Raw genomic sequence first — 121896 nt, 5'->3', positions numbered from 1 at the left:
CAGCCTGCACTGCCTTTACAGGGATGGTATACAGGTTATTTAGATGACATATGAGAAACATTTTCCAATACTGAATGTGTTATAAATGCATCATTTGTGAGAAAAGCTGTATGCTAAACAAATGACTGACGGCATGGTTCAGACACATGGGATGGAGACAAAAGTTTATAAAGTTGGGTAATAACTTTATTAGAACCAGGGCTCACCCCCCCCCCCTCCGGGAGAACTCACAGGAGCTCAGTTCCGGCACCTCTCAGGTGGGCGACATTGCCATTCTAAGAACGAGGGAGGTGTCCTGGCACCTGTTTTTCTAGGAAAAATAGCACCGTCCGTTAATACTATATGTGGCGATCATCCCTGTTCTCTAGAGCAAGTGCAAGATGTACTATATGTCAGGTGCGTGTGGGAAAGGTGAAAGAAGAAAGGCGTGCAGGTGACCTGCAAGCCTGGCCTCCTGCTCGTTAGGCGCAGCGGCAGCGCGCGGGAATCCGCCTGGCTCCCTCAGCCGCCACTAGAGGGTCCCGGAGGATAAACCTGGCCGAGGAGAAGCTTGGGCTGCCGCTCCGCAGGTTGCTCGAGGGGAGGCCGACTCAAGCGCCGCCTCTCCCCGACTCGTCTTTGTGCCGCCGCCGCCGCCCGACCCCTCCAGCCTGGCCCCGGAGGAGCGCCGAAACCTTCCGAGGGGGCTTCCCTGAGACAGGAATCACGCCACCCCCATAGCAGCTGCAGCCCCCGCGAGGCATCGGCCTCCCACCCCTCTCGCCCCCTTCCCTCTCCCCACCCACACAAAGAGCTTCTTCGCTGCGCCTGAGCGGTGAGCGCCGGGGCTGCCCTTCGACGACAAGCAGCCATTGCAAAATAATAAAGGTTTATTATTATTATTATTATTTATTTAAAAAGGAGGAAGCGGAAATAGCTGGTAGGAGCGGCTGCCGCCGGGTGTTTTTTGAGGGGGTCTGTTTCCCCTTTGGCTCCTCGAAGGGCAGAGAGGCAATTGCTTTTAGCAATGCCGAAAGCAGTAGGTCTCTTCCTCGGGACCGGAACCCCATTGAATCCAGGAGGCACGGTTTCCCGCTGCCTTTTTAACACGGCTGTGACTTATTATTTCCCACGTGAAAACGCAGTAACCCTCTCTCCCCTTTTCTCTTTTTAAATCGTTGCGTGCATTCTTCCTCTGTATGTTGGAGAGGACAGTTTAGCATTGCAGCCCTCCTATTTAGCTGATGGGGGAAGGGGGAAAACTCCTCTCTCTCTCTCTCTCTCTCTCTCTCTCTCTCTCTCTCAAGCCGCCGCTTTGTTTGGAGATTCATTCCCACCACTTCTCCACGAGCGTGTTCCAACCCAGCCCCTTTTCGATCTTCCCACCCACCGATTTCCTAGAGAAAACCCTCGGGCGAAAGTTGCGCTAGTTCTGGGAGACTTTCTTAACTTATCTCCCGGCTTTTAAAAAGAGAGGAAAAGAAATCATTTGACCACAAGCCACCGCAGCGACTACTATTTGGGCTGGAATATTTTACAACACACCCCACAAGCGTGAGCCTCCTCCTCCTCCTCCCTCCCGGCTTGGCTCTGCCCAGCTGCACCCGGCTGAATTGAGCAAGCCTGTTTGCAGCCGCGCCGTTTCCCTGCGCGCTTTCCCCGCCTCCCCTTTGCCCGGGCTCCTCTTCGACCCAACGGGATCCGGAGGGAAGCGGAGGAGGAGCCAAGGCTGTGCAAAGGGGTTTTGCAACTCCCTCCCCTCACCATATGGGAGCGGGTTGGAAACTGTTGTTAGGTATGTGGTTCCTAGGTCAGCGGCACGCTGGATCCAGCTAGGAGGAAGGAGCTGGGGGGCAGTTTCGGGCGACCATGGAGAACGTGGAGTTCCGAGGCGGCCAGGAAAGGTTCCCGGACAAAGATCCGAGGCTGAACCCCGCGTTTTTGGACACCCAAGGGCACCCTCACCAGCCTCTGCTGCTGATAGGGGAGCAGAGGGGAGGCGACGCGTACAAGCTGGTGGAAGTGCAACTGAGCGGCGGGGCTCCCTGGGGATTCACGTTGAAAGGAGGAAGAGAACATGGAGAGCCTCTGATCATCACCAAGGTAAGGTTACACGCGCGTGTATTTCTCTGCGTAGGTGATCCGAGGGTTGCCACAGTGCGATGGGGTGGGTGGGTGAGGGGATTCCCAACCTCTTTTGTTTATGTCAGGATGTGGCCGGTTGACTATTGTAATCCTACCGATTTCCAGAGTTTTCTGTCCCCTGGCCGAGCAGTTTGCTTGCACATGCAAATGGTGTTTTTCTTTTCTTTTCTGGAAGCACTTTTTACTAAGTGGCCGCTTCGATTCACCTCAGCAGAGGACTCTTGCGATGTTGTTGGCAGCGGCTGAATTCTTCTTTACTTTGGTTTTAGTGACATTGGAGTGCGTACTCCAGCCGCCACTCATTGAGGGTTGCTTTCAAATATGCTTGAAAATGCCCGGTTGGCTTTGTTCTCTTGGCTGTAATTGCCATAATGTGGTTTTACCGTTTGTTCTTGGTCACATTTTCAGTTTAGCATACTCACTGGTAGTCCCATTGATTTCATGGTAAATTCAATTATGGATGGAAGCTTCAGGCAGCAATCCTAGGAACACTTTCCTTAGAGTAAACCCTACTAAACACAGTGGGGCTTACCTCTGAGTAAGTTTGCATATAGGCTTGTACTGTAGAGTTCACACACAACCCCCCCCTTTTTAATCCAGAATAGCATTCCAGGTTAATTAATGTGTCATCACACAATCACCAAATCAGAATTCATAGTATACTCAGCCATTGCACTAACTGGAGAAAAGTACACTTCTTGTTATGAGTACAACAAGATGATTCAAGGACAGTAAGTGATCTTATTTGCCTATTTTAATTTCCTGAATGGTCACACAATACTGCTCAATTAAGAATGGCTAGTTGTTCCTCATAGAAGTGGTACAGTTTCCTCCTTTTTCTCCTCATAGAACTGCATGTCTCTTCACTGTCATTTCTCCTGTGCTGAATGAACAGCATTTAACTACATATTGAATTGCTCTAAACTGCCCAGGTCAAGATAATTTCTTAACTTTCCAGTTGTTGTGGCTTATTCCCTAATGGCCTAGAGGTGGAGGGAGAGCTATCAAAGCTTTTTTTGCAGCTCTTTCTTGCTTATGTCATTGTTGCAACTGAATACTGGATTAGATTATTTAGCTGTGTTTGGTCAGAAAAATCCTCCTCCATTTCCCAAAAGCCATTCACAAGGCCATATGTGATAACAGGACAGACCCACTTGCATGTTACCTGCGCAGCTGAAAAGCAAACATCAGACTTTCTTAGGCAGATTATTTCACTTTATTTTTCCTCTCCCCTAGGCCTTTCAGAAGGGCATGTGTCTTTCAGTATTGCCACTCAGTGATAAAACATGTGTTGTTCAAATGCTCATGGTTTTCAGTTGTTTGCCAAACTTTTATCCAAACTCAAGCCCCTGATCTGCTCTGTGTAGAATTAGTTTTGTTTCTGGATCAGTGTACTTTCTTATCATTTAAAAAACAACAATTGGCTGCCCATCATATTTCTTAAGACCTTGAGAACCAAGGGGAGCTGCTTGCTGCTGGATAATGTTTTATGCATTCACTGGTGGAAGCTGGAATACGAAAACAGTTCCTCGGACGTAGAAAGCTAGCATGCCAGGGGGAAAGCTAGGCTAAATCCCTTTTTCCTGGCATCCATGTCCAGCTCAGAGATATTTGTTAGTGGTGATATATGAAGAAACTTTCAGTTATGTGAGCCTCTAACTTCACTGAAGGAGTACAGGTTTATGTCTTGTGACGCAATCTAATCTCCATGGCCACTGTCCCATAAAATCCATGTGGCTCTCATTTACCTACCTATGCCAGTGTCTGATAATCTGATTATAGGTGGCTGAATACAGACAATACAAGAAATTACCAAAGTGTGCATTTAATATCCTGCAAAGTGTTGAGAACATTTGCACCACACCTTTGCTTTTCCAGAATCTTGATTAGGTGTGGAAATGTGATAAAAAATTATTCTCATCCCTTGGCAAGATTGGTTTACCAAGCATACATAGACAATCACTTGCCATTTGGGAAATGGCTGCCTTTTGTTCACTTTGTGGCCTGATCACTGTAAGGACCAGCTGAGAAGAACACTGCTCCCTGCCTTCAACACTCGAAAATAGTCTAGGGACCCCTAGATTGTATTAGGGACAGGGGAACCAAAATCCAGGTGTTGTGAGATGCTTGTATTTTCGTTCTCCGAGGCTTTCGCTACTGCTGTTATTCATACAACAGCAATATGTCTGTATTGGATAGAAGTAACTAAATGCTTTAGGGGATTAAAAATAGCCAAGGGTTTTAGAGTTTATTGAAAAGTTTGAAATTGACATATTGTTAAGTTTTAGGCAAGGAAGAAAGCAGAAACTTGAGGCTTGGAATATAATTAATAGATGTCTTCAGCATTGGGATAACGCATTGGAAGGACTTTTTAAGAGATGAGTGATTTTGTCATTGTTATTTATATTGATGATGAAGATGAAGTAATAGAGCTAAAACTTGTAGTTTAATCAAGAAATTAAAATAGTGTTTAGTATCTGTTGTTGTTCATCTATGTACTGAGAATCTTACTATTGTACGGTTAGAGATGCTCAGATTTTATTAAATGCCTGTGGGGCCCAGGAGAACATTGCTTGTTCTCCTAAGAATATAGAATTGGAGCCAACTAAGTTACCTGCACTTCCTGTTGTTTTGAATGGAGACTTAATCATGCCAAACTGTTCAGTTGAATCAAAGTGTAATCTAGGCTGAAAATCTGCACCCAGTTACCTGTAAGCCTCACTGAGGATTTTGCACACACTCAATTCCCAATTTTTCTATCCTAAGTACAGGCTTACGGTGGTCAGCATGTGTAATGCTGTGTGTTTGAAGGCAGCTCTTTATCATTTTAAAAGTCCATGCAACTACCTCAGCAAAATTACCCCTCACCTGCAGCAGCAATGGTTTTCAAAGATTCACTTGCACAATAATTTCTTGGACCATCAGGATCTAATGGTCAAAGTAGACAGGGGTGGACTGTTTTGAAATATTGATAAAGCATGTAACCTGTTGTATAGTGCAGGGAAAGGAGGTTTTTGAGCTTACAGCATGGATGCCACAATCCTGATTCTACCCCTCCACTCCAGATATTTATTGTAAGATGCCTGCTAGACCTGGCAAATCCCCCCCCCCCAGTCTTCCATACATCAGAAAGCTAACGGGTACTTGCCAGACCATTTTGAGGTACTTAAACACATTCACTTACAAATTTATGTACATTGTGTGTTCCCTGAGAGTATATAAATGTTGTCCAATTTTTGGTGGCCCCATTTTGCTTCCAAACTGATAGGCAGGTTTGCTATGAGAGGGAGTGGTGATAAGGTGGAGAGAGGCGTAAGGTTTGTTTGCCTTCTGTACTTAATTACACCACACACTTTTATGAACTTTTGCTTAGCGCATAAGAAGATAGCAAAGGACAAGATGTTAACAATCTACGAGAAGCTTGAAATGCTAAAAACATCCAACAAGCCCATCTGCAGCTATTTTAAATATAAGATGGAATAAAACCATGTGTTTGGGCACTGAAATGCTGGGTGCATAAAATGTTACAGTGGTTTGTTGGAAGGTCAGGCCAAATTCACATTGTTAAACCAAATAATAATAGGGTAGTACAGCCCATAACTGAGTGACTTGGCTGGTTCATTTCTAATGTTTATGTAGACATCAAAGACCTTTTCAAACACCCTGTTTTCGAGTGCAAAAGATTGACACCTGTTAAGTATTTGCTGTATGCAATCAGCACATCACTTGAGTTTGCACTTCTGGCACCGGCATAGCACATTTTCAAAGCACCGAGTATGCTATATTTTGTTATTGAGGATGATAATATTTTCTTGTCAGATATTGTGCATACTACTATCGCGACTGCAGTGTAGAATGTGATTGTCAAGTGTACCGCATACCTTTAATAATAATAAAAAACCTCACTAATAGTATCTGAAGAAGTGTGCATGCACACAAAAGCTCATACCAAGAACAAACTTAGTTGGTCTCTAAAGTGCTACTGGAAGGATTTTTTTTTTCACTAATGTAAGCTCTAAGATGGGAAAATTCAGTTCAAAAGGGCTGTTGTATTAGAATCATAGAATTGTAGGGTTGGAAGGGACTGCAAGGGTCTTCTTGTCTAACCACCTGCAATGCAGGAATCTTTTGTCCAATGTGGGGCTTGAATTCATGACCCATGATATTAAGAGTCCCATGCTCTACCGACAGAGCTATCCAGTTTCAGTGGCTATAAAGCAGGGATGGGGAACCTGGGACCATGTAGGTTAGACATCTCCAAACTAAGGCCCGCAGGCCGGATGCGGCCCCCGCTGACACCAGACGCTGACGTCCACTCTTACCGGCGTGGCGCAGCGCAGCTGCCCATCTCCGGGTCGGCGCGGCACCGGAAATAGCTTGTGCGCATGCGCAAGCATCATTTCCGTTGCACTTTCGGGTCTGTGGAGGCCCGTGTGCACGTGCACAAGCTATTTCTGGTGCCGCACCGACCCGGAAGTGCACCAGAAAAAGCGAGTGGGTGCGCGCTCCCCTGCCCTCTTGCCCACCGCACGATCAGTGCAGGAGGAACCAGCCAAGGGCCGGGTAAGTTTGGGGACCCCTGATCTAGGTGTTGTTTAACTACAGTTCCCATCATCCCTGACAGTTGACCATGTTGGCTAGGGCTGATGAGCATTGGAATCCAGCACTATCTGGAGAGTCACAGTTTCTGCATCCCTGGTATAAAGCAAAAGTATTAGTTCAATTCCTGATTTTGCAACTGCATTATACTGTACTGCCTTTCAAAAAAAAAAAAAAGCATTCATAGTCCCAAAGTCTGTAAGTCCATCCCTTCTGTCCTTATTTATTTATAACAATTTATATACCACTTACTTTGTACCTGCCCTCACATTTGTCTGTGATTCTCTTTGCCCTTCTCCTCAGTGCCTTGCTGGGAATGAGAGGGAAGATGAAAGAATAACTGAGAGGAAAGGGCGCTTTCTCTTTCTCACCACACTACCCCCACCCCCACTTTTCCTCTCACTTCTTGGTTGGCAAGTAGTATGCTTGTTTGTGCTCTCCAGGGGGCCAGAGCTAGCCCAGTACCAGTTGGTTGACAGCTCCTAGTTAAGGTAATAATTTAGCTTTGTCATTCCTCCAAAAAAGCCTGACTCAGGAAACAGAAGCAAGCCATTTAATTTCTTTGAATGCTGAAGCATGCTTATGTGCTATATTTTACTTGGTCAGTGAACTTTCCCCCCTTTCATTCTGCAAACACGGTGCTCAGAATTTATAAGTACTACAAGGGCAAGCTTCTTAAAAACATAGAATTCTCACTGATATACAAACTTATTTTTCCAAACGGGCAGCAGATGAGTCTAAACATTTGTTCAAAGATGCCCCAGCAACAAGTCTTTCTGTGAACTGTGCCAGCTCTTGTGACTTCAGTGGGTATGGCACTTAAAAAACAAAGCAAAACTAAGCCTCATAGCCAAGTGCAATGATATGGGGGGGGGGGGCTAGCAGCTGAAGAGGGAAGGGATAAACCTCTCCTCCCTGTGTAATAAGACTTTGGTCAGAATCCAGGCTCAGCACAGCTGTAATTTACAAAAAACAAAACAAAAACAAATGCAGGTGTGTAGTTTGAGCCTTTGACATCTAAAGTTGGCTTAAAAGGAGACTGGTGAAATTCATGGAGGATAAGTCTGTCAGTGGCTTAATGCCTATATGTTACTTCAGGGATTGGGCTCAATACCAGTCGCAGACGGGTATTTGTGCCCTGCTTGTTGGCTTCTTAGAAGCACCTAGTTTGCTGCTGTGAGAAACAGGATGCTGTATTCGATAGACTTTAAGTCTTATCCGGTTGGGCAATTCTTACGTTGGCAGATCTCAACGGAACTATCGTTACCTTACATTGTTTTCTTGTTTCTTTCCCTTTTCCTTCAGGGCCCTGTATATTGGATTTCATACATCTAGTAAATACCATATATAGAGTTTAAAGGATTTTGGTTGTTCACAGCAGTATGGATTTGCTTGATAAAAATATATATATATACTGGGTGTGCAGACAATGATGGCGCTAGAACTGGTTTTATTACATGCACTCAAAGTTATCTCTTGGAAGACTCTTTGTTCAAGCAACTCTTCTGCACTTGACCAGTACAAAAAAGTGACACAGATAGCCTGTTGCTGGCTACAAGATACAGTTGACAGCCAACAGTTCCTGGCAGCCATCCCATTCTGTCTGCATTTGCTCATCTCCATTTTAGCCAAAGCCATGATGGTGGCAATATTGCTACTCTGAGCATGAGCCAACTCTGACATTTGTCACAGGACAGGAGGACTGCCTAAGACCTTGGCAAGGAAGCAGCAAGGATGGCATCAGCTGTTAAGGAGACATTTTTACGTAGCTGGTCTTTGAAGTGCCCCACACCCATTTAGTCAGAATTGCTGACTAATGCTCAAAAAATGTCTCCTTGAATTGTGGAAGGAGTTGACTATTGTCCTTTCTGAGGTCTGAGGTCTAATTGGTTCCTGTAGATCAGAGCATTGAAATGAAATAGTGTTACCTTTTGTTCTTTTTTCACTTCCAGGTGTAAAGGGTGCTTATCCACAGTATTCCAAAAATCTCTTTCCCGAAGGCAAACTATTCTTGTCTACTCTGGCAGTTTTAATCTATGTCTGAGATTAAAAGGGAAACCTGACTGAGATTGTAGTGCACCTGAATGTTCATGTTCTTTAGCAATATGTTATAACTCTTACACTTTTCTGATGGTTTACAGAAGGTCAATATTTAATTAGCAGAAGCTGTTCATTGGTGAAGTTCAAATGCTGATATATTAATGGGTGATCAATTAAAGAAAAAGGAGGGTGAAAAACACCCTGTTATTTGAGATTTTGCTTTAACTTTTCCAGAAAAGACCCATTCCAGTTTTTCACTAAAAATGACAGCAAACCTAATTGTAATAATTCACTTGCTCAGTAGCTCCTGAGTGGAGTTCAGGCCAGCTGACCAGCTAACTACATGTAAACATGTTGAAATTGCAGGTAAGATTAACTTGATCAAGATAAGCATCCTGATAACGTAATGCAAGACATTCACGGTACATATTTGGAGCATTCTGATGTATTCCTGTGCAGGTTCTCTTCCGCAGAACCCCATTGTGAAACTGCCTGCAGCAGTAAATTGCAGATGAGTCATGTTGAGTGAGTCTGGCAAATACTTGGGTGGGGAACTTCTAAGTGAAACTTGATTTCATTGCAGAAAGTGGGTTTGCTTATTCAGTTAGGGGATCCCTTGTGAACCAGTTCATATGTAGATGCTGTAATATACTTGTTGTGGCGATGAAAGATGTAATGCTTTTGTCTTCCTGGCACAATCTAAAACAGTGATATATTTTGATATTCCCAAGCCAGGGGTCAGCAACCTTTTTCAGCCGTGGGCCAGTTCACCGTCCCACAGACCATGTGGTGGGCCAGACTATTTTTTTGGGGGGGGGGGGGGGTTGAAAGAATTCCTATGCCCCACAAATAACCCAGAGATGCATTTTAAATAAAAGGACATATTCTACTCATGTAAAAACACGCTGATTCCTGGACTGTCCGTGGCCGGATTTAGAAGGCTGTTGGGCCGGATCCGGCCCCCGGGCCTTAAGTTGTCTACCCCTGTCCTAGGCACTGGTCTTGGGTTTCTAGAAACTTGGACACTTGGGCAACTGGGTATTTTCTAAGTCTGCTCATAGGTCACGATTTTTGACATTGCTCTCAAAAGACCCAAATCTGGTGGTAGTTGATGCAGGGCAGGCACTATCCCTGGGTTCCTTAATAACATGTACAATGGTCTGTCACAAACCTTTGGGATATAATGGGCTAGCCCAGTGTTTCCCAGGGTCTTCACCTGTTTTTGGACTACAATTCCAACCACCCCTTACCACAGGTCTTGCTAGCTATGGGTGATAGGAGTTGTAGCCCAAAAACAGCTGGATACCCAAGTTTGGGAAACCCTGGGCTAGACCACTGCTGCAAATCATGAACTGTGGGGATGTATGATGTCCATCAGGGGTCTCCGAAGTGACCAGCTACAACTCTTCCCACACTCTGCATCAATGATTCAAAGTTTAGGGCTAAGAAACATGCCCTGCTTGGTGGAAAGGGCTAAGTCACTGCTGACAGTGACTGTATGACATACTTTTTCAGCTGTGTCATGCTGTATGCCATAGTTTTTCACATTTAGTATTCTAATGGGGAGAATGGATTCATAAGGACTTGATATTTATGGGCATCGCCACCAAGAAAATTGCTGGGTGGAAAATTGGCCCTTACAGCCCATTATAATTTTACAACTATGAGCTAGAGATTTCAGACTCGTATTGGGAATATTTCCATAATGTAACATCACCTTTCTTTCAAACAGACAGTTGTGAGATGTAGAAGTTTAGTGTTAAAAAAAACCCAAAAAACTGGGCTTGCATATGATTAGCCTGAAGGAAGCAGCACTGTATGAGCATAGGCTACAGGACATTGGATAAATAAACAGCTTTTCCCACTGTTGTAGGGATTATTCATTACTGTACTGTTAATGGAAACTCAGGTGCAGAAGTGTGTGATATTATCTCCATGGGGATCGCCTTCCATGAATACTAATGTGTTGTGTCTGTGTGTAAGCCGGGCGTAAGCAACCTTTTTTCTCCCATAGTTTTCTGGACCAGAAAACAGGACCAGAGACAAAAGTGTCTTGGTTTAGCTAATCTGGAATTAAAACTACCCTTCAGTTTTCACCATGGCTACTTCCATAAAGCCATAAAGCCAGGAAAAAGGTGGTGGGGTTTTAAAAATATATATATCAATTTTATTACATTAAATACTGCCCCTTCCAGTTGTTCATACAAAGAGGAGGAAATAAGGAGGGAAGAAACTCTGATTGGATGGAAGAATGAGGCAGTTTCAGGAGGTCCATGGGGCTGTGTAAAATGAGGTTAGGGGCTACAGGGAGCTCACCTGTGGGGTCAGCACATTTCAAGTAAAAGCAGTTAATGCAAGCAATGCTCTGTGCACACTTCGAGTCTTCTAGGTGGAACCTCTTTGCTAAGCAAAGACACTTGAATATTCAGCTTTGTGCTAGAACCCAATGTTTCTGTTGCTTTAAAGTCTCAAATATAGAAACAGTAATGTGTCTCTTGCGGCACAAAGCAAAAGCTTTTCCAGTAGTTAGTACAGTATACATTTGTTTCTTATTTGCATAACTGCTTTGATCTGTTTTTATCTGCAGTGAGCTTGTTGCACAAAAGTTGATATGGTCCAGGGGTGTGTGTGTTTGGAATATTTTTCTGCCCTTTCTCCTTTTGCATAATAATTCAAGGTATGTGTGAGTATTGTCCAGGTTACAACCTGGAAGCCCTATCTGCACTGAAGCACACAGCAGGTGTCTTGTAACATTAGGCTGATGAAAATGCAAATATACCAGGCAGGCAAAGTTTAACACTACACTCTGTAGTTCTTTGTATTGTGCTAATAGACTGGTGGCGGCTAGGGAATAAATCTTGTTAGAATTTGCTGGTGTTTATTGTATCAAATTTCTATCCTGTCCTTCCTCCCAAATTATAAGGGCGGCATAGCATTTGCCAACATCATGAACCTTACTTCCAAGGTAAAGGCGTCTTCCTCCTTAGTGTACTGTATAAGTGTGTCCTGGCTGACATATAATTTCATAATTGTTGTGTGTGTAATGTCCAGACATTACCAAAGAGATGTTCTGTTGTTTTGGGGTGGGGTTGAAAAATATTTGTCACTCTCAAAAAGTACTACCTCTTGATATATAATCCCCAGTTACTATCGTCTTCCTTCACCCCAGCAGATGCGCATAAAAGGTTACTTGGTCTGACTTACAATTTTTTTAAAATAATAATGCTACAGCGCTTGAAGCACCTTCATGCATGGAAATGGGTTATGATCCAATGCTATTCATACAAAGGCTATTCTCAATAGGAATTATAATACCTAGCTACTTTAAATGAATCTCCAGGGCCTGGTGAGCTCACCCAAGGGTACTAAAGGAGCTTGCAGATGTAATCTCAGAGCCTCTGTCTATAATCTTTTGAGAATTCTTGGAGAACAGGTAAGGTCCCTGCAGACTGGAGGTGGGCAAATGTTGTCCTCATCTTCAAAAAAGGGAAAAAAACACCCAGGTAACTAGTGACCAGTGAGCTTGACAGTGATATCAGGGGAAAAGGTCCTAGAACAGATGATTAAATAGTTAGTTGGTCTGTAAGCACTAAGAAAAGGATGCTGCGATTACTATGACCCAGTAGCCTATGTGTTTCTCAGGAACAAGTAATGGCGGACAAATCCCATTTCTTTTTAAAGAGGTACAAGCTTGGTTCAGAACTCTTAACTGAATTATGAGCCCCTGAAAAGAGTTGATGTATTGCAGTAATATGTGTATGTGTTTTGAAATTAATCTAAATGTGAAATACGTATTAAGTTATTGTGTTACATAAATGGACGGTCATGACATTTGTCCTTATTCTCCAAGGAATAAGTGATACTGCTTTCAAGATCATTGTCCTTAATTTAAATTATGGTGATAAAAGACCACTGTTGGGTAATTTCCCTAGTAGAGTTCAAATTCTAAACACAGTATCTAGAGGTTTGGCAGCCCCATAATAGTGTGGATGAGGCAAAATAGATAACAGCAAGATCGGGTCTGTTCCTGAATAATTCATTTCTGAGTGAAGAAAGAGAAAATCTGAGAGGCAAACCAAGAGGTTTAGAACTAGGCAGATAAGTTCAGTAGGTAAATAGGAAGCAAGTGTTTCAACACAGACCCTTGAGAAGCAGGGCAGGTATTTGTAAATTGGGCAGGACATATCAGGAGATACTGCAGTTAAGCTGTTTTATGAAATTAATCCCCTCAGAAGCCTACCATGTTGGCAGCTTTCATTAGCTTCTACAAATTATATACACACACACACACTACACACACATACATACATACATACATACACACGCATACATACAAAGACACAATCACATACACATATTTATATATATTTGTTGGCTTTGAAAAAATAATTAGATGTATCTATATATATAAATGCAAGTGTCTCTGCGTCCAGTCCGTGTGTCTCTGGGTTTGCGCAACTGAGCATGTGCCCCAGGGACACTGGGATTGGATGGAGAGAGATCGGGTCACGAGCAGCGTCGGCAGTTTAAGCGGGGCGGTTGAATCGGAACGTTGGGGCTGCAGAGGACGAGGGGAGGCTGAAGAGGGAGGCCACGCTGCTGCTGTCGCCACTGAAAGCCGAGCCTCGAAGGCTAGCGGCCCAGGAACAGCACAGAGCAGCCCGTCCGTGGAGCACCGACGTGGAAGAGCAGGAGACGCCACTGCCACGCTCCTGGAGCCTGAAGTACAACTTCATTTACTTTAGCCTCTCACAGAACAACTCACTACAAAGGTGAGAGGAATGTTAGGAGGCCGAGGCCGAGGCCGCCGCAATCCCCAGCCCCCCCCCCCCCCCCCCCGCCTCCGAAAGGCAGGCTGAAAAGCCTGGGGGGAAAAGCTGAAAAGCTGGGGCCAGTGGGGGGAGCGGCCTTCTGTTGCTAGGGCCGCGGAGTTGGTTAGCAACGGCGAGGAGAGGCTGCAGGGCGCGCGCCCAGTCGTTAGGCAGCCCGGGTTTTTTTATAAAAAAAATAAAAACAAACGGAGCAACAAAACGCTGTCTTGGGGGGGGGGGTGGCAGAGGACACGCTCACCACTCCGAGCTGCTTCCCTCACGGGCCTCCTTGGCCAATAGCCGAGCGAGTATGGAACTCAGCCTCGGCAGCAATCCACAGCACTCCCCTCTTTCTCTTCGTCTAACAGGCAGACTGCTAAAACTCTTAAGGAAGCAGCATAGAGACAGCAGCCTCTTTCCCTTCTTCCTACCCTGAAAAGCCTGAAGAAAAAAAACTGAAAAGCCAGGGCCGGTGGAGAGAGCGGCCTTCTGTTGCTAGGGCCGCGGAGTTTGTTAGCAACGGAGAGGAGAGGCTGCAGGGCGCGCGCCCAGTCGTTAGGCAGCCCGAGTTTTTTTTAAAAAAATAAAAACAAATGGAACAAAAAAAACGCTGTCTTGGGGGGGGGTGGCAGAGGACACGCTCACCACTCCGAGCTGCTTCCCTCTCCTTGGCCAATCGCCGAGCGAGTATGGAACTCAGCCTCGGCAGCAATCCACAGCCCCCTCCCCTCTTTCTCTTCCTCTAAAAGGCAGACTGCTAAAACTCTTAAGGAAGCAGCATAGAGACAGCAGCCTCTTTCCATTCTCCCCACCCTGAAAAGCCTGGGGGGAAAAAACTGGCGCAAGGGGTTGTGGGGGCTGTAGTTCTCGAACTGAAAGGCATATGCACTCAAAGGTGGTTGGGTGGGTCGCTGCGCCCTCAAGGGAGGCATATTGCTCAGCTGGTAATTAAATACAAAATTTCATAGCGCTGCAGTCTGCTCCTATGCAGGCTTCCCAAAATCCCATGTATGCTTACCTGCAGTTAAGTCCCATTGTTTACTCCTGAGTAAGCATGCATGTTTACCACATATGTTCTAGCGCCCATTATTTTAATGGGCTTAAACCACTAGTCCACTATAAAGGGCCTGCTATGGCTTCTGTCTAGAGAGAGAGAGAGAGCGTGCACACCATATTTTTATTTCCCACTTAGGAAGTGTGGTGTTGGCAGGCCCTTGCAGAGCCAGGCAGAGGCCTGGGCCAGGTAGATCATGTGCCCCCCCCTTTTTTTTACTTTGGGGATCTCCGAAGTCTTATAAATATGTTAAGTACATAAATAATTTTCACAAAAGTTATGCTGACAAATAATTTTATTTCAAGGCTTGAACCGTATCTGCATATAAAGACAAAATGGAAAATATACAGTAGATATACAATAGTGCTTTTAAAAAATACATAGGGAAAAGGATTATTTAAGTATTTACATTTAAATAATGGTGAGCGATTGTGAATATGCTGACCGAGGCCCCCTTTGGAATCGGAGGCATGGGCCAAGTGGCCCATATGACCCCCCGCCCCCGTTTGGGCCTGGGTGTTGGAAAACAAGGCCTTGCTTATTCCAAAGCAGACTTGGACCCAGGGCCAAATGAAAGAGGACTGTTTTCCAAAGCACCAAATTGGGGTCTGAACCAAGTCTTGTGATCAGTGCGCATCCCTAGTGTGCATTCCCAAGGCCAGCTCCTGCATTGTTTTCTGTGCCAGCCCTTGAAGCCAAAGTGGCCTAAGGGTTAGTAGTGGAGAAAGTTGCCTGAGAGGCTCTTAAATTTTCTTCTTTGGAGACTTTCAAGAACAGGTCGAACATGCTCTGCCAACAAGGATATCTAGTCTCATTATATGAAGTCATATTTAGAGAACATGAATCATGACTCATATCAGGGCCTGATCCTTAAATCTTTATCCAGTCTGTGATGTGGTGGTTGTGTTGTGGAATTGTGTTGTAAGACATAAATAATATGTTGAGGAAAATATTATCTGAATGGGAGATTAAAGCAATTAAATGGTTTATTCAGATATCGCTGCTTGTTTTTATTTTCTGTTTCTCTTGCCCGCTCCCGTGTTACATAAGCTATGGGTTCATTGGGATTATATCTTCCACAGTTTGATGGCTTTGTTAGTATAATCACTATTAAGAGTTTTTAATTAACGTTCGTGGTGGTGAGAGGAGGTTTCTAAATTGTTTCACATTTAAGTATGGTCATTTTTAGTCTGTGGTGGTTTTATTTAATTATATTTAATTCTCATTTTTTCCCCTATTCTGGGTTATAAATGGCCTTGAGGCCATGTGTTATTAGTCAACATGTAAAGTAGTAAATAATAATAATAATAATTGTAGATTCTTCCAGATTCAGAGGACACTCTCATTGTTATAATATTTTAAACCAACAAGTGCTTTTGTGTGCCCTATCTTGTCTTCTTTATGATAATTTGTCCATCCTGTCTAACATTTTATGAGACATAAAATCCACACGTGACATTTTCGGCTTAGAACCCTGGAAAACCATGACAGTAAAAATACTACACTATATCAAATTTATCTCAGGGCAGTGTCCAAGAATACATTTAAAATTATTTCAAGTAGATGAAACAATAAATAAAGCATTCTTAAAGCATAGGGCAACTGATTCCCTTATTGTCCCAGGCAAATCACAGATACTTCAGAATATAGTGAGTTCTTATCTTGACACCAGTATTAAGCTAAGGTTGGCCTTAGATCGACCTCAACAGGGAGGAGGTTTTCTCCACAGTTGGGGCACCACTTTGGAAAATGCCCTCTTAGAAAAGACGAATAGCATCTCCACAAAAGAGGGAAATGATTTGTATCAAATGTGAATCAAAAGTTCAAATGTGCTATAATTCATAGCTATGGATGCAAATTTAGAAACCACAACTATAATTTAATTAAAAATGCAAGGAAAAAATCCTGCCATAATAGACAAAACCTGTTTACCTATGTAGTCCGCTGTCCAGGTGCTGTCAGTTGGGCATCTTTAAGGCCCCTGCTGTCTCCTCTTTTTCTTTAAACTGGATTTGGGCCAGAATCATGGTTCTTCAAACAGAGGACTGTTTTCTGTAACGCATAACACATGGATACCCTGCTTGCAGATATCAACTTCCAGCTAAATGTAGAAAACTTTCCTAAAACTGTACCTCCAAGCCCTTTCACATATTCATAATTAGCATGATACAGGAATCTTCTCTGGGCAGAGCCTGCAGTAGTAACAAATATTTAGGACATGAACTGTTCTGTACCATGCAGTTGTAGGAGAAAACTACACCTGGAAGATGGAAGGATGATCTCATTTATTCTTAAGGATAATAAATTACATGATGCTTCCTGCTCAGTTTTCAAGAACTTGACATACTTTTGAGGCAACTGATGAAAGCACAGGTACCAATTTGCTGAGAAGGCAGCAAGCCCAAGCAGAATGGTGCTCTTTCCTGTTAGATCTACGACTATGGTCTGCATTCTGAGCATGTGTGAATAAATGGGCTGTTCCACCTCTCCAAAACCAGACAGCCTTTACTCCAAAATTCCAAACAAAATGATGTGTTGGTGTCTTCCGATAAATTCCGATAAAGACGCAATTTATAAATAGCTAAAAGGAGTGGATATAATTAGCGAACACTCCTGTCACATCAAAACCCGAAACTCTTTATTTCCTGTGTTGCTTAATCTGCACTTTGGGTGGGGTGCAAATAGGTGTGCGCGCTTCAGTTCCTCAAACATGCTGAGTTATTAAAAGGATCATCTATAAAAATAAAACTGGCAGAGCTTGTCAAGGAAAAAAAATCTGTGACTATCTTGTAGTTCTGTGTATGGGCTTGTTGGCAGATAGACCTATATGATAGGTTGACTGAGAAATTCAGATTAGTAGGCTTCTCTTGTTTTGGAGTATTTCGGTGGTGCAGCATGCAGAAGGTCCCAAGTTCAAGCCCTGATATCTCGACATACGACAGGGAATGTCCCCTTGTCTTAAACCCCTGAGAGCTAGTGCTGTGTTGGCAGAACTAGATGGACCAAAGCAAATGCACATGTTCTCGTACACTGTCCTCCACTCACAGCAAACATGCTTTTTTTCTATTTGGTGCAAGCTCTACAAAGTTGGGAGGTTCTTACTTTTTACCTTGGACAGAGAGGGGGGCCTGGAAGGCACTTCTCAGAACGAAAATGTTTTGTTACAGCCTTGGTAGCTTATGTAGAATCTTTGACACCCAATATCTTAATCACAGTCCACAATTACAACTTTATATATTGAGACGAAAGGTAGTTTCTCTCAGTGGATTTTATAGCTTAGTTCCACATAGGCCTGGTTTTCACAAATGGCAGTTGTAGTTGTATTCTGCTGTGTCTTTGCACTATATTGTAAGTTAGCTTCCCACCGCTTTATTGAGCAATTAAAACCTCTTCCCACAGGCATTAGGCACTATTACACATGCTCAGCCATCCTGATAAAGTGGCAACTATTATTTATTTATTTTTAAGATAAGGGGAGAGGCTCTTACTATGAAATACCAGCGTGATGTCATGCGTTAACCTTCAGACAGACATGTTGCAAACATCTGAAACTTGGCAGATTCTTTCCGCTGTCTTAGGCTGCAGTCTTACACACTGAACTCAGTGTGGCGTAATCCAAAGTAGATATGTTTAGTATCATACTTTTAAAATCCCTGCCTTTGCTGTATGTTTATGGAAGTAAACGTGTTAGTTGCTTTACTTTGCTTAACTAAACAACCATGGAACCAAACGAAAACAGGCCCACATAGATACGTTAAAACTGGTGGCAGGAGCAGAGAATACATTAAAAACATCCCACTCACAAGTTCATTTATAAATGTAAGATCTTAATATTTTGCACCAGTACAGTCCCAGTGACAAAGTGTACTATTTTTAGCCCTGCCACAACTTACTTATTATTATATTTATATCCTGCCTTTCCTGTAAGGGTCACAATTTCAAGTACATGGTTCCCCCCTCCTCATTTTGTCCTCTCAACAACCCTTTGAAGAGACAGTGCTGCCCAAGGTCAGCAAATGAGCTTCCTGGCTGAATGGGCATTTGAAGCCTGGGTTCCCAAGTCCTACTCTAACCATTATACAACACTGCCTCTCTCTCTATTACTAGATACTTGGCAAAGCTTGTGGTGGCCACTCACACCTGCAATTTATGGCCCTTGTCTCTTCATGATCCAAAGTCAAAACACTTGGCTTCAGTACATAATGGTGGAGGCAACAGAGTTCCCCAAACATTAACTATACTATCAAGTTTGGGTTTCTTGTTTTTTAACAAACACGAAAATTGCTTTAAAAGGGCAGGCCAGTCTGGATCCTATCCAAGGTAAACTTAATTAATCTAAAGAACCAAGGAAATAGTTCTGTGATTCCCGAGGTCTTTCAGATTTTGTTTTTTCCTCATCTCCAATTCTTTTCAGTAAACTGCTTTTGAAGTCAAGGAAGATTTCAAAAAAGAAGATATAGTAGTGAACAAGCTAATCAAAGAAAGAAAAAAGTTCTAAACATTCCATTCCCTACATGCTAGCCATTACTAAATCTGGTTATTACTGTTCTTATGAATATCTGCCTATATTTGTAAAAAAACCAGCAAGTTAAAATTCTTTCACGCAGAATGTCGGTTGGAACAAAAAGGTCTTACATTGCTCCTGAAACAAACTTGGGGCATTGATCACTTCAAGTGGGGGCTATTAGTAATGAATAGAACAGCCAAAGTGAGTCTCTTAACAGCAGCAATAATAATAAATAATCCAGCCACAGAAGAAGGAAGTTTGACACTTTTAGCATTTAAAAAAAAAGAAAATAGTAGAAAACCATCATGGTAAGCAAACTATGCCATGATAATATTTCCGGCTAGAAGAGATGTGATCCCATTCTGGTTACTCAGGGATATTTCAAACGAGGCAGAAATCCAGACCTTCACATAATATCATTGCACATGTGTGTAAAACAGAACTACTCGGATAGCAATTAAATACACCTGTGCTGGATTATATACATGGAAATTACACAATATGTTCTATACTGATATTTGAAACAGTTATCTTTTGTTCTTGTTTAATGGCTTATTGGAATTGTTTCATACTCTCTTTGCTTTATGAAAATCTAACCTCATACATCTATTTTTAAATTCTGAAGAAAACCTTTGGAATTCATTTTAGATTTTGGGAGTTTTTTTTAAAAAATGTTCTTTTTCTAAAAAGTTGTTGTCCTATCTTTTTAGAACTCAGAGAAGACTTGAGCCAAGGACCCTTCATAAACTGAACCGCATATCTGCATTTTTAAAACTTCTTTTTAAATCTGAGAATCCCAAATGTCTCGAGTACTTATTTGCACAGTTGAGTTTTCTACAGCTATATCTGCTTTTAGATCATCGGACAAACATGAAAGTCTGTGTGGTTTCTTTATTGCATGCACTGCCCTTTGAAACTGATAAAGTCTTAAAATGGAAGCTTCTTCATCTGAAGGCGGAGATGGAATTATTATCTGTAAGTTAATGTAGACCTTAAAATAATTTTGGGTGTGCCAGGTAGATAAGCTGAAAGGTTTAACCTCAGTCTAGAGCAGGGGTCAGCAAACTTTTTCAGCCATGGGCCGGTCCACTGTCCTTCAGACCTTGTGGGGGGCCGGACTATATTTTGAAGGGGAAAAAATGAACAAATTCCTATGCCCCACAAATAACCCAGAGATGCATTTTAAATAAAAGCACACATTCTACTCATGTAAAAACACACTGATTCCCAGACCATTCGTGGGCCAGATTGAGAAGGCGATTGGGCTGCATCCGGCCCCCGGGCCTTAGTTTGGGGACCCCTGGTCTAGAGTCCTTCCTCAGATGACATGAAGCACCTAAACAAGGTAGCAAAAAATTAAAATGGATTTTCGTTGCCTTCCAAGATTACGTATTTCCTCAGCTTTTTATTATGAAGGAAAAGCCATGATGAGGAAGAAGTATACCAGTACACAAAAAAATTAAGAGCGGAATAGATAAGTAGAATATAATTGTACACACTGAACAGATATGTATAAACTCTCTGTGGCAGTCATAACACAAATGACATCAGGTTTGATAGGAATGTCGATCCACTAAATGCGTAAGTACCATAATTTACAGCTTACAGCTTGTTCTTACAGATGAGGTGGTGAGCCTGGGCTGTATCACTTCATACTCCAGATCGGGCAAATTACATAGCTGTATAGTTCTTACTAAAACAAAACAAAACCCCATGCATTTAGAAAACTGGCTCAGCCTTTACCCCAACATGCTAGCTTTTTATGTGTAAAGATGCTTTTTCATGCAGATTGTTCTGCCATGTGAGCCCCATACCTTCATTTTGCCAGGAAGAAGCCATTATACTGTATGTGGCAGCCCCTAAGTTGTGGAATTCCCTCCCCGCTATCTAACAGCAGTTAACACACCATGCTTGTGGTTGTTCCGTAGAGAAGTTTTCTTTCGTTGTGTGTTTTATTTTCACTGCAAAGCAGTTTACATATCACTGTAGCTAAGCAGTAGGAATTTTCCTTGGTCTGTGTATTGTAAATATATGAGATGATGTCAACATCTTAAAAAGTTGCAACAAAACACACAGTAGATTTCTTCCATTATGTTGTGGATAATGTGGAAGAGCACCACTTTCTCTGTGCGCCAGGGGCTTGCTTGCATCAAATTTAGTAGTTCATTAATGTTAATAACAGTCAAAGCATTATTGTGTCCATTAATGTATTTGACTAATAAAATATATTTGTAATTGTAATGATTTCTTCCTTGGCATCACGCTTGTTTGACACCTGGTAGAGGTGTAAAGACTTGGTAAAAACATTTTGAGGTCCGACTGGGAAAAATGGTAAACTTAGGAGAGTTGGATAGCATGGAAGACGTCATATGTAAGGGTTCAACAAACCAGGAAATCTTCTGGTAAGCTTGAATATTGTTTTCTGGAGATTAGACATACATGTGTATATGTATATGATTTGTATATATCTGCATTTTTTTTTTTTTGCTAGGATGGAGTGAGATATAAACTTTACCAAATAAATAAGGATGAATAAGTATGCCTATCTCTTGCTTTGTAGGATAAGACCAAATCCTTCCCTCAGCAGAATACTTGAATATAATTCAGTATCCAGATTTATTGCCGCTACTTAAATTACCGGTATATAAAATTATGTAGGAGATACAGCTATATACAATATAAACTAGGCATAATTGCTGGATATAGCTCACCAACACAGGAAAAGCCACCCTGCTATCATATATGGTGGCTTCGAAAAACAATTAGTTCCTAAACCCTTGATGGGGCAATTTTTCAGGAAGCGTGTGGAGTGAGGGGGCAGATGAAGATAAGGGTTCCTTTACACAGGAATCCCTGCTGTTCCACAAGAGATCTGTTTGCAAACTCAACACAACAACCCACAAAGGAGTTGTTGTTTTTAACCACAAACATTACAGTGGACCTGCATGGCAACATTTGTGAGGTAAACAATCATTATTCTAGACGGTATTAAGTATAGCAATGTAGTATTTGACGTACCGGTCTTGAATTATTTGGATCTATATTAAAGCCACACATTAAATAATGCATTATTTAAAAGGTAATTTTAGCTTCTCCACACCTTTCCCACCCTGCCCCCCACACTTTGGACAGCTTGCAGTAATAGAATTAAGCATTGCATAAATCTTTATTAGTGGAGATGGCAGACAATGAGCGATCAGCCAGGGCACTTCCACACTAGCTGTTAATAATGTTGAAAAGTTACATGACAGAAAATTGGGGGGGGGGTTGTACCTTTACCTTTTTTACCTGCTGCAGTATAGAAAGTTACGTTGTGGGAGAACAATGTGTGCAGTGTTTAAAACTCTAGTCTAGAAGCACCTCAGTAACAGAGGATAGTTTCATTTTAATTTATTTTTTGGTGATTATATCCTAGGCTGTGGGTTCCCAAACTGTGCCCAATGAAGTCCACCAGTGGCCCATTTAACCTCATTCATGTGGTCTATGGAATCGCCATTGAAGATGGGAAACTGCTCACCCATTGCATTAAATATTCCTATTTGTTTTTAATTGCGTTTTTAATGCTTCTTTCCCACGCCTCTCTTAGATATTGTATTTTTTTGTATTACAATTTGAATTCCATGGAAGCCCAAATTGTAGCATAATAAAAATACAATACAAAGGAAATAAAAGAAGCAATAAAAGATTCAGTTGAGAATCGTACAGCGTCTAGCAGTACATTTAGCTCAGCAGGTGTAGCTCAGTCAGTAAAGCATGAGGTTCTTAATCTCAGGGTCGTGGTTTAAAAACCCCATGTTTGGCAAAAGACTCCTGCATTGCAGCGGGTTGGACTAGATGACCCCTTGGTGTACCTTCCAACTCTACAGTTCTGTGGCTTTAGTTGCTAAAACAGGCGGGGGGGGGGATCATGAAGTAGTACACCAAGATAACCAAGCAATGGTCAAGTGGGCAAAAAGTTTGGGAATCACTGTAACAAGTTTTTTTTTAATGAACTGCAGTTTTGAACTGCAGTTGTGCTTCTAAGATATATGGAAAAGGGAAACATTTTAAATTAGAGTCCATAGCAATAATGCATGTAGGTTCTTCATTGATTATCCAGTAGAACTAACTACTCAATATATGTGAGGGAAGAATTTATTAAGAAGCCAAGTTCTGAGGCTCAAGGATGTTTTTTCACAGAGAGGAAAAAAATAATTGTCACAAACTGCCTTTTCCACCTTCACCTTCTAAAATCTGTTTGCATTCTTTTGATATTTGGAGTTGGGTTTGAAGATTGACCAGTACTGGCAATGATGCGCATATATATATTTTCCTGATCACCTCCATAAGAGACAGATACTATAAAAAGAACATTTTCTGTGAATTTGAATTACTAATGCTCTGAGAGCACGGAAGAGGAATGCAAACTGGCCCTGTTGCCATGGCGGTGTTACGGGGGAAGAGTTTGTCTTTTCTCCTGGCTATTCTGTGGCACGTGTGCTGTTTTTAATACTGCAGCTCTCGGTCGTGATTGGACAGTATCCTTTCCACCCCACCCCCATTCATGCACCAGAGCAGCAGAAGGTCAAGAATCCAGTTGTTAAAGGAAACTGTTTTGTTTTGCAGGACTGCATTAAGATTAATGGAGCTTAAGGTAACCGGGGTAATGTTGCTGAGGTTGTTAAATGTACATGTGTGTGTGTGTGCGTGCTGTACACCTTACAGCAAGTGAACTCTGTTTTTAGGCACAGAAATCTACTGTTAATGTATATATGTATAATGTATATACATATACATAAATGTATATTATGTATATTATGATGTATAATGTATAAACACACCAAACGATGGTTACAAAAGATGCCAGTCCCCATGCAAATCCTACACTCGTACAGCGCAAAAGGAGAACCTAAATAAAGTTTAGAATCGTGTTTTGTAAAACATTAAAAACTCAATTATGATTGTCGTTTGCTCTTATGATTGAGAGCTTTTTTTTGGTGGCGGGGGGGGGGAAGGTTTGTTCTAGAGTTTGTACGAAAGCACAGAAGCTGGCAACTAACACGATGTAATTGAAAGCACTGGGCTTAATGCTAGACAGTTCAGAATGTAATGGGGGAGAAATGTTCTCAGCTTGGACACAGAAAAGAAGACAATATATAAAGCCAAAACATTTTCTTAACTGCCCAGACGATGACTACCCAGATGATTCTGCCTTTGATATGTGAGTTACATGTTTTAGAAACTCAGTAAATCTGGTTGGTATATAAATGTTGCTCCCTGCACTGAGTTGCGTGATAGATGGGCTTCTGCTGCATTTTTTCCTCAAATGGTTATAGCTCCACCAAGCCATGGAACACTTTGGCCCATGCTCAACCATGTTGAACAATGGATTTTATGTCATGCTGTATTCAGAGTACTGAGTATAGTTCCATGTTTTCACAATTTAGAGTCCTGCTGACAGTTCTGCCTGCATTTTAGCGTGACATAATCTTGTTGCAGGTTGTAGATAGGACTAACAGGCTATGATCTTGTTGGCTTCAATTTTCCTAACACTCACCCCCAGAGCTCAAGTGTTTTTGAGGGCGGGGGTGGAAAGGTGGCTCATTAAAAGCTTGTAACACTTGTCTGCCTCCCACACATATACTACTACCCAATGCTATACAAGCACTCATGAGTTTCCATTTTTTATTCTGAAATTTTCTGCTGTGGCCTACCCCAGCCCTCTTCACTATTTTTGTTTCATATGAACCAGCCTGGAAAAGGTCCTACAAAGGCTGCTGGCTGCTTTGTACCTTCTTGATCTGTCCCAATAAAGATATTGTGTCCCATCAATGTGTTGATTTTTAAAAATTATTCTACAGAGCAATGTGGCTGGAAACGTCTTATAAATAGATCAATTCACTTTAAAGCTTTATTTTTCTGGTTTATTTAATTTGCAAAATAATGGAGGTTTTTCCCCTGAATCCATTTCTTATACAAGTTCATCTTTGATAGACAAAATACCTGTAGGTAGTTGATTTAACTGTTCTTGGTGTGTGTGTGTGTGTGTGTGTGTGTGTGTAAGAGAGGGAGAGAAGTAGCACTTAATCGCATAGGCTTTTAAATGGGCAGTGTTCTGTTCACCTTTTTTGGAAGATACTGTTGCAAGAAGCCAATATTTTGTTCTTGTTTTCAAGCCGTTTTCTCTTTACTCTACACGTTTGGACAAACTTGAACAGTGAGTGACAGACGTCGATCATGGAGATCACATCTGCACAGAGTCTATGTGTAGCAAAAATGTAACATATAAGCAGAAACCACATGGTTTCTAAGCCTAAATTTCATTTTTTAAAACATCATGTTTTAAGCTTTCACCTTTCACACATAGGTGTGGAAAGCATGGAGACAGAACAGCCTTGTCTGCAAATACGGTCACTCACAACACAGAGCCTTATGCGTTTTTCCAAACCAGCCAACTGTCCATTGGTATTTGTTTTCAAAACCATAGAACCTCTGTTGTTTAGAAAAATCACTTGGTTTAGGCTTTTAAAAGCTGGATGGAAGCCACTCCTGGCAATGATACTGAGATAATTTAACAAACTGTAAATAAATTACTCTTGTTTGTTTAGAAAGATTTGGTCTTTCTCATTCCAGAGTAAAAAAAAGAAAGAAAGAAAAATGGACTCTCCTCAAACAAGGTATATTTTCAGCATTTGGTTTCTTCTCCCACAATGTGGGATGAATTCTGTCTTTGTGCCCTGTCTTAAGGAAGCTGCTATTTCCCCCTCTACAAAAGACAATGATAGACAATGTGGTGGTGGTGGGAGCAGCAAAGGGGTTTGGAGGCAAAGACCAACATTCAAGGTCCCCATTTCCTCCCTCCCCTGAAGCTATGGCTACTGCTCCAAAGTTAAATCAGACCTTTGAGTTCATACAGGAATGTTCGCCTTGCATTCCACACGCTGAGCCATTTTTATCGTGGGGGCTCAGGAATGTGTTTCCTTTGACTTTTTTAGTGTCTTGGTGGTGGGAAAGGGGGTATAATTCTGGGTTTTTTGTAAGCAACAGTGCCAGGAATTGTTGCATGATCTTGAAACAGAACATCTTGTGACACTGTTCAGTCTATCAGGCAAGCATCCTCTGCCATATGGCTTTGTTTAATTAAAATGTACATAGCTGCTGCTGCTGCTGTTGTTGTTGTTTCTGTTTGTTTTAGTAATGTAGCTTGAAGTTTCATTGTCTTGTCAAAAAGTAGTCTTCCATTATTGGCTTCCTCGATCTTTATGTGACCTATTAATTCAAGAAGTAGTTACCTAACAAGCATCTTGTGGAAAGAAATGTTCAATTCAAGCTTATTTAGATTACCAGAAAGAATGACAAGGAATGCTTTTTTTGTTGTGTTGGACAATCTATCTCCAGCTCTCCTGGGAGGGATTTAAGTTCAGGATGACTTGTGTATGTATCTCTTTGTAACAAGAATGTTTCTCAAACTTTTAAAATGTGGCAGTAGTGAGGAGGCTTAAATTTACTCTTATTTTAAAACCCTGCCCCTCAAACCAGCAGGTAAATTTGTGGAGAGTCTTGTGTGCAGTGACATGCATCTTTCCAGAGAGACATTAAAGATTTATTTTATGAGCCATGTTATACCCTTCCACTTTCCTACCTGGTAACAGGATCCACCTGGCTGCAATACATGGAAGAATAAAGCTCAGTAGTAAAAGAGCATTTCCTAAGCACAATCATCAATATGTCCAGTTAAAGCAGGCCTTGGGACCTCTCTCTGCTGCAAATCAGAGCTGGCTGCGTTGAGGTAGTGGGTGTCTGCACTGACTGAATTAAGGTAGCACCACATATTTATATAAAACTTACTTACTAGCACATTATGGGATTTTGCGACATTACCTTTCCTCCCGTCTCTAGCTATAAAAGTTACAGTGTTTATGCAGTGCTTGTATTGGTAAATTTGGAAAATAAATAAATAAACGTTAGTTTAATTTAACACTTTGATATTGTTACTGTCTGTTTGCTTGTGGGCCAACAAGAAGCTGTGTGAACTGATAAGGGCCTGATGCTGTTTGCTCAACAAATCAAGTCATTTCTATCCTGCTTCTCTTTCACACATTATATACACCAGGAGATTCAGCATTGTCACCAAGTGTGCATTGAAGAGTATGGCCAATTCCAACTCTTCAAAAACATGTGTATCATATAGGTGTGCTCATATAACGCCTGTTTGTTGCATTCACAATTTTAAACTGTGTTCAGCCAACCAGTATTGTGGTAGGAAGAATTCCTTCTGTCCAGCTAGATGATGTAATCGGGAAGGGACAGCTTTGTGTTTTGTTGTACTAAGGCATGAGAACAAGTTAGACCTGTTTCAGCTTTCTTAGTACTACTAATATAATGTGGGAAGAGGTCCTTAGGATAGTAGGTAAATAAATACTTCTAGAAATAAATAAATAAATGTATAGGTCATACTACGTTTCCTATGATCTTCTAGCCAGGCTTTTGGTGCCACTAAGTCTACTTCAGAAGGTATGTACAGATGGATAGCAGTAAAACTTAACACATTACCTTCTGTTGTGCATAAATTTCTGGTTTAAATATAGCTATCCCTTAAATAAAAAAGGATAGGCATTCTCATTTGGGAGAAGCTCATGGCCAGGAGGAATATGAACTTGGTTGCACACCGAACAATAATTTGCCTTCCTACCACATACACACCTAATGCATAAACCATCAGCAACTTGAAAATTCATCTGCAGGACCCACTAGCTTATAATTTACTACTTAAGAATCACTAGTGTCTCAGGAGTATGAGACACAGGACTGAAAAGATGGACTTCATGGGAAATCATTTCAAACATCATAAACGCCCTTTTTCTCAATGGTATTGCAGCACTACAGATCCTTCAATTGGGGTTGCGTGATGACGGACTTACATTTTTATGTACATAGGAAGACAAGATTCCTAAGCGAAGCGGATGGTGGTGTGATGATCAGAATGGACAGTGTTTGCTTTGTTGTGATCGATATTTCAGTACTACCTGCTGCTATACTTCAGAAGTTATTCAAAATGCTAGTGGGCCTTATTGGTTTATAGGAGAATCCCCACTTATGCTGAGGTTCCATTTCTGGCTGCTGTGCACGTTAGCAGGATGCATGGAAGTACATTCTTGTCTGTTCTTCCCTGCACCATTCTGCCCCCTTTCAGAGCTGAAAATGGAGCACCTGTCAACAGTCACACACATGCTTTGCTTACAAAGGCATAAAGGTAAAGGGACCCCTGACCATTAGGTCCAGTCGCAAACGACTGTGGGGTTGCGGCACTCATCTCACTTTATTGGCCGAGGGAGCCAGCGTACAGCTTCCGGGTCATGTGGTCAGCATGACTAAGCCGCTTCTGGCAAACCAGAGCAGCGCATGGAAACACCATTTACCTTCCCGGCAGAGCATTATCTACTTGCACTTTGACGTGCTTTCGAGCAGGAGCTGAGCAACGGGAGCTCACCCTGTCGTGGAGATTTGAACTGCCGACCTTCTGATCGGCAAGCCCTAGGCTCTGTGGTTTAGACCACAGCACCACCCGCTGTACTGCTGTGCATGTTTACATAGGACGTTAAGTATGGCTTCCTTCTGTTACATGATTGCAAAGTCTACATTTGGAATCTTCCACATTCATAACCATCACATGCCCTTCGGTTTCAAATAGGCAACCGGTACTTGAGTACACATTACTTCTCCGATGCACCAATGTGTAGCTAACTTCAGACTAAACCGAATAGGTTTTGAACTTTGAAACACTGTTATGACCAAAGAGATTCTACTGTAGCCATATTCCAGCATTTTGCAAAACTAGAGGACAGAACTGTGTATGATGTTCAGTCGTTCAGTCGTGTCCGACTCTTCGTGACCCCATGGACCAGAGCACGCCAGGCACACCTATCCTTCACTGCCTCTCGCAGTTTGGCCAAACTCATGTTAGTAGCTTCAAGAACACGGTCCAACCATCTCATCCTCTGTCGTCCCCTTCTCCTTGTGCCCTCCATCTTTCCCAACATCAGGGTCTTTTCTAGGGAGTCTTCTCTTCTCATGAGGTGTCCAAGAGAAGACTCCCTAGAAAAGGCATGGTTACCTATTATTCTTCATTTGCAGTACTTTATTTGCAGTTGGTCCTGGGATAGGAGATATTCACCGAATTCTAGTGCTATTATTTATTTGGATAGTTGTGAGGGATGATACACTCTTGGTTTTCACAGAACTGCTTTCAAAGTTAGGAAAAGAGGCTCACTTTGCTAATTGATTCACATAAGTGGCTGATTCCTTGAAATGAACAATGGTGCTAAGCAAATAAATTTGCTACTTAGAATTTAGCTTGAACATTGTCTCAGACGTGCATTTCTGATAAATGTTCTATCCAGGAGAGAAATCTGAGAATATTGGCAACAGTGCATGTTTTTCAAAGTGGGAAGGACATCCCTAAGGTACAGATGCAGCTGGCTTGAGAAAAAAGGAAAAGAACCAGAGGAAGTTGGTTGCGCCTTTTAAAATGGATGTTGATGTTTCAGCAGATACATTCCTGTTTCATGCAGTACTTTGGGTACAGCATGGTTTTGAGTGGGAAGAAGCATAATTCTAAGAGAGAGAGAGAGAGAAGGAAATTATTTAGTATCTACTCAGAGTAAATAAGAGTCCTAGTAAATGTGAAGATAATAGCCCTTGCCCACTGTTGTTTCCCAGTTACTAGTGTTTAGGGGCATACTTGTGAGTAGCATATCATTTGTGAATTTGTCTGATTTCCATTTAAAGCCCTCTAGGTTGGTATTGTCGCCACCTCTTGTTGCAGTGTGTTCCATAGTTGAAGCATGTGCTTCCTTTTGTCTGTCTGGCCTCTCACACAATTAAGCATCATTGGATGACCCTGGGTTCTTCGATTATGAGAGAAGGAGAAACGCTGCCCACACCTTGTAGAAACTTTTGTCCTGTCCCGTCTTGCCATTTTGGGGTAAGCTAAAAAGCAAACCTTCCCTCATAGAGGAATTGCACCCTCACCTTTTTGATTGCACTTCCCCGAGCATTTTCCAGCTCTGTGGCATTCTTTCTTTTGTAAATGTCTTTCATCTGTTGTTTCATTATACAAAACGGGCAACAGCAGAAAACAACATCCCATCTTAAATTAAGACGCGAGACTCTGCTGGAGTTAATTGCAAAGTTTAACTTTACTGCTTTGTGTTTGTGTGCATACACACATATACGCATGGAGGAATGTGTTCTGAAGGTAGGTGACTGTGACTTTGCCTTCCCTAACTCCTTTAGTCAGTCCGTAATATCTGTAATCTAATTCTCTGCAGTCCTTTGGTGCTTTTGATCTGAAACGAAGGCCATGAATTATGTTTAAAATACCCCTCATGGAGCATGAAATCCAGTAACTTATTGCTCAGGGTTGGCATGTGTTCAAATAACTCTGCTTGGGGCCAGTAATACACAATAACCTTGAGTTTAAGGTGAACTCCAAAATAAATTACGGCATAGCCAGTCAAGGAAATAAAAAACAGTCCCCCATTTCTCCACAACCTAGCATATTTTGTAACTATAAACACCTGTAAAATGCTTATGTCTTTTTCAGAGATCTGTAAAATACCCCCATTTTGTGACCTGTGTGTGTTTAAAGCATAGCTTGAAAATAGTAGGTTTTGTTGTTTTCTTTAAATAGTCTCCCTGGTTTGTGTTTGGCACTGAAGGCTGTGGGAGGCAAGACTCATGACAGTTCAGGCAGATTTCATCCAGGCTGCTTTTTGCATTCTGCATGTTTATCATGGTAGGTTCATTTTTAGATGAGTTTTAATAACGCACCTTTTATGTGCCTCTGTGAGAAGTTGACCTTTTAGTGTGGCAGCACCTATGCATCAGGCAGGAACCCTCTGTGTATAGATGCCTGTAACCTTGCTTACAGGGTTGTTGTGAAGCTAAAAATCTCTGTTAGCTCCTTAGAGCAAAGCTTTCCAAACTGTATGTCACGACACGTTATTGTCTTGGCTGCAGTGTGTAGGTGTGTCACGTGAACTCTCCCCACACTCCTCCCAGAGCTGGAAAGGTGTTAGTGTAACCTCCAGTTTGCTAGTAAAACTGAATTTCTGTGTCGCAAAATGATGCATGTCTAAAAAGTTTGTTACCAACACGAAAAGTTTGGAAAGCTCTGCCTTAGAGGAATAAAGGGTTTAAAATAACGTGTGGATAGGTCTTTATCTTCTTTTTAAGGCATGATAGAAACGCAGAGTCATATTCTTTAGTCATTTTCTGAGCCAGTGACTTAGTTGGATGCCACCCTACATTTCCGTTGCAGCTTTAGTATCTGAAGAAGTGTGCATGCACACAAAAGCTCATACCAAGAACAAACTTAGTTGGTCTCTAAGGTGCTACTGGAAGGATTTTTTTTTAATTTTTTATTTTGTTTTGACTATGGCAGACCAGCACGGCTACCTACCTGTATTTGCAGCTTTTGGTTAGAATGGCTTTTAGAAAGCACTAAAGTGCATTGTGTATGGTACCTTGGCCTGGTTTGCACAACACAGTAAGCCGAACAATGGCTTATGAGGACCATGCAAATGTGTGGGCTCACAGAGAAGCGCTTGCAGCCACTTTGGTCCTCTCTGGTGAGCTAAGTCAGGGTTTGGCTTAACATGCAACCCAAACTCAGGGCTCAAGGTCAAGCTTAGTCCTCACTAACCACAAGCTGTAGCCCAAAACAAGCCTTGAGTCCTGCTTTGAATAACACAATAAGCCCAACTTTGGTTAGGCCAGTGTGGAGCTAGGGCAAAAAATCCTGTCCAGAACCCTGCATGTTTATGTGGCCACAGTAAGCCATAGTTTGGTTTACCGTGTCGTGTGCACCAGGCCAACTTTTGCAAACTTGAGTTCAGCCATTTGTTAACCAACGTTGCTAAACAGAACAAGAAAACTTAATGGGACTGACAGTCCGCATCACAGTTTGAGATCCCACCAATGTAATAATGATTGTTAGGGACTTTCCCAGTTTTACTCCTCTGTCTTGCTAGTCCAGACTTTACTCAGCCACCTTCAATTGAGCTGTTGTTCTATGTGAAAGGTCATGTCTGTCGAGTGAGCTAGTTTAATGTGGCCGCTCCTAGATTCTGACAAGTTGTTTTCATAAGGAGATGCCTTAAGTGTAATTAACATTCAGCTGTTCTTAATGAAAAAATCTACTCTCATTTTTATTTTTTGAGAAAATTGCTTGCTTTCAAGCCAATGCAGAAGAATGACTGCTTTAGGCATATATATATATAGAGAGAGAGAGAGAGAGAGAGTATATTTATATATTTATTCCTAGTGGTATACCCCACTGAAGCAAATGGAACTTACTTCTGAGTAGTCTACATAAAACTGCACTGTTAGTGCATTTAACACTGTGTTTTTTAAAGTGGTCTGTGCCAAACCAAATATTTGCATTACATTAGCCTTTGGGATAAAATCCTCCACTGTAGCACTTTTGTGTTAGCTTGTTAGTCCCTTTCTTTTGTAGAAATCTGAGTAATAATATTTTCCTGCTCCAAGCACTTCTTTAGATTAATGCGATGCATATTTCCCTTCCATGTTTAGACTACTACAGGAATAATGTTCTAAAGTATCACCAAACAGACAAGGTTCGTATTTGTAAAGCACGTAAACTGTTTATGTGTTGGCTGCTAGGGCTTTTCCTACGAGCATTGCAAGTTGTACTGCATTTGGTGAGGAAAAAAAATCCTTCAAAACTCAATGCTTCATCTGCCATATAGATAGAAAAAAGATCCCTGTATATGTGCAGAGCTCTGTGCCAGTGGATGCTGTGGGAAAAACAGCCTTCATAACATAAAGCTTACAGAAACAGAAGGCTGGTCTTTAACATACGAACATCCAGTTTAAACAAAACCACAAACCATGGTTTGCTATTAAAGGTTCTGTATATGTAGGGACACGGGTGGCGCTGTGGGTTAAACCACAGACTCTAGGGCTTGCTGATCAGAAGGTTGGCAGTTTGAATCCCCGCGACAGGGTGAGATCCCGTTGCTCGGTCCCAGCTCCTGCCCACCTAGCAGTTCGAAAGCATGTCAAAGTGCAAGTAGATAAATAGGTACCATTCCGGCGGGAAGGTAAACGGCGTTTCCGTACACTGCTCTGGTTTGCCATAAGGGACTTAGTCATGCTGGCCACATGACCTGGAAGCTGTATGCCGGCTCCCTTGGCCAGTAACACGAGATGAGTGCCGCAACCCCAGAGTCAGACATGACTGGACCTAATGGTCAGGGGTCCCTTTACCTTTACCTTTTATAACCCTATGCAGGCCTTGGGCTTGTATGTTCCCCCTAACCCATCTCCTCTTTATGAATGAGAGAAGCACACCAAAAGTTTCCTATTTTGCTTTTGAACCAACCACAGTTTCCCATTGTTCACGGACCTGTGGCTTGCTCTAAATGTGCATATTTAATAAATCTGTATATCAAATTGTGGGTGAGAGGTCCGGAAGGTGGCAACACAAGAACAGGCCTTTTCTGCAGCGGCTCCCTGCGTGTGGAATGCCCTCCCTAAGGAAGTTCTGATGGCGCTTTCATTATACACCTTTGGGGACCAGGCAAAAGCACTCCTCTTCAACCAGGCCTTTGGCTGATAGACAGCCAATACCCTTTAAAAATGTGTTGTGGAAGTGGGGATTATTGGGTTCTCTTTGCTTTTGTTTTTATTATGTATTCTCTGTTTTTTCTATTATGATTTTTTGTTGTGAACCGCCTTGAGATCTACGGATATAGGGCGGTATACAAATTTAATAAGCAAACAAACAAACAAACAAATAATGCTCCCATTACAAAAGGAAGCTTTTTCTGTTGTCAGTAATAAGCGTTTTAACAGGTACACCCAGGGAGTCCCATTCACAGCATGTTAAATGCACGTAGTCCAGTGTTCATCCACATCAACTTTCTGAATATAATATAGTGTCAGGTATGAAAAGTTACTTTGTCAATGAAATATGTTGCATAGCCAGAACTGGAGAGCCAAGGGCCCATCCATATTTGAAATATACTAGCAGAAGCACATTCTTTTTAGGAAACGGGATTATGTCATATTTGAAAGTCTGTGTGCATATTTTTAACTGAACATGCTGATGAAATGTTAGTTTTTCCAGCAAACATGGTGGAGTGGTTGTCTTCTGTTCTTCCAAGTGAAGATGCCTTGGGTTGGTTAGATCACCCAGTGCCTTATAAATTTGCAAGGAAACCAAATCAATATGCTCTTAACCTTGTATATAATTGAGGAGCTTCATCCATTAGTTTCTAATCTAGTTAATTGTCCTGAAGAAGAATAAGAAAGTGTCCTGTTTCTGGATGGAGTAGAATAAAGGGCTTCAGTGTAACACTACACCACTATAGAAGATTCATGTTACCAATTAATAACTCAGCAATAGAAAGAAGCTTTGGCTTCTTTCATAGAAACAGGTGCAACTGAATGTCTGGGTCATATGTTTCTGAGAAATTGCTCTCTAATGTCTGTTCCCCCAGATGAGTTTTTAAATCTGAAATTTTGTTTACAACCATGTTTATATTTAAAGGTACCTTTCTTCCCCCAGGGCTATTCAGCATCCTTTCCTCCTGCAAATACTTTATTATACCTTTAGTTCATGCTTTGCATGATATCAAAAGGGCTGTGCATGAAGAACTCCTGTTCACCCTTTCAAAAGTAGTCCTCTGCATTGCCAAGAAACAAACTTAAGAGAATGGTTGCCTGTTCTTGAAATAAAACATCAGCAGCACTGTATATGTTCAGTTGGCCAATATCAGTTCATCTATGTAAATTCTAAGAGTGTTCAGTTCGTTCTACTGTATTGCTGTAGCAACTATAACAATAAATGGAGCTGCTACATACAAAATTCTGCAACCTTTTTCTTTGGGTAGAGGTCAAGTGTTGGGCAGCCACTGTTTGCTTGTGGTTGTACGTACACACATACAACAAATGAGTAGGGATGAAATGGTTTCTCCCTTTGGAAACAAACAAACAAACAATGCAGGAATGTGCTGTTGTCCCTTACGGGGATCGAACCTGCAACCTTGGCATTACCAACACCATGCTCTTAACAGTTAAAGCAGGGGCAAGCAACCTAAGGCCCGGGGGCCGGATGCGGCCCAATCCGGCCCATGGACTGTCCGAGAACCAGTGTGTTTTTCCATGAGTAGAATGTGTGCTTTTATTTAAAATGCATCTCTGGGTTATTTGTGGGGCATAGGAATTCGTTCAATTCCCCCCCCCAAAAAAAATACAGTCCGACCCACCACAAGGTCTGAGGGATGGTGGACCGGCCCATGGCTGAAAAAGGTTGCTCACCCCTAGGTTAAAGTCTAACCAACTGAGCTATTCATACTGCATTGAAACTTGTTTTTAGCTGCTTTTATGGCATGTGTATCATTTTTGAGATGAATGTAAAAAGTTATTCATAAATTATAATAATCTGAAATGTCTAAAAGTCAGTGTCGGGAGGCGTGGTAGAGTCTCTAGAATGTTTTCATACTACGAACAACATATTATGACTTAGGGCGTGAATTGCAAACAGCTGCTTCTGTCTGCCAGACAAGCTCCAGCAAGCCCCAAGCACTGTGAAACACCGTGTAGTGCAAAGAGCTGTCACTGCTCACTGGAACAGAAGCGGAGAGCTACAGCTCTTAAAATGTGAGGAATTGTGACTTCCCCCATCAGTTAAGGATTGTGGCTTGACCTGGGGCCTCTGCAGGCAGTGTGGAACTGGGCAGAGAAATTCTGGTTTGTGGCCCTGGCTTCTCATTAAAAAAATGAATGGGACACTACTGAGGTGGGGGTTTTTTGGGGGGGGGTTAATTTACACATGCACACACACCATTTACTTTCAGCACTTTAAAAGAAAGGTCAGCTGAACATTTGTCAAAAATGACCACCATGGGTACAATCCAAAGGTTTTTCTTTTTCTGAGAAAAGGCCAGGCACCTTTTTGAATCCGACGTCTTAAGTCCTATAACATGTGAAAAATTCAGAAGCAAACTTACTAATATAAGGTTTTCAATTCAGCATTTAAATCCTTTGTGAGAAGGGGCAAATATTTGATCAAGCATGCTTTCCATGTACCTTTATATGAAAAGTTGTAATCGTTTCGCAGTGTCAGTTGCAGGTTAACTTTCTGAAACGTAGTGAGTAGCTTAAAAGAAAAAGATGGTTAGCCATCATATATTTCTTGTTTCATATCTGAAGTTCAGGAATAAATGACTAAGCATTGCATAGTCCTGAAATCTTGATGCCTGAAAGGTCTGTGCAGTTTCATATAGCCTCCGGTACCAATTCGTACTCTGCCGCTAATTAAAACAGCATTATTTCCCTAACGTTTGATCCCTGAAGCGCATGCCATTCTTACACTTAACCTTTTATTTTAGAATGTGAAAAAGTAAAAACATCTTTTCTCTGCAAAAAAGCCCTTACCCTTCTCAGTAGTGGCGCCCGCCCTGTGGAACACCCTCCCAACAGATGTCAAGGAAATAAACAACTATCTGACTTTTAGAAGACATCTGAAGGCAGCCCTGTTTAGGGAAGTTTTTAATGTTTGATGTTTGATTGTATTTTTAATATTTTGTTGGAAGCTGCCCAGAGTGACTGGGGAAACCCAGCCAGATGGGCGGGGTATTTATTTATTTATTTATTTATTTATTTAGCTTTTTCTCTGTTTTGAGTCTGCCTCCCGGTAGCATGGGGTGGTTTTGTTCTTGATTCATGCAAAGATACAACAGGCAGCCTTCTCTTATGGTATGACGCTTTGGTCTCTCGGAGCCCAATTAATTATTTAACTTTAATTTTATTTCTCATTACACATAGTGTGGGAATACAGAACCGAAGGATTAATATTTGATCATAGCTTGATAATGTAGTGAAAGGATTCTGTCTTCCTGGATAAGCCTAGATTACAGAGGCAACAGGTTTTATCTACCTTAAAAACCTTGCCTTGAATTATTCACACTGTTCACTCTTTGTTAGAGGTGTTCCCGTAACAAATGTTACAGGCGGGTTGCTCCAAGTGATCCTAAGCAGATTATGTAAAATAAAAACAAAACAAAACAAAATTATTCTTGAAGACCACCTGCCCCCCTCCCTTTTTATCTACTGCTGCATTTATTTCTTTTAAAAATTGTCTGCTTTTCATCCGAAGAAGGCTGCTCATGGCAAAGCAGCAAAATTTTTTTTAAAAAAGATCCCTGCAGTTGCCTCTATCAGATGTGAAAAAAGGTAGTGATTTCATGGCAATTATATTTTCCAAGTGTTGTAGATGCAGCAGTATGCACTATTTGTGGTGGCTTGATGAGGCAGGGGGGATGAGGTAGGAAGTAGGAGTATAGCTCTTCCAGACAGTGTCTAATAAGAAAATAGTCTTTAAATCCCGTTAAAAACTGGTCGGGGAGTCATTACAAAGTATTAGCACCTCCCTAATCCTTTCAAGTGAAATGATATACTTCCTTGCGTAATGTACAAAATACCGATCCACTGCCATCTCCTATTCACTGCAATGCAAGAGGCCACCATTCTTTGTCTCTCTCTCTTTAACTTGAATTTTTGTAAACTACTGTGAAATCATTTAAGAAAACTCATCATATAAAGGCTCCAAGTAAATACATGAATAGCTTGTTGTTTGTCTGTAGTGGTTCCATATGTCATGGCCCGGGACTACAATCCCTCTCGCCCTTCGATGGAAAGTTCTGAAGACTCCTGGGATGAAGAAGGTGGCGTTTCTGAATCCCCATCTAAGGCAGACAGAAAAATGACTGCCCCACTGAAGATTTTCATGTAGGAGCCCAAGGCCCCCATCCCTTTCTTGTAAGGAGATAACTCTGCCATCATCTGAAGACTCTTTAAATCCTTGCCAGGACCACCTGCAGCCCAGGAGGACCCTCCACCATTGCACCACATGCAGTGGCTGCAGAAGGCCTCCTATCTCTGCAGAAATTAGCACAGACCACATGGGCCAGACTTCACACACACATCTCCACCTTCAGAGTTTAACACTGTTAGTTTACTCCAGACAAATGCTGGAGGAAACTAATTTTCCTGCTTTCAGTGAGTCTGGCGCAGTCTTGAATACAGTACACCCCACATGATCTGTAATTGGTTCTGAACATTTGCTGCCTCACCTGCACCTTGTCCCACCTGGCCGAAACACTCCTGCTGGCTTCAGCTTGGAAGGAAGAGAATGTAAATTTTTGCAATGTTTTTGCTCCATGCTTCCTAAACTTAAGTGACCCTTGACCATGCTTATGTGGCAATCTTCCATCTCTTTTCTTCAGATCTACTTAGGTCCTGCTTCAAAGAATTAACTGAGTGCTTCCAGATTTCTTCCTGCCCCCCCCTCTCTCTCTTTCTTTCTTTCTTTCTTTCTTTCTTATATTCCCGCTTCCTTCTTTTATTCTCTTTGAATGTTTCAGTACCTCCTATACCACACAGAGCAAGCCTCCAGAGTTTTAGTCTCAAAAATTTCATGACTAACATGAAATGTCAATGACTTGTCCTTGAGCAAGTCCTTGCCAAATTCACTCATCCGTAGTAAATCAGAAGTGTTTGGTTCATTGATTCTTTGGCGGTCATCATCCAAATTGGGATATTTGTTATCCCTACTCTTTTCATCCCCCCCCCCCAGTTATACCACACTAATTTCAATAGAACTTACTTTGAAGAAAGTGAATCAAGGGTTTTTGGTAGTAACATCTTTTACATTTACTAATTGTTCATTTTTTTCATTCATTCTTCCCTCAAGATGGTGCTTTGATTGTGAGGAAATCGCATTTTCTGAGTACTCACAAAATATTATTTGGACCCATTTCAATCTGGCTTTTGATTCTATTTTAGTACTGAGTGAGCTCTGGTTAGTGACCTATCTTGAGAGAGGAACAGGAGACATGTGACAACCCTGTTGATCTGAGGAGGCTTTGGTGCCATCAGCCATGGTAACCTCCTGGAGCAGGTTGAGAGTTATAGGCACCACGATGTGGTGTTTTCAGTCAAACCTGCAGGGCTATTATTAGATATCAGCATTGGGGGACTCCTCCCTGGTTCCATGAGAGTTGTGCTGTGGATTTATGCAGATTTTATTCTGTCCGCTATGTTGTTTAGCATCTATATGAAGCTGCTGTGAGCAGTCATCAGGATTTGAGGTTTTGTGCCACCATCATGGGGATGGCATTCATCTATACCAGTTATGGCCAAACTTGGCCCTCCAGCTGTTTTGGGACTACAATTCCCATCATCCCTGACCACTGGTCCTGTTAGCTAGGGATGATGGGAGTTGTAGTCCCAAAACAGCTGGAGGGCCAAGTTTGGCCATAACTGATCTATACCAGGGGTCAGCAAACTTACCACACCTCAGGCCAGTGTCTTCAGCACCGATCGCGCGTAGGGAGGGGGAGCACGTGCCCATACGCGTGTGCACACACTATTTCTGGCGCAGCCTCCTCTGACCCGAATGTGCACCAGAAATAATGCTTGCGCATGTGCACAAGCTATTTCCGGTGCTCCTCCGACCTAGAAGTGGGCAGCCGCACCGGTAAGAGCAGGCGGCAGCAGCGGGCAGCAGGGGTCGCCGCGAGCCAGATAAATGAGTCCCTCGGGCTGTATCCAGCCCGCGGGCCTTAGTTTGGAGACCTCTGATCTATACCATCTGAACTAGATGAAACTGTGATTGTTCTTGAGCCTGGAAGTGGTAATGGGGTCAGATGAGGGCTAGTAAAATGATGCTGAATCATGGCTAGACAGAGACACAATCACTCACCCCTTGAAAGACCAGGTTTGTAGCCGGGGGGGGGGATAGTACTCCTGCATCTGGCATTGTCATTTGAGCCCTTGGTGGTGTCAGGTGCAAGGGGTTCCTATTTCCAGGCTGTAGCTGATTGAGAGTGACAGCCGTTCCTGTACTGAGATAGCCTTGCCATCATACTACATGCTCTAGCAAACTTCACACCTGGATTAGTGTAATGTGTTCTTTATGGGGCCACCCTTGAAGATGGTCCAGAAACTTCAGGTAGCACATAAGGCAGCTGCTAGAATCCTGATAGCAACATCTTTATGGAGTCATGTCTTCCACATGACAGGTTGCCTATGTGTTACTTGGTCCAATATAAGGTGTTAGTTAGTATTGACATATTTTGTAAACCGCTTTGAGGGTTTGTTTGTTTTTGCAATCAAGAGGTGCACAGATTTTATGAAATCAATAATAATAAATAAAGAAATATGGGCTTGAGACCAAGTATATAATGAAGCTCCTTTCCCCATATCAGCCAACCCAGGCCTTGAGATTGGAATGGAAGGAAGGCCCTTTTCATTATACTGCCAGTGGGGATCGCTTGCTGTGCAGTGACACAGGATAGCCTTTCTTTGTAGTTTCCCCCCAACTATATACAGTAATAGAATTTGCTCACCAGGAGGTGTGGGTGGCCACAGCAGACTTGGACTTCTGATGCCAGGTTAAGACACAACTGTTTCTGTCCAGACCTTCAACAGAATTTAATCAGATTGTCCATGGCAGGGGTCAGCAAACTTTTTCAGCAGGGGGCTGGTCCAGTGGTCCACTGTCCCTCAGACCTTGTGGGGGGCCGGACTATATTTTGAAGAAGAAAAAAGAATGAATTCCTATGCCCCACAAATAACCCAGAGATGCATTTTAAATAAAAGGGCACATTCTACTCATCTGAAAACACGCTGATTCCCGGCCCATCCGCAGGCCGGATATAGAAGGCGATTGGGCCGGATCCGGCCCCTGGGCCTTAGTTTGCCTACCCATGGTTTGGGAGCTTTTATGAATGGCTGCTACATTATTGCTCTACTGCAGGGGTCAGCAAACTTTTTCAGCAGGGGCCCAGTCCACTGTCCCTCAGACCTTGTGGGGGGCTGGACTATATTTTGAAAAATAATAATAATGAACGAATTCCTATTCCTCACAAATAACCCAGAGATGCATTTTAAATAAAAGCACACATTCTACTGATGTAAAAACATGCTGATTCCCAGAACATCCGCGAGCCGGATTTAGAAGGCGTTTGGGCCGCATCCGGCCCCCGGGCCTTAGTTTGCCTACCCATGTTCTACTGTTTGTGAGGGGTTTTAGATATGTTGATTGGTTTGTGTTTAAAATTTTAACTGTCTTTTGTTGATAGTTTGTTTAATGTTTGTAAACTCCCCTGGGATTTATGTTGATGAAGGGCAGTTTTATAATTGTATAAATATGGTGTACCTTGTAGAAATGTGATACCTTCCCCAGACATTAACACTTACTGCTATTGCTGTTGTGGTTTCTGTGTGGAAATGTGGTTGCACAAGCCTTCGAGGCACTTAAAAGAGCCTGTAACGCATAACAAAAAGTGGCATGGCCAGTACCAATTGGGATTAAGTTCCTGCCAAGAAGTATTGCGCATTTGATGAAGTCCGGTGATGTATGCTACAGTGCTTCAGTTAATTGGGAGGTTGCTGCAACATGTTGGGTGTTGAAGTTACACAACAGAAAATATTTCTATAAACCCTTCATTTCTATACAGTCGAATATACAATTCCTCCTTTTGTTTCTCTAATCCCTTTACTGTATCTTGCTGCATTAAGTATGAGCCTGTTGTGGTTCATTGTTGTTGTTGTTGTTGTTTGTGGCACTGCAGTGGTCCTTTCTGAACCTATAGAATGCGGAGACCTCAATGGGTTACCAAGGGCCAGTCAGTCACTCTCAGTAATTTACCTTACACAGGATTGATGGGAGGTTTAAAGTGTGTGCGGTGCCCTTTGTGCTTTCTTGATGTCCGAAAGGGAGGGATAAAAATGTAATAATAATATTACATACACTAAATGAAAACCAAATGAAGCAGAACCTTTACATCCCTCCAGTGTAGATGCCGAGATGTTGCAGTGCAGTAAACAATACAGCTTGGTCATTGGTTTTGTTTTATTGTAGATAATCCAGCTTTGTTGGTGAGGAAGGTCAGTCACTGAGATCGGAGGGCCCTGTAGCTTCTCACATAGAAGACTAGCAATCCTTCCTTTATCATATTGCTCCGTTCCTTTTTTTCTTTTTCTTCAAGTGACCATAGAAATACACCTAAGCTAAGCAAACCAAAATCCTTTCACCTATTTGCAATGCATTTTTCAAAATCACTGGTATGTGTCAGAATATTTATCGTTTACTGTAAGGGAAATGGTTTTCCTGAAGTAGATCGGAAGGAACACAAATCTCTGGGTGAAACGCTGTGGATAAAATGCATGCTTGAACACACCACAGATGTTAACCACAATAATAAACCATTTTTGCCCCACTTTCTTCCAGATTTAGAGGCTGGGAGAAAGAGATGGGAACTAAATTAAATATGAGCTTTATAAATGGTTTTCAGAAGGTACGGGTTTTCTCAACCTGGGTGGCAAACTTGATATTTAAACAAATATTTTCATGTTTGTTGGAAGGGTGGTTCATGAGCATTCTTACAACATGGGAGTGTCAGAAAAATGAGACAGTTCAGATTCACAAGAGGCAGGCATGACTTCTCAAAAGGGGTGACTTTTAAATAGGGTTCAGTCAAGTTGTAAGCTGTGTTCAGAAAATCTCTTAGAGTAAAGGTCGCAAAGGGTAATACTCCAGATGTGGAAATGCAGCTTTTAAAGTAACTTCATGTGTATTCAGTTTGTTTTCCAACCTGGGGCTGCAGTAGCCTGATTCAGATATGAAGCATAATTCATGAAATAAACTAACGACTAACAAATGAAAAGGATTGTACCCTTGATATTACAGCATTCTAAGAAAAGGCAATGGTTAATATTACTTTTGATCAGTATAAGTACGTCATGGAAATTTGGAAGTTACATTTCAGAACTGGAGCCTCTTCATAACTTTTCCTTGCTACTTTTCCTTGCCTTACAACCACAAAGTTTGATACATATTCCCTCAAATGTTTTAAAGTTTTGATGTTAGATTCTGAAATTCTGTTGGTTTTGGTTTTAACAGGGGAAGTCAGTTTTTATCAAAATCATAAATTGTGTTAGTATCTAGTAAGTTGCAATAGAGAGGATGGCAAGACTCCTCAAGTGCAAAACCACACGCCCAGGAATGCTGTAGTCAGGGCCTCAGGTGGTGGAATCCTGCGGGGGCAGGCACTCGTGCCACTACCAGGGTTGCATCGTGGCAGTGGCTTCTTCTATCAAGATTTTGCAGGAAGAAGCCATTCATTGCTGCGCAATTCCTGGTTAAGTGAGGCTTCTGGGCAGTGTTAGAAACTCAGATCAATAAGCTAGGTGCCAAATGGCTCATTAAACCAGGGTTACAGTTGCCAAAACGGAATGCCTAGTTGCCATTTTTGTGCCAGACCACTCAAAAACCATATTTTTCAATATGTACAACTTTTTGATTCCTGAAATTAATTCTGAGTGTGCAGATAAAATATAATGGAATTCTATGGGATGTGTTGCTAGTGTGTGAAAACAGTCAACAAGGTCCAAGGATCCCAAGGCATGCCACCTCCAGATGGTGGGGATGTCAGGTGCCAGCCTGGGCATCTTCACTTGGGCACAAAATGCGCCTAGCACCTGGCGAATTTCAAACGCTGCTTCTGGGGGAAGGGGGCAGCGTGGATTTGTACCTTCCCATTTTGCCTCAGGCAGTGAACAGACTCGGCCACGCCTGGCTGTAATGTTCTACCTTCTTTTTTTAAAAGAACTCTGTTCTCAAGGTTGTTTTGTAATGGATTAATTAGAAACTTTGAGGAATTGTTGAATTATATAGTGATATATGTAAAACAGAAAAAATTGGAAATATGCGCGCGCACACACACACACACACACACACACACTACACCTGTATATCTGAGTTGTAGCTCCAGAACCATATGTGATCCTCACATACTCAGCTGTGATTCCTGGAATATTAGTAGTTAATAAGAAGAGAATTGAAATATTAAATTCTTCGTTGACCTTGGGCGATAGAAATGTTGTTCTTCCAACTGGCCATTAAGACCCTGACCTCTTTAGTCTTATTTGCATGCTGTGTGTAAATAGAGTGAATGTTGTTTATGTGGCATGTCAGCTTGTTGCTCAAAGTGGGGGGGGGGAGCCAAACTTTGCGCAGGCTATGCCTTGGATTTATTTGGGAAAAGGAGATAAGGATCTCAATGGAATTTTAAGAGTAGGGGACAAGGAGACATACTAGTTATGTCTGAAAAAAATTAGTTTTCTCTTAACAGAAAAGCTAAATTCATAGGCAGACAGGTAAGTCAACATTGTGGAAAAATAAAAATAAGATTATTACCATTCATGCTAGTAGTACCATCATCATGAGAAGGGCAGCCATCATGATGGAACCCTGGACTGCCTTGGGATGAAGGGTGGGGAATTAATTAATTTCCTGTATTTAATTTTTTTCTGAATTGACCAGTAATATGTAAATCCTCTTCAATAGAAGCAAGATTTCAAAATGACAAGGCTGCCCTAATTCCACATAGTGCCATTTGGTTTAAGTAGTGCATTAAATGTAAGTTAAACATGCATTAAAGGGAAGTAAGCCATATCCATGCAGGCAACACCTAAGCACACAATTCCAGATTCTAACAACCTTTCTTTCTTTTTTAACATGAAAAACAAAAGTTCAAGCCAGATGTCCCTAATCTATTTTTGGCTGGTGGGAGATTTTTTTTTTTAAAAAAAAATTTCATGAGGTCATGGCTGATAACAAAGAACTGGCTGATAACTGAAACTATTTTTTCCTGTGTTGGGAGATTATTAAGAAGAAACAAAAAAAGAAAAATCTCCAAGGACAAGAACCTGATACAAAGTCATCATTCCACGTGAAACCAGATAGCATGCGATGCTGTGCTTCCGCACCCAGCCTCTTGCTTGTTTATACAGGTGTCTGTGGAGGAATGTGGGCACTTCAGCTGAACCAATGAAAGCTGATAAGCTAATGGCCCTCTCTCTCCCTTTTCTTGAGACTGAAGCATCTCTATCAACCTTCATCTGTTTAAATCTGCAGCTATCGTCCTCATTCTCCCCCCCCCCCAGCCCCATGTGTGTTATCAACCCTGGAAAATAGGGTTTGTAACTACAGTGGTACCTCAGGTTACATACGCTTCAGGTTACATACACAGAAATAACGCTTCAGGTTAAGAACGTTGCTTCAGGATAAGAACAGAAATCGTGCTCTGGTGGCGCAGCAGGAGGCCCCATTAGCTAAAGTGGTGCTTCAGGTGAAGAACAGTTTCAGGTTAAGAACAGACCTCCGGAACAAATTAAGTTCTTAACCTGAGGTACCACTGTATTCTTGGAATGCCCTGCATTACCACTTCTGTATTAAAACTATTCTCTCTTTTATGGGGAGCTGCTTTATTCTCCTTGACACTGCTTCGCACCCCCCCATCCCCCGAAAAAAGGGAAGAGGAATCAGCATTATACATAACACAACTGTTTATATTTAACTGACCTTATTTAATGAAATACACTTTCCAGGTACATTTTCAGATGCTTTTAATGAATAACTAAATTGTTTTAGCAACTGAGCCCTTATTTAAATCAAAGGCTTTCAAAATACGTGTTTTTTTTGAAAACTAGGTAGTTGGAGGCTGTACGTAGTGTCGCGTAGAGCAAGATAAAGAGCGTGAGTTGGAAGACACGATAGAAGCTGTCATGAGGTTGCCCTGTAGACCATTTTGTACCATTAAGCTGGCATTAATTTATCCTCCTTAACAGATGGTATTTTTCAAAGAGTTGTATTCCGCTTGTCCTAATGCGTCTCAGTAAATCCATGACTGAGCAGGCATGTAACCCTGGGCCCTTCCACACCTAAGAGCAACTTCTGTTGTCTTTTATCAAACAAAAGAATCTGCTGGGAAGAAACAATAATATATGAACTTCCATTTTGTTTGGCTGCTCTGTGTGTGGTCCACCCAGAAGTACTGAGAAGGCATAATCAGTCTGCGTATTGGCACTGCTGATCTTGAAATTTAACCCTGTTGTACTTTCAACTGAGCACTGAGGACAGCCTATTAAAAGTTAATATTTAGTTCTAATGCAGTTTCTTTCAAAACAAATACTTGTAGGGGGGAGGCTGCAGCATTATAGAAAGCTGCTGATAAAATTTTACGTACTTTAAAGGCTTACTGTTGTATGGATTTTCTTCTTCAGTAGGGGTAGACATATGTGTGGAATTTAAAGCCAAAAAAAGGACAGTGATAGCCATGTGCGTTGACTGCTTTCTTCCTCCAACATCCTTCCTGAACACCAGTTTGGGACATGATAATTCAACACAGGATGTTGTTGGGAAGGCTTTGGGCAGCAATCCTATGGAGATATACAGAAGGCATTACATATATTTAGCTTGTAGAAGACTACAGGAAATATGTTGACAATTTTTGGCGGAGGAAAAAACCACATTTCTTAACCTTTCTATTGTGGACAGGATGATTTTTTATTTATTTAAATACAGAATGGTTTAAACATTAGCTAGGCCAGCTCAGTTACTAGAGCATGAAACTCTTGATGCGAAGGTCATGGGTTTGAGTGAAATATTCCTGCATTGCAGGGGGTTTGACTAAATGACCCTCATGGCCTCTCCCAACTCTACACAAGTCAAAACAATTATGTAAGGGAGGTGAAAATGCTGAATGTACAGCTAAATCAAAGGAGCAGGAACCGATTTCTGTATTATAGGCATTTGTCTGACAGTAATGCTTCACGTTTTCAAGCAAACCTGCTGAAATTCCACATTCTGTTGTAAATCAAAATGGGTTCCAGTTCTTTCTTTCCTGTTTTCCCTCTTTTCCATCACGTGTTCTCTCTGTGTATTTTGTAAATATGAAGAAATAGAAAAATATTTTCCCTTTCCTGAGACATTTATACTTTCCTTTAAAGCCCCCCCCCCCCAAACAGTTGTGCAATAATTTTCATGAAGGTGTTTGGCAACAGAGAAATCTTCTCTTTCCTTTTGGGCAAAGTGTACATTATAAACAGTAATCTGATATGGCAAAGGATATTCATGCCTGGAGTAGAAAATAATCGGAAGCAATAGAAAAATGTAATGAGTTAAAACAGGGCAAGAAATAGTAGGTAATGGGTGAATATGTCTATTGCATTCCTTCCTTCCAAAGAAGATTTCCTCAGAGATTTGATGACTTAAATGATTTCATTGTTAATTCTAGGAGACTGCATTTCTTCCCACAAAGTATGCTTGCATTTGGACTTTCCAACATCCAGCCAATCTTTCGTAAATCTTTTAAAATCAACATTTCTTTAAAAGCCATCAGCCTATTTTTATTTAAAATTCATTTTATCCCTTCAAAAAAAATAATTCACCCCACTTCTCTTTATTTAGTAACAGAGGGGGGAAATGCTTTTGAGCCCAGGGAATGCTTATTTCTACCCTTGTGTTGTGCTTTGTACTTGAGCAGATGCCTGTAGGGTATGTGATATGTGGAATGCGTTGTGTCCCCACCCCCTGCTGAAAGAAAAATGCTTGGAGGGGGGTAACTGAACCCTCTGCAATCAGTGTGCTGCCAACCTTAAAGAAAAAAACAAAACAAATAGCCTCTCCTGGGGAAACAATGAAGATTCCTTGCAGGCCTGATTCTTGTTAGAGAAACTCTTGTCTTAAAGACTGGGTGGTTTGATTCTTGACATAGAGAAAGCCTTCTCTGCTGGTAATTGTTTTGCCCTTCCAGCTGCATTTGCGCTTTGCCATGGGTTGAGGCAAACAACTGGTTTGTGTGTTATTTTGTGTGTGTGTTATGTTTGTGGGTTGAATGCTGAGCTTCTGATCCTCTTTAAGACTTTGGAAGGACAAAACAATATGAAACTTCTGCTTCTCCTTTTTTTCCCTTTCTACCTCTGGAGGACGTTTGCAGCTCCCATTTCCTCCAGTATTTTTCAGATGTGTTTTTCATTATTTGCATAGTACACCTGGTCACAGCTTTGCACTCAAGGAATTCTTTATAAAGAAGTAATATAGAACAGAAAATTTCAGTTTTGCACAAATTTCATTAGTTCCAAGTGGACTGAATTCCAAGTTCTCCTTTGGCCTTTAAAACCTGAAAGGTTTGTAAACAAGTTGCCTTGAGGACTTCCTTTCTCCCATAAGAGCCTGCCTTATTGCTGTCCAAGAAGCAGTGCCTGCATGAGAACAGGGTCTTCACAGTGGTGGCACTTGAACTGCAAGTCCCTTCCAAAGGAGGCTTGTTTGATTTCCTCACTATTAGAAGCTCGGCAGCATTTAAAAAAAAAAAGTGGCTGCTTTGGGGGTCAAATTGAATTTGTTGTTTTGTTCAATGCTTCGGCTGCCCCTTGTCACTTCCTTGGCTTTTATAGACAAGTTTTACTGTTTTATTCTGTTTTTAATTTCTTGGTTTGTGATGCTGTTATCAGTCCCTATGGGGTAGAGATGTGAAATATAAACAATTTTAGAGTAAGCTGCTTCTCTCTTTTAACTTCAAACTTATTTTTATTTTTCAGATCGAAGAAGGCAGCAAAGCTGCAGCTGCCGACAAGCTGCTGGCTGGGGATGAAATTGTCAGCATCAATGATGTGGACCTCTCTGGGTTCAGGCAAGAAGCCATCTGCCTGGTGAAAGGTTCGCACAAGTCGCTAAAGCTTGTAGTGAAAAGGTAAGGTTTGTGATACACAATGACAGAGACTAAAGTTCGTTCTTGATATAGTCAACTTGCTGACTGAGAACTGTAGACACAAGTCTCTCCTTTTCACTTTTCAGAATCTCATCTGAGTTAATTGGGTTTGGTTTTTTTCAAAAATAACTTCACATGGTATATTATTGTGTAGTCTGGAGAAACTGAATGTTTTTCAGGTTTCTGTTAGCACTTCTTAGCCCAGGTAATTATGAATTAAAATGCTGCCTTGTGCATATTTTAAGGCACCTCAGCTCATGTTGAGGCAACCGCTTGGAAGCACTCATGATGGATACGATTCAGATTTGGGCATACCTCTGCAAACATCCTCCAGTTTAAAAGAAGTGATGTACAAGTAACCAAACTGCACAAATCCTTTTCAGGCTTCTCAGAACTGCCTTTTTGTAGGGTGACATGGCAAGCCGTCAGCAAAGGCTAGCTTATTCTCAATGTTCCCACAGGCTCACATAGTCACATGAAGAGATTCTGAGTAGCATGGAAAAAGCACTTGCCAGTTACTAAAGAAGGCTCTGGAGTCTACAGAGCCCACCTCAGCGACAAACCTCAACCTTACAGCCTGTGGCTCACATTCTGTATTAGTTCCTATTTCACCATGCGCCTGCTCTTAAGCCTTCAGTAGATCCTTACCTTTGTCACACCGGGCTTCACACTTTGTTCACTGTTGGCCATGCTGACTGGGGCTGATAGAATTCAACAACATCTTGAGCATACTGTGTAAGCTGCCTCTGCTTAAGATACAATCTATGGGGCTAAATTAAGAGGCTATTGAATAATTGCAAGGTGCTCTCCACTACTGGTGCTGGATCTCAATGAAAATACAATACAGTCGCAACTTGGATCCTGAACGCCTTGCGAGTTGAATGTTTTGGCTTTCGAACGCCCCAAACCCAGAAGTGAGTGTTCTGGTTTGTGAACATTATTTGGAACCCAAACTTCCAACGCGGCTTCTGATTGGTTGCAGGAGCTTCCTGCAACCAATCGGAAGCTGCGCCTTGGTTTCCAAATGTTTTGGAAGTTGAACAGACTTCCGGAACGGATTCCGTTCGACTTCCGAGGTACCACTGTATATGCATTTTCTTCAGAGAACTGTAGTAATCATGCAACAACTTTTTTTTTTTGGCAAAATATTGTTGGATAAGAGAAGTTGGGAAAGGTCCCTGATACTACAACCTGATGATAACTATTTAATGCCAACAATTGTACAATATGAACAATACAGTGGCTGCATTTTCACTTAGCACTAAACCAGGGGTGAATAACCTGTAATGTGATTGAAAAGCCATTCATTTCTGACATAACTGTGCTACACACACACACACACACACACACACACACACACACACGTTCTCGGGAAGTTGGTGAAATAACTTCTTTTACCAAGCATCAAAACCAAGGGGGAGGGGCAGTTAAAAGTAAAATAGAAAGTGGGAGAAAACACTTTTAAAACCATGAAGAATAAAGAGGAAATGAAGAGGAAGAACTCTGGTGGAGTGGGGAAATGGAGAATCCTCATGAAGTTGCCCACCTATGCACTAAAATATAGCTGATGCAAAGCACTGGCCTTGTTCACATCCCTTTCCTTCTCCAAGACTTCTGCCAAGTTTAATTTTGCTTTTGAATAATCTTAGTGTTAAGATCCTGATTGAATACAAACAATGGTGCTGAACAAGCCAACTTCAAACCATGGGCTATGAAATTGGCTTGTTTTAACTAACTGTGGTTTACTTCATCTGGGTTCATAGAAGCTCATCTATGTACTACCAAACCTTGGTTTAGTGTTACATGTGATCCAGGCAAAAGGGTCTTACAAGCTTTTGATATGTATAAGGTATATGTCCAATATAGTTATTTTTATATTGCCTGATATGTGTCTGCATTTGGCCCCGTTGGAGAAGATATCGACTACAGTGGTACCTTGGTTTTTGAACCTAATCCATTCTGGAAGTCTGTTCGATTTCTGAAACGTTCAAAAACCAAGGCACAGCTTCCGATTGGTACATGCACCCTGGAAACAATAGCCAACAACACATTGGACGTTCGGATTCCGAAAAATGTTTGAAAACCAGAACACTTACTTCCTGGTTTTCCGTGTTTGGGAGCTGAAATGTTCGAGCACAAAGGCATTCAACAACCAAGGTTCCACTGTATTTAGACGAATCACCCCCTGAGCATCTTTAAAAGACTCAACATCTTCATAACAGAAATTTGGTTTTCAAACATCATTAATTTCTCGCTTCAGAAAATTGCACAACACTGAGGTGCAAACCAGGAACCTTTACACCACAGAACTGACTACTTTTATGCTGCTTAGCTATGCAGTTTGACTAGCTTAATGTTAAGATGGATGATGTTCTGGATGTATATCAGTAATGCTTATTTGATGTAAAAAAAGGTAAAGGGACTCCTGACCATTAGGTCCAGTCGTGGACGACTCTGGGGTTGCGGCACTCATCTCACTTTACTTGCCGAGGGTGCCGGCATACAGCTTCCAGGTCATGTGGCCAGCATGACTAAGCTGCTTCTGGTGAACCAGAGCAGCGCACACAAACACCATTTACCTTCCCACTGGAGCGGTACCTATTTATCTACTTGCACTTTGACGTGCTTTCGAACCGCTAGGTTGGCAGGAGGAGGGACCGAGCAACAGGAGCTCACCCCCTTGCAGGGATTTGAACCGCAGACGTTCTGATTGGCAAGCCCTAGGATCTGTGGTTTAACCCACAGCGCCACCAGAGTCCCCTTCACTTACTACGGAAATAAAAGTATAATTTCACCTTCAGCCTTTGCTTTAGGAAGGGGGGCTTCTCTCCCAGCTCATTTATCCTCAGTCACTATCTGTAACAAAAAAGAATGGCAGAAATGAAAGAGATCACTGAGATTCCTAGAGACAACGACCTGCTTATTTCTCATGTTTGTTCTGGGAGAAAATATTACAAAAGTATTTAAAAATGCTTTAAAAATAGTTTGGGTGTGGATTGGCACACAAAATAAAGAAAGCAGATGGCGCTATAACCCAGATAATATGAATAGTTTCAGGGAGTTCTACCAAAAGTTATATAGCCCGGGAACCAATAAATTATATCAAAACCCCATCTGGAATATATTATAATTCATATCTACTTGATCTTACATTGGCTTCTACTTTGGGCAGGGAGGAAAGAATATTTAATACACAATCTATGTTCTAAGCAATGGAGCGATCTTCATGATCTGTTTATTTGGACCCCTTTAAATTTTCAGACATTCCACAACGTAACTCATTGCTTAGCGAACTATCAGCTTTAAGGTAGCTTCCCTTTAGGTTTCCAGACATTTCTCTCCTTTAGATATGCAGACGTTCATAACTTATGAAAGTTAGTCGTGTTTGGATATTTTACATAAATCTGTTTCTGGGCACTGGGTTAATGCTTCTTGCTGGCAAAATATTCTAGGCCTATTCTCCATTTACTGTGGCAGTGAAGATGTCAAAATCCATGTGGGGAATATTAGAAAAAGGGTTTAAAATAAAACTGCCAGTACAGTGGTACCTCGGGTTAAGAACTTAATTCGTTCTGGAGGTCTGTTCTTAACCTGAAACTGTTCTTCACCTGAAGCACCACTTTAGCTAATGGGACCTCCTGCTGCTGCTGCGCCGCCAGAGCACGATTTCTGTTCTTATCCTGAAGCAAAGTTCTTAACCTGAAGCATTATTTCTGGGTTAGCGGAGTCTGTAACGTGAAGCGTCTGTAACCTGAGGTACCACTGTATAATAATGTAGAATACTCTTTTGCTCAGGTCCTGCTTGTGTGTTTCCCACAGGCACCTGATTGGCCTTTGGCCTGATCCTGCAGGCTGTTCTTCTGTACGTATGAACCATGATAGTTGCTTCACCAAACACATAATCACTTGCTCCTGCTATCATGGACAGCCATGTGTGAACACATTCTTAGTGCTGTACATTACAAGGGGTGTTTAGGCACAGTGAAGTGATAACAGTTCCCATACTCCTTGGTTTAAAATCTTTGCAGCCTAAATGTACTTTTCTCTGCTCAGTTGTTGAAACAACAAAAGCTAGTCACATGCAGTATATAATAATTTATCACTAAGCAGTGTTCTATCTCCTTCCAGCTGTACCTCACTGAAAATGGTCTGCCCCATAAACTTGTGATGGAATGCTAGTCTTTTTCCTAGTAGTTGGCTGTTCTTTGACCATGTTTCCGGGTGTCAGGCCACAGCTGGATGCTTTCTACCCCTACTCTTCATTTAGTTAACCGCAGTCCACAACTTGCAGTAACCCAAGAAATGAACTTGAACTTTCTGTTCTTTTCTTCTCTTTCTGTCAGTAGCCGGTTCACATTTCATAAGCCATAGTCTGAAACAAACTTATGCCGTACTGTGAACAAGCTGTGTGCTTATTGAATGTTGCTCAAATCATGCCTGCCCCACTCCATCCTTTCCTAAGCTGGAAAGGAAGAACCCCTGGAACCAGCATTCGTGGTTTGTTACTGACATGCTCCTTCTTCATGATAAGCCATTTCAGACTGTGGCTTACTGTGACATGTGAACAGGACAAATATGTAGACAATTAAGAATCAGATTAAAAAACAACACCCAAGCAGAAAAAGCACTTGAGGAACTGCGTTTTTCAATTCTTCCCCTTATGAAAAAATTCTTGTGGGCAAAGCTAGACTAAAGTTCCCGGTGCCTTAATTTCTGGTTTTCCCTGTCTCTGTCACCAGGTCATTGACTCATACGCTCTCTTACCTACATTTGGAAGATGAGGAAGGGTGGGGAAGGGATTGCACCATAGGTTGTTAAAAAATAAAAATAAATGAGTGTTGTCTGTAAGGCACTATTTCAGCAAACCCTGTTCAGTATTTCCTTCCTTCCTTCCTGTTCAGTATTTTCTTCAGGGATAAGCATCTTCCTTCTGCACTGATCATCAAATAGTATTTTTGTCACTTTCCTTTGAATAAAGCTCAGCAAAGGTTATTTGGGGAGATGCTAGAACTCTCCTGTGTTGATTTTATTTCTAGAATGGATGTGCTTCCTTCTATGATGGGCAAAGGCATATGGAGAAATAAGTAGAGGCACTGTTGTGCTACTGCTCTTAACAAAGAAACTTTTTAAAAGGAAGAACTACTCCTGTTCTTTATTTAACCAAAGAAAGCTTGCCATCAAAGCCTAAAACCCTACATACTTTTTAAAAAACCAAAGAATTGTACTACCTTATATTTAGCTGTTTTGACCCATTGAAGCATGAATTTGGTATTGTGCATGCAACCTGTGGCAATTCTGTTATTTGGTCATGATGGCATCTGAGGGATCTGCAGTCGTAGATCTTGTGCTCTCACTTCTAATCCTAGATGTGAGGTCATCTCCTCGCCATCAACCATGGTTTGTGCCAGTAGAAATGTAGCACTGCACCATGGTTAAAGCAAATTATGGAAATCCACGGTCATGTGACATGCTCTCAGTCCCTTAACCATGGTTAGGATGTCAGAAACATTAAGTTTGGGGGCAGGCCTGAATCCCATTCTGAATTGAGGGGCAGAAAATTTTCAAATGGCAGTACAAGCCAAATAAATCTGAAGGGTGCAACACATTCCTTAAATATTTGGGCCACCTTCCCTCCATGCTGCTGGTTCTGTCTTTGTGAACACACAGTATAAGGCCAAGTCACCCAAGTATGCTGAGGATTACAGGTGGGGAGAGTGCTGCTTGGGGGCTCCCCAAAGGCTAGCCAATGTGAGTGTGAGATGCTAGATCAGGGGTTAGCAAACTTTTTCAGGAGGGGACCGGTCCACTGTCCCTCAGACATTGTGGAGGGCCAGACTATATTTTTTTGGGGGAAATCAAAAATTCCTAAGCCCCACAAATAACCCAGAGATGCATTTTAAATAAAAGCACACATTCTATTCATGTAAAAACACCAGGCAGGCCCCACAAATAACCCAGAGATGCATTTTAAATAAAAGGACACATTCTACTCATGTAAAAGGACACATTCTACTCATGTAAAAACACGCTGATTCCCGGACTGTCCACAGGCGATTGGGTTGGATCTGGCCCCCGGGCTTAATTTGCCTACCCATGTGCTACCGGTAGATGGACCCTTGGCCTGATCTAGCAGGACTGTTGTTTTGCTATTACAAGTGCTTGAAAAGAAAGGAAAGCAAAACCAGCTATCTAGAGTGCCATCTACTGGCACAATTTTTTCCAGACATACTAAGCTTTGGCTAGACTTAGAACCACTGGAGGTAATTTTTTTTAAAAAAAACCCAGCACACATTAATTCACACTATGTAGCTTAAAGTATGGAGTTAGTATGCTTTTTATCCAACAGAATAAATTGACCAGGATTTTTTTAAAAAATAAATAAATCATGACACCACAAATGGAAAGATGGGAGAAAAATTTAAAAAAAACTTCAAAGTTGCAACCCTATCCCCACTTAATTTGTAAGCCCCATTGAATTCAGTGGGGCATACCTTTAAGGCCAGTGTGTAGGGGATTGCAATGTAAGGTTCATAACAAGTAAAGTGCATAACAAATTTTAATAATGCCAGAATCCACAGTTGGGCAATGCCTTTATTAGGACCAAGCAGAATGTCACAAGATATTTGCAAGCTTTTAAATTCTTCAAAACTCTCTATCAGGAAAGATGTTAAACAAAGGAAGGTTGCCACTATTTTTGTGACATTTCGGTTGGTACTAATGAAACTGCTGCCCAACTGTGGACACCAGGCGAAAATGTTTCTCTTCAACCAGTTGTTTGGCTGATTAACATTCTATGGCATTTAAAATGTGGGGAGAGGAGGGTTATTGGTTTGTTTGATTTTGTTTCAGCTTTATTATGTATTTTGTGCTTTCATTATATATTTTTTATGTTGTGAACTGCCCTGTGATCTTCAGATGAAGGACGATATACAAATTAAATAAACAAATAAACAAATTAAGCCATAATCTGGTTTAACATGATGAGTTAAACAGGTTTATCTGTTACAGGAGTTGATGCTAGTGAATGCATGGCATCAATAATTGCATTGATAATTTCACCTTTGTTGGGTAGCAACATTACAGGAAATGTTTTCCTGTGTTCCACCATATTGCTGATAACTATTGTGGTGCTTTGTTGTGTGTGAACTGCTTAATATTTGTTCTGAATCTCTAGTGTTGCAAGTCATTGAAATACGTGCACACAGGCATTCACAGAGTGGGATATCTGTTGTCTAGAACACAAGGTCTCCTGTTTGCAGGCTGCAATTCCCAGATGTTGTGTTCTTTAAAGCCTATTGATGTGTTTTCATTTAGGCACTTTGGGGAGACATGCTGACTTTGAGTTAAATATGATTCCATGATTCTACGTGCCTACGTGTTTTAAATGAAAGTGTCATGTGGTGCTGAACTTCCTTTCTCTTCTTCATTTGGATGCTAATGGAATGGTAGTGCATTTGAAAATAATAATAATAATAGTGTAAACAGTGGAGGCCAGTGCTTCATTTATTGGTTGGGCCCATCTGTGTATTTGAATAATACATGGAGACAACAGTATTGATTTCTGCTTTTATGTTCACTGGAACGTGCATGTTAATTTGATGTCTTGATAAAATTGTAGGAAATACTGTTAATCCAAAAAGCATGGAAGCCTTGCCTTTTCTTTTGGAGTCTTTCAGCTTACTTGGAGTGTGTACTCTATGTTTTGTGCTTGTTGTTGTAGTAAAAGAAGATCAAAGATAAGCCAGCATCGTCTGGGTAATTGTAAACTGCATTAATCAACCAAGTGGCTGATTTGAAGCTTATGTTTGGGTGGGGATCCTCATTCAGTGCTGGTTAAATTACACAAATAGCCTTCAGAGTCATTGCAGCTCTGAGCTATTGTTTCTGTAGGTCACACTATTTTGTATTGCATACAAATGCTTATCAGTTCTTTTATGTTACATAAATTCACCAGATTCAACTCTCTTGTAAAGCACTAATACTTGCACTTGCCTCTGTTCAGTGATATACATTTACAAATACTTACATAGAAATGCTTACTGTCAAAATAAAAACAAGACTGCTGATATGTTTTTATCTTCAGTAAGCTGGATAACAAATACCGTAGCAAAATTTTGCTGGTGTTAGCAAAAGAGGTTTTGGCAGTTCAAAAGTACTTTCCAGCGACAGTTTCAGATTTGAAGATGCCCCGGTTTCTGACTTCATCCCGGAATTCCCCGCTTTTCCTTAGGACGTCCCTATTTTCATTGGAGAAATGTTGGAGGGTATGGAGTTATGTTTGTTAAAAAAAATAGTACCAGTTTCACTACAAGCTTCACAACCATAAGTAAAACTATTACTAATTTCATTGTCTGGTAAGCAACTTGTTTAAATTTTATTGTGAAAGTTTGCTTCTCAGTGTTCATGATGAGGGACTGCAGATGCAGTGAAATCAGCACATGCAGAAATCGGCTTACAACCTTAAATGATACAATTATCGCATGTCAGACTATGCATGACACCATACACTACATTGAACAGCTTTTAAAAAGGAAGTGGGCATGGGTCCCCCAATGTGGATGAGGACCATGGCATGGGGACAGAAGGGTTTTAAAACTTTAACCCATCTGCAGCCCATATTAATGCCCCTGAAACTGCTATTTGCATTGGGAGAAAAGTTCTCATTTTACACCAGTATGCTTATTTCACCTATACTATTTGTATGGTGCAAGAAATAGTGTTAAGAGGTGGTGAAATAGTGTTAAGAAGTGGTGAACTTCTTGGCAAACTCGCACACACAAATTGAAAGCCCAAGTGACACATGATTTGAGCTGCTCATTTTATTATAACTAGGAAGTGCATCATAGTGGAAAGCACATTTCTTTGATTACCCTTATATTAACTGTGGCTTAGTCATATTTGTCAAAAGGAAGTTAGTGGGAAGGTCAAGGTTAGCAAATGTGAGATCATACTAATTCCAGCCTTTCCATGATTGTTTTTATTTTATACAGGTTTTCAGGGTGTCCAGAAGTACCGGATATATGCTAAGTCAGAAGAATGTAGCTGAACTGGCCTGGGTTGATGCTCTGCAGCCTCTTTGTTATGGGAGATGGTGCCTCGTGGGAGGGGAAACCCTGATAGGCAGCCTACAAATACAGAAAATAAAATAAATAATAAATCTTCTCTGGCACCCCATTGTGTAAGGAGCATGTCATAACTGTGGTTAGGGTGACACAGGATTTAAGGGAGCTATAAGAAAGTTGCTGTATTTTCTTCCTCCTACACACAATATTCAAATAGAATTCATTGGTTATTTTCTTCAGGAATGGTACACTTTGGAGGATCATTGTCAAGACATCTCGAGTATATTCAGCTCATATGATGCCAACATACAAGTCAAGCTCGCCGTGTTTATAGAAGTCTTTAAGGAAAGGGATGGGGAGAAAATGGGCCTGATATTTTGGTGAAAGTTCCTGCCTAGAAATTGATAGTGCCCTCTGCTGTTTTCTGTTGATTGCAGGTTGTTGGTGACATGGTTATAAGATTTGGTGACAGCCAGTGTGTTGCAGTGTCTAGACTAGCATCAAGGTCAAAATCCAGCTTCGCCATGAAGTTCACTAGTTGATTTTGGATCTCACTAGTTCACTAGTTGATTTTTTTACCACACAGGGTAAAACTGGAATAGAGCAGAGAACCATATATCACTTTCCTTTGTTAGGAGGAAAAGCACGGTATACATGTAATAGACAAAAATATTTACAGGTTTGCCACTGATACGATTCCCTTTGTTCCCAGAAGTGATGCCCTAGTAGCTGTGATGGGTGACATAACTTCTGAGCATATTTCCGTCAAACTATGTGGGTTTCCATTTCCCCCTCCCCCTTCTGTTCCTGTGCAATGGGTCAATATTGACCACTTGGTAAGATATCAAGGAGGCTATCAGTATACAACTGTCACATAACCCTCAAACCACTGAGCCTCTTAGCCTTGCCGATCGGAAGATCAGCGGTGTGAATCCCCACGACGGGGTGAGCTCCCATTGTTCTGTCCCAGCTCCTGCCAACCTACCAGTTCAAAAGAACACCAGTGCGAGTAGATAAATAGGTACCGCTGTGGCGGGAAGGTAAAAGTTTCCGTGCACTCTAGCTTCTGTCACAATGTTTCATTGTGCCAGAAGCGGTTTAGTCATGCTGGCCACATGACCCAGAAAGCTGTCTGTGGACAAACACCGGCTCCCTCGCCCTGAAAGCGAGATGAGGGTCGCAGCCCATAGTCACCTTTGACTGGATTTAACCATCCAGGGGTCCTTTACCTTTATCCTTCACATTCATGTGGCCTAAACCTCTGCTTGGGGACTTACTATACGTGAGGTAATCTGAATTAAACTCAGGCAGTACAGTACTGAGGTGATGAGGCATGGGAGGCCTCAAGAGAAGATAGGACACCCACTATGTTCCCCAATGTTATGTTATGGAAATAACATTTTTTAAAAGGAATTTGGTAGAGGGTTGTTTATGTTTTTGTAAGGCATTCAAAGCCAACAGTCACAAACAAAACAGGTGGTTTGGAAGGCTGTTGAACTGAGTGTGTGTGTGTGTGGGGGGGGGTTAAGTAGAAACAATGGATTTTCCAATCCTGGGACTTTGTGCTGGTCAAGTATGTGGAGAATTTCAGCCAGTTCTTGTAAAGAAGGTTTTTCCTGTAAGTCAGTGGCACTACTTGTGCAAAGTGTTTTAAAGAAGGTGTGGCAAGAGCTGAAATAGATAAAATATGTGGTAATAAAGATCTGGACGCCCCCTTCTCCACTTGCTCATAATTTATAGTGAGGAAATTTTGTGATTGGAAGGGAAGGAGAGTACTATCCTCCTGTTTTGAGACTGTTTTCACATTTTTAAGATTCATATTTGTCTTGATTTGTTTTTAAATGGTGTGCCAAAAATCTAGAGAGTTTGGTTGTCTCCACATGTTTTTCTTTCACATTTCCCCATGTTTTATAGTTCAGGGTTAAAATTGTTCCTCCCTGCTTGGTATTCCTCACTTTAAAAATGGCCAAATGATGTGTTCCAGACTTAAAGTAAAAAGCCTTCTTAAATGTCACTTCTTAAAATGCTTTTCAATTTATTACACAAGTTATTTTCTGAAGTCTTGCAAAACCCTACCTCAGAAAGCTCAGTCCTTTGCTTCACATGCCCTCTAGTGGAAATTGTGTTCCCTGACTCAACTGATTTTTAGTACCGCTGACAAATAAATTACATGCTGTACTAGCTAAAAGAAATAAAATTGAGTTCAACTGTATATTAACTGTGGCCCAAAAGCTGTATTGGGTTTCATGGCGGTCTTAAAAAAAAAAGATAGAAAGAAACTAAGGATGATGGTTGGCTGAACAGTGACTCAGACATTTATTCAGTTCTGTTGTTGCTGTGCTCCTAAGTATTGTATCAGGAAAAATACATAAACTAACTGGGAATAATAAGTGGAGAGGGGGTAATTCTCCCCATGTGCATCAGTAGATGGGAGCTAATTCCTGTGCTCCTTGCTTTTTATCCATGCAAATTACATACAGGTCCCGAGTTCTCAGCAGAACTTCTCATTTGTACAAATAATTATAATGTTATTATTTATACGCCCATCTGGCGGGGTTGCCAGAGCCACTTTGGGCAACTTCCAACACGTATAAAAACATTATAAAGCATCAAACATTAAAAAAATTCCCGATACAAGGCTGCCTTCAGATGTCTTCTAAAAGTTGTGTAGTTCTTTATCTCCTTGACATCTGATGGGAGGGAATTACACAGGGAGGGCACCACTGTCGAGAAAGCCCTCTGCCTGGCTCCCTGTAACTTCACTTCTCGCAGTGAGAGAACGATGGGTCGAGGCGAAAAGGGGCTTGATCCAAAGACTATTGAAAAAGTATTTCTTTAGAACTATGCACACAACCTATCTCCATCCAAACAGGCAATCCTACTTCTGCATAAGATAGAGCAAATGGCTTAGAAACCTTACCTCCATTTGATGAATTTTCCACATAGGACATGTTTCTCCCTCCCCAACGACTGGAGTCAATCTAATTCTTGACTCAGCCTTATGTACCATCCCAGTTTAGCCGAGTGTAGGCACTGAACTGAGTTGGCACAGTCCCTGTTAAAGGCGCATGCTCTATAAAAATGAATGTAAGACTCTGCTGCTAGGCCTAATAGAGGAAGAAATATACAGTACATTCACATGCAAAAGGGTATAAAAGTGTCTGCAAACAGGCTTGTATTTTATTTTATTTTTAAGCCTTTGAGCTGTCTAACCTTTAGCGGGCCTTCTAGAGCACATCAGAATTGTTTGTGATCACCCAGAGATGTCACGTTGCAATTATGAACCAAACAACTAAGCTTGCAGCTGTTGCTCAACAATCAGTCCAAGGAATCCAGATTTCCCATCTGGCATTGTAAATTACTTTGTCTAGGTCAGTGGTCCCAGAGTAAAGGAACGAGGCAGGAAAGACTTATATAGTACAGTATTTCTAATATTAGTTTCTCTGGTTTTTCAGAACACATGTGCTCAGTTGAGCCTGAGGCTTCACAGGTATTCATTCCCAGTTTGTGATGAAGAATGGTTTTACGGAAAAACCCGGTTTTCCCAGGCCTGAATCTAGTAGCCAGGGATTGCTCAGCAGAATTGTGTGCATGACTAATCAGAATCATTGCTGCCCCTTATTTTAATACTGTAATAAGGCTTCTTTGTGACTCTAATTATATCCGCTAAGCTCAATTGCAGGCGGCACACAGATTAAGCAAGAAGGGGACAGGCTCAGTTTAGAAGCCTCTGGGGATTTGGTTCTTAAATAACAGGTCAGCCTCTTTCTGATGACATGCAAAATGAGGATTTTGTATTCCGGTAACAATTATTGTTGAAGATGTAAGTTTGTAAAAACCTTTTTTTTTACTGTTCTTATTTCTGAATGTATTTTTGCATAATTGAGCATCAGGTCTATAAACACGTCCCCTCCCCTACAGAGTTAGGTCTTTTGGACTATTCCGTTGACAAGGTAGTCCCAAAGTCAGCGGCGCTGATTAGCACAGATGTTCATGGGAGCTCTGAGTAAATCTTTAGTCAAAAGATTCAATATTTGAAAATGCACGGAGGAAAGTACTTTATAATATGGCTGATATTTTTATCTAGGAAATCTTAGATGGGCTGTCTCAGGTTGTGATAGAGGGTATGTACCTGTGCTTGTGATACAGTCACATGGGAAAGACTGAGAAATAAGGAAGTAAGTATACAGTAAATATTTTCCATGGAACTGTTGTAAATTATTGTCCACGCAGGTGGGGTTGTTGTTGTTGTTATTGTTGTTGTGTATCTAGATGTTCAAAAAGAGGGTAAATATTTTTTTTCTTTTCTTAACTATCTCTTCATTTTTTTGGTATTTGTTTAATGGAAATGTCTAGAATCTAGATACTAGATTCCAGGTTAAGGGGAGGAAACATCAGTCTGATCTCTTGATATAAAATGACTCTGGAAGGAGGTGTTTTGTTTTGTTATAGCAAACCATTCATTGGTGTGTTTTTTTCTTGCTGCTTGAAAAAATGATTTTATCTTCCTGACAAATGAGCTGATGCAACTCTTTGTAGCAAGGGGAATGAGTGTGTTTGACTTGTTTGAAGCCTACTGAGTTCAGAAGAAACTCCCCGCGGTTAGTTTTCTAGGTTCCCTGCTATTCTCTTAAACCAGCGTGGTAGTTGTAATGTTTCAGGTGCTTCCTGTATAAAATAGAACAATGATTACGTTATGAAATCAGAATAGCAATGTCCCTTAAGCAGGTCAGTCTCCCTGCTATCTTGATACAAGATCACTCAGGGAAAGAGGCTGTTTTTATGGTGAACCAGTCACACTGTTCTGAGTCTCATCCACAGAGACTCAGGGGATTAAAGCAAAACAATAAGCTGGGGAACTGGCAGGAGGCTGTTGCTAATTGCTATACTGCCAGTGATTTAAACCAGGAATTAAAGATTTGTTCTTTAAACAGTTTTCCTTTTAAATGTGCATACCTAAAACATTGGTGTGGAACAGCAAACCCTTGTTTAAGGAGCCATTTGATGCCTAGCATATACCGGTATATCATGAGTTTCTAAGACTGATGGGGACTGCCTGCATCAGCATGCAGCTTCTGCACAGAATGGTTCATATGTGCAAATGTTATTAACATTTGATACAATTCCACAAGCATTTTTTTAAAAATGATTATTATTACATTTATATCCCACCTTTCCTCCAAGGAGCTCCAGGTGGTGTATATGTTGTTGTTGTTGTTGTTTAGTTGTTTAGTTGTGTCCGACTCTTTGTGACCCCATGGACCAGAGCATGCCAGGCACTCCTGTCTTCCACTGCCTCTCGCAGTTTGGTCAGACTCATGTTGGTAGCTTCGAGAACACTGTCCAACCATCTCGTCCTCTGTTGTCCTCTTCTCCTTGTGCCCTCCATCTTTCCCAACATCAGGGTCTTTTACAGGGAGTCTTCTTTTCTCATGAGGTGGCCAAAGTATTGGAGCCTCAGCTTCAGGATCTGATGTATATAGTTCCCTCCATTTTATCCTCACAACAACCCTGTGAGGTAGGTTAGACTGAGAGACTGTGACTGGCCCAAGGTCACCCAGTGAGCTTCATGGTCTAGTAGGGACGAGAAAACTGGTCTCCCGGGTCCTAATCTGCTACTTTGTTCAGGTGTTTAGTTCAGGTATGTGAAGTTCACCATAAGGTTTTATGTTGATAGTGCACCCTTTTTATTTAACCACGTGACTTACAAAATTAATTATTACAGGGAGATGCTACAGCTCCATGCTATAGTTCTGTGCAAGTGCTGCCAATGCAGTGCCCTCGAGATCTTGATGGACTACAACTCCCATGAGCCCCAGCCCATCCGGTCAGTCATCAGGAATGATGGGAGTTGTGATCCATCAACAACTGGAGGACACCATATTAGCTAGTCCTGTTTAGCTTCAAAGGGGTGGGGGGTACATAGAAAAAATGATTCTATCCTTAAAGAGATACAAGCCTCATAGGCGGCTGAGACAACCAGTTTCCTCAGAGTACTAACCCAGTCATGTTGCTTCAGCTTCCCTTTTTAGGTAGAAGCTGAAGTTTAGTGAAAAGTATAGGTTATAGCTTCATCTTCCAAGAAAATCTTCAAGAAACAGAATTCAAGAAACACATTCAAATAATTAAACTAACAGTGTTTGGCTTAAATCAGAGGAAGATAAACCTTGCTCTAAGGGCAATGAAACATCTTTCCTGGTGGCTTTCGGTAGAAGGGTAAACTTGATCCCATAAACACAGCTATGAAGCTCCTTTTTTGTATCATAAGAAGGCAAACATGAGGCATCAGTAGGCTGCCCATCTGTCAAGGTGTTTTATTGCCATCTATAGCAGTAAGGCTACAGGTCTGTTACTACTAAAATGCACACACATTTAAGAGACCAATAGCTGCCTGGCAGTGTTTTTGCCCTTGCACTTAATTAAGCAGAGATAGAAAGTAGCTCTGAGCAGTTTCAGATTAAGTATGTAGTGAAACATTTAGTTTCCAATTAATGGTTGCTTGCAGCTGAGATTCATAGAATTAGTGCATGACTTTACCAAGGTGCACCGGTCAAGGAAAATACATAGTTTGAGTTGCTGTCTTAGGAGACAACACACACATGTTAATTCTCCCAGAACCCTGTATACAGTACTTTTGCCACCATAAGTTCATGTGACATGGTACTTTTTCTAGCACTGGAGAAGGGGATGATGGGGAGCAGACATATTGTTAGAGTACACATATCCTGAGTGGCTGTCTTGGTCTCCAGGACTAGATATCAGTTAAGGACCTCAATTTGACTGGAGGCGCATGGAGTTCAAATTTGTTTTCAAGTTAGCAGAGAACTTGACTCCCATGGTGAAAATACACCGGTAATTGATCTAATAGTGTGTGGTTGTATTAAAAGGAGCAGCAAATTTGGAGTAATTAAATTGGTGGCCAAAGTCTTACTGATTGAAGACAGTAGATATAGCTGAATCAGAAAGGAATTTCCTTCCAGAATTTGTTTGGTTTGGTGGTTAAGAGCAAGAACTTTGAGGCAGAAGTCTCAAGCACGGTCCATCTCAGCACAGTCTTGAGTTTACTGGGTGGCTTTGGGCATGCTGCCATTTCCCAAAACGGGCCTTATCTATAATCGGGCAGCAATGATACTGACTTTTTTCCATGGGGTTTTGTTCAAAGGATTATGGAGAGAATGCTCATGAAGTACAGTACCTGGAACAGTTAAGGAAAGTACAGCAGTGTTGTTGTGTGATGAAGCAAATAGTTCTTCACTGTATACCAGCTGAAAGGGACAAGCAGCATGAAATGTTTCTTGAAGGGATAATAACAATTAATGTCATCTCTTACCGGCCTAGACTGTGTTACAATAACTTGATAAAATTGCAGGTAGGTAGCCATGTTGGTCTGCCATAGTCAAAACAAAATAAAAAATAAAAAAATCCTTCTAGTAGCACCTTAGAGACCAACCAAGTTTGTTCTTGGTATGAGCTTTCGTGTGCACGCACACTTCTTCAGATTGCATAAGTGTTGGTGATTGGGAAAATTCCCAGATCAAGAATCCCAAGAATGACCAAGACGCCTTTTAGTCATGCATGGCTCAGTACCCAGTAATTGGTGCTGATGTGTCAATTTTTGCCCCTTGGGAAATCGTTCTACTTTTTACCTAAGACTTCAGAAATTGAAAAAATGCAGACCTGTGCTTCGTAGAACTGGAATCATTTGATAACACATTTCATTCATGTATTATATATGGCTGCAATACCACTGCATTTTCAGTTGATTATTTTGAATGCTCAATTGCATGTTTTCTTGGCAGCAGGGAAGCTCGTAAGACGCACCGTAGAATAATACTTTTGTTGGTATATGCTTGACGGTGATGCGTCCAAACTTGGGACAGTTATTGTGAGGAGCATGCAGGGTAGTAGCTTGAAGATAAAAAGCAACATATTTTGTCAGCATGGAATTACCATACAGGAGGAGTAGCATCATAATGTAATTCTGTCTGAATTAGTGAGGAGTTAGATCAGCAAAGAGACATTTCAGTCTAGAAAGACTTAGAGACTGATTTGTTCTTATCTCCTCATCTTCTAGCTGGCATTTCTTTCTTTTCAAAGTGGTGCTGATTTTGCAGAGGAAGTGGCCAGTAGAGGGAGGAATTTTGCTCTAAATGTGAGCAGCAAGCAATTGCTGTCATCTTATAAAAAGAGGGTGGGAATGCTTTTCTTGAATAAAAGAACGATGAATTGAAAATTCTCGTTCCTTGTCAGCGTGTATTTTCTTTTCTAAATTTATCATCCCATCAGTAAGTTCGTATCTAGTTTGTTTCACAGCATGAAACTGCTGTGTGAGATGAAAATAAATCTGAACAGCAATGTTACCAAATCTCTTGGCATTGGTAAATATCCTAGCAAAAATGTTAAGTGGCAGCTGTCATATGCCAGGCTTAGTCACAACTCTAAGTCCCATTGAAAGCAGTAGCACATATTTTAGATTTTAGCTAGGTCTCATTGCAAAGTGTGAGCTTAAAACAACAACAACAACAACCTTTTAAATACAGTACAAACATACACAGATATACAGTGGGTGATGTCCAACTAATTCATACCAGAGTAAACCCAATTAAATCAATAGATTTAAGTAATACTTTGAATATGACTAAGGTCAGTATCATCCAATACTATATGAGCACAAACATAACATACAAGCATACAGCTATGTATTTCAGGGGAAAGGAGCATAAACATATTGTTCAAAACACTGGCCAATTTCTCAAAAACAGAATATCTGTATGTGTACTCTGTATCCACGGGGCCTCTCTTAAAGGACTCACCCTATATGTGTGTGTGTATACATATATATATAATGCTGACCCTCACCAACTTATGTTTTAAGACATACCTTCATAAATTTTCTTTGTGATCTTGTTTATTTTTCAAGACTGTTTATTGTTTATTTTTAAAAACTGAAACATGTTTTAGGAGGCCAGTGGGTGGGTTCAAAAGTCAACCCACAAAGCAACTGGTTACATTTGTTGTCCAATTCTATTATGGTAGTATGTCATTAAATTTGCAAATATTGCTGGTGGGTTGGTGGGATTGTGTATGTGTGTGTTTGTTGAGGGAACAAGAATATATAATACCTGTATGTAATTCCTGTTTATTTTGTTTCACTCCGTTTATTTGCATAATACACTTCGGGTCATTATGCAGATAATGCTTATAACTATACAAATGCATGTGTAGATGCCACAGTCAAGGCACTCTCTTTAAGTGTAGCCAGGAACTGAGCTTCTAGCTTTATGTGTCAGAGACCTCTGCTATGTTTCAGCTTATATAATACTGGGGCGGTGGGGGGGGGGAAATAGATTTCACTGAAAGTGTTAATAAAGATAACCTCATGCAGTAAAAATTTGAAGACTTGCTATGAAGTGTGTTTTCCTCAGTGTAAAAAATATGCCGAAATATTTTCTTTCATTGTCTTCTCCCCTCAAATCTTAACTTTAGTTTTCCTTCTCTCAGACGACTTCATAGGTGTATCATATCTATTTAGGGTTAGGAACACGAAGAAAGGCTGTTAATTACTATTGCCGTTAGTAACAGAGTTGCTTTCTGGGTTCAGGTGTTCTCATTCTGTCACTTATAGTTAATACAGCATAATTGTAGGAAATACTAACCACTCTAGTCGCCTGCAAAGTATTTCACTCTAGCAGTATAATTTTTGTTAATATCTTGCTCTTTCTCTTTTCAGACTTCTTTCTGTTTGCACCAAGGGATTTGGGATTAATTTCTGTGTTGGATAGCCTATTTATAGTGGTCTAAAATGCAAGGAGGAATCAATGATTGAAGGGGTCTTTTCAATTTAAAAAGCAACAACACTGCAATTCGGCTCCTCTCAGTAACTAGCATGTTGGCATGATACAGTAATCTAAACCAATCCTCTCCCATATAGCAGCCTATAACAGCGTACTAACAAAACTGAAAGCATTCACATAGCATTTCAGAAACATGCAGTATGGGGTTTTTTACATTTTTTTTTAAAATAATAATCCAAAATTCATCCACAGAAAGAAGAAAAACTCCAAATCTCTCTTCTCTGTTTTGCTTTGTTTCTATCCCCATAGTTTTCAAGTGGGTTTAGGCAAATTCCTCGTTTTAGTGGGCTTTGTGCAACTCTAGTGTTCCTCTGCAGACTGGTATGACCATGTTCTCTGTCTTTGCTTGCTCACAATCACGGAATGAGAGCAAGGACTGTCAGTCAGCTTGCTTTTTTTTTTCTAATGTGGGGTGAGACTCACTATGGAAAAGTCTGAGAGCCTCTGGTCTACTGTGTTCCTCCTCTGCTTCCCTGATGGCTCAGGAAGATGAATTTGGTGGTGGATATTGTAACACAGAAAATGCCGTCTGAAAGTGATGTTCATGTGGCCAGGAGCTATCTTACGAAGATCTTGAGAAGCTCCATGAGGTATGGTGTTGGTTTCACAAAGACAGCATTCCCTATCCCTTCTCCTAATAGAAAAACCCTTCTCAGTAATCCAGGAATCCATTCTGAAATTCTTCCTTCCCTCTTCCATTTCTCCATGATAAGCATCTGGCCATGTAGTCGGTCTGTAGTCTCATGTTTCATTCACATTATGTACAAACCATTCTGGTTCCACGCATATATATCAAGCAAACAACAAACAAATAAACAATTTGTGGTTAAACTGCCATCCTATCAATTAACACTTATCAGAAAGTAAGTTCCATTGAATTTCAAAGGTGCTTCTAAATAGACATGCATGGGATTCCACTGTGAGGCTACTGTTTTTAAACTAGACAATTGCATGATTCATCAGCTAACTGTGGAGACAGCCACAACAATTATCATTGAATTTGTGGGATTAGATTTGCATGTGCAGAACACCATGATAGCATTAAGTTGGCAGCATTGTGTGGGAAGTTTGATTTATGAAGGACTTGGACATTTTTTAAAAAAAATAGAAATGGCATTGCCCTTACAGAATAGCATGTCCACACAGGCTATTCAACCTCATGCAACTGCTACAGTGTTGGTTCTCACACATGCCAAGCTGTGTGAAACCCTGAAGCAATTAGCCTTCAAGCCATTTAGCTAAAATGGACAACTATTGCTTCAGCATATTAGATTCTGATGCTGGCTTCTTTATGGACATGGGTTGAGAGACAACCACAATGTGAAAACGGGCCCCGTGGTCCTTTGTGACAGATTTCACAACAGAACTGTCAAGTGACCAGAGCAGGTAGCTGGTCTTGAACCTCCCTTCCTGCCTGTCCTCCTTCTACATGCCCAACAAAGCTTTGCAACCAAGTGCCTAAAACTGCTGGAACACTTGGCTCCCAAGTTTTTAGGAGGCCATTGGGCAAGATGCCATTGAGGAACTCCCTGCCGCTGTCACCACTAGCCATTTGCTTGGCTTCTCCCTGTGAGCCCACTCTCTACTTCGGCTCACAAGGAGAGGACAGGGGCTCCTTCTCTAGACTATTGTCACTTTTTGCATGCTTGAAAAGGGGTGTAGTAAGCAGGCAACAGCAGTAAGCAGGAGCAAGGTGGGATGGTTGGCTTCAGGCCCCTGCTGGTGTATCGACCTCCTAAGATGCTTGTCAGTGATGCTGAGCCCTGAATTAGATGCTGCACTGTTTCAAGCAGGCAGATGCAGAACAGTTTGATAACTTTCTCCATTTACCGGATGAGAAGATGGCAAGAGGGTATGGCAAGGTTGACAGGGAGGCCTAAGGCTCACTTCTCGAACCAACGTTTGATAGCCCAGGAAGCTTTTTTGCCAGTTGACTGGCAAAACTGGGCTTGCAGCACTACTGAGAAATGTGGGGAGCACCCTCTGGTTTGTTTGTTTTTTACATTATGTTTTCCCTCTTAATGAGCAGGTATTTGAATCTGGATCAAAGTTCCTCGCCATTGTCATTGAACCACACCTACTCTGGTTTTAAAAATGAGTGTTGCTCAAACACAAAGTTCCTCATTTCTGTACTTCCATGCAATTATACAAGACTTAATTGTTATAGACGGTATGCGTCTATATTATAAGGGATTTCATAGGTAATCAGTAGGTGCTTTTATCTGCCTCGTAGAGGTGGAACATTCCAGGCTTTGACTCACTGTCTGTATTTCAAGTGCTTTAAAAAAAAGGGGGGGGAGCACCTGGATTCTTTTCAAAGGTGATTTCCTAGAGCAGCAGACACTGCTCTGTAACCTGAGCCTACTTACCGCATTTGTTAATTAGGTCTGAGGTTGATTGCTTAAAAAATATATGCAGTAAATGCCTATGTTTTTCCTTTCTGTTTCCAGAAAGAATGATCTAGCCTGCAGGCCCCACTCCTGGCATGCGACCAAATTCACGGAGAGTCAGCCTGAAACAGCCACGTCACGGCTCTCCTCAACCAATCCCTGTGCTTCCTGGCACTCTCGGTATCATGCAAGGTGAGTTCCTGTTTAAAATTAACATGCATCCAGCTCCAACGGTAAGAAAATAATTGCTTGCCTCGGTTTGTTCCTTATCTTAAAATGGCCAGCAACGCACGGTTTTATTTTAAATTGGTCTTTGTGCACGAAGTGAGTTGTGTAACGAGGGAACTTAGATATGACAAGGGCCTGATGGTCATTAGTCTGCAGGGTATTTTCCATTATGCAGCTATGTAAATAGAGTGAACTACAGGTTCTTCCAGCAGGTTTTTTTTTTTTTCCTTTTCTCTTTGCCTTTCTTCAGGCGTCAATTTTCAGGTGTGTAAAAGCCCCTTAGAAGTACTAAAATGCAATGGAATGAGTAAGAAACCAAATCTCCTATTCCAGGAGTAGCCAACTCCAAAGAGACTGCGATCTACTCACAGAGTTAAAAACTGGCAGTGATCTATCCCCTTTTTTAGGGTTCAGGTCAAAGTTGTTGAGCTTTTTTAGGAAGGAGGAAGGCCCATTTTCAGGGAGGAAGTAAAATGTCGGGCTTTTTTTTAGGGGAGCCACAGTTGTTCAGCTTCTTTGGGGGGAGCCAGTGATCTACCGCAGGCACCCGGTGATCTACCGATAGATCACAATCTACCTGTTGGACATGCCTGTCCTATTCCAAAGCAAGCATTTAAGAGGAAAACACTCTCTTTCTGTGTATGCCTAAAGAATTGTCATGCAATTGCTTTCTCTAATTACACCTCTGCTTGCTATGTAGCAATGAATAAGAATTGGGTAGGGCACATCGTCGCCTGTTCGGTTACTGAAAGTTTCTCAGTAATGAGTTGTGTGAGAACTATTTTGGGGGGGGGGGAACAAAAAACATCTTAGTTCAGGTGGTAAAATGTCTCTCTGTAATCCAGGTATACCATGATCAGCTTACAAGCAATCACAAAGCGTTCCTTTGGCCACAGACCTTGCATTCCATTTGCTTCTTTGTTTTGGTGGCATGTAAAACATGTCTCAGAATATGCAGACTTTTAATTTACCAAAAAATAAAATAAAAAAAGGAAAAGTATACTTGCCATTCATGGCTCTAAAGTGGTACTTGATTCAGTTTTATTGGAGTACTAAGTAATGTAATCTTAAATGTTTCGTGCTATGTTTATTTTAAAAAGAAGAGCATTAAGTGGCCTTTAGACATTTGCTACCATTTACTGCTTGTGTTATTATTATTAAAGTTTGAATTTGTAATAATAATAATAATAATAATAATAATAATAATAATAATAATAATTTATTATTTGTACCCCAGCCACTCTGGGCGGCTTCCATCAAATATTAAAATACATTTAAAATATCACAAATTAAAAACTTCCCTAAACAGGGCTGCCTTCAGGTATTTTCTGAATGTCAGGTAGTTGTTTATTCCCTTGACCTCTGATGGGAGGGCATTCTTGACTACTGATAGGAGGGCGTTTTAAAATAAAGCTGCTTTCTTAGCCCCTATGGTTCTATAGACCTTGTTGTCCAGCATGCTGGACGGCTTCAGAAACAGTTTACTATGTGCCTAATCACAAATTTTATTTTATTTTTTAAAATGCTTGTGTTATGTATTCTTCAAATGCTCTCATTGACATGTATTACAAAGTAGAATGAAAACCTGTCATGGACTTTATATTCACAGATGCGTCCTGGCTGCATGGGAACTTCTACTTGTTTTGACTTTCCTTAGGGACAACCTGGGAGTAGGGAGATAAATGTGGAGAGATCACTAAGCCCATGCCAAGGCTTACCTGTTAGGGCCTGGGGCAATGGAGACTCCACTGGGCATTCTATGCAGATCATACTATTATATTTTTTACATACACACACACACATACACACACCCCTTCATCAAAAGGTCACAGGACAGTTTACACCTCAGTGGCAAAAACACCAAAATGCAAACACACAACATAATATTTCCCAACTCTAACATTCTGTGATTCTATACAACAAGCACATAAGCAGTAAATAATAAGCAGCAGTGTCAAAATACTCACCATGGAATAAATTCCACAATTCAATCCTTGTGAAAAACAAGTCTAATAACTTATTTTTCTGCTTGTCTCATATACAGCTATAAGACAGAATACATATTTAACAGAAGATGTATTATTAAAAATAGGGGTGGGGGAAAGGGCAGCAGCATATGTAAAGTACAGAAACAGGGTACTTTGATTTTATAATATCTGCATTTTTGTAATATTATCTAGTATGGCTGTTTCTACCAACAGAAAGTATGGGTTTTGTTACTGCTATATTGACAAGAGCCCTTTTCATATTTTGCTACAGCTCCTCTTCCCATGATCTGTCGAGCTCATGGGACCAGTCAAATCTCCATCGCACCTCAGACCAGTTCAGTTCTGCTGGAAGCATGGACAGCTGGGATCCCACACCCCAGGTGTATCAATATGGACAGATGTCTTCTGCAAAGTCCAACAGTAGTATTGACCACCTGGGGAATCCCAGCAAAAGGGATTCTGCCTACGGCTCTTTCTCTACTAGCTCTAGCACGCCTGACCACACATTGACCAGTGCAGATGCTGCCTCAGTTGAGAATGCCGGGTACAAGGTGGGTCACTGGGAAACCCCTAAATCAGGAAATAGCAAGGCTGCCTCATTTCTAAGTGATAATGGAGGATTAGATGATAAAACTACCTGCTTTGCACCTCAAGCGCCACAGTATGAAAACAACAGGAGCCCCCGGCTGGAAGATCATTCTGATTCAAAGTATTCTGGGTCCGGAAGATCAAATTTTGGGCCTGTGTGGTATGTCCCAGAGAAGAAAAATTCGCCCTCCCCTCCTCCACCACCACCACCTCTTCGTAGTGATAGCTTTGCTGCCACCAAAAGTCACGAGAGAGCCCATGCTGCTCCTTATTCAGAGGGTATTCAGAGCACCCAGCACTTTGAAGTCCAGCACAGGCTGCAAGCCAAGAGTGACTGGAGTGCCGAAACTGTAGAGCATCAAAAGAGAGATGCCAGAGCAGTCGACAAGGTCTCTGAAGGTAGGCAGAGCAGCAAACCAAGCTACAGATCCGATTTCAGTCTGGATTGTGGTTTGTCTTCTGCTGGGGACAGGGTCAACAACAACATCATAGGAAATTTCAGCAGGCTGCAATCATCTCTGTCCAGCACAGACGTTCGATTTGCACAGTCCACTTATGGCCACCATCACCAGCGCCAGTACAGTGATGAAAGCACTTTCTTTCGCAACGCAAAAATCTCTGCGTCACCTAAAGAGCAGCGGCACCTCTCCACTTATGCTGGCATTCAAGAAAGGCCCACTGACAAACGTAGCTGTCATCCAAACCACACCAGGATACTTGATAGTACTGCTTCTTCTGCCACTTCTTCTGATGTGAGTGCTGAGGAGAAAATGGACAACACAGGGCTAAGCCGCTATTACTGTGTGACAGTGAAACAGCCTGTTCAGGGAAACTCGAGACCACTACTCAAAGATGAGTGTCGGAATACTGGCATAGGGAATCACGCTTCCTCTGGACCACAGGAGAGTCCTGCTATGACTACAATGATCCAAAGTCCCAAATACTGTCTACCTCAGCAGCCTGTTGAGCCTTCTCTAAATGTATGTGAAAAGAGCAGTCATTACATAGTGAATAAAGGAGAGGATGTTAGAACCATTTTAATGGAAGAATCTAGAAAGGTAAGTTTCCCTGAAAAGCCAGTGCAAGCCCAGAACTTTGAGGAGAACCACGATAGTTACTGTGAGCGGGAATATGGGCGGGAATGTGTCTTAGTGCCCACCAGTAAAGCTCCCCCAAAAGATTTCAAGTGGAGTCAAGAAGAGAGCTACAAAATTTCTCCCCAGAAGACCCCAATGTTGCACTCTTTAGCTCAGGAAGGGAAAAGCCAGGCTGATCCTGCTGCAGAAGCTGAGATTACTAAGCAGCCTGCATTCGATGCTAACCTGGGCAAAAATACACGAAGGAGTGATCGTTTTGCTACCACACTGAGAAACGAGATCCAGATGAAAAGAGCAAAGTTGCAGAAAAGCAAAAGCACAGCTGTCCTAGTGGGGTCAAGTGAGACTGAAGAGTATGCTGAGAACTGGAAACCCGATTCAGCAGAAAAGATAAACTCCTCATCAGAAAGTTCTTTTACTAATGTATACAAAGACAATCTGAAAGAGGCCCAGGCCAGGGTCTTGAAGGCCACCTCTTTCCAGCGAAGGGACCTGGAGCCCAGTTCTGTGGATTATCTTCCAGACCGGAAGACAATTAATTATAACTCTTCTCCACTGGCTCTTGTCTCTGAAGACGAGGCAGGCTTCCTTGGGGCTAGACAGCCTTCTAAACAGACTTCACCTGGTAGTAACGTTCACCACGTTCCTCGCATTGGAGCTAGGAAGAGGTTCACAATAGAACAAAAATTGAAATCTTATTCTGAGCCCGAGAAGATAAATGAAGTAGGGGTGTCGGATGATGACTACCAGCCACGCCGTCGTCCAACTACTTCTGAGGAAGCTTTGGGTTCTTTTGCAGATAGGTGGAAGTTCTTTGAAGAAACGAGCAAGCCTGCCTACCAAAAATCTTCACAAAGACATGCACCTTATGGTCGGCCAGCAGTACAGACTCCTAAAGATCCTCATACCAATTCTTACGAAGGCGAGATTGAGGGACCATGGTATGAAAGGAGGATGAGGTCGGCTTCTTTTGGAGTTGAGAATATGGTTGGTGCATGCAGTAGACCCAAAGAAAGTGTCCATTACAGTGGCCGCAAAGCAAAATCTGGACAATCTCCTAGGTTGGAAACTTTCGCAGAATACCAGGCATCTTGGAAGGAGCAGAGGAAACCTATAGAAACTCGGAACTCGGGAAGATACCATTCAGCTGACAACATCCTTGATGCTGGCCATGAGCAGCTTGAGAAATCTCCATATACACATGAACGGTCCAGGTCATCCCCTTCCACAGATTTCTACAAACAGGTAAGGGGCACTTTTATTCCTACCCTTAAATGTTTTGCCTTGGAGAGAACAAAATGTTTAAAACCAAGAGATTAACAGGACCAACTGACCGTAATCTAGGAGGTTCATGATTGCTTTTCATTTTCATTTAATTTTACAGCCTGCTGTATGCTTACAAACATACCGAAGGGTCTGCAAGTATCAGCTTGGCTTACCAGCCAAACAGGAATTGTATTGGTAGGCGTTATCTACTTTTTCACAGAATTCCTCACCAAAGGTTTCTGATTAATATCAGTCTTGGAATAAGAGGACAGATCATCTTCCTAGTCTATAATTGGTCAAAAAACAGGAACCAAAGGGTAGGGATAAACGGACAGTACTTCCAATAGGGGAAAGTGAGCAGCAGGATCCTTCAAGGACCTGTATTTTGACTGGTACTATTTAATTCATTAATAAATGATCTGGAGTCAAGGGTGAGCATTGCGGTAGCCAGGATGACTCCAAATTATTCAGGATGGTAAAGTGCCAGGCAAATTAAATAGGCCCAAAAGAATTTCTCTAAGCTTTGCTTTTGGGCAACAAAATGGCACATGAAGCTCAATGTTAAGTATGTAACCATAGGCAAATTGGAACAGACATGACCTTACTTTGCAGACAGTGAACTGGCAGGCCTAATTTAACCTCTTAATGGTGTATAACTGAATGAAAACAATTGTAGTAGCAGTGAAAATTCCATAGTAGAGACAATTTAGGTCCATTATCATGACGAGTTGATGAGAATCTATGCATGGCCATTTTTGGAATATGGTGTATAGTTCTGGGCATTCTGTCTTAGAAAGGGTATTGCAGAACTGAAAAAGCTGCGGATAAGGGCAACTGTAACAATCAAGGAGTCAGTGCACCTTTCCTGAAAGCAAGAGCTAAAGAGTTTGTCAATTTTTAGTCCAGGAAAACTATGACTGATTGGGATTAATGACAGAGGTATATAAGATTATGCATAATGTGATAACTTTTTCTCCTCCAGTAATACAAAAAATTGGGGTTGCACAATTAAATTATTAAACAGCGGGTTCTGAACAAGCAAGGCAGCATCAGCAATACTGGGCTGTATGGGCCAGTGGTCTGACTAACTATATACAGTACCAGATTTTATGTTCCTTTGGTGGCAGATGACAGTATATGTAACCCTAGAACATGGGCAGGTGAACGAGCAGCTGATATTGCATAGCTGATATTTTTAGGACCAGTAATAGTGTTGCCAGGATGGATATTGTAAGGGAGTATACCTTTAAGGGCACCTCCCATGTCTACTTTAGTTGGTTAGGCCCAAGCAGGAAGCAGGGCTAGAAGCAAAATGAGAAATTAGCTAAAGGACAAAAAGCCTGTTGTACATAATCCTTTAATAAAGCTATTTCCCTATTCGGCTCCTCAGACCTGCTCATCAGTTAGAGACAGCTTGATATCTGGGTTGGTTTCAGGGTCTACTCCTTGTTTGTGAGTATTAATATATGGTCTGCTCTTGCTGATTAGTAGCTGGTTTAGATTGGCTGAGAATGCTGTCTGTGGACAAGGACATACCACTCTGGGCCTTTAAGAGGGAAGTATCTGGAATGGACTGTACGTCATCAATGAGGATAATGGGAATGTGTTTAGCTGGGAACTAGGTGACAGATAGTGGTGTCACTTTTTATTCTTGATCTGTCTTGGAGCAGATGTAGTTGTAGCATAGGATGTAGCTGTGGACAGTAGACCTTTGATATGTTCTGTAAGTGCACAGATATGTGTATCTGGCATTGGCTTTCTGGTACAAGGTGTCTTGTACACCCATCTTTTGCAAGTTTAGTTATTTAGCATTTTTAAGATAATTAAGTTCTAAAAGCTTCATGTCTTAACTACTTTTAAAAGAGATGTCTCTCATACATACACACACACACACACACACTCTTTCCTGTGTGCATGTGCCAAAACACACCCATGTGTGCACGCACACAGTTCTTGAGAGTCCTAAAATGCTTGCAAGTAACAAGTTTTTGCCAAAGCGAAAAAAAGTTGTTCCTTTCTAGACCAGTCAGATGAATTGGTAACTTGAGTACAAGAATTGTAAAGCCAACTGAGAGGTTGCATGAAATATACTATTGTGCTTTAAGCCAAATCAGCATAAGAGTGGATACATTATGGACTCTAAACAAACCCACAAATGAAGGGGTGTGTAATAATATATTTTTCTGCCGACTGAAACTTGATGATTTGGTGCTTTACTATGTTATGAAACCTTTTTTCAGGAAGCATCAGCTGAAGCAAGGAGACAAGCAGAAAATAAAAGGGAAGATGAACATCTTACGTGCTCTCCAGCAAGATCTGATGAAAGGAGCTGCAATTTAAGGTAAGCAGTTTTATGTGTTTCTGTGTGCAGGGCGTATTGGCATATACTGCAGAATATGGTTAGCTTAATTTTATCCAGCAGGAGTTGAAACTATTAAAATAGTCTTTTTGCTTTTGCTTTTAATATTCTTCATCTGTTCTATGTGATATGCCTTTATTTCTCAAGGAAAAAGAAAATCACTATTAAATATGCAACTTCTGTTAAGAGTGTAGTAATACTACAGAGGTGATTCTCAGATATTTCTTGCATATATGTTAGAACTGTTTACATCCATATAAGACTTCAGGCTGCATTCCTAATCCCATTTACCTGGCAATAAATCCTATTGAATTCAACAGGACTGATTTCTGGATAGACGTGGGTAGGATTGCTTGTAGGTGCCTTTGAGCCTCTCACATATGAGGGAGTGTTAACTCTGTTATCATACGTTTTGTTTGTTTATATCTCACCTTTTTCCATCATGGAATCCTTGGTAGTATGTTGGTGGTTTCCAGACATTGACCAGACTCAGACCTACTCAGATTCAGCAAAATGATAACCTCATGCCTCCAGACCATGCCTTGGGGGAGAGAGGGAAACCTGTAGAATGTACTTTACTGTATAGCCAATGTAGGATTGGCACTGAAGTGTATTTCTGGGGAATGCATTAAGTGCTTTCAGCGAAAGTGCTTTTGAGAATGGAACAATGGATAGTTCATTCATAAAAGGAGGTGCCTGATTGTTTTTGTTTTCTTTACTGGGTCAGGTTATTCATTTTGGCTTAAAACATTGCCATAGGCAGCCTTGTGTCACTTGATCCCTTCGCATACAAAGAGCTTTGACTATGTCCTGTTTATGGACAGGACAAAATTGCTTAGTAGGCTTGGAGGGGTGTGTGTGTGTGTGTGTGTGTGCGCGTGTGCATGCATTTTAGCTAATTGTTGCTATCTGAGAAGACTAAAAGTAGGTTATTCCAGGGAGACGAGTTTGAGAACTATTGTCACAGCCCTTGAAAAGTGGACCCATTTTTGTCATTTTTAGCGCACATAAGTGCACTGAAGTGTTTTGCTGCTCTTCACTATGGCATTATGGCAACCACAGCATGTTGGAGCAAAATAGGAAGCATAGGCAGATTTTGTATTGGAAGTGTGCTTCAGAGTATGGTTGCATACTTGGATATGTGGGAAGAATGAAAAACTGAAAGAAACCAAAATTGACGTACTCGCCCATCCCTAGCTCAGGGTCTGTTTGACCTAGTTGTATCCACTGCATGGGAGAAGCAGCAGCAAACTGAGGAAACTGTGACCAGACACAAAAAAAACATGGGATATACAGTGGTACCTCGGGTTACATACACTTCAGGTTACAGACTCCGCTAACCCAGAAATAATGCTTCAGGTTAAGAATTTTGCTTCAGGATAAGAACAGAAATCGTGCTCTGGCGGCGCAGTGGCAGCGGGAAGCCCCATTAACTAAAGTGGTGCTTCAGGTTAAGAACAGTTTCAGGTTAAGAACGGACCTCCGGAATGAATTAAGTACTTAACTAGAGGTACCACTGTAATGGAAGTCAAGGTATTTTTCAGGGACCTTTTATATATGCATACATGTGCACTGAAAGCATCTTAAAAATCCTGAAATGGTTTGCATGTTTAAAACTCTGATACGGTACTTTATTATAAGTTTTGTTTTTTAATAAACCCATTCCTTTGGCTGTACAGTACTCTGTTTTAAATTCTGAACTTTAAATTGTTATAACCCATCCTGGCAGCTGCTGCTGAAGGATGGGTAATAAATGTAATAATAATACCCATTGTTCAAATACATATGGGACATTGCTGTTCTTAGTTGTTTAGTGTAGGACTCCTTTTACTGCTTCCCCACCCATTTCAGTGAGCCTAAAAGGGAGACACCAAATCTTCTAAAATCAAGTTTTCTTTCAACATTTGGCATGTAACTGTTTAGTGACCACCTAGTTGAAAAAAATATGTAGTTTGTTCACAGTATTTTTTTAGAAGTGGGGCTTACATATACAAGACTGAAGTCAACCTACTTTAATATAATGAATTTTCTATACATACTAAAGTCAATTCAAAATGTGCATTATTTTTTTAAGAAACAAAGCTAATTTCTTTCTGTATTTGGCCCATGTTTGAAGGAGATTTTTTTAGAAAAGTGGTATTGACATGGTAGATTGGAACTTGTCCATTGTAATCTGGGAGTGTGCATGGGAAACAAAAAGCTCTCGGTCTCTGAAATATTAACAGACTTCGAAGGAACATGGACATTTTATGTTTACATTTACCTTTTTATCAGTAAGCTACAAATAGTTAATTTATATGACATAAGAGTCCTGGAACCAGCGGTGTTATTTGTTTCGTTATAGTTACACTGTGATTAATTCAAAGTATGGAAATCTCTCTGGCTTCTGAGGAAAAAAAATATCCAGTTTGTTGTGCTGCCCTGCCATGCTGCCAGAGGCAGGTTGCAGCAGCAAGGTGGCAAGTTTGTGCATATATGTGGTGGTGAAGTTCTGGGAGAGAAAGATTATCAATTGGGTTCAGGCTAGTCAAAGAAGTCACTCAAAGGGTGTACATTTATAACATGTTTCTGGTTCATGCTATCATAACCCTCCCCATACAAAGAAGCAGAGGTGACCTGAGTGGTGGTCATGCCTGTGGCCAAGGTCATATGACCCAGTTTGCAAGAGCAAGAACTATGATCTGCTTTATTTACAAGTTTTTAAGTTGAATAAAAATAAAACTTAATGCACCTTCATTAATAACAAGGTTTCATTTATCTTATATGAATTAAAAGTTGTTTGCAAGTCTGTATTCTTAAACTTCAAAATTGCACTACCAAACTGAGATATGGAATATTTCAGTCCTGAATTTTTTTAAAAAATAACCCACCCCTCCATTTGTCATGTAGCCAGTAAATAATGCAGGGTAACTTATCTTACCCAATGTGTGAATAGTTAGAAGAAATTTATCAAGCTGTACAATAGAAATTTTATGAAGGGCACACAAGGTGGCTACTTCTTAACCTGCTTTTTTTCTTTTACCATTTCTGACTATCCTCATGAGTTAAGAATGATATATATAAGTAAATAATTTTCTTTCATAAAACATAAAATTACATTGTGTGGTGTATGTACCGGTACATACAATTTGTGACTAAGGTTGCAACCTACAAACCTAGGCTTCAATGAAGTGACTTCCTAGACCACGTTGGGATGCTTTCCAGAGAAGAGTATTTGTTGCCCTCATGTTCTCTTCTCAGCATCCCATTGGCAACTGGTTGGCTACTGTAGGAAAGAGCATGCTGGACCGCATAGGCCTTTGGTGTGATCCACCAGGGCTCTTCTTACGAGGAACAAGCTTGTGCATCATTTCTGTCCCTGTTCACACACCATGCTTTCATCAGACAGATATCTGGTGGCACTGAACTGCTTGCACATCCCTTTCTTTCTGGTGAATGGCTAAGAATGGTTTGTAGCCCCTAAAGTTATTGCAAACCACCCTTTTTGTTTTGTTTTTAAAGATACATAGAATGCTTATTTGTGCCACAAATATGAGCAAACCCCCTAGTTCCTGTAAACCTACTGAAGGTCTTAAATTTTGACAGCAGGGACACTTTACTGAGATTGTGCACAGATATCCCCCTCACCCTGAGATGTGAAGGTAACATGATAGAGCCATTGTTTCTAGCATTACACGTGCTCATTTTTTCATTTTTCATTTTTTGTGCCTCTCTCATCTTTGGTCAAACTGGTTGTGTCTGTGTGCAAGATAGCTTCCATTGGTGGTTGTTTTTTTTTTAACCAAACCCAAAAAGTGTGAAGGTGTAATTTGCAGTGCAGTGTGTGAGATTTTGAAGGCAATTAATAAAAGATACCTTCCTTGTATCTGTCACAATTAGGCAACAATTAAGCAAGCACAATAATATGTTTTCTGCAGGTTCCACACCTATTGTTTATGACACTAGAATACTTAATAATAATAATAAAAACAATGAAACTCACAACAGTGCATTTGCAAAATTCTTTTTTGAGGGGTTAAAAAAGAACACAAAGCTTTGAAGTCTACAACCTTTTCTGCCGAAGGTCAATAATTTCTGGTGATGTAACGTATAAAACAAGCTGAGCCTTCTGTCACTGAGGTTAAAGTTGACAGTGCTTGTATGAACTTGTCAGTCACATGAGAAGGCAAAAACAAGCCAGCTGTTGTGAGGCATGGCTTTGAAAACCATCTGTATGTCAGCAAGTGAAACAGAGGCTGGCGCAGATTCCATTCACTGTGCCTCGCTGGGATGTATTTGCAAGGATGCAGCCTTCCTGAATCCATCTGAATAGCAGCAAAATGTTTATAGATTCTGGTAAGTTAACAAATCTTAGTTCTCCGGTAGCACTTAGGTCTATAAAGTACTGTATTGACTCTTAATTAGTAAATTCAAAGCTTATTTTCGTTGCTGTCGCTGCAGCACTCAGTATTCCTTTTGTTCTTCTAGAATGCAATCCTGACCACAGAGTTATGTGTGGGTAAATCCCACTAAAATCACTGGAACTTCTTTTCACATAATCGTAGGCAGGATTGCAGCCCTTGCCTTTACGTGCAAGATGTGTTTGCCCATCCCTGCCTGCAGAAAGTACTATAAAAGATTACAGTGGGTGAGGCACTGCCTGATATAGTACTTTTGTTTTTAATGTATCTTCTAGTTCCCGATTATTATTATTATTACTATTTAAAGGAACACTGTGACAGAGGAACTCTTTCATTGCAGCAAGAGGCATTGGGCTCTGTGTGCAGTTTGTGGCTGCTTTTGTTTTCACAGTTAGCATAATGCAGTCTGGAATTAGAAGGCAGTGCTTTTCAAAAAACGTTTGTTTTCTGGTGTGAGCCTCGGTAGCCTGTCCGTCCCTCATTTATGTGGCTTCAAGCCTGTCTTTAGCTGCTGCTGCTGCTGCTGCTGCATGATGTGAGATCTCCATACTTACAGCTTTTTGAGCAGAATTGTCACTGCGTGGTGCAGGCTCAGATGGAGATTGCTATTTATTTTTACTGAAGCATCTGGAGAGATGAGGCTTAGTATACGGAAACATTGGCCAGGGTTTCTGAAAGCAATTGGTGAGTAAAAAAACAAAACCCTAGTTGGAATGAAAAACTGATATTGAAAGGTGTGCCTGCTTTGTTAACTAATGAAAATAGGTCAGGGGGTGGGGGAGAACTGGATGGATTTATTTTTGTTTCCTGTTCTTTAGTCCTGTGCAGAATCAGCTATAAGTAAAACACATAATTTATTTTTTCTCTTATACTGTGTTATTTACTAGTGTTTAGCTGTTGGTGTAGTGTTGGTATTTTTTTAACGTTTAATACCAGTATGCCTTGCTTTGGGACTTCAAAAGAGGGGGTTAATCTCTCCCTCGCACGCACACACAAAACAATCTTTTTTTTAAGGACTAAGTGCAAGGAATGCAAATGATTTTTGTATCAACCCTTTTGCAGCAATGCGAAGTATTCTTTTCTTTTGTTCCAATAGTGATTACCATTTGTAGAATGTGATTTGACTCCTTTTAAGTGGATTGCCTTTTGCAGCTGGTTTAGAATCTGCTGCAAGAGCCTGGCAATGTATCGTCATGGCTTAGTTCGCTGAAATAAAATCCTTTGGAAACCATTTCCAGAAGGGTAGCTGTGTTGGTTTGCTGCCGCAAAAAGAACAAAGAGTCTTGTTTCACCTTAAAGATAAACACATTTATTGCAACATAAGCTTTCATGAACTATTGTCTACTTCCTTAGATATATGAAGTGCTATCCTGTTACAGGTATATATGCGGTTGTGAACAGTGAGGTCAGAGGAAAATGAATAATTAGGAATTTAAGAGTGGTAGGTCTGCAAAATAGTTGTTGATAACACAGGTATCCTGGCATTGGTAAGCCAAGTAACACACATAATATGCTTTTTTTAATTTAAAAAAATCAGCCCACAAGCTGTAGCATAGCACTGACCCTTTTGATGTATTGTAATTTGGTAGTTTCCTGTTGCCTTCTCACTTTGAAGCTCCTTTGCTCCAGGGTGGACATTCTAAGGCAGGGGTCCCCAAACTAAGGCCCGCGGGCCGGATACAGCACATGCAAACCAATTATCCAGCTCCCGCCGACACACGCTGCTACCCGCTCTTACCAGCACGACGCCTGAAATAGCTTGTGCGCATGCGCAAACGTCATTTCTGGCGCACTTCCCAGTCTGTGGAGGCCCGTGCACACGCGCACAAGCTATTTCCGGTGCCACACCGCACTGGAAGAAGCAAGTGCACATATGGGCGCGCACTCCTCTGGCCCACCATGCAATCTGCGCCAGAGGAACCAGCCCAAGGCCAGGTAAGTTTGGCGACCCCTGCTCTAAGGCTACTTTCACAATGTCCTGGGAGAGAGCAGTGTTTTTGAATACTGGTTTTGAACTTTGCCATTTAAAATAAGAGGTTTCAGCCCATTTATTATTTTGCATAGCAACTGGCCTATTTGCCCTAAGTAGAATGCAGAAGGGTATTGGCGGTAGATGGTGGTATATGTCACATTGGAACATGAGCAGCTGAAGAAGCCGAGAAATTTCAGTTCCCACCACCATCACTCCCTGTACCATTTTATCAGCTTATGATGCAGTACGGCAAGTACAATCTTTAAATCAGGACTGGGGGAGCTGGATGACCCTCTAGATGCTGTTAACCTCCAGTTCCCATCTGCCCTACCTATTGGCCCTGCTAGCTAAGCTGGTGGGAGTCAGAGCCTTGCTCTCAAATAAGTGACTTGTTCAAATCTGAATGAGATTGAATTTGAGTGTCATTTATAGTGTAACTAAGTGTTAGGTAGCAGTTATACCATTTCTAATGACCTAAATTATATGTGCTTCTTAGACTTAAAGTGATACTGCATCTAATAGGCATTTTTCAGGGCTGTGGAAATATATTTTAAAATACCAGAATATATTTTACAGGGGTTATAGCATGTAATCTCTGTAATATGTTTGCACTTGCATTTTTCCTCTCTCTCTCTCTCTCTCTCTCTCTCTCTCTCTCTCTCTCTCTCTCCTTTCCCTCTCCCTTATATCTCTTAGGAAGTCCTTGGATATGTCTTCACGTGTTCCAGTACTTTAAATTTGCTTGTTCTGTGAGCAGATCCTTCTTTATATTTAGCTGTACACACACGCACAGATATAGACTTGGTTTGCAACGTATAGCATTGTTTGCAACACACAATTTAGATCATAGAATTGTAGAGTTGGAAGGGATCCATAGGGTTCTGCCCCCTGCAATGAACGTCTGGGCACAGTTCCTAGCCTAGGAAAGGGGAGGGAGACTGTTACCCCTGCAGAAGCAAATGTGCCATTTTGTAAGGCTTGCCTCCTCAAATAATAAGCCAAAATAAAGAGAAAATAGCTCTGTAAACAACAAGGCAAAACACAAAAGTCAAGGTGATCAAACAGTAAATAATAATGCTGTATTTATTGTTCATAATAAATATTTCAAATGCAGCCATTGGCATTATAACCATCAGGTTTTGTCAACACATAGGTTGGAAAATATAGTGTTATTATTTATAGTTTGTTCACCTTGGATTTTTGTGTTTTACATTACTGCTCAAATGGTAATAACGAAGAGTGGCGTTCAACTGCATTTGTCTCAGAGCAGACCCATTGAAATAAATGTAAAATGACTATTTTAGATCCATTAATTTACTCTGAGTGAAATTTACTTGAATGCCACCCAAAGTTGTCATCAGCGAGTTTCAGAAATGCATTTCTCTGCCTTTTTGTTGTATATGCATCATTTTCTGCTTCAGACTGTTATAGATTTATAATAGGCCCATGTTTGGTTTTCGCTGCCTTCAGCACACATGTGATCATAACCTGCTTTGTAGATTATAATGCTACACAAGTGGGACCCGTAACAAATACTGCAGCAGAGACTGTTCCTGTTCAGTATTTGTCTATCAGCCATGCCCTTCTCCAACACATGCCATTTCTTTCTGCCTCCCACCCAGTTTTCAATTCTCCCTCCCAGGAATCAGCATTCCAATGGCCCCTAAGGATGCACAGTCTTCATTGGCTGTTAGCAGGAGGGGGGTATGTCTTTGTACTTTCGCAAACCTCCGGGTTCCCCCGAGCCTGCCGATACATCCCTCTTGAGCACGGGTGGTGCCATTTTGGCTACGTTTGTGCAAAGACTTAAATGGGGAACAGAGGGAATGATGACAACTCGCTTATGATTATAGGTAAGCATTAACCAAGTTCATGAGGATACGCTTTGTTCTAGCTTGTTACAAGCATTCTTTTTCCACCACAGTATATTTATACTGTGTGGGTGTGGTATACCCTGGGGCTAAAAAGAACCCTGTGCCCTGATGTTGTAGCCAAAACTTCTCCCTAGTTTTTCAAGGATCAGAGATGTTTTGTTAGGTGAGAAGAAAAGCCCTGGCACGTCCATGCTGGTGAACTTATTAGGACTCAAAATTGCAAGAGGAGATGGCTATGCAATGTGTAATTAATTAAGGAGCTTATTGCAATGTGTGTGTTTGTGTGTACGTCTGTGCACCAGTACCAAAATATTGTTTCCTGGGCCAGGTACAGACCTGTAACACAGCTCTTCCCCTTACTTGTTTTGAAAAAAATGCAACACTTTATCTTACTCCTGTTCAGTTTGTTTAGGCTCCCTATGCTTTAAACAGTATGGCATATATGTGCATTCATTATGTACAAATGGAACCTGCAACAGAATGTTGTAGTGTGGAGTCCTCCTCTTCAGGGTTTCAGCCAGTCATATCTTTTTCTGGGATACTCCATTACACACACACACACACACACACACACACACACACCCTCTATGTTCCACCTCCATGGTCTGAGACAGTATGCCTCTGAATACCAGTTAGTGGGAATCGCAGGTGGGCAGAGTGAGGTTGCGCTCAGCTCCTGCTTCCCACAGCCATCTGGTTGTCCACTTTAACAATACTTCCCATCAGTTTTCCCAGGGCAGTGTTCTGAGATCATAAGGAGACATAAATAAATGATCTTCCAATGGGATAAGAAATGCAAAGGTTTTTTTTATAAAAAAAACTGGATCCAACCATTGCATTATCAGAGCTGTATACTCTGCTAGCTGCTTCAAAGAGGGCCAAGATTGGTTGGGGAACTTGTTGCCCCTTATTCCAGGACATCAACTCACATCAGCCCCAGCCAGCATGGCCCAATGGTCAGGGATGGTCGGAGTTGGAGTCCAGCAATATCGGGGGGGGGCATAGGTTCCCCATTATTGCCTTAGGCCTTGTTGCCCGAAATTATCTAATTAGAAGTGCTGGCTGAGATGGCTCAGTTGTCAGAGCATGAGACTGTTAATCTCAGGGTCGTGACTTTGAGCCCCACATTGGGCAAAAGATTCCTGCATTTTGGGGGGTTGGACTAGATGACCCTCATGGTCCCTTTCAACTCCACAGTTCTGTGATTCTGTGAACCAATAATCTGTGCATCTCCGCAACCCACAGCACACTGTTCAGAGGCTTCTCCAAGTTCCATTTTACCTGTAAGAATGCTAGGGCACCTGAGTTCTGCTGCTTTGTGACCTGGGCACTTTTGGATCAAGCAGTGGGAATAATTTATTATTATTATTATTATTATTATTATTATTATTATTATTATTATTATTTACTTTGAAAACCACCTTTATTACTCACCCTGATTTTCAATGTTGAGCACTGGGGTGGGGGGAGAAGCCAGGTGCAAACCAAACGCAGCAAACTCGGTGGGTTCTTTCCAGCACCACAACTGAGGTGACAGGGTAACCATAACAGCAAAAATTGGTCCAAGCTTGTTCCATTGCTTCCTTGCTGTAGCTCCAACTCTCCCCCACATCCCAGTGCTTGAGATAGAAAGCATCCTGTCACATGCACCGAGGCACACACGGTAGTTTGCTAACTTTCCCCAGGACAAGGAGGAAGTGGGGACAGCAGCCAAAAATGGAACGGCAAAGGAGAGACAAAACAGACACATTCATTTCACTGGCATGGCAGCTCTGCCAGCTCATTTGTGAAGCTGGGATGCAGAGTGGCTGAGCAATGTACTTTTGGAGTCCTCTCTTGATGTAATGTCTGTCCTTGGCTTTGGTGGCTTCCGAGAGCTTCTCATAGGCCACTGTGATAACAGGATGCTGGGCCAGATCTGATCCTGCAAGTCTCTCCTTATTATAGGAACATAGGAAGCTGCCGCATGCTGGGTCTGACCATTAGTTCAACAATGTCTACACACTCACTGGCAGTGACTCTCCATAAGTCGCTCTTATTACCGCATTTTTCGCTCCATAGGGCGCACCGGACCATAGGGCACACCTAGTTTTTAGAGGAGGAAAACAAGGAAAAAATATTCTGAGCGCGGGGCAACGGCAAACAGTCTGCCTGCTGCTCCCAAACCTTCCCAGGGCTTGAGGGGAAAGGGGAGGCTGCTAGCGAGAGCCGCACAGAGCGTGTTAGCGGCTCTTGCTCCACTGGGTTGACAGCGAGCTGTAAGGAGGGACGGATGGGATATTGAATAAACTCAAGGGGTGTGTGTGTGTGTTGAATCATGTTAAGGTGTGTGTGTGTGTTTGTAGGGGGTGCCTACAAAGTAGTCTTTGTACAAAGGAGACCAGAATCTGCTGCTGGGGGAAGGGGGAGCAGCCCGGTTTCAGGCTGCTTTCCCCTCTCCCACTGTTCTGCTACCAGCGGGGACGGAGGGGGAAGGGGGAGCAGCCCGATTTCAGGCTGCTCGTCCCTCCTACACCGCTGGGAGCCACAGCTCCGGTGGCAGAGGCTTCCCTCCACTCGAGGGATCCCGCTGCCGTCCAGTGTCTTCACTCCATAAGACACACAGACATTTTCCCTTCCTTTTTAGGAGGGAAAAAGTGTGTCTTATGGAGCGAAAAATACGGTATATAAGTTCTTGGAGACATATTCCCAGTTAATCATGCAAAGGATTGCAGCTTAATTTTCCTAAGAGCAGGCTCACACATACCACATTTAACCCGTACACAATGCCCTTCAATGGAGTTTACAAACTGAGCTGGGAGTTATTACGTGTTTTGCAATCAAATGGGATTTCTGTTTAGTATCTTAGACCAGGGGTTCCCAAACTAAGGCCCGCGGGCCGATTATCTGGCCCCCAACGATGCCCACCGCCTGCTCTTACCGGTGCGGCTGCCCATCTCCGGGTCGGCGCAGCGCTGGAAATAGCTTTTGCGCATGCGCAAGAGTAATTTCCGGCGCACTTCTGGGTATGTGGAGGCCCATGCGCACAAGCTATTTCCGGTGCTGCGGTGTGCCGGAAATGATGCATGTGCACAAGCTATTTCCGGTGCTGCGCTGAAAAAAGCAAGTGTGCGTGCGCTCCTCCAGCTCGCCACACGATCAGCACCGGAGGAACAGGCCCGAGGCCAGGTAAGTTTGCCAACCCCTGTCTTAGACTATGAAGGATACCGGTATTTATTTATATCTGTGCACCTGAATACTGTTGTTTATTTGGCTGTATCGGCTACATAGTTATACACCTTTATGATTGCTAACTATGTGTAGCCTATACAGCCAAATAAACGACAGCATTCAGATATAAGTGTTTCTCTCCACTATAGAACTCAAAGTGGTGCGCATAGGGTTTCAGATGCCTTCCCATTAAGGCACTGGGTAGACACAGATTTGCTTAGCTTCAGTATGGTTACATCATGTGCTTTCAGTCTGTGCTCATGTCAAACTGGGTGAGCATTAAGAGGTTTTCAGCAGAACAGGGATTAGGAGGAAGAACAATGCACAATTTAGATGTATCCCTACAGAGCCTGACTGTTACTGCATGGAACGTTATTATACAGCTTTGGGAGGAATCCTTAAGAGTATCTCTGAATTATTTTTTTATAGCACCACAAATAATGGCCCATAGTCAAGTCAATCAGATTTTTATTGCTTTTAGTCAATAGCCATTACAGTGTAACCGGAGGGGAGGGGGAAAGGGAGGCAATCCAAATGCAAGTTAAACACAAACACTTTCAATAATGCTTTATTACATACACAGCCCAACAAGACAACAACAAAAACCTACCAGCAGCATACGAATCAATATGGCTAACTGGACCTAACAGTCGTCGTCCCCTCACACACACACGCAAACAAATCTTACTGTAGTCAACTAAAGACAACCAACCACACTTCTGCCCCCACCACCTCGCTCACTACCAAGGAAAAATAATAAATGAATAGAAAGACAACCTACCCAAGTGACACTGACACAAAAACCCCACACAAACACGAAGTAAAATAGTGTAAGATTTACTGCCCCCTTTCCCCACTTCTCTTCTCCCCCAACCATATACTGTATACAACATTAACGTCTCACATTGAATGTAACTGATCAGTAGAAATGATTCTGTGACTTAAAAAAAGAGACAACGCATGTACTTTTGTAACCAAAGAAAATATTTAATTATCTCTCTCTCTATATATATCTATATTTATTAAACACGCATCCACACAAATGAGTGTGCTGCAGAATGCTTATACAAAAATGAAGCCATTAGTACTTAAATCACCATCCTGGGCCCATTTGTGCCTACTTGCAGTTAGATTCAGAACTGGAAGGTAATCTGTGCATTGTATACCTTCTTGGGATAATGAAATGAGAGCCATTTCACAAAGCAGCACTAGATGATGTTGGTGGTGGTGATTAACTTATTAGTGTGGGAGGCGAGATGTGCAGCTTTGCTTTACACCCCTTGATGTAAACACTGCTTTCAAAATATTGCCTCTGAAATATTGCCTGTGGGTTTGAATTTTAATGGCCTGAAAACTCAGGCGGTAGAGCAGGTTCGTGGGTTTGAGCCCTGTGTTGGGCAAAAGATTCCTGCACTGCAGGGTGTTGAACTAGATGAACCTCAGGGTCCCTCCAACTCTGTGATCCTATTAGGCAAAAGAGCCAGCGGAAGAATCCCAGAAGTAAGTGATTCCTCTGTGTGAGCATGCCTGTGGAAGTGACAAAAGCCTGGGTTAGGAGAAGTTGAGTTTTCAGCCCTAACCAGCAGGGCAGTTTCTGTTGGGGAATAGGGAGATAGGGCTGATAGGCTATAAAGTTATCTTTTATAGTGGGAATTGTTCCCTTTGTTCAGATGTGACCTCGATACACAAAGCATTCTGAATTACGTTTCTCACGTGTGTTTGTTCTGCAAAGTCATGGACATTGTAATAGTAGGTCGTCCGTCCGTCCCCCAGTTTGGACTTCTTGATACTTAACTCTGCTGTCACACTTTGCAGGTTTTGCCTCTGGGTTCTTCTGCTGCTTGAAGCTTTCTTTCTTTTCTCCTTTCTGAACAGTAAGATCCAGTCTCTTCAGGGGTAATATGCTTGGCATGTGTTGCATGAGAAACCACCACCCTGGATGTGTAAACCCCTTTGTGTTGAATTTGGTTAGATTTTCCTTATAGCCATAACGGTCAGCCACTTCTGCAGAAGTTACTTGGTGCTCTGAACAGTATTCTGTTGGTGCCAAGCAGAACATCTCGTAAGGTTATCCGAATTACAACGTTGCTGTATTCATTTTGCTACTTCTGCAACTGTGCTAGAAGCCAAAAAGGATCCTTAAAGAAGTTGTATCGGAGACTGAAACTCTTGTTCAAGCATGCCATGTTAGTCGTACATATTGTCGGTTTTGGCTTCCTTACAGGCCCTTCTCAAATTTGCATGCCGAGATGCAGAGTGTCTTTCTTTTCAATGTTGAAATACCTCTCCAGTTTCCTGTTTTCATCTTCCTTGCATGAACACGCATTCAAATGTGCAATTAAAAAACTATGAGAAATTGTCTGCCTCGGTGCATCTCAAACAATATAATAACAAAATGAATGTATACTAATGCCTTAAAAAAAGTTTTCTATAAGCCATTTCAATAGGAGTACAGCACAGGTTACTTCCATTTTCTAGCTCCCTTTGTATATTTCCTACCACTTGATTTAATATATTAATGTTACCATGACAAAAACAGTGCCAGACTGACAAGGAATCCTACAGGGAATCCCAATGCATATATTTGTGCAGAAAACACAGGAACACTGCAGCCTACCCCCCAGGGTATTTGCAGCAGACAAGCCCCTGCAACACACACACACACACACACACACACACACACCATCCTGTGTCATTGTAGTAGCCATTTTCTAGCATATAATAACTCTGTACCAATTACTTAATGTCTGTCTGATGTCTCAATTTCATTCTTTTTCAGTATGCTTTGGGGTGGCTTATAGATGAAATAAACCTGCAATTGAGTGAAATTCTTCTGTTTTTGAAGTTAATGGGCAGACAGACCATTGACTTCCATCGACTCAGGGTCCTTAGCATCCATATTTAATTCTTCAAATGACGTTGAGTTTGCTTCCATGACTAGAATAGAAAGTTCCACTCATGGAACACCCTTCCCACTGGAGACCCACCTGCCTCTCCCTCCTCTAATTCACTTTCCAGAGCAGGATGGCTTCTGGCACCTCTGCTGGTGTTCAGGTGCATCTGGAAAGCTGGATTCTGTAAAAGCCATTTGTGTAAGGGTGCTTTAGAATGGAAGCCAGCATCCTCAACTGTTGACCAGAATGAAGTATGACTCCTTTACCCGGTCGGTGTCTTAACAGTGCTAACCATAACAAAAAAAACCAAAATGCTAATGTAACCAAACTTTCATTCTGATAATTACTTAGAATGTATATTTTTGAGGTATGTGGCAAAACCTGGGATGAAGAGAACAATAGTATGTATGGTAGGTGCACTTTAGCAGAAAGATGGGTAAAATAATGTAACATTTGGAAGCTGTAGCAGCATATTAAGATCCCTTTTACCTGACTATATAAATAAAAATTTAAAAAATGACTTAGACATGCAATCAGCGGTGGGAAATCTGTTGCCTTCCAGATATTGTAGGACCCAGCAAGCATGGCATGGATGGTTAGGGTTATAGTCCAATAACATCAGGAAAGCCACAGGTTCCCCATCCCTATCCTGCAGCTAATGAATATATAAGTATTATAATATATATAATAATATATAAAGGTATAAAATCTGTCAATCTCACATATATATTAGTTTCACGTAGATTCTAATGTTGGCCTCATTCCCAGAAAAGCATAGAAAACTCTTTGAGGGAGGTAAGAAGTGATGAATTAGATCAGTATTCTAGCTTGGTTGCCTAAAAATAGCCACTGTTTACCTAAAATAGCCAGACAGGTATTTCAGAAAATTTAGTGCAAAACACAATACCTAAGCCTGCCTTAAGCAATTTGATGTTAATAGCAGACATGCTAAGGATATATCACACACTCCAGCCCCTGATATTCCTATCATCCACATATCAATCTAAATTTTTTAATGCATTTATATTAGTTGCCACCGCACTTGGCATTTCTCTTTAATTTTCATTGTGATTGCTGACTGCATGCTACAGGATATACAGGCAACCCACATAAATGACACTGGAATAATCCCAAAAGTAACTTCGATGTTTTAATGCACCTTATCTGTGTTAAAAGGGACGCGGGTGGCGCTGTGGGTTAAACCACAGAGCCTAGGGCTTGCTGATCAGAAGGTTGGCAGTTCGAATCTCCACGATGGGGTGAGCTCCCGTTGCTCAGTCCCACCTCCTGCCCACCTAGCAGTTCGAAAGCATGTCAGAGTGCAAGTAGATAAATAGGTACCACTCCGGCGGGAAAGTAAACGGCGTTTCCGTGCACTGCTCTGGTTCGCCAGAAGCGGCTTTGTCATGCTGGCCACATGACCTGGAAGCTGTATGCCGGCTCCTTCAGCCAGTAAAGCGAGAAGAGCGCCGCAACCCCAGAGTCGGACACAACTGGACCTAATGGTCAGGGGTCCCTTTACCTTTATCTGTGTTAAAAACATTTTAAATTGTCATCCAGAGTAGCACCTGGAGTTTGCTTTTGTGAGAAGGCATTTTTCAGATGAAGAGTCTTATAGGAATGCTAAGGTGTTTGGAAATTGTAATGAGAGCAGCATCCTTCAACATATATTTTAACTAATATATAATAATGGTTTATAGTTATTTCACTTAGTTATTTCTGGGTGCCATGAACCAGTATTCTTTCTAGAACAGCAAGAGTTGTTCTGACATTAATTCAATAAATATAGACCTGTATAATTTACCTTTAATTAATGATGGTGGATTTAAGTAAAATCATGGCTTTCTATAAGATTTTCTTCAGCATCCACAATCATGGAATTTCAACATATGTGTTTAGTTCATTAAGTGAAAATGTGTAGACCATTGCACTTGCTCTGTAAATAAGAAGCAGAATTCCTAAAGACTCCTGCTTTTCTGTTTCAGCTTCTTTTCTACTCTCACAGTATCTCTCCAGCCTTCTCTAATCAGAGAGCAAACCTGCCTTCTTGCTGGTTCTCAGAGGTACTTCTGCTTGCTTTTAATTCTTTAATTCTTGAAGAAGAAGAAACACCACTATTTGACCCTATACTGTTCATTTTTAAAGGGCCAATTCAGTCCTTTAAGACATGCTGAGACCTGACTGCCTTTGGCGCACCTCCTGTTCCCACTGATCCCCCACCTGTGCATTCACCTCCAAATCTTCCATCTCTGCTATCTCCTCCTCCCTCTGAGCCCAATCCTTCCTTCTCAAGTCCTCCATACAGTTCTCCATCCCCTGTACTGTGCACTGTCTCCTTGTCAACTTCCCCATTTTCTGTCTCTTTCTTGCCCCTGCTTGCCCTCAGTAGTCCTCTCCATTTGGGCTATTCCTTCAGACAAAGCTCCTTCCCCTGTTGTTCATCCCTGAGCCCATTTCAGTGAACCAGAGAATACCTCAGGGGTTACTGCCTCATGCCAAATGGTTCTCTTTAACCACAGTAACATTCAGTTGAGGTCAGTTGGTCTTCTGCCCCAAATGCTGCCATATCTTGTTACCTCCTTCTGCAAAATACTTACGTTTTCTCTGCTTTATCCAATCCTTTGGGCACCATGTAAGTGTAGTATAACCTAGCTGTCCAAATTTTTTTCTAGAAAAAAAAGGAAGGGGGAAGATGGCAATATTTGTTTTAAATAACATTATATAATTGGATACTGAGCCCATTAATCAACGAGAGCCAGGCAGTTTGTTCATAATTCTATACACGCAACCACCTCCACAAGCAAAAGAGGGGGAAATTCTGTATATCTTAGTTGTATACCTCCCCGGGTTAACTCAATGTCACTTTGCATGGCACAACATAACCTTAATGTGCCCTCACACTGTGCTTTGATTTTGTTAGAAATACTATATTTTCTTGCAGCTTTTGAGAAAGTAGCATGGTTCTGTTTATAAGTAATTGAAGAAAGTACAGTGGTACCTCGGTTTTCGAACGTAATCCGTTCTGGAAGACCGTTTGACTTCCAAAATGTTCGAAAACTCAATACGGAAGCCTCAAAACGTACAGAAGATGCAAACAGGAAGCCGCCTCGGAGGTTCGACTTCCAAGGCACGTTCGAAAACGGAGGCATTTACTTCTGGCTTTTCGGCGTATGAAAACCGAAACATTCAGCTTCCAAGACACTTGAAAACCAAGGTACCACTGCATATCAACATCTTTGGCCTTTGAAGGTATGTGGTACACTCGTAGTGGTGCTCAGGGGATGGCTAAACAACTGTGATTCTCCCCTTTGTTTTTCTAGACCAGCTGACACAGGGTACTCAGAATTACGTCCCGAAGAGCCTGCCGCTCAGCAGGATTACAATTTAGGAAACAAATGGAAAGTGTCTGCTAGGCCCTCACATGCAGTGCAGGCTATACTTGCATCTCAGGGGAGCCGAGGTAGATCTGGGACACTGCCCAGTGATTACAGATACTCACAGGAAAATGTGAGGGAGAAAAACAAAGATTACAGTGCACTGCCGCTTGCTATTTCTGAGCTGCAAATATCCAACGGGGACCGCTTCTGCCCAACACAACTCAAAGGAGAGGGAAGCCTGCAGGAAGATCCAGCGCCGCTGAGTAAGAAACATGGGCCTGTGCCCCAGAGGCCTTCCCCTTCAAAACGAGAGATTAATTACAGGCGACAAGACCATTCTTCAGCGTCACTTGCTGCGTCCTCGGAGTCTTCACTGACAGCGCCCAGCAAGCCAGCTCATTCCCATTCTGCCATTGCTCCCAGTGCGGTTGAGGTTCGCGTGTCTCCTTCTCAGACTCCTGTAAAGGTTTTTGAAAAATTGAAAAGCACTGAGCTGCCAGAGCCTCGCCAGTCAGCGCCCGTGGATAATGTTTGCCAGCACTTAGAAGAAAAAGCACGTCTCAAACCTGAACCTGGTCCGTCTTCAACTTATCGCTACCATTTGAAACCTGGAATGGAGACATCAAGGTCCCCTTCTCCACAATTTGCTCCGCAGAAGTTGACTGATAAGCCTCCTGTGGCTGTTCAGGATGAGAATCCCACAAGGTAAGGCAGTTTTACATGAATTGTTAACCATCTTGTATTAAGATTTACACTGAAATTGTTGTCTCCCTTAATTAATTATTGTTACCTGTAGCCTGCTCAGCTGCAGCAGTGAATTCAGTTATGCTAACAGGGTTGTGACCACTTTTTTCTCTTCTGATGTCCTCCTATGCAGTTTTTTTATGAATGAATGTTTTACAGTTGTACCTTGGATCCCGAACACCTTGGTACTCAGACATTTTGACTCCCAAACGCCGCACCCCCAAAAGTGATTGTTCCGGTTTGCGAACATTCATTGGAACCCGAACATCCGACCGGGCTTCCGCGGCTTCCGATTGGCTGCAGGAGCTTCCTGCAGCCAATCAGAAGCCACACTTTGGTTTCTGAACATTATGGAAGTCGAATGGACTTCTGGAACGGATTCCGTGTGACTCCCAAGGTACAACTATGTTTAACATTCACCTGGCTCTTCATTCATAGGTACTGCCACCCATAAATCAACTGCAAATAAACACCGTGCAACATATTTATTTTATCTTTCAAATGGAGCTATCAGTCCAATCCTTTTTTATCCTTTGCTATGCACACTGAGTAAAGTTTTCAGACATTCACAAATCTTGTCTGGGATTGTCAACATCACATGTGAATGCTGGCTGTCACCAAATGTCAGACATTCATTGGCTGTCACTAAATATCAAACATTCAATGCAAAATATTTTGGCAAGCACATAACTTTACTCAAAACTGATAAATGTGGAGAAGTAAATTTATCATACTGTGTTTATTCCTTGGTATATTTGCAGTATTTCCATGCCGATATAGTGGCCTTATATTAATGGATAAGTGCCTCATAGATCATATATATGTCTCAAGGACATGACCGTGCTGTGCCAGTGTTGGGCAGGATTTCGCAAGATTTCTGATCTTCAAGATATGCACAGATAATATGGCCCAATAAGTGATTGCATCAGTGTAGCTATAGCAACATGCTGCATATATCAGAATAAATCATATCTGTTTTGTAATGCTGCTTGCAAACTGCAAATCCATTTATGAATGACTGTTGTGGTCTATCAGCTATGTGCTAGCATACCTGTGCTAGCATACCTGGCTTAAAATACCCAAAGCATTGAATGCTTACAAACAAATGGAAAGTTGGCAATCTTGTGCTTACTTATTTTAATGTTAATTGGGCAAACATCCAAGTTATGTGGGATTGTTTGAAAAGCACAGGTCTCATTACTGATCCTTGGGGTATTTCACTTTCTGCATCCCTCCATCTAGAGAATTGTCCATTTATACCTACTCTCTGCTTCCTGCTGCTTAACCAATTGAAAAAAAATGAAAGGTAAAACTTTGATGTGTTGTTTGCTCCTTATATTTGTCGGTCTCTATATATTTCCCTAAATATCTTGCACAAATTAAATGTGATATGCCATTTTGAGCCGTTAACGTTCTCCTTTCTCAAGAATCGAAAGAGTGATGGATAACAACACAACTGTGAAGATGGTTCCCATAAAGATTGTACATTCTGAAAGCCACGCAGAGAAGGAAAGTAGGCAGAACCTTGTGAGCACCATTGAACTTCCTGCTTTGCCAAGCGGCTTGGAGAAGGACCAGATTAAAACGCTCAGCACTTCTGAACAGTCCTACTCCCGTTTCTGTGCTTACACGAGGCAGGGGGTGGAGCCAGAGCCTGAGAAAAGCCTTCTCCCTTGTTTGCAACCCGCTGAAGCACCTGGGAACAACACAAAGGACAGTGATACTTCTCCCCATGCAGTCAGCTACATGAGGGCCAAAGAAAAGACCATGGAAGACTGGAAGTCAGAAGAGCTGGCCAGAGAGATCGTGGGCAAGGATAAGTCACTAGCGGATATTCTGGACCCAAATGCGAAAATAAAAACTACAATGGACCTGATGGTGGGAATATTTCCGAAAGACGAACATCTCTTGGAAGAAGCCCAGCAACGCAGAAAGCTGCTTCTGAAAAACCCTTCACCAAAAACTGCAGAGGACAAGTGAGTCAATATTTATTAACCTTAAGCCTTTTCTCCTTTCTCCTTTCCTTTGCCCAGTGTGTGCATTTGATCGGCTTATTTTCTATTTAGAAAGAGGGACTTTTATAATACAAATGCAAATCAAGATGTGTCATTGTGGGTGCATGTAGTCCAACACACTTTTTTGCAGCAGCAAAATGTCTCCAGTAAGCTCACAAACAGGGCATGAATTTCTGCAACCTTCATCGGTTGTTTGCAGTTCTTTGGTCGTTTCTGGAAAATGCAGATAGTGGTGGCCTGTCATAATTTATAGGAATGTTCGTCCAAAGAGCAGGGGCAGTCACACTAAAAGCCCTGCTCTGTGTTACTGTGAAGTGGGCTTCTGATGTCTTTGGAAGTTTTAGAGGAGAAGCTCTCACATAGACTGCAGTGACTGGGTGTATAAGTTGGTCTATAAAGTAGCCTGGCTGTGAGCTGTATAGGAGCCTATAGATTAGCGCCAGCAACTTGGACATAGCCCAGTAGCAGCCTGAGCATATCTTGCAAACATGTTGTTAAATGTTATTTGCTGTCGACAGCTACATCCTACACAGAGACAACACTGTTACTTGACATTTTTATTTAGCAGTGGAAGTTTATTAATTTGCTTGGTCATTAAATAAATTTTTATATATCCTATTTCAGTAGATTTCACAGTTTAAAAGAGGGGTGGGAATTTCTAGGCTGTGGACCTGACAAGACCTAGCATGGGTCTCAGTTTAGATCTACCAAGACCCAGTAGGGAAAATCAAGAAAAAATGGGTCTCCCAGCTTGTTCTTTTTCCAGTTTCCTGGAAAAAGGGATTGACAGTTAAATCACTCTGAGAATTATAGCTCTGCATAGGGACTAGGGGTCTCCTAACACCTAACAACTCTTAGCACCCTTAGCAATCTGTGGTGCCCAGGATTCATTGGGGGAAGCTATGACTGTTTAAAGTGGTAGAATATTGTACTGCTTTAAAAGTATAGTGCAGATGTAGCCTTAATTCACCACCTGCCTGTCCACTAAACTTACAGCCTGCTTTACAGTACAAAACTAGTGAGGAAAGCTACACACACATAGATGGGATTGATATACTGATAAATTTACTATTTACTATCAGTGTTGTTGTTGGGCATTCTTGGTGCCCAAACAAATGCTCAGCAGTACAGTGGTACCTCCAGTTACGATTGGGATCGGTTCTGGAGGCCCAGCCGCATCCCGAAAACTTCCTAACTGGAGGCACGCGTGCAAAGTGTTTCAGCAAATGCGCACACGGCGAAACCCTGAAGTATACACTTCCCAGGTTTGCCGCATTCGCAACCCGAAGTTTACGTATCCAGAGGGATACGTAATCAGAGGTACGGCTGTATTTTAATTATAGAAATACCATCAGATTGACCTTGAAATGTTTCTACTGTTTTGAGGACATAGAAGAGACTCATACTTGAAATTTCAAGCAACCTTCTAAAAATGAATAGGGCATGGAAAACCAAACCGTCATGGTTTCCCCCCCCCCCAAACATTTTCTCCTTAAACAATGCCCCACAGTATTTAAACCCCAGTATGCATTCACTAGGGAAAGTAAAGCTCGAATTTGATATCCAAGCAAGTACTGGTTAATTTCTTGCTGCTTCTAGCCAAATGAGATGAAGTCTTTATCTCCTTCCTGCCCACCTGATAATTCCTCTTATGGTGTTGCCTATTTGGGTCCAGTTCATCCAAGGGGGTGAAGCCAGACAACAGTGTGTCTTATCTATAGCAGAAGTTCAAAGAGTTATAGGACCTGTTGAGTTTTCTCAAGTCTTTTCTCAAACTGGTATGACTCTTGGTAGGCTGCCTAGTCCCATTCTAAATGTTTACCTTTGGGGGAAGGGATGTAAACCACCTTGATCAAATAGGCAGCAACCAGTTTGCAAATTCTATAAATCTTATTTGACAAAACCCTGTGTATGCATGTTTATTTGGGAGTAAAGCCAAGTGGATTCAGTGGGACTTACCTTGAACTAAACATGCATAGGATCCGGCTGCAAATTAGCCAATTGCAATTTAGCTTTACTGTCGGGTAATAGCTAGCACATTCTGTTTTCCAAGGTTGGTTCTTGGCTACAGCTAGTGTTGAGTGAAGAGAGTGCTTATCTTGGAGTCCTTGTTCAGACAACACCCTAAGCCAAATCTTGCAAAAAGGACTAGGGAGGAGCACAGAGCCTGCACATTCACATCACCTCACTGAGGTTTGCATTAGCTTAGCATTTTGCGCAAACCTGCTCATAGTGCCTGCCCTATCTTATATTTAAAATGGCAATGAAATAGCTTTTCCAAAAGGTTGCGTTCAGTAGCAGGACCCTTTCAAGGCTTGCAATTTAAGCATTAGAACTGTGGATAATGAAACAAGAGCAGCTGTGTTTTTCACTAAAAGTTATGCTTATGGGATTATATAGTCGGGGCTAATGAGAGCCCCAAAGAGGTTTAAACATTACCTTCCTGCCACTGGCCATATAATCAAGGATACAGTGTGGAAATCTAAACACTGACAAGGGAGCATCAATTAAGGGGCAAGATGGAAATCAGCATTTTCAGGCAATGATTTTGGCAGTTTCTTTTAATTGCCCATCTCTTTAGCTAGGGCCTGAGAGTGCCAGAATGATATGGTTATTTCATGCAAGACATTAGCCCCTGCAATAGCCCCAGGCTTAAAGAGCCTTTCTCGAAGCCCTACAATTTACTTGCTGCAAACAGTGTTTCAAAATGATTACTGTCCTCCTTTCAATGTGCAGAATGTCAGGAAGTGAATTAAAATTCGGTGTTGCTCTCCCCCCCCCCTTGGCTTAGGAAAGAGGAGCAGCCTCTGCCTTCGGCTATCCCCTTGACAACCAATTCCACTTACTACAGCACATCTGCACCCAAGGCAGAACTGCTGAACAAAATGAAGGACATGCAGCAGCAGCAGCAGCAGCAGCAAAGTGAGGATTCTGAGGATGAGCTAGACCATGATTTATCTGAGAAGAAGGTAAGATTGCATTTCTTTTTTCTTTTTGAAAAACCCACACATTGCCCACTGTTGAAATCCATGCTGCTAGAGCTGTCTAGTAGATCTCCAGTGCATCCAGCCCAGCCAAAAGCAAACGTGGCCAGGCCAGAAGCTGTGGGGCAGCACAGGAGCTGGCAACCTGTCATCGCAACACAAAAGATGGATGGTGGAGGTTTCTCTCAGATGGAATGAAAGCTATAGGACAACCGGCTGGAGAGTGGGCAGGGAAGTAAGGTTTCAGTTAAACAGATATGTCATGCAGGAGCACAGGAAGCTACCTTATTTATGTCCAATCAGTCTATTATTCTATATAGTGCATCCCTGTCTACTCAGAATGGCAGGTTCCTGGAACTGGGTGCAGAGGTTGCTTCACTCACACCCCTTAACAACATTTTAAACCGGAGATACCAGGAGCTGAGTCTGGGACCTCCTGGATGTAAGGAATGTAGCTCTGCACTGAGCTGTGTTCCCCTCCCGAAATGCAGAAGGGGGTTGGTAATTGTTAGGAGTCCCTGCCTCACTTCACTCATATGTCAGGAGAAGCAATTGACTGAACAGCAGCTGGCTTTTGTATTGGACAAGCAAACTTCACAACGGAACACGGTGGCCAAGACATGCAGCAACACTGCACAGCAGAAACAAGGTCCATACAGTACGAGTTGGTATCCAGAGATAACCATCTATTTATCTGGTGTAGGTATCTCGACACCTACACACACAAACACACACACACAACACTGCGATTTCATAATAAACCAGTTCTGGTTGGATTTCAAAATCTTGATTGAATGTAGATTTATGGGTTTCCCTGAACCAAGCCGGGTCTGAGAGAACACAGCCCTAAAGTCTCTCAGCTCCTTTATTCTGTGGCTCATAAAAAGGGAGACTTGCCTCATAATTGGCTGGGGCTTTCCTCTGGCAAAACATTAGGGCCCTTCTGAGGGCCTGGCTCAACTGCTGTTTACATTATTGCTTATCCTAGGCAATGAGATATGTATTCTCTGCTTAAATGGCTGTTCCTTCAGGCCAAGTGCAAAGGTTGTTCAGTCAAGCTTTGACAACCCAAAACGCAGCTCTCCTCCAGTTTGGGTTCTTAATGCACCCTCTCCCATCCAATAATGATGAACCTGGGAATGTGCCTTGACACACCTAGATATGCAGCATTTTTTTCTTAACATAGGTGAAAAGTGACTGGAGAAGTCCTTCAGATGTATCTGCAGCCGGGGGGGGGGGTGTATTTTCCATGAAGCAAGCCCTCCTGGGTGGGATCTCTCCCTCCATCTGCTGTGCCAGCCAGATGCAGCTCCCACCTGCATGGGATTGCCTCATGGGAAAACAACTCCCAGCTTCAGGTGATTGTGGGTATGTCTGAAGGGCACTTGAGTAAGTCTGAAAATAGTATCATGTCAAAAATTTGAAGTTGGCAGTGAAACCAAGGGAACTGGTTGGTGTGGTCTTGTGTCTTAACAAAGAAGACAATTGCTTTTTTAGTAACCAACAATGCAACTTACGCAAGAATAGCTGAAATATGCATGTGACACCTTAGATGTAGAGTCTAAACAACTTTCTTACAAGTAGGAGCCGGAGGCATCGGAATTGCTACATCTGACTTTTCACTTTTGCAAATATCCTCAAAAGGAAGCATGTAGGAGACATCACAAGAGCACATTGCAAGAGTTCCCTGGGAGAGTGATTGGTTGTTAAAGCACTCTGGGAATTGTAGTGCTGTGAGGGAAACGGGTGTCCTAACAACCCTCAGCTCCCTTAATGAACTACAGTTCCCATAATTCTTTGGAAAAGCCATGGCTATTGAATTTGTTATGATACTGCTCTAAAAATATGGTATGGATGCGGCCTTAAGGGTATTTCGGAGTGAAATGGGGCTGGGAAGGTTCAATTGCGATTGCGTCCGTTATGCCAAATAAATTGAGCTTACTCCCCCCCCTTTTTTTTTTTACCCTTAGCAAGAACTTATAGATAGCATAAGTCGAAAGCTGCAAGTGTTGCGGGAAGCTCGAGAGACACTCCTGGAAGACATTCAGGCCAACAATATGCTTGGAGATGAAGTGGAGGCCATTGTCAAAGAGGTCTGCAAATCCAATGAATTTGACAAGTTCCGGATGTTTATTGGGGACCTGGATAAAGTGGTCAACCTCCTGCTGTCACTCTCTGGCCGTCTAGCCAGAGTAGAAAATGCACTAAACAACTTGGATGAAAATGCCTCTCCTGAAGAGCGGGTAAGACGCAGTGTCTTGTGTTTTTTAAAAGAGCTCCTGTCTAATGTTGCTCTCTTGGTGGCAAGTAGATTTCTTCAGTGACAATAGCTGACCTTAAGTTTTAAAAAACACAAACAGAAAAACCCCGACAAGGATATCCAAAGCAAGAAAGCTAGCCAAAGACCACAAAAAGACACATGTGGCAGGGGGGTAGCGATTCCAAGATTTTGAGACAAGCTGGGACATAGAAGAATCATTCCAAGTTTCAAAACGTCTTGGTGAATATGATGATGTTCTAGTAGGCGCTCTGCAACTTGCCTATGAGATGCGCTTAGATTTTACTAGCATTCTTCCTTTATAACAAGGAAATTAAAATGGTCGCCTTGTGACTCAAGGAACTAAAACTGAAAACTAAAAGCCTGTGTTTCTGTATAACTCCTAAAACACGTTCCATTCTGCCTTGCCTTTCTTTGATCTCTCTAGTGATCCTGTGAGCATCACCTTTCAGCCCTTCTCTATTCCACAACCACAGCTTATATTGCTATCCTATTGCTGGCCTCCCCAGTTTTTCTTCCCCCAATATAGGGGCTCAAGTTGATTACAGCTTATTTAATTGATGTTTATAAACCCATCAGTACTTAATAAGCTCTTCCTCTGTTTGTTTTTTCCTGAAAGTCTCATGATTTTGCACAAGTAAACATGTGTGTGCAAGAGAGAATTCAGAACTGGGTGTTTCTCTAAGCTTAGGTGTAAGGAGGGTGGTGGTGTTTTGTTTTAAAATGGGTTTTTTTCCAAGTCCTATTGATGCCACCTCCGTAATCATGCACATTTCATATCTGGACTTTCAAAAGAAAAGCCTTCCTATCTATATGCTCTCAGTGAGTGGGTTTATTAGCAGATTTTATTACAACCATGTAGCAAGCAGTGAGATCAGGCTGACTTACTTGCCAAATTACATCTGAAATGACCTGGAATGGTGTTGCTCTCTCTCCCTCAAGCGGATCCTGGTGGAGAAGAAGAAGCTGCTCACACAGCAGCACGAAGATGCAAAGGAACTAAAGGAGAACCTGGACCGAAGGGAACGCATTGTATTTGACATTTTGGCCAACTACCTGAGCGACGAGAGCCTTGCCGATTATGAGCATTTTGTCAAAATGAAGTCAGCCCTCATAATCGAACAGCGAGAACTGGAGGACAAAATAAAACTTGGGGAGGAGCAGTTGAAGTGTCTGACTGATAGCCTTCAACCTGACAGGCCCAAATGACATTCACCCAAGGACCATGGAAATCGAAACAACGTGGGTTTAGAAGTATAGAACTCCTCCATTCACTAGGAGGAGTTGCTCAAAAGAAACAACAACAATAAGTCATAATAGCAATAATATTCAGGGGGAGGGGAGTTGTTTCTATGTGGGGTTATTTGCATTTCTAGAAACATTTCAAAGCTTCTCTGGCTTTCCTTTATCACACAGCCTTAGGAACCTCTCCAGACATTAGATTCTGTGCTTCATATTTGGTATATTCAGGAATCTGCTGCAGTTGTGCATGAGTGCAGTTCTTTTTTTTAACGAAGAAAAAAATATGTGTGGTTTCTTTTCAGATTCATATAGGTTGCTGTGGATCCCTCAAAAACTTAACAATGAGGATTTTAGGAGACTTTATTGGGAGGGAGCAGGTTACAGCCATATCAAACAGACAGAACAGATTTACTCATGTTACCTGTCTAGTGTTGTATTCAGGTTGGTGAGAAATAGTGATGTTTGCACATTTGATCTGCAATCCTATGCACACTTACCTGGGAGTAGGCCCATTGAGCAAAGTGGGACTTACTTCTGAGTAAATACTCGCAAGATTCCACCGGCAGGTGCTATTTTGAAGAAGTGTTGCATAAGCTCTGCCTTTCCAAAAAATTATGTCAAAACTTTGGACGAGTAGACCTTGGAACAACCTATTAAAAATCTACTTTCAAACACACCTGAAAACTGTGTGACTATACATGGTTTTTAATGTCTCAGCGAGGTGGAACTTGCCATTATTATTATTTTCCATTTGAAGATAAAGTTGGAGAATTTTAGCCAGTCTTGTTCAATTCATTAATTATCATCTTCTCCATAGCACAAACGCAATAATTTCATTCAGCTCAGCTGTCTTATATGAATGAAGTGTAACTAAGGGTCTGACTATAATATGCACAGGTCTGTAAATAAAAGGCAGAACTACTGCTACATTATGCTTGGTGCCATTTGCCAGGGATTCAGTGAATCGAACTACAAATTAGAAAATCATTCTGTATATCTTTCATTTGCACAAAGCTAACAGTGTGTTTTTTAATTTTATCATGTCCTTCCTGCCTAGGACTGCTGTTTGTCCAGCTTTTTCATGCCTCAACAAGAAGCATGCTATCCATTTTACTGAAGTACATTGGAAACGTTCACTGTTATTACGTGAGTGTGTTCCTATTTTCATTTTAACAAATATCCCTGCCACTATGGGACTTTATTTTCCACAAGGAGTGATGTATTAACACTGTCATCAAAGGAAAAAAAATCTATCTATAATAAGTCCCACTAAACTGTTCCTTACATAACAAGAATGGTGGGATAACAAATGCTGATGTACTAATCTGCACAGTAAGTGTTCCCTCGTATTAATGTACATATCTGATGGATAAAGGGAAATCATACTTGTTTATAGGCTGTTTTTAACTTATACTGAGAAAATGATTTACTCAGCACTTAAATCTTCAACTCCCCTGGTTGTAGTGCCCTCCCTGACAAGTGGAACTAATTTAAACATTACGAAGAAAAGAATTCTCTTGACACTTGATTTGAGTGTAGACAAAATATTTCCCTGCTATGGTTCTCAACGTTCAGGTAAAATGCAGTCATAAATATAAGCAATGGTTGACTGTACAGGGTCTTGGCATAATCACTTTTATGTAATCAAGTATTTCACAGACAAATCCTAGAAGAGGGCTTTTCCCTGAGTTATCAGTGCTATTTTTTTGCACACCATAGGCCACTGGCTTGTACCAGGGTCATTTCTTTAACCCTTTGCCGTACCAATGGGTCCCAGGTTTGTCTGTAACATTTAGAAGGCATCTGGCGAGTTACCAACATCATCAGATGCTGCTACATCTGACCAATATTAGAGAAACAGATCTATTTTGTCTTGGAATCTTCTACCTGATCCTTAAATAAAGCCAAGCTAAGATAAATGATTATTTGTACTTCAGTCAACTGTGAGCTTTTACATGTCACTCTTTTTTTAAAAAAAGAGACTGTGATTCTGATTGTGTATGTGAACTCCAAATATAATTTCAGTGTGTGTGTGTGCACAGTACTTTGAGTTAAATCATATAATTCTTATGAAGATAGCAATATGGAAATTGATGTATCATTATATATTATTCTTTTCATAATGTGATATTTAATCACTCCCCTTGCTTCTTCCTTTATTCTTTATTGTTGCTGGCAGGCTCTCCGGAAGGGACCAGGAGTGAGATTCTCCCTACTGCTGTATATATTTCTATAAATAGCGTTTTTGTTGCATTGTAAGAGAGAGAGAGAGAAAACCTGGTGCTAATGTCTTGCCTCTGGCACCCATAAGTGAAGGATTCCTTTTTCCATCTTATGGGTCACTGCAGTTTTTAGAGCTTTTTTGTATTGTGGGAGGAAATAAAGTCTTTCTGATTTCTCCTGTTTCCCCCTTTGAGTTTTCAACCCTGAGTAAAAAGCATATAGAGATTTCTTTCTTGCTGCTTGAGTATAACATCATGCTTTACCGAGGGAAATAAACTGAATATTGTGTTTCAGTGTAAAGAGTAATTTATTAATTTTAATATGTCACCTACATAACGTTCAAATATACATAACCTGCTTTTCATAGAGGAATGTGCATACCGTTTTGGTGATGGTGTCTGAGTTGATTGTCATGACCTTTTCCCAGTTCAGATCCATTTAAGTTTAGAATCCTTACCAAATTCAGCTTCCAAAAAGAAAGGATGGGGAGGGGATAAAGCCAAGTTGTGTTAAGGTTCTCTCCCCCCCCCCCAAAAAAGTGTGGAATGACGTGAGATTTCCCATAGTTTGTGTTATGCTACAGAATAGACACTAGAGGGAGAAAGAGTCAAATACGTATAGGACAACGCCTGTAGATAAATGAAATTATTTAGTTAGCTAAATGGGATAAATATTGGTCCTACTGAGTAACAGCTGACTGATTAATTTAATTTGGACTGCAATCCAATGCTCAACTGGATTCATTGAGACTAACTTCTGAGTAAACATGTATAGGATGGGGAGTGATTGGTGTTTTAAAAAATGACCCACTGTTCCATAAAAAATATTAAGAACCATATTAAAGCAATAAAGACATTACTATCAGCAGCATTATGAGAAAAAGGCTGAGAATGCACAGTCAAGTGGCAGAAGAACAAAAATAAGAGATTTTAAAATTCCATATGGAGAAACTTCGGTACTGACAGTAGCAGAAGGATCGACCAGAAGAAATTTAAAACAACCTGCAGTTTTGTTTTGTTTTTAACTTCAAAAGGAGAGTTAACCCTGTGGCTGGAGGGACAGAGCATAGTGGACCATCCTTTTAGAGAAGGATGGGATAGAAATACTTTAAAATCAAGATCCATTAGAATCATAGAATTGTAGAATTGGAAGGGATTCCATGCAGGAATCTCAACTTGCCCTCCATCCAATTTGAAACTGTAGCAGACCCTGTTTAGCTTTGCGAATTTGCTAGCAGTTTTATTGCTGCGCCACTAGGTAGAGGAGCCTGGGCATGGTGACAGAGAGTGTCTACACATGTGATATCTGATGATACATGTGAAAACCTCCATTGTTTCTCTCCACTAGCTAACTGGTTCATAATGCACATGGCAGGCCTTCAGTTAAGTCGGTCCCAAGCTTTTCAGGGCTTTAAACATCATAAGCAGCGCTTTGAACTGTCCCCAGAAAAGAACTAGGAGCCATTAAAGCGGTTTCAGCAAAGGAAATGCATATAAAACTCTGCTGTAGTCCAGATTAAACTGTTGTTGGACTGCAATTCCCATCATCCCTGACTATGGGCCATGCTGGCCAGGGTGGATGGGGTTTGGAGTCTGATGACATCTGAAGGGCTATCAGTTTGCCATCCCTCCCTGCAGAGCCTTGGGCTTTAGCTAGACTGTAGTTCTGGGAGATGGAATGAAAGTGAACTTAGTGCATATGACTGCACACGTGTAGGTGCAGATATAATTCTAATAGAGGTCCTAAAAAAAAAATTCTTCAAGAGGCCAAAGAAAGGGGGGGCACACCATATAGGCATTTATTTTGAGGAGAGAGGGATGCCAGAAAAGCAAGATTGCGAAAAATGAAAACCACATCTGTTGGGCAACAGATATGTGCCTTTTAAAAAAGAATACTTTTATTTAAAGCAAAACCACAGATCCCGACAAATAAGGTACAATAAAGTAAATGAAGACATCTGTTTACAAATGCTAACATTATTACAACAAACAAAGTGGCACAAGGTGGAACATCATGAAATTTGGCTAAACAATCTGTAGCCTTTTTAACTTGAGGTTGCTGCTTTGTTTAGTTATTATGTTACGTATTTTTTGCAATTCTATATTGTAAACCACCCTGTGATCCTTGGCTGGAGGGCAGTATAGCAGTATAGAAAATCAATAGTAATAAATAAATAATAAAATAAAATAAATAACAAAAAAAACCACGTGTGTCATCGCAACCAGATCTGCATTTCCTAGGAATGGGTGTAGCCTAAACCATGCAGAAACACTCCTGGCTATGGCTGTCACCTGGGCATCCAGACTCAAGGATGGATCCAAAACCGACTGCCAAGTTGGGTTTTCAAGGGAAGCACTACCCAACCGTAAGACAGGATGAACTGCTATTCCCATATCTCTATTCTACTGACCAGGAACAGCGCTCATGTCTGGAGAAAGCTTCAGTTTGTTTGCCTCCAATCCCAGTCCATTGCTGAGTTCTAGGATATGTGGGAAAGGTGGGTATTGGGCCGCCGGGGTGGGGCACGCCATGTTGTGTGGCCTCCTTTCCCTCGCCTTCTTTCCCGGCATCAACACAGAAATGAACAGAAATAAAGCAACACAAATATTTTTACTTAAGTGTCTTAGAAAAGCAATTTTAAATCATGGACACATTGGTTCTGAAAATTGTGCTGCCTGTATTGGTGTAAGTGATGCTGTCCAATGGCACAAATTTCATGTGGTCCCAGAAAAGAGCTAATAGGATCTTCTCACTTTACTATAATGTCCAAACAAGATGTGATGGGGAAGAAGAAGAAGAAGAAGAAGAAGAAGAAGAAGAAGAAGAAGAAGAAGAAGAAGAAGAAGAAGTTTATTATGTATACCCCACCCATCTGGCTGGGTTTCCCCAGCCACTCTAGGTGGCTTCCAACAGAACATTAAAATGCAATAATCTATTAAATATTAAAAGCCTCCCTAAACAGGGCTGCCTTTAGATGTCTTCTAAAAGTCTGGTAGTTGTTTTTCTCTTTGACATCTGGTAGGAGGGCATTCCACAGGGCGGTTGGTAGGTTTGTAAGGACTCTTCCATAATTTTGCCAAGGAAATTCTTACTGTTCAGGGCCTAATGCCATTGGCCTCTATTGTAGATGGAGATGCTTTATGAAGTGCATTCAGGACCGGAAAACAAATCTGTACACACTATTGGAACTGCTCTGAATCTGACTTCAGGAAGAACGTGTTTTAACTGAGAGTGTCCTGGAATAGACACTCTGCAGTGGGAAAGAAGGGAACAGAGTTCCCTCCAATTTCCCACTTTCCTGATGTTCCAAAGGACCAGTACCCTGGAGTTATGATATGTATTGTCAGGATTCTAACTGGACTGTAACTGACCTAAGAATTCTGCAGAACAGTTGCTGCTGTGGCCAGCAGCTCATTCTTCTTGAGCTCATTCTCACTATGCCATAAGGCGAGAGCCAGTGTGGTGTAGTGGTTAAGAGCGGTGGACTTGTAATCTGGTGAATCGGGTTCACTTCCCCGCTCGTCCACATGCAGCTGCTGGGTGACCTTGGGCTAGTCACACTTCTCTGAAGTCTCTCAGCCTCACTCACCTCACAGTGTTTGTTGTGGGGGAGGAAGGGAAAGGAGAATGTTACCCGCTTTGAGACTCCTTAGGGTACTGATAAAGCGGGATATCGGATCCAAACTCCTCCTCTTCTTATGCTCTGTTGAAAATGATAGCTGTAGTAGCATGAAGCAAAACAGCTAAATGATCACCATCATCACTTTTAATTTGTATACCGTCTTTCTATCTTACAATACTCAAGGCGGTTTACAGGCTAAAGAGACAAAGAATGTACACCCTATAACAATCTAATGCAATACAAAAGCGTGATAATAAAACATAAATTTAAAATAAGCAACCTGCATAAAAAAGTAACATTCAACCATCATTAGAATAGTATAGAATAATTATATCGGCATATAAAAAATAAACAGAAATTCACTCTTAACAATTACAATAAATTTATAAACTACAATCAATAAAACAACAGCAAACCACAGTGCATAAAATAATACAATGCAGACTGAGAAGCAGAGACTGGAGGGTGGAGCAAGGCAGGTGGAGGAAGACCTTGCGTGGTGAAGTCTCTCCCCTCCCTGTAGAGAGAGAGAGAGAGGAGTGGGCAGTCTTGAGAGCCAAGTGAGGACCTGCAGCAGCAAAGCAGCAGAGTACAGGGAAGATGTTGGGGACCGTTGGCCTTCCAAATATTGCTGAATGAAATATCCCTTGCCATTGTCCACACTTGCTAGAGCTGACAGGAGTTGTTCAACAGCATGTGAAAGGCTCTCCCCAGAGATGGAGACATCAGGCTAAGAACAAGGAATTGTGTAGACCAGGAGAAAACAAAGATCGGGCTGAAAGATAATTAGAGATCTAACTAAGAGAAGCATTAGGCTTCTGGAGGGGGAAATACATTTTGTCAGCTCTTTCATTTCTCTGGAGGAGTGTTTATTGGTAGTACCTTGAATAAATACACAAATTTGGGATTTTTATTCCTTTTAATGTTACAGGATATCATCTTTTAATGTTCTAGGATATCATCAATAGACATTCCTATTTTTTTATCATTTTCAGCATGTAATTGTTTTATAATTCCTTACTGATTATGTTCCATGTTTTGAAATTAACTCCAGTACGTTTTTGTCCATTGATCTTCATTGTATGCTGTAGTCATATCTAATGTGATTATAGGTACAGGGATTTAGGTATTTTGTTATGGTTTACTATGATATTTGGCTAAATTTCTCAATCTGTTAGCTAATATATTTGTTTTAAAAAGCGATCTTGGACTCCCCAATGATGTGGACCACAAGCCAACGGAGAAAGACTTAAAAGGCAAGAGATGTGGAAAAATTAATCTCAATTCAAGACTGGAGCAATCTGCTCCCTGGGTCCATGCAGCCAGCTGTTTTGCCACCACTCAATAATGACAACCAAGACTGAGCCTGCAAGCTCTAAGGTAGCAAGCGTGCACAATTTATTGAAATTAACAAAGAACAGGCAGGAAGCAGTTGTTAAAGAGGCAATGTCACTAAGAGAAAAGCAGGAAGCTTCAAGGTTGGTGGAGCTTGAGAGCATTAGTAAAGTGTGGGAATGCCTTGGTGCAGGGGGTGAAATGGTGAGCATTAGGCACTGAAGTCATAGTATAGATACCATCTTGCAGCAACAAGAAGCTGGGCTTTTTGCCAGCAAAAATCACTCATTTTCAAGGGCAAAGAATTTGCATTTGGTGGGTGTTGCGAAGGGACACAGTGCAGTGTCGTTTGTAACCAACTTACTTAAAAGCCTTCTTGATCTGTCAGATAGTTAAGATCGACAGATGGAAAGAGCACATAGGTAGGTCCTTCGGTCCCACACTCTTGCAATTCACCACCAAATATGAAATAGTGTGCAGAGCTTGGGAGAAGGGCACACGCACCAGTATGTGAGGCAGGGAGCGCAGGAGAACAGCAACAAATCTACTTATTCCAAGACCTCCCTTTAAAGCAGTAGTGGATCACCATGAAGAATTTCAACGAGCCAAATGCCTAGTTACTAGGGCTGAGCAATATCTGATTTTCAACATCTCCCATATATACCACCAGCTACATATTGCAATATACTGATATATCGCAATATCTGAAATAAGGATGGAGTTATGTAGAGGCATTGGCTGGCTTCACAGTTTTTCCCACATTGTGATTTTTGCACAACACACACACTTCATGATTCGCAATATATTGCCAGGTCAAATATTATGAAACCGGAATTGCGATATGGACGATATATTGCCCAGCCCTACTAATCACGGGACAGAATCTTTAAACTTTTTCTGTCCCCTGTGCGTGTTAATACCGTGCATAGATTTGACTCGCCTGAACCTGCAGAAGCAATCTCAGGAACTTGAATGTATACCCTAGTTGGATGGTGGGAGTGTGTTTGGGAAGAGCTGCAGGAGCCCCCTGTTCTGCTGTCCTCTCCCCCTCGGTCAAGCAACTACTCAACAGCTACTTCTCTGTCTTCGGTGCCTCTGGCATGTGCCGCAATGTCACAGAAGACTGACGGTGTTGCGCTGAGCATTGCACAAAAGAGCACAGGAGCCCTTCTCAGCTTGGGTGAGGAGCTCTCAGTAGAAGCTGTGCTTACCCAGCTGGTGTGTACCCCATTTATGTTCTTCCTTTTTGTGTTTGTTGGCCATGTGCTGGTGCCAGGCTATTTTGTGCCCTAGGCATGCTTACCTTCTTGCACTCCTCTCTCCAAAACTGCCAAGTTCCATTTTCCAAAACAGGTGTTTTGCGGGGGGGGGGGGGGGGGGTGGGATGAAAAACACAAAATGTGAAACTGCTAGATTTATTTTAAATTATTACTGGCCTCCTCTCTGCAATCTGTTATTATTACAATTACGTTAGAAACAAAAATAGCTTCTCTCGCAGGTAGCCTGTTTGTCAAAATCAGTAGTTTGTGCTTTGAACCTTAAAAGTTCTAAGGTGCTGATTAATACTGCTAATCATAAATGTCTGAATTTGAAAACAAAACAAAGTTTGTCTAAGGTTTTTGAACAATTAAAATGAACCTACTATATATATGAAGTGAAACGGATATAGAAATATTTCTTCCAAATAATCTGAAAAGGAGTCTGATAATTCATTGACAGAACTCTTTTAAGAACCTGCAGTTGTAGAATGAAAAGAACAGCCAATAAGGAACAGCATCTGTAGCTACACAGTCACAATAGGTTGAGAATCTTCTGTTTTTATTTTAGACCTTACATTCTGTAGACTAAAGTTCTTCAGTGTAGCTCCTGGTTTTGAGAGCTCTGTAACTAATTGCTTTATTGGAGAGCCCATTTTTTCCCCAAAACATCAACTTTTGTCAAAAGATTGACCAGGTAGAAGCTGTAACATTTTGAGAGGTATACCGCTATTTTAAATGTGCCATTTCCCTTTTTATTTTCATACACAACCAAATGTTTATTTGCTTTGAGAACAGTTTAACCACAATCTAAAATTCTGGAATTGGGAATCTTAGTATTTGGAGGGGCTTGTATGAGTCTTAACATCCTGATCATGTGAGCTATTAACCAACCTGACTGCAAGAAACCAAACTAAGCTTAAAGAGCTTGCGTCAGGTAATTTCCAAATGACATTTAGTTGAGAGATTATTGAAGCTTCTGAGGAATTGGCCTTGCCTCCAACCTGTCATTTGAAGTTTGAGCTGATGTAAGGCACTCTCAATTATAACACTTGCAATGTACAGTATGGGGAGAATATCCTGTTGGCTTTGGTAACAGGGCGATTTATAGAAGTTTAAGAACCTCAAAAATCAAAATCAAAGAACCAACCATCCTGAAACCTTTCTCCCAATGAAATAAGATGTAAGTTAGGAAGAGCTTAGGTTCCCTTTTTTGCTGCTTTCTTTTATTTCTGGGTGGACGTCCCACTGCTCAATGTCTATAGGCTGCTGCCTATAGCCATGGATTGTGACATTGTTTTCCATGGGCAGTTCTCACTTCTGCCCCACCAAGGTAGATGGTGAGGAAGGAACACCAGAAAAAAGAACCAGGAAATTCCATCCCAGACAATTGAATCTCATATCTTTTCCTATCTCTATGGATATCTCTGTTTCTGCATCAATGTTAAATCATGGCTGTGATTTCTCTTCTTTCATTGGGTATTGACAATTGGGCAGAATAACGTTTGCATATTTTGCCACGTGGATTTGAATCTACAGGGCTAGATACTTGTTTCTTTTTTGAGATGAAGGTTAGGAATCTGTGCCAGCTAATGTGGCAAGCTGAGAACTAGTTAAAATCTGATGCACCAGGCCATTACCTGCAAATTAGTTGTGGTTCTTTTGGCCAGACAGCTAACAGACTGCAAAATTTGCTCTTTCTCATTAGTCTTAGCCACCCCTACAGTCCTCTTGCTGCGAACAGTTGATAATTTATTCCAATTCAAATACTATCTATTGTTTACTTTGCAGCCAAAGGGTCCAAGACTTTATCTGACAAGGACAACTAGATGTAGAAATCATAGCAGAGTGAAGCATAGCCTGAATGCAAAGAGACGTGAAGCTGAATGGCACAAGGTATGTTTTAAAGCAGATTATATCTCATTATTTCATGGTGATGTTTTCATTCCTTCTCTATTCCCCATATTAATGTAGACCAGAGAGTGGTGTCCTGTGATTAAATCCCATCACAATCCGCATTTTGCAACCTCCCCTCTAACACGAAGCAAATCTTACATGTCCTCTCCACAGATTCATTCTTAAGATTCAGCCTCCCATATACCTCCAGTGAGGAGATTTTCATGTCTAAAAAACATATATTGTAATGTGACATTCCCAGGCATCAGCAGAAGCTCTCTGTTGTGTAGCATGATGCCTAATAACTGGTTGAAGTGAAGGAATCCAACACTGCATTTTATGGGAGTTAAGATTTTCATAATTTCGATTATGGGACTGGGAGTGGACACTGAGACCATATAACACTAGTCCTGAAAGACCTGCAATGGTTCCCAGTACATTTCCGAGCACAATTCAAAGTGTTGGTACTGACCTTTAAAGCCCTAAACGGCCTCGGCCCAGTATACCTGAAGGAGCGTCTCCACCCCCATCGTTCAGCCCGGACACTGAGGTCCAGCACCAAGGGTCTTCTGGCGGTTCCCTCCCTGCAGGTTACAGAGAACCAGACAGAGGGCCTTCTCAGTAGTGGCACCAGCCCTGTGGAACGCCCTCCCAGCGAAGAGGAATTGTCAAGGAAATAAACAATTGCCTGACTTTTAGAAGGCATCTGAAGGCAGCCCTATTTAGGGATGTTTTTAATGTTTGATGTTTTATCGTGCTTTTAATATTCTATTAGGAGCTATCCAGAGTGGTTGGGGAAACACAGCCGAATGGGAGGGGTATAAATAATAAATATATTATTATTATTATTATTATCATTATCATTATCATCATCATCATCATCATCATTATTATTACGCAACTATAAACAACTGAAAGGAACTCGCCAACGATGTGGATTGGGAAGGTGAGCACTAGAAATAGCAGCCCTCATAAATGAAATAAAATTGTTAATCAAATGTCTTTCAGGACAGTTCTTCATTTGGATAAAGTTTCTCAACCCGGAAATGTCAGTTGAGGCTTCGTACTCCCTGCAACTTATTGCATTTTCAACAGGATGTGCTGGCTGCGTTCTGTCATTGCTTACAATGAAGCACACAGACTGGAGATTGTGGTATATTGATAAGACTGCAATGTATAAGGCTGGTATCGCCCGCGTGGGAATATGGAAGATCTGCTTTCCTCCTAATTTGATAGGGGCTGACGAGTATAGCGTAGTTTGTTGTCATGATTTTCAATTTAATGAGAAATTCTTCCCTTTAGAAATGAAGCTTGGCCAAATCCTGATGGTCGTTGCCTCGTTCCTTGCGTTCTTTGGGCTGTTTTTTTCCTTTCTAACTCCATGGAATATTTTTTGCCCAGGTCTTACCGAAAGGCAGGTTAAATTGCTATTTATAACTGGAGGCCTCTTTTATGTGTTCTCCAGTATTTGTGTCTTTGTTCCCATTAGCTGGAATGTCCACTCCATATCAGCAAATAAAAGCATCGCTTTCCCTACTCCATTTCACCTGCCCTTGCACCCGACATCACAAAGAAATGGAAGTGCTATTTATCTAGGGTTTATGTCAGGTAGCCTGCTGCTCATAGGTGGGCTTTGTGTAATCACTCAGCGGTGTCTTGTGAGATCAAATAGAATTATAGCCATGTAGAAAAGAATCCAGCTAACAAACTAATCTAATGCGTGACAAATTCACAAATGTCTGTAAAGAAGTAGCCTAGACAATCATCTCACTCACAAATATAATATAGGAATCAGAGGAGAGTTAAAGTAGCTACTGCTGTCTATTTTTAAATGACTGCTATTACAATTTGCTGTAAAAAAAAATCAAACGTTTGGAGGGTTTGTCTTGCTGTGAATGTTGACTCTGTCTAATAAAGTTGTTTCTAAACAAGCATGTATTCACTTTCACTCATTGGAATTGTGCTCAGTTAAGGTTGCCTCTGTACGGTTAAAGCATTTTGTGAGATGGTTCAGTTGCCTATCAGAAATTTAGTCTTGTGAAATTAAAGTGGCTAAAGCACTCGTGGAACGGGGGAGAACCCAACATGCTTTTAAAAGGCCCTTTTATGATTAGGAAATGCACAGGGGAAATGCACTAAAAAGTATGGGATAAACTATTGATTGACAGGAAGATGCATAGCTTCCATGCAAGCAAGTCAGGATGAATGCTCACTGTCATATCACCTACCCACAAACAAACAAACAAACAAACAAACAAACAAACCAGAATGGCCTCTCAGTAAAGAGTAGATATCATATAACATCAGGGTGGATGTTCCAAGAAACAGACAAGGCATGGGTTGCACTCTTGGATCTATATCAAGTAACTATGTCAAGTAGTGACATGGGTGGCACTGTGGGTTAAACTACAGGGCCTAGGATTGCCGATCAGAAGGTTGGCAGTTCGAATCCCCGTGATGGGGTGAGCTCCCGTTGCTCAGTCCCTGCTCCTGCCAACCTAGCAGTTCAAAAGCACGTCAAAGTGCAAGTAGATAAATAGGTACCTCTCCAGCGGGAAGGTAAACAGCATTTCCATGCACTGCTCTGGTTTGCCAGAAGCGGCTTCGTCATGCTGGCCACATGACCCGGAAGCTGTACACCAGCTCCCTCGGCCAATAAAACGAGATGAGCACCGCAACCCCAGAGTCGTCCGCGACTGGACCTAATGGTCAGGGGTCACTTTACCTTTTATGTCAAGTAGTAAAGCAAAATTAGAGAAGTTTATATAAGGGAAATACATGCTGCATATTAAAGTTGCAGAACTTAAATTTGAAAGTGTTAGGATTCCTCCCATTAGAGTAGGAAGAGGCTGGGAAATCATACTATATCTTGATGTTGTCTCTAACATAGGAATATTGTTACAGGATTCCATTCCATTCATTACAGCTAAAATGTAAGTAATTGATTCCCCCCTACTTCTGTACTCTCAGATGGGAAGCATGATAAATTTCAAAATGTTGAGATATTGAATGCAATGAGGAAATACAAATGAATTTACTATGCGATCAGTAACTCCTTAGTCCCTCCTCCCAATCATGAATGAAGAAGTAAGTAAGTAACACCCCATTGGAAATGGACAATACATGATCCCTGATGCAGAGAGACTGTGCCACGACCAGACCACCCAACAGTGGTATCCTGAGAAGGACCCCTTCCAAGGAACTCAGTGGCCAGGCTGGCACCTACTGACAACAGCCTCAAGCTGTTTAGAACTTTGTATCTCAGTGGCAGCACCTTAAATGGGGTGCCATCAGGTAAAACCAAGCCATCATGAAAATTCGAAAACTTCTAAAATATTTTCCCAAACCCGCCAAGTTCTCTTCCTCGAATCATACTGTTATCCAGTGCACCGCTTTGAAATCATAACCACAAACAATATTTATTTAATTTTCTCACATGCATTTGTTCTCAGTGTGTTTTGATGTGACTATCTGAGTTATTTTGGACAACAATAGCGATGGTAATACATGCAGATATGGTCACGTCTTATCCACTACTATATTCTGAGCTAGATTATTTTTGGCTAAGTTTTTTTTTTTAAAGCACTCTTGTCCACCTGGCAACTCTGTGTTTGGATATATTTTTATCCCAACCATTTCTAAAAGGGATTTGAGACAAAGCACCTATTTGGTCCCTATAATATTTTCTCTTTTTATTTGCCCTAAACTGTCACATTTACAATGGTAATGATAAACACTAAAAACTATTCTATAGCAAACTATTATTTGAGCAGGTATAATTCACAAATCACAATTTTATTATTAAGGCTTTCTGAATCTCAAGCAAAATCGATACCAGATGTTCAATAAAATATCAATAAGATATTTTAAAGAAAACCTACCCAAAGGGCAATAATAAAGGAGGGGAAAGAATATGTCAATTTATTATATGTTAAGTAAAATGATACTCCCTATAAAATTAAGACTTCAGGAAATTTGCTACTAATCTAATTCATCCATGTAGCATGCTTGTAGTAAGAGACCATGCCTTGAAATATCTAACATAGAAAGAAAATATTTTCTTATCATGGAATCAATTTTTGATACATCCGTGATTTGATCAGAGAAAACTTCTTGCCAAATGCTGAAACCTGCCATCACAACTTTACTACTCGACTCCCTGAGGTTTGTGCATTTTTCAGTATATGAGGTTCCCTGAGTTTCATCACCATTAGAGATATATAAATGAGGTCAAAATGTCAAACCTTTAGAAAAAGAAAACAAATTAGCTCTGTCAAAAACATTAACATTTGGCTAAATGCATTGAATTGTGCCAGTGACACAAATTCATTTCAAACAATTTATATGCTCCTTTTTCTTCTCTCCCCCCCCCCAACCTCTTCACATTCTCTCACCCTCTAATGGAACGTTAGAAGAAAAGAGAAGATTATGAAGAAACAATATAACAGTTTTCCATTATCTGGCAGGCTTTCCTGCAGAAGATGGACTAGTCTTGTTCTCTTTTGCTCCAGAGGGAAGGACTAGAATCAATGGGTGCATAGGCGCCATCTCTCCACTGTGGGTGCCTGGCCCAAGCAACCCAACGCATCAAGTGTGTGACGTCACATGGCACGACATAGCCCAGTCAGTGCCACTGCGCCAGAGCCAGCGGAGGCAAGACAGCGGGCGACAGCGGGCATCTCATTCTCCTCAAATGGAAATAGAGATGGTTAATTAGAAATGAATGGGGTCAGTGGCAATCCAAAGAGTTTAAGAAAACAATTAGTAGCATCACTGAAATGCTGCATTGGGGTTTTGTTTTGTTTTGTTTTGTTTTGTTTTGTTTTACTACTAATGGCACCCAGAAGCGCCTGAGATTCTCTAGACACTACTTTCAATTCTATTTCTTCTGCACTTTGGATAACGAATTTAGGATCTCTTTAATGGGAGAATTTGGTATGTAATGAACCATCATGGCCACTGGAGGGTGGTTGCAATGCACACAAGAATCCAAGAAGGAGCGAGGAATATCCTGTTTTGACTGAAATACAGTACAGTGATACCTCGGTTTACGAACTTAATCTGTTCCAGAAGTCCGTTCTTAAACCGAAACCATTCTTAAACCAAGGCGCGCTTTCCCTAATTAGGCCTCCTGCCGCTGGTGCCCTTCCACTGTTCGGATTCTGTTCTTAGACAGAGATAAGTTCTCAAACCAGGACACTATTTCCGGTTTTGCAGAGTTTGTAAACCGTTCATAAACAGGACTGTTCTTAAAACGAGGTACCACTGTACTATATTTCACTGCCATAATGAGTGGTTTTGAATTTACTAATCTGAATTCTGATTGCTCTTCCTGCTACTTGTATAAATGTTCAATGTGTTTCCATTTAATGGCAGCAAATTTTGAAAGCTAAAAGATCATATGGAGGTGGAGTGCCAATATTGATTTTGGTTAATTATTACCAAAAATAGCCTTTGGTTAAAAAAAAACACAAACCTTTTCATGAGCAAATAAAAAACCTTAATTATTTTGAAATTAAAAAGAAAACTGCCACCAATGAATTTTAAAATTTTAATTCACAAATGTAAAATGCATCAATATTCAAAAGTATGGTATGTACAGGGTCCATTTTGTTTCACAGCTGTGGTGATTCTAGCATGTTCATTCTGACCCTTATTTTAATTTTGTTTCAGGAAACACCTATATTTTGTCTTTGTAAACTTTGTATGTGATTTTAAAGCAAAATTACTTTGTTTTGTCTTGATATAGTCTGCAGGTTAACTCAATCAATTCTGTTCTATTCATGTTACACTCAAGAAAAAGAAAGAAAGAAAAAATCTGTACTTGGATCAGGACTCCCCCCCCCTTTTAAAGCTGAGAGATGGAAGAACACAAACAAGGAGTGCATGAATACCAAATTTTTACACTCCCAATTTCTTGAAGAGCTGTGGCAGAAGTTTACTGACTAGACTGGTTTATCCACATACAGGACTGACATAGTTATGTTTTGGGAATCTGGATAAATAGATATTGCAGAGATGTGACTTGACATGCCATGACAAGCTTAAGTCTGGAACAATACCTGATGTAAAACATACATTCTTTATTCTATGGGAGTGAAATAGGGTGTGAAAACATCTTATCAGGAAAGTGATATGTCTTAATCAATCCTTGAGAGAAAGAAAAAAGGGAATAAAACCACATATGGAGGAAACACAGGTGTTATATGAAAACTGACAGGAGGTTGTCTCTAATGCTGTCATTCTGCTTATGCAGCAGACTTCCACTTGCACAACAGAGCTTCCCTCTCCTCTCCAGCCTGTTGTGCACCCTCAAAATCTTCTGCAAAAAGTTGGATGCAACTCAAGTGTCTTGATAAATCAGTGATGCAAAAGTTTTTGTCCTGGTGGCACTTGGGTGAATAATGATGGCTCAGCTAGTTTGCAATTGGTTTAGGAGGACTGATAGCTTACATTTCTATCTTCATCTTAAAGTAAGTATTGTATATGGAGGATATTTTTCCCATTTCCCATTACATTTCACCTGCTCAAACCAAAGAAATGCCTCAAAATATACTTCAGTGCTATTGCTTGAGTTGTTCTATTTTCCATCCACATTTTCTGTTGTGTTACATTCATTTACAGAAAGTATCCAGTCCTACCTCAATTGTCAAACTTAATCCGTTCCGGGAGTCCGTTTGACTCACTTCTGGGTTTTCGGCGTTCGGGAGCCAAAACGTCCGAGTACCAAAGCGTTTGACAACCAAGGTACGACTGTAAATTCAGAGGTCTTTGTCAGCTGCATTTAAGTACAGTCTAATTAAAACCCATATTATTTATTATTTATTTATTTGTTGTTGTTGTTGTTCAGTCGTTCAGTCGTGTCCGACTCTTCGTGACCCCATGGACCAGAGCACGCCAGGCACGCCTATCCTCCACTGCCTCCCGCAGTTTGGCCAAACTCATGCCAGTCGCTTCGAGAACACTGTCCAACCATC

The 121896-nt window shown here is 41.4% G+C and overlaps 1 protein-coding gene across 6 annotated transcripts; it reads left to right on the top strand.

Annotated features, from left to right (window-relative positions):
• The first annotated feature begins 1476 nt into the window (after positions 1–1476).
• Positions 1477–105841, top strand: SHROOM2 (shroom family member 2). 6 transcript variants are annotated; one of them, XM_033147430.1, is made up of 12 exons: positions 1477–2082; positions 48596–48747; positions 68167–68271; positions 70132–70263; positions 72559–75217; positions 77479–77579; positions 93933–94010; positions 95268–96029; positions 97496–98044; positions 100875–101052; positions 103038–103310; positions 104288–105841. In XM_033147430.1, exons 1-12 carry the CDS (start codon positions 1849–1851, stop codon positions 104552–104554), a joined length of 5490 nt encoding a protein of 1829 aa, XP_033003321.1. In that variant the 5' UTR covers positions 1477–1848; the 3' UTR covers positions 104555–105841. The 6 variants fall into 6 exon arrangements, with proteins under 6 accessions (XP_033003321.1, XP_033003323.1, XP_033003322.1 ...); XM_033147434.1 differs by lacking the exon at positions 1477–2082 and adding an exon at positions 25760–25791; XM_033147432.1 differs by lacking the exon at positions 68167–68271 and having other exon boundaries at positions 1478–2082.
• The last annotated feature ends 16055 nt before the right edge of the window (positions 105842–121896 follow it).

Source organism: Lacerta agilis, chromosome 4, assembly GCF_009819535.1.
Source record: "Lacerta agilis isolate rLacAgi1 chromosome 4, rLacAgi1.pri, whole genome shotgun sequence".
NCBI classification, from domain to species: domain Eukaryota; kingdom Metazoa; phylum Chordata; class Lepidosauria; order Squamata; family Lacertidae; genus Lacerta; species Lacerta agilis.
Note: the sequence above shows the minus strand (reverse complement) of the source record. Positions and strands in the feature narration are given on the sequence as shown.

Coding starts and splice junctions, on each gene's coding strand:
- SHROOM2 (XM_033147430.1), top strand. CDS start 1,849: ATGGAGAACGTGGAGTTCCGAGGCGGCCAGGAAAGGTTCCCGGACAAA. Junction 75,218..77,478: donor CCACAGATTTCTACAAACAG/GTAAGGGGCACT, acceptor ACCTTTTTTCAG/GAAGCATCAGCTGAAGCAAG. Junction 98,045..100,874: donor CCAAAAACTGCAGAGGACAA/GTGAGTCAATAT, acceptor CCCTTGGCTTAG/GAAAGAGGAGCAGCCTCTGC.